This window comes from Fusarium subglutinans (assembly GCF_013396075.1).
Source record: "Fusarium subglutinans strain NRRL 66333 chromosome Unknown NRRL66333_c0000028, whole genome shotgun sequence".
Lineage (NCBI taxonomy): Eukaryota > Fungi > Ascomycota > Sordariomycetes > Hypocreales > Nectriaceae > Fusarium > Fusarium subglutinans.
The window spans coordinates 1-129,538 of NW_023502091.1; the positions used below are offsets into that span (position 1 = coordinate 1).

A 129,538-nucleotide genomic window follows, 5' to 3' on the forward strand; every position below is an offset into this window, starting at 1 on the left:
CTGCTAAAGTAATTTATATTAACTTTAATAATAATTAAGTTATAATTTTTATTATTATTTTTTAAAGGCTACTTTAAGTAAGCTACATTTTTAAGCTAAGTATTAATAAGTTAAAAAGGACTTTTATTAGGTTTAAATCCTTACTTAATTATATAAAAATATATTTTATTAATTATATATTTAGTATATATTTAGTAAGGCCTGTAATTAGCTAGATTTAAGTAGTAGTTTTTACTTTTTTATTAAGTACCTTTAGTATTATTACTAAAGCCTGGGTTATAATATCTATATATACTATTATTTTTATTAGTTAAAAAGGGAAAGAATAGTATAGAAATTGCTTATAGAAGATAACTAATAAATTTAGCAGGGATACCCTGTTAGCCTTTGTAGGGGTTATTGCTGATCCCTCTTGGCCGGCAAAGACTTTTGAGACGAACCTCCGTAGAACCCCTCATGATATGCTTGTCGTTAGGAACCTATCGATTGGCCAATTGTAGCAGAATTACCACATCAGCATCGATACAACAATTCCAAATGCTGATTTACATGAATCGTTCAAGTGGGCTGTGCTAAAATGATCGCCAGCGCCGTCTCTTGTGTGATCGAGTTCAAAACCCTGTCCGATTTGGTCGAGATCAATCTTGATCAGTCTTCCCTGAAACATTCGCTGCTTATGCAGTCAGGACAATCCTCATATAATTTTGAAGCCGGTTTGTGATCGACACTTCTTATCTGCCTATAAAAGGTATGCGCCGAATACACTGTGGGGGTCTCTTAATCTCCTTGATCGCGAAACTCCTTCGGGGATAGTAACGGAATGGCCGGCAATGCGAGGTTTAGGTGACGAGGTACCGGTATTATTCAGCTGTCCATGGATTTGTCATAATAGTGGTGAAGGGTTGAGCCCTCCTAGGTGCAGTGAATCTTCAACTCCGACTATGGCGGGGTTCGGGCATCTACGAATGAAATCTAGGAACGAATATCCCCTCACAAGCCGCTCATATTCATCGTACGATCCATCCTGGGGATAGATCTAAATCTTTGGAAACTTGCGTATACAGCCTACCCGAGTTGCTGTTATACTTCAGCACTCAAGGCCTTGGTCGTATAGTATTGCAGTCGCGTCACAAGGTGTGTAGTATAATTGTGGTTTTACGCGGATTAGAACCAAGCCACGGTCCAGGTCGCTGGCAGTTTAGGCCATCTTTCCTGCCATGAAGCCAGAATATCAGGCACTCGCTCATCAAAGGAGGCTCTGCTTGAAGCAGAACCACTGTCAAAGGACGAAGCACCAACAGCGTCACGCTCTTCACGAGCAGCCGCGTTGAGAGAGTTTGCAAGATCCAAGATACCCTGCCCACCAATGGCGGCCTCTTCGTGGTTATCCTTAATCTCAACGTTGATGACATGGACAGGTCGGTTCAGCGGTGAACCCCTATTAAGGAGATCATCGACAACAGCATCCCAGCATCGCTCTTCACAGGTGATGACAACATCGACTAGACCACCTTCAGTACCCTCGCTGCCACGGTCCTTAGCATGTTGCAGGCGAGGTACACCAACTTGCCAGTCTTGCCAGCGTTCTGGGCCCCATTTGACGCCACGGTTACGGTTTAACATGTTAAGGATGCCGTTGTTCGTATACAGCCGAGCATCCTTGGATTCAAGCTCCCTGAACATACTGTCATAAGAAGTTTTGTTAAAGTGGTACACGTTAGGCTGGGTGGCGGTAGGCCCGGGCAGGCGGACGAGAGAACCGGTGCCGAAGGAGATGACTGGATAGTCAGCCTGTGATAGCCGTAAATGAGCTTCCATGGAGCTTCAGGATGAACATTAGCACAAAGCTGTCAGAAATGAGATACGCATCTACGAACCGATTGTTGTTACTGGCACAGACAGTGCAAAACTTGAGTTTGTATCCGCCGTTGCTTTCAGATGAGCCATTCTGGCTCTGAGCCGAAGAGCCACCGTTGGCAACCTCCATAGTTTCGAGTTCCTAGCCGGGCGAGAAAACGAGGTTGTTGACGGGCGGCAAGGCGCGTGGCATGCTTTGGAGAGACAGGACGATAGACTGTGCGGCACTGCATTAGTGTATTGCATTCAAGAAGACGCAAGTTACAGGAGAAGTGCAGGTTCATCATCAGATAAAAAAGCGTATAAAGTGTCTTTTCAGCAAAGAAATTCAGACAGCTCCAATATGTTAAACTCATCATGAAAGAAAAGGAAATCACGCGTTTTCCTACTTACCCAACTAATTAAGTCTCAAGGTGGCACACCAATAACCCCTTCATGTCATCGTTGTCCCGTTCGTTAGGTACGCGATGCAGTCTGGTGGCGTTTATTGAAGGAAGAGGTTGAGTTTTGAATTGTTGTGAAGTTGGGAAAGTTAAGCTAGGGCGAGCTGACGCTAGCTTTCGGCTAAATCCCGGTACAGGCCAATGAGTCAGCAAACTATCTCCATTCGGCTTTCATTGAGCTCATGCCAACACGTGTAAATGAAGCAATGCTCTAAGTACGTAGTTGTAACGTTAGTTCTGATGTTTATATGTTAAGATCATGAGGCTGTCTGACCATCAAGTTCGTTGCAACATTATCACAGTTTGTGTTGAACAAAGGAGATCATATTAGCCGTCACTTATCAGCCAATAATAGAAGGTCACGTGTGGCTCTCAGTACCGTAGTACATACATACAAGAACAATTGCTTTGCTTTGCCATTGTTACGGCTGTTGACATTGAGGGGTGGAGGGCTTAAAGCTAGGTGTACTCCGTAATCAGACAGTTTGATATCGAATCCTTGTGATTCCTGAAGCGACCAACAGAGAGATCTCCACCAGCGAATTTGATCTGCAAAGGCTATTGGCTTCTAAACGCCCGCATAACCTGAAACAAACGACGCTTTGGTGTAGCCAATCAGCGAAGACACCAAATTTAGCCCAGAATAGAAACCTCACCGGTCACCCAAGGTACCGTCTGGGCTGTTCTGTTCACATTATACTCCGTATAAGAGAGCTAGGTCATAGAAGAAGAAAGAAGAAAACTGGGGTTTGTCTTGAGTTGTTTAATCTAACTCTTAATTTTGAAATTGGGCCAAATAGACTATGTTGACATTTTGAGCCTCATACCTGGTTAGTATGTAAAGACCAGGTGGCTGCTATACTGCCTAGGCAGACTGCATCTCTCTTTCACCTGTGTGATAACCCTGCAGACTCAATTGCACAACACCAACTTGGCACCAGATGCAGAATTGGTTCCGTTCTGAACGAGTTTGTGGGCGGGACTCAGAAGTCATCAAAACCTCGGCCGCTGGGAGGAGATCGCGGATCGTGACCCAAGTAAAGGATCTAGAGCGAGATCATCAAGGCACCGTAAACAGTTAAAAAAACTTTACATACGCGTGTATACCTAGCAAGAGGATCACTACATGACAGGACGACCCTGTTCGTTTTTGCCTTGCTGCCAGCTCGCTACGTAACCAACATCGATCTAGATGCCCCTGCCATACAACCTTCGGGGTCTGGTTTCATGATCCTGCACACCATGATGATAGTAATTTCCAGAAAGGCCTGAATAAACAGAGAGGATTATTTCATTGCGACAGCAACGATGCAAACACCGGAGATTACATCGTGGCAGCCCGGCCTGATCCATCTGCCAGCTGAGTTTACTTTCCTGTATCCAGCCATACCAAGAAGAGACGAACATGGTCACCTTTCCAGATTGAGGTTCCAACGGCCCGGGTGGGTATACAGGGAGACCCTCGCTCAGAGTTGTCGCGTCTTGTCTTGTTGGGTTTACCGTATTGTGTGTGCGTGTGCGTATGCGCATGCGCATGCGCATGCAAGACGATGACGGTCATCTTTCCGGGATGAACACGAGGGAGGGCGAGAAAGGATCATGGCTTCAGAGGGGTTGAAGCAGGGTAGAGGGTTTAAAGACAAGTGCGAATGATTGTGTGGCGCCTTTGGTTGTTACAACCCGAATTTAAATTAATCAGATGGGCCTGATGAGATGCGGCTCCTCCAGGGTTGGTTGGGATGGAGGCAAGCACATGCTTTGTCCAAGAGATATATGTGACGAAGTTATTAACCTGAGGTTGGCATAATAACTATAACCCCTCATAATTACCACTAAGCACGTAGAACAGGGTATCATTGTACTGCCATCATGGAAAGTTGTTAACGACTTTGATCTTTGATCTTTGATCCTAAATTTAGGTCTAATAAATGCTGGAAATTTAGTCAAGCATACCCCTCATTTGGGAACTACCCGACCGTTGGATGTCACATTGAGCCAACCTACAGGAGGTCTCTTCCATTACCCTGATATCTCTTCTCACTTGCATATCAACTCGTTACTAACATCATCCCACAACAGTCTCCTGCTTGCTAGCGCCCAGGAAGCAAGCGGCGACAAACTGACAGAAACATTTCATTCATATTCGAGTCTCATTGGGCTCCTTCTCTCCGACTTACAGGCGCTGACTCGCTTGATCTAAGACCCCTGACCAGTCGGATTGGTGCGTAGGGCGCTTGCTTCAGTGGTGTGGTGCACTATTGCGCCCAATTGCGCCCCACTAGCCACTACAGCCTCCAGCTCCCGGGCCCGGACGTGCCAACGGGCGACCTTACCGGGTACAGTACTGTCTCCCCCAGGTCACTTCTCGCGAGGATTGCTAAGGTGGGCAATCCATCGATTGCTTGATGGCCTTCCTCGCTCGCTTCTCTAACCCAACTTCACCTCACCCTCATCACAATCCGTCTTGGGATCACATCCTACCCCAGTCCAGTTCCGTTCAGCCCAGGCCAGGCCCTCTTTTGGTTTCTCGCCTCGCCTAGAGCGCAAGCGCAGGCATTTTTGACCAGACCCGACAGCTACTCTACAGCGTGGTGCCCTTGTTCCTGAGCACCGGCAGCAAGACCAGGGCATTGTTTTCTCTTCTGTTCTTGTTTCTGTTTCTGTTTCTGTCCAGTTGCTATTACTTCTACTTTTGCTTCTGCTTCTCTACGCTCCTTCGCACTCCCACTCCACACTTGTAACCGACTCATCTCGTGCTTTGTCGCCTGACGACTGGTCGTCTGGCATTATCTGCATTAGGGCTTGGCTCAGCGTTGACTATTATACTTGGAACTCGACTGGAGCCCTTGCTGGCTCACGCCTTAGCGCTACGGCTGACTTGACGTCCGTCGCCTCAACAGCTCGACTCGAACGAGACCAACTTGGAGCGTCGAGCATTACGAAACGCAAATCAAAATATCGCTTCGAGCTCTCCAGTGCAGAGATCGCTTTTGTTCACCATTTTTGCCGCTTCAATCTCGCTGTCGATACCTAGTTGTTCTAGCGCACCCGTCTAACTGCCAGTCTTACTGCAGCCCCGCGAGACCTTCTCTGCTGCACGCTCATCCTTCGGCGTTTGCGCGGCCGCGTGCGCCAGATCGCACGACTGTCGCTAGGTCTTTTCCTAAAAGGCATGTCGACAACGGCAGTTATGTCTACGACTTCTTCTCCAGTGACCTCTCCTTCAGCAGCCGCATCCTCTTCTCCGAACCCTAGTCACCCCGCGCTGCCACCTCTAATCACCTCTCCGCCTTCGCGCCGAAGCATGCAATCGCGACCAATGTCCCACGTTTCCAGAAGCCGACTCTCCCAATACTCGACGGGCTCTCTGCCTACGAGATCCCGTCCGACCTCACATATGTTTCCGATGTTCCCCTCGACTCTTTCATATACCCAAGTGCGGGACTTTGCGTACCCTGCTACTCATCCTCTGCACTATGGGCCGCCGCCAGAACCTTCGGGACCGCCTTCCGGTATGACAACTCCCGCAAGCGAGCATCGTAGGTTATCAGACCCCCCAGTGTCTTGGGAAACACGTATGCCCTGGGAGTCGTGGGGTACAGATGGATTCAACCGTGGCCATGATTTGGCCCCCATCCAATTCGACGGTGGGCCCCCATATAGCGAAGACGAGGATCTGCAAAGCCCTGTTGTAGCTACACGCCACCGCAAGCACAAGTCAACCTCGGCAGCGACAACGCTGAGGGGGAGGACAGGTCGCGATCTTGATATGCATTCTTCCAACTATGATCATGAGCGGGGTTACTATATGGGAACTAGCGGAGATGGTAGCGAAACATATTATGTCAATAACGGCAGCGAGGCCAACGGCCCTGGTGGAGATTTTGTTACATATCCTCCAGAGCAGGCAAGACACAGTCGGGCATATCACATTGCCCAGCAACCCCGGGCTGCCGAGGGCGGTGAGTACTATCAGCCCGAGTCTGACAGTTCCCCATCGTCTCCAGGCTACAATGACGAGGACCAGTCTCGCTATTCACGAGATTACCAGTTTACTATTACGTCGCCGGACGAGGAGTTCCACGGCAAAGCCGTCGCCCTGTTCGATTTCGAGCGGGAAAACGAGAACGAACTGCCTCTAGTTGAGGGCCAGATTATCTGGGTGTCGTACCGGCACGGGCAAGGCTGGCTGGTGGCTGAAGATCCGAAGACGCAGGAAAGCGGCCTGGTGCCCGAGGAGTATGTCCGACTACTTCGCGATATCGAGGGGGGAATCAACAGCTTGGCTGGTCACCTTGTGGAGGGAACTGGCTCCCCTGATGTGGGCACACCTACTCAAGCGGAGCATAGCGGTCAATATGGCCATACTCCATCTTCCAGCAATGCGACTAACGGGTACCATCAGCCAATCGTGTCGATGTTCTCGACCTCGAGCAAAGACCTTGACCCGTATCCCACTGAGCAGCTGGGCCTTCACTCCGGACAACCGCCTCCCCAAGTTATTCACTATCACGGGCAACGGGGAGGTAGTCAAGCAAACACACCGACGATTGCTCAACCTCATGATACTGGTATTTTGAGGAGGGAGAGCCACGACGGTGGAACAAAGAGGGACTCGAATGTTACGCCAGTACAGACGAAGCCATCAATGGAGTTGGTCGAGCCAGGGGGCAGTGAGGAAGCGAGGGGAGAGGAAAGGTGATACGGTGATTGATTAATAACGAATTGTATGCCATGCTTGAAGAGACGTTCACGATTCAATGTATTCTTCTAATGGAGCGGGCAAATATACCAATAATACCACAGCAAACTCCGACCGCCGTCAACAGGCGACTTGAGATTATGTACAAATATGCCATGTTGGCATGATGGGAGACGGCCATGTTCTCAGTCTTGTGAAAGGGCAAAAGTTATCTAGATTGGATGTATGGAGTTATGACGGAGGGCAGAGATCAATGAATACAGAGTTTTGTTGAGCTAGGTAATGAGAAAAGGAGTTCCAGGGGGGACTACCGAGAGATTCAGAGAAGATGGGGTGGTGTTGGACGGGGTTAGTGCTATATTGCCGTAGTGAAAGGCCGATGTTTCGGTAATCTATATATGAACTCATTAAGATGTCTTAGTATATCCTAATGCACCTATCATAAGATAACCGAGTTCCCCTTGTTAACCTAAATATTCTTTTTAATAACCTGAATCGTATTACCGAAGCTAAAAAGCTTGGAAGATGGAGAAAAGGACATGATGTAGGCTTATTGGAGATTGCTTATTGTCAAGCTACTTGTACTACATCCCCCGAGACAAGCCATCACGCCATCATTGTCAGAGCAAAACCTAGCGCTCGTCTATAGCCAAGCTCGCTATATCACATCATACCTACAACAAGCGAGCGAAGCTATCTACGGCCGGCTTCCCGTACCTAACTAGTTGACGTGCTTTGTCCGGGATATCACGTGACTCATAACGTCATCTCTCGTTCCGTCGCGATTTCGGAATACCTGGATATGCCCACTTCTGTCTACCTAGCTCTTCAGACGACACCAGCAACAACCTCTCATTCTCTACTTCTGGCCAATTGACCTTCAATTGACCTCATAATCAAGTCAAGATGTTCGCCCGATCTGCATTCCGCGCTGCTCAGCCTTTGAGGGTACGTTTTTCCTCGTCACGCGCATTTGCGCCCCCCATCATGGTTTCTGTCTTGGATTATCAATCAGAACTACATCGTTCTCAATTGCTTGTCGCGAAGCTTAACTAACTTACTTTCTAGTCTGTTCGTCGATATGCCACCGAGGCTGGAGGTGCTGGAGGATCCAATGCTCTCCTCTATGCCGCTGGAGCTGCTGCCTTCGGAGGTGCTGGTTACTGGTACTTCAGCAAGGGCGGAGCTCCCTCTGCTGCGGCTGCTGCTGCTGATGTGAAGCAGGCCGTTGGTGTTGAGCCCAAGAAGGCCTTTACTGGCGGTGACCAGGGTTTCGTTTCCCTCAAGCTTTCAGATGTCGAGCTTGTCAACCACAACACCAAGCGTCTACGCTTTGAGCTCCCCGAGCCCGATCAAGTCTCTGGTCTGCACGTTGCCAGCGCCATTCTTACAAAGTACAAGGGCCCCGAGGACGAGAAGGCTACTCTCCGCCCCTACACCCCTATCAGCGATGAAAGTATGTAGCCGAATTAGATCTCTTTGTCACAGCTGACTGACGATTGCAGGCGAGAAGGGTTTCATCGACCTGCTCGTTAAGAAGTACCCCAATGGTCCTATGAGCACACACCTCCACAACCTTGTCCCCGGCCAACGCCTCGACATCAAGGGTCCTCTGCCTAAGTACACCTGGGAGGAGAACAAGCACGACCACATTGCCCTCATTGCCGGCGGTACCGGCATCACCCCCATGTACCAGCTCGCTCGCGCTATTTTCAACAACCCCAACGATAAGACCAAGGTCACCCTTATCTTTGGCAACGTCTCCGAGCAGGACATTCTTCTGAAGAAGGAGTTTGCGCACCTCGAGAACACCTTTCCCCAGCGTTTCCGTGCTTTCTATGTCCTCGACAACCCCCCCAAGGAGTGGGCCGGCAACAGCGGCTACATCTCCAAGGAGCTCCTCAAGACTGTTCTCCCTGAGCCCAAGAACGAGAACATCAAGCTGTTTGTCTGCGGCCCTCCCGGCCTCATGAACGCCATCTCCGGAAACAAGGTCAGCCCCAAGAACCAGGGTGAGCTGACCGGTGCCCTTAAGGAGCTTGGCTACAAGGAAGACCAAGTGTACAAGTTCTAAGCGAATGATGCGCATGTAATGATAGAATTGAATGATGGCGACAAAGCATAAAGAGAACAGTGTAAGATCTGCTATAGAAGCGATATAGACGACGGGATGCCGTCTAGAATTGATAAATCTACCTTCATTTCGATTTGTGTATTGGCCAGTTAATGCCACGCAAACTCATGTATCTGTTATGACGGCTCTTAAAACTAGGGAAAAGGTCTTGGCATGCAAGCGTAAGGACAGTCTATGTTTATGCCTAAGTCTCATGATACCGACCCTAAGACTTATGATAAGATTAACGTTCTTGCCATAAGGCTTAGTAATCCTATGACAAGAGCTCCAAACTTATGATGCCATACTTCTTAGATATTCTAAAAATAAAGAAGAAGAAAAATAGATCAATGCCCGGTAGATAGATAGTTGACTGTATCCCGATAGAAACACTCATCACAATCTCTGGATGAAATGACATGAAAAACTTGCCTATCGGTTTTGCATTTGAGCATAAATAGCTGAATAGATCCTAGTATTAGAACGGAAGCAGCCTAATCCGACAGGCTATCAATAGCATTGCTGATGGAGCGTCCGATGATGGCGGACCACTTGAGACCGTTGATGTAGTCCTTGGCGTCGATGCTCTCAACCCAACCAGGGAAAACAGCTATATCATCGTCAGCATCTGAGTAATGTGTTCAATTGGGTTAAGACTTACCTCCAGAATAGCCCGTCCAAATACCGGGTGCAAACACAACATGCTTAAACCAGTCTCGACCATCCAAGCCCCCTTCGTAGAGGAAACTCCTTTCGAGCAACTTATACCTCCTGTTGACCCTGACGATGGTATAGCCAAGGCGAATCTTTTCAACAATGTTCCACCATGGAATACCTTGCTCGAGCTGATGTTTAGCGATCTCGGCTTCAGCGTCGAGCTCACTAGCCTTCAGGTGGAAGTGTTCAATGAGGCTACGAATATCCTTGAGGCTTGTCTTGAAATCGTCCTCGTTGCCGATCGGCTTGTTCGACGAGACGGCACCACGGATATTGAAGACCTCCACCTCAGTGAGAGTATCCTTAGTAGGCTCTAACTTAGCCTCAACCTGACCAAGATAGCCCTCCAAAGCATCAGCGTACTCGGTAGCACTGAAGGGAATAATCACGGCCCCAGCAAGTTTGGCAATGGTGAGACCCAGGATTTGAGCCATCGTTCGGTGGTACTTGAATCCAACATCACCGTACTCCTTCATCCAGTAAAAGCTGTCATAGTTACTGTGGTAGTGATATACAGCGCTGTTACCTCTCTCCTTGAAACCAAAGTCAACACAGGGAATACCTGCATGGTCCTGGAATGCGGTAAAATCACTGCCGCTGCCCATGGTAGCAATCCTGCCGGACCAGAGGTCCTTGACTGTCTGACCAGGGATAGTCTGATTAGGCGAGGGGACAGCGCTTGTAACGTCGCGGATGATCTGATTGAGAAGAGGAGCTGCAGAAACACTAAACTCGGGGCCCGAGACGCCTACGTCGACATTGACGTAGGCGACGTTTGCTTCTGAGAGCCAGGGGAGATATTCCTCAACCCATTCAGTGCTACCGATGAGTGAGTATTCCTCGCCATCCCAGCTTGCGAAAACTATAGTTCGAAGAGGCTTCCAACCAGCCTCGACAGCCTTTCCAACTCCTCGGATGACTTCGTTGATGACTGCAGAGCCACTGTTGGGATCACCAGCCCCGCCAGCAATCCAAGCGTCTCGGTGGTTTCCAATAACGATAACTTCATTGGGGATAGTACCATTGACGACACCGATAACGTCCCAGATGGGAGTAGTGACATATTTCTGTTCGTTATAAAGATTGATAACAACATCATCCGGAGTGGGGCCGATGTTGTATTTGATGCCCTTGTACTTCAAGCCGAGATTCCTGTTCCAGTACTTGTTAAAGTGGGTGGATTTTGGGCCGTGACCATTTAGAGCTTTGAGGATAGGAAGGGCATCACGGTATGATATAGGAATGGAGGGGATAGAAGGGGTTGCATCATCGACTGGTGCTCGGGGAACACCAGGCTTGGAAGGATATCCAGGGGTAGATCTAGAAGGTCAGCGAAGTCTTTTCTTTGCGGGTTTATAGGGACATACGGATCACCAGGTCGAATGCTCAGGAACTCTGCGCTTCCGCGTTGAACAGAACTGGGGTTACGTGCAGGTCCTTCAGGGTAAGCCTTGTATCCGTTCTCCTCGGTTCTTTCTCCATCGTCGCCAGGATCACTGTAGATCAGGATGCCAACGAAACCGAGTTCTTGTGCACGTTTGACCTTTAGGCCTCGGAAGATTCCTCCATATCGAGCAATAGCAATCTTGCCCTTGATATCAATTTTGGCATCAACAAGATCTTGATAGTCTTGATAAGTACCATAATTGACGTAGACGAAGGAAGCAGTGACATTTCCACTCGCCGAGTAGCCGTGAAAGATGGGCACCCGGTTTGGGAGGGACGTTGTGGGGTCTTCGTCGATAACATCTTCCTCGAGAGAAGCTTTAAAGGTGGTATCCCAGTCTTTTCCGTTCTTCGATTTCTTAAGAATGGAAACACTGGAATCGACGGGGTAGTTGAGGTAGGCGTCATAAGCCACGATCTCAGACTTGACACCAAATTCCTCCCATCGATCCCTGGTCCACTCGGCCTGGAGGAGATGAGCTTAATACTGAGAACGGGCTATCTATTATGAGTCCTTACCTGTGAGTAGTTGGCACCGGCCAGATGGGGGCCCGCTGTATAGTAACGGCTCCATTCCTCAGCCTTCTTGGGGTCCGGCGTATCAAAGAGGATGCGTTCAAGTTCCTCATAGCTTAGACGGCTCTTGCCGGGTAACCAAGAGCCAGGATGGCCGTGATGATGACGAGGTCCAATGAAGAAAGTTTGGAACACGAATAAGCCAAAACCGCCGAAAAGAATCACGGAGCAAATCAGAGTGAAGAATCGACGCCAGGTCTGGTGAGGATACCTCCTCCGGGGAGGGCCGACCCGAACGGTTTGGATGAGGGGCGTATTCTCGTCTGGCATTTTCTCCTGCTCCTGGTGGGAGGAGTTACTGAGTATTGTGGTTTAGTATAAGTCTCAAGCGTCGATGGTGGATTTGGTCCAGGTTGGATGACGATGCCCGGAAAGTGGAGGGAGATAATGGTCAAGGTCCTGTAGGTGTTGAACTCACATCCGACTCATGATGAAGGCGTCTTGGCAGCTCCAGGGGCTTTTTAGATTTATTTACTCATGTAATGGGAACCTGAATAATGATGTTGGTGAAGGTTGAAACGTGAAAGGAACCCAAGTTGTAACAGGAAGTTGTAATGTGATGTGATAGGCGATATTGATGACGAAACATATCCGCAGAAATGATTGGTCAATGCTGTCATGCAGTGGCGCCGCCACCCCCAGCCTCGGCTGAAGATGATGAAATCGGTATTTATCATCCATTCAGAGTTAAAGAAAGAGTGACTGAAGAGAAAATATTTACATTTCGGATAATAATATTAGAATATCTTAGGTACTAGAGGCCTAAACTTAGCATGACTTTGACCATGTTAGTCCTAAGATTTAGAGTAGTTTTATAAAATCTGGTCACAAAGTAAGTATCTTTCATCTCACAGCTGGAGCTGTCTCTTTTTCACCTCCGGGACTCCAAGCCACAGCTGCTTAAACAGGACTTGATAAAATACAATAGAAGGATATTGAACTGGCCTACCAGAAGAGTGAACCTCGTTTATGGGTCATGTTATAAATAAACAAGACTCACAGAGATCTTTAAAGATTGATCCGCCGCCAGCAGAGCCAAGTGCTCGGCACGGCAATAGGGCGGAGACAAAGCGGGGAACATCCGGAGGCTTGCAGGACGGGATGACTGAAGCGCTTTGTTAGGGCGCGCTCGGCGCCGCTTTCGGGGGGCGGCAGAGACAAGCGACAAGATAGATGATGGTTGACCCCGGACTAATCGAGATAATCAAGTAATAATGGTTGCAACCCAGACAAGCCGAGTTCGCCTTACCCAAGCTAGCCAATGTCAAATGATTCTCGCCCACGGAGTACAGAGTAAGACTTTCATTCACTATACTGACGTTACCTTGCCGTACTGTTCACCACTACCTACCGTACAAGTAAGTTATCCTGTGCGTCATGATATCTCACCGATGTCTCACGGAAAGAATCTTCCCGCGGAAAGCAAACGATGGCAGCAAACCCCCCCCCCCCGGGCGAACATGCACTACAAAGTGCTCCTGTGACCCCATCCTTCACCAGGCATTCACACCCACGGGCTTTAAATCTGCGGGCCATTTTGGAAAAGTTGGGGGCAGTTTCTTCCAATTATCAGGCTCCTGACCGCAAAATTGTCCAAAACACCCCTGCTCGGGTTCGTCCTTTGGAGGTTGGAGCAGTGGATCGGAACCCTTTTCTGCACTACACTACACTACCCTGCCTGTGCCGACCAAACCGTTTCTGGCCTCAATGATCCATAATTATCTTTTCTGGTGGCTTGCTTGGCTTGACTGACCTCTACTACTGCTCTGTAACTGTGACTGTGAACCAAAACTTCTTCTTGTTTTCCCTCCCTTATTGTTTGGTGCAAGAGTCGAGATATTGATGAGTTGATCGTGTGTATCATATATCCCAGATTAATCATCCTTCGTGTCACCGTCTCGTTGTACATGATACTCGTTGGTCTTTGTTAGAAATAAGAAAATTTATTACTTCGAACATCCCCTCCCCACTGTTACCTTACTCTTTGCGCAATCGTTCCTCGCGATGACGACCAAGGACGGTCCAAAGCTGCCCAAGCAGCAACTGGCGATTCTGGGTAAGTTTTTAGTATTTCATTATTTCATGGATACATACCTGTAAAGGACCTTAGAATACCCTTGTTGTGTTTTCAGTATCAAGATGTCAACCTACGAACATGGTTCACGGTCCAAACCATGAGCCTCAACCCAATACCGAGTCATGCTCGTTCCCCATTATTCCCGTGCGAAAGTGTGCTCCCATATAGATATCTTGATAGAGCGTTTCTCATCAACAACAGAGGCACTATAACATGACTACACACATAACCCATAGAGACATCATGGTCCAGTCCAGGTATCCCGCTCCATCCGATCTCCGCTGACCTATCAATAGCCATGGCCAGAATTGCCGAACCCATGGCCTACAGCTCAGTCTTCCCATATCTGCCCAGCATGGTTAGCAGTTTTGGTGTTCCTACCAACAAGGTTGGAAGCTGGGTAGGACTCACATCTGGTGTCTTCTCTATAGCACAAAGTACCACTGCAGTGGCTTGGGGAAAGGCTTCCGACATTTATGGCCGGAAACCGATAATCATCTTTGGCCTTATGAGTTCAATGATATGCTTCATAGTATGGGGGTTGTCTACGAATTTACCTATGGCTATCATTGTCCGGGCTATCATGGGAGGTGGAAACGGAAATGGTGTGTAAGACGAGAGCTAGACGGAACTCCTCACTAATATTCTCTAGTCGGCATCATCAGAACAGTGGTTGCTGAGCTGGTACCAGAAAGGGAACTTCAACCAAGAGCATTCTCCATTATGCCTATTGTTTGGAGTCTGGGTTCTATCATCGGACCTAGTTTCGGAGGTCTCTTCGCTGAACCTGCAGAACAATATCCCCAAATCTTTGGCCATATCGAGTTCTTTAAGCGCTTTCCCTTTGCGCTACCGAATCTGATCCTCATGGTTTTCTTTCTATTCTCAGCTACCATTGCAGCCCTGTTTCTCCATGTAAGTCTGTGTAATGGCTTGACTGCACATCATCACTAACAAACCTAGGAAACACTGCCTAGCAAGCGAGGACACCGGGATTGGGGTCTCCTGGTGGGCGAGCGTATCACACGCTCTTTCAAGACCACTCGCCCAGCACCCTCTACTCGCCGAGCTTCGTTTGTAGATGGCGAAGCTACTTCACCGCTTCTTCCTAACAAGATAGTACCAAAGAAGAGGACTCACGAAGCTTCAGAACATGTTAAGAAAGAACGCGTCCTTACCCGTGCGACAGCCATGAACCTCTTGATCTACACACTTCTTGCATTCCATTCTGTGGCTTACGATCAGATCCTCAGTGTCTTCCTCAGACACCCAGTTGAAAAGCACACTCCTGAGAATACTTCATTTCCATTCTACTTTTCAGGGGGATTTGGCATGAAGCACAGTGAGGTCGGTACCATATACACCATCTATGGCATCGTATGTTGCGCTGTCCAGTTCCTGGTCTACCCTTCAATTGTTGCTCGCTTCGGTGTTTTGCGTTGCTTTAGAGTCTGCTGTAAGTTGCAAGCCATCGTTATCGAACTGCTTAGCTCTAACAGCTTCTAGGTCTTCTCATGCCACTTGCTTATTTCCTCACCCCTTACTGTGTTCTCTTCCCGACACACAAGGGCCGCATGATCGCTCTGATGGGTGTTATGTTCATCAAAGCTGCTGGAATCATTGTCGCATTTCCATCTGTCACTATCCTTCTGACAAACTCCTGCACTTCTCTTCGTGTACTTGGCACGCTGAATGGTTATGCCACAACCTTCAGTGGTCTAGGTCGTGCACTTGGTCCAGCTTCGACAGGCGCTCTTTTCACCTGGGGTGCCGATCATGGCTACGTTGTAACTGCATGGTTCTTCCTCATGTTTATTGCTATCCTAGGTGCTATCCCGGCTTACCTCGTTGAAGAAGGAGAGGGCCCTTCCGCTTCCGCTTTGAGCTCAGCAGAGAATAGTGACACGGAAAACGACGAGGCTTCGTCTTCATCGAGTACGATATTGTTGCCTGAAGATTCCGCGATTGAGTTTGAAGAGGAAGAGGAAGAGGAAGAGGAGCTCCCTTTGACCAAGACTAAGTCAAGGTCTGTAGAGCAAAGCTACGGAACTATAACGGGACGGAAGTAAGGTATTGGGGGGTAATCACATATAGCACTTCGGTGACTTCCTTTCAAGGTTCCAAAGACTTCTCATACAATATAGCGTGTTCATGGCATGTTTTTAGGAAATATTATATCCCTTTTCTGATTAGAATTAGTATAGAAATCAGGCCCTCCTCCTGTCCTATCCTGTCCTATCGTATCTTATCCTGTCTTGTCCTATCTTATCCTATCTTGTCCTGTCTTGTCCTGTCTTATCCTGCCTTGTCCTGTCTTATCCTGTCTTATCCTGTCTTGTCCCATTATCCTCAAAATCCATTTAAAATTATTAGCTATAATTAATTATAGCTTATTTATTTAGAAGATATAGTAAAGAGGCATATAGTAAAAAGTATAGGGGCAAGCTGCATACTACCGGAAAATTACTATAAAACCCCAGAAATTTCAGATCGTGAGCCACTTTCCTTCCTCATCATTACCACCACCAGCATATAGTTACTTCACAGCACTTTACACCGCAGTCACACATCGTAAAGGCTATTAAATAGCTTCAGAACACTCTGGTAAGTATGAGCTATATAATGCTCCTTTTTTGGTTTCTTTTATCAAGGTTTGTAGTAATGCGACACATCTATAGATTCCTTACCTGGAGTCTCCTCAGAGATATTCCAACTCTCCTCTCTACTCCACATTAGCCCATTTACTTCTGACCCATTTCTACTGACTAACTTCATAATACCTTAGTTAACAGAAACCATGCCACCCAAAACCATCCTGTCTTCGGGGTGAAGGATTTCCAGGAAGAGATCAACAACACCGAAAGCAAGCGCAAGGCTAAGAACAACGTCAAACGTGTCCTTGAACATTACAACAAGATGAAAAACAGCATGCCCCAGCTTGCTCTGGACAAGCTTGCCGATTTTCTGTCAACAGAAAACTGGATAACATCTGTGACCAAGCCAAGCCAGTATCGACTATATAAAATCATGAAGGGCCATGGACGTAAACACCAGAAGCTTCATTTTGGTATGTGGATGGTTGTTTCGGCCATCTGGCCCAAGATCCCCGTTGTCATTGCGCTTGCGCGTGCTATGTCCAAGAACTGGGGGGTACAGTTCCCTGGAACGAGACCATGGTTCCCGCCTAGTCTGTCCGATGAGACTATTGAAGACAAATGGGACGGGAATGTTCTTGAGCCTGTTGTAAGAAAGAACGGCAAGAAAGAGGGAGACGACCAAGATTCTGAATATGAAGAGGGCGACGAGAGCGAAGCGTATGACAACGAAGACAACGAAGAGTCTGACGACGAAGACGACGAAGAATCTGACAACAGTGATACGGACGAGAATGAACAGAAGCGAAAAGCGAGCCTTCTTGAGGAAGCCGATGAGAATTCTATACCCAAAAAACAGAAAAATTGCAGCAAAGCTATCACCATCGTGTCCGACGACGAGAGTGAGCCCGACATCAAAACAATAGACCCCGAGGAAATGAAGACACAACTCTTGAAGGCACAGCGGAAAAAGCACAGTTGAGAGGCAGGTTGAGAGCGGAAACCAAAGACAAAAAGAGATTGGCCAAGGAGAACAACGAGTTGCAGGCCACTGTCCAAAAGGATATTGCTGCCATAAAGAGAGAAAACAAAGAGTTTGAAGCCGACAACTTGAAGAAGTCTGAAGTTATCAAACAGTTCAAAAGCGAGTTCCAGAAGCAGGAGGTTGCTGTATCCAAAAACAAGGCCAAGTATAGGGAGACGAAGGCCAAGCTTCAGGACATCAAGCTCAAATACGACAGCAATTTGATTGCTCTGGAGGACGCCACTTCTAAACAGGAGGACGCCATTTCCCAACTTAACAATGCCAAGTCTATGCAGAAGGCTACTGAGCTTGAACTCAAAAACACTGTTTCCCAACTCGAGAAGTCCCGCGGGAATGAACAGAATCTCCAGCAACAGATCATAAACTTACAAGACAGGGTCAGGAGCTGGGAAGTAGCAGCAGACCAGGCCAATCACACCAATCCAGCCACTATCAGCATGTCAGTCCATGGAATAGCCACACAAATGGAAGACAGATTCAACAAATTAGAGCAGGCCATCACACAGGGCATGGCAGAACTCGGAAAGAAAGGAAAGGACGGATTTGATGCTATAACAAAGGAGCTGTCCAAGAAAGACAACTAATTGACTGCAGTTTAGAGGGTATTACATGGGATTATAATCTTTCTGATTTTGTTTCCGGGGTTGCCAAGGGTATAAGGCAGAAAACAGACACAGCACACAATGACGGGTAAACAGGTACTCCGTATATGTATAAAGTTTGCTAGGTTCTCGTAAGGCAATGGTTATAAATAATGATTGATGAGAACACTAGAATGAAGAGGCTCATAACGTTCCACATATAATGTTAGAGGCAGTGGTTAATAAAAGCGTTGAATCTTTCTTCATATTGCTACCAAATTGTAGTTTATATAAGTCTTTCATCACGATGCCACCTTTTCAATCTTTGCCACCATGATGTAGTTATTGATGTCCCATCCTGCACAAAGAAAATCCCCCAGCCTTTGGTATAATGATGATAATTTGATGCTTTTCCCACACGTTCGAAAAAGAAGCCTCGCAGCGCCTATATCACTGCTCGACGTTATATGATGTTCCCTTGCCCTGCCCGTGATGATGCTTCCGTTATCAACGCCCATGTAATGCCCACTGCCGCGCTGTAAAAAAGGGGGAATCATATTGTAAAAGACCAAGCAAGCCCATGAGATAATCTTGAGATTAAAAAGAAATAAGCAGCCTCCCGCGGTTAGTTTTGATGTAAATGCTTGTAATGTGTGGTGAAGAATGGATAGTCATGATCGTCATGACATATAATATCAGCATTGCGGTCATTTGAGCCGCATACCTGATCAGCTAAACGAACAATACGTGGGCGACCTTCGAGGGTCACTTCCACGCTTAGTAAACGTATGGTGAGATTCCTCTCCGGACATCGGGGGCTCTGTACCCCTCTCGCCCATGTCGCTCCCAACCCTGAAGATTGGGATGCGGTTGTGGATGAAGCTCGGTTGGATAGTGAGCATCCCGCTCTCCATCCTCCCATCTCTCACTGCGCCATGGTACCCTGTGGTGCTCGTCTGCACTTCGACTGCGCACTTGGTGTTGATCATGTACACAGGAGGGATGCTCACGGAAATGTTCCAGATCAGCGTCCATCTCACTGAGTCGCAGGTAGCTGTGCCCAACCCAGCGGTCGATGGTATCTGCAATCTGGCGGAAACCCTCGGTATGACCACCCTCGTGGCGGGCTTTGAGACCACATACCACAAAGAGATAGCTGTGGATCATCTCGTGTAAGAATGTCGAGATGAGAAGCCGCCGGTTATACTTTGTGTCCTGGAGGATAGGCGATGAGAGTACAATGAGTGTCTCGTAACCTCCGTCACGGGAACGTCGTACCGCTGTGGTGCCAACAATATGCGCCTGATATTGCGCACTTGCAGGGTGACTCCAGTCCCATGCAACACGACCAGCAAGACGGTTACAGAAAAAGAGCTCGTTTGCGGCGGAGAAGATGCTGCGTAATGCGTCGTTGTCCAGGGGGAATTCTGCTGCGCGAGACTTTGGGTTGATGAGCGCTCTGAGAATACGGCCGTGGCGCGAGTCGGTGGTTCGATGCCTTCGACGACTGGAACCAAAGTTGGCAACGTGATCACGGACTAGTCGTGCGGCAGCGAGGTCACTCAACAATCCTGGGTCATTTTCGTCGGCGGCGGGTGATAGACTGGCGAGTGATGGTTGAGTAGTATCGGAGGAGATGGAGAGACCAGATGCTGTGCGTTCCATGGCGCATGCATCGGCGACGGGAGCGGGCCCCGGAGCGGGTGCCGGAGCAGGACCGGAAGGGCCGAATACAGATCCCGGCCGGGATTCGGGAGCAGGACCGAAGGCGGCATCGATAGAGGGGAATTCGGGTCCTTCTGGAGTTGGTGAACGTTCGCGAATGACGAGAAATGAGAGGTTTTTGACGGGAGCAGAGTCGGGACGGTGGATCAATGGGGGATAGTTTTCAATGGCTCCGTTGAAGAAGAATTCGTGCTCATTATCAGAGGCGTGATTGTGCGGATATGCCTTGTTGATGATGTGAACTCCAGAATGGAATGCCGGTTGTGGTTGTGGGTAATAAGGCGATACATGATCTGACAAAGCATAACCATTTGGTGCAGTTGCAGCTGCAGCTACGGCTACAGAGATAGGCGCATTGTCGTAGGGGTCGTAGGGAAGCTCATCGGCGAACCTGGTTCTTTTGGTATCAAAAGTGAAGCCATCGCCGCCTTCGGAGACGCTCACTCGCCTTTTACCACCCACATAGTAGGGACCCCGGCCAGTAGCGGTAGCGGTAGCGGCAACAGTAGCGGTAACACCAAGCGGACGACCCCCGTCAACCACCCAAAAGGCCATGGGACATGCTCATCGACCTGAGCCGGGGGGTGGGCGGTTTTTTGTTGGGAATTGATAAGCGTAGATAGAGAGGATCACATAGGGGGTTACAGTATGTGATTCTCGGAGAAGCTTGGACGATTTGGAGGTGATTTTTGCTGGTGAAAGAAGAGAGTTTGAGTTGAGGGATCGATGTCGGTGAGTCCGATGGAAGGTCTTGGGGTGGCGGATATGACGAGACGAGAAGGAGACGACGCGTGAGCAGTCAGTCCAGTTGCAGCGCTGTCACAGTCGTAGTAGCAGCCCGAGGAGCCCAGTTAATGAGGAGACGGACGGGGGGCGGTCGGGTAGGAATTGGATCCGAAGAATGGAGAGGAGAGAGAGAAAGATAAAAGATAAAACAAACTAGAAACAGAAGAGACGATAATAATAATAAGAAGTCTATGTTAAGAAATGCATTCAAGGATCGAGAAATTCGATGGTCTCAGACCCAAAGCTTGACCGTAAGTTCTCTCTAGTAACCTGACGTCTGATACAAGACAGTCAAGTTATAGTTACAGCAGAGCACAGCACAGCACAACCTCAGTTCAGCTGCTGCAATCGCACGGGACGAGCCAGGACCAAATATGATGATGGAATGGACCCTATCCACTAACTAACTTATCTCGTTTTCAGGGCGATCGATTAGTTGGTTTTAGTCCCGTCGCTGTTAAACGTCGGTCGCCAACTGACAGGGCCTAGCAGTCCAGGGGGGCCACGCACCCCTGTCGACCTCATCACAGCCCACAGCCAGTGTCTTTTGCGCTGGGGAATCCTTGTCTCTGGTGGTTTGTGAGGCGCTGTAGGACATTCAGATTGATTCGAGAATGGATGACAATGACATGACAACTGTGAAATGAGACCGTTCTGCGGTGGATTTTAGAGGCGCCTCACTTTAACTACTGGATGATTGCAGACAGAATACAACTTGAGTTGAGCGTTTATGAGGTCTATTGACATTATCAAGTTGACTACAGCCATCAATTACTTGCGGTTAGACTGAGGAACCCTGCCTTGTTGCTTGAGATTGCTTCCATCTTCCGTTCCGTCGCCAACCCTCAACTGGCATGGCGTCTTCTACACCTTGGCTGTCTGTGTCTGTGTCTGTGTTGTATTTCTATTTCTATATAGCGGTGTAATTGTATTCGCCGATATTTCTTGTTTTCTCTACACTACAGTCACTGTGTCACGATACTTACATCGGTAGTTTCTCACACCAAGTACCCATTGATTAAGCCCCTTTTTCTTCAGTCGGACGAAGTGCGCCCGTATTTTCTATAAAAAGGAAAACCCGGCCGAAACAGTCGGACTAACAGTCACTGACTCTGGTCTTCAGGGATTTCCCCATTGAATTTCCGAATCCAGGGCAGCAGCAGATCCGCCACTGTCAATTACTCGAGGCCTCTTCTCCAATAATCTCTGGCTCTTGGCATGATAGACAACGGCACATGAGCTTAAGAACCAAGACCTGGCTCCTCAGCAAGGCGAACTTGAACACCAGGCACTCACTCTCTCACAGTCTCACGGACTGTCAAGCTGACAACGCACCATGGTTATCTCCACTAACCAAGTCCACTTCCCGTCAAGGGTTGACAAGCACCGCAGTGTCCGAGGCCGGGATACCCTTTTGGATCTGGCTGCAATCATGCGTGTATGAGCAATTGGTTATTAGGTAGGTAACTATAGCAGAGATCCATCCGTCCTTCACAGGGCTTACTGCCTATCCCCATTGGCGATTCCCATTGAGGCTCATACGTGGTTTCTCTACTGTCGAGAGCCCAATACAGCATTGAGGCCTTCTAACTTATCCCGATAAGCAACAGAATCTGCCGTCTTGACCTGTCCGTAAGCGCTCACTCTGCCGAGACCCTCATTGGCCAGGGGGTGTAGATCCCTGTCTGCGATTGGTTGCCCTGGTTTTTTTGAACTTCACGTCAATTGATGCTTTTCCTTTTCCCTGGCATTTCTGGAAGTCTATTCGTTCCATGGTTTTTTTTTTTTTTTTTTTTTTTTTTTTAGAAGAACCGGTAATTAATGAGACGCCAGGGTTCTGTTCAAAGCACGGGCTCTGAAATCAAGCCGCTGGCGTCAACTTGAGATCTGTGAGTGCGAGTGACAGCTTGGAATATGACATGCCATGACACACCATGCAAAACTAGCTTGGCTCTTTGATATTGACTGCCAGGGATATCGTGGACCTCATCTATGTACTCTACACCGCAGAACTGCCGTGCTTCTGGTTTCGTCTCGTATGTCTAGTCTCTCAGCCTCAGCCTAACTCTTGAGACTTGGATCGTGCTCTACGCACGGTGGTTTACACTCCACTTCTTCTGGTGACACCGTATAAGGTCGATCTCGTAAATACAGATTCAAGGCTGCCTTCTCATAAAGGTCGATCAAGGCAATTACTGTCCTCCATCATCATCAGCTTCGCCTAATTCTGACCACAACTACAACACTAATGTCTTGCTTGCATAAATCAGCCCTCGTCATCTTGCACCCGGATGCAAGCATCCTTTTCCTATGTAGTATGCCGATGTTACTAGCTTTATGCTTGTTAGTTTTGCCCATCATTCATTCCTAGTGCCCGCTCAACCACTTACTAAGTTACTATATCCACCAATTCTTCGCCACGCGCCTCATTATTCGGTATTCACTAACGTTTCGACCCCAAAAGACCCTTTCTCCACCGACGATCACTATGTCTCGTGATGGTGATATCGTGCGACACCCAAGGCACTCCTGGCCAAAAGATTGAGTTATTTTTCTATGTACCGGGATTACTTATTTCTTTTGTTAGAGCCTCCTTTTCATCCTAAATTCGTAGCTTGACAGATCCTCGCCATATCTCGCAATGTCGCCGAAAGCCTCCCTATTATCGCACCCTCAGATCCAATCCAATCGCCCTCTTTTTTACATTATAACCCAAGTCCTTGAACAAACCTAGCATCATCGGCCTGCTTCTCAAGTGCTTCCCGCATCCTTTGAGAGTACTGCTGGCGCTGACGCTCATCTGCCGCGACCTCCTTGTTCTTATCCTGGAAATCATCGGGCGTGAACAAGGCATCTCCTGTGAAACTAACCATGCCGAGCTTATCTCCCGTCCAGAAGATGACATTGTCTTCGTTTGGTCGGTCACGATCTTGCCTTGTCTTGGTGGATAAGATCTTCCTTGCGAGATCGTCGGACCCTGGCATGGAAGCGAAGAGTGAAGCTTGAGTGGGCACGTCGCTGTGACCAACCTTGATTCGACGGCACTCCGTATATCCGTCCCTTTCAAACCACTTAATCTGTCCGGCCCCATCTGAGAATGCAACCTTTGTTCCGTGGTTGATCACCGACAGGATGATGGATGAAGCTGCAGTATACCGGTTCTTCATGGTTGAGTTCTGCTGCATTGGCCCGTCACTTGATAGGTCGACAGCGTCAAGGCCATATACCTCGAGCGAGCCTTTGGTCTTGTACTCTCCGCCTGCGATGAGAGTTCTCCCGCTACTGGCTGTCTTGCACTCATGGACTCTCTCAGCTGTGAGCTCACCACGACGTCGTACTTCATGGTCCAACGTGGAGAATGGATAAGGCAGCGCTGCTAAACTGGACAGCCTTGAGCCCGAGTAAATGGACCCCACGATCTTTGGGAAGTGGCGCCTATCGTAATGAAGAATATTGGAGAACCTCCCCGCCACGTAAATGTCGTCCGACACTGCACTGTCGCCGGCTGGTCTTGGTAGGTGTAGAATGCTCGTTGGCGTTGGCTGAGACAATGAGGCGTACGGCGGCAATGGGTTCGGGTCAAAGATTCCTTTGAAAGGATTGTCCTCCTGCCCCGGGATATCTAGCCTCTCCACGACATCTCCATGGAACTGTGATGGCGCCCTGAAGTCTTGAAGATGAATACCCAATGAGGTGCCAACAGTCATTGGGATACCATCCTGGATCTGTGATAGCGTTGTGATTGACCACTCAAATGAATGCCGGTTTACAACTTGAAGGCGGCTGAGATCGACTTCGATGAGATCTACAATTACAGTTATTAGTGAGGTGAGGGGCGGTAGATTATCGTTCCGGCACTTACGACTCTGCACAGCAAAGACAGCCCTGTTATTGCTGTTATTGACACTGACGCATTCAGTGACACCTGTGTCAATCTTTTTGGACCGCCTCGTGTTTTGATCTCCGCGGCCGTCGAAGAATAGGATGTCGGGTTTACTGCTCGCGATAATGCCTCCTCGCTTGCCCCTGGTGCCATTGACGTCCCAAAGACACACAGACCCGTCGTCGAGTGGTGAGACGGCCATCAAACTTCCGATGCCATCATCGCCATTGTTAGGGCTAAACAGGGCCATACCTCTGACCTCGATGAAATGCTCCATAGTGCCCTGTTTCAAGCGTGGCGTCTCAAGCCAGTTGATAGCCGGCGGTCCCTGACGCTGGATGTATTCGTTGTACCATGAGACATGCTCATCAGGAAAAGCCGGATCCCAGTTTGCCATATCTTGAAGGAATTGATAATGGCGTTTGTCAAATCGACATGAATCATCTTGGTCCAGTAGAGAACCCTTTTCGTCTTCAGCTTCTGTGGCATTACTTAAAGATGACTCGGGTAGAGATGCAAAGACCTTTCTGCGATTTCGAAGAAAGGCATACCATGATGAGCGCTCAAAGCAGTGATGTTTCCACAATTCATCATCAAGAACAACATCTCTAAAATTTCGTGAAACGAGTTGAAGTTTGGGTAATTGATGAGGTTCAAGGTCTGATAAAGTGAAAATACAAGTGGTCAGTAGGGTAATTGAGATTGATTAGGTATGGAGCGGTAATAGAGGCTCGTATGATCTATGCGATAGCGGGGTACTGAGGGATAAGAATTAAGGTAAGGCGTAAGGTAAGGCAAGGCAAGGTAAGCTGGGTACAACTCACAGCACAAGATCTGAAGGAGGATCTCATGGGGGAGCTCGTCCCAGTGACTCGAAGTTTGTGCGCACAATGTCATTGTCATTGTAATTGATTGATTGTCCTAGTATGACCCTCGAGAAACTCAATGAGCTAAACGTTAGAGTTGTTGATAAAGTAGAGTTGAACCGAGAGAGAGCTAGTAGTAGAGAGCTGCTTCGGTTGAGTTGGTCCGTTGGTTGGTAAAGTCAGTCGTGGATCGATTAGACTCGATCCCCACGCTGATTTGCGATTCCTAAACCAAAGTGTGGAGTGGCCAGACGGGAAGCGAGCTTGGCAAAGCTTGTACGGGACGGAGCTGTCTGTATTTCTCGAGATACCTAGATGGCTTCAGTGGGGGGAGTGCAGCAAGTCTTCTTGTTAGTGCTGCGATGCAAGCGTGACAGCGACATTAACAATAACAGGTACAGGAGGTTGTGTCAAGATCGGGGTTGAATCTGATGGGAAAGGCAGCGAGCGGGCGGGTCGAAGGGGTTGGAACCTAAGGATTGACAATGGATGGATGGACATTGTGACATTGGCTCGACATTGATTGACTGGGATTGTCGCGATAAGCGATCGGACGAACCGGCAGTTAAGAAAAAGGCGCCTTACGCCTATTCTGACCCCCAATGTCTTAACCAACAGCCCATGAAATGTGTCAACTGCACGGAAGAGCCTCCAATTGGAGGGTTTCAAGGAGTCAATCTCGATCAGTCCCAGCAGAAGAAGCTAAAAAATAAAAGGAGAATATCGGCCGATATATGGGCAACAACTATGCGCAAATCATTCAATGTTAGAAATACTATGTATGGTACCATAAGCTTAGGAGAGATTTTATATAGACCAAGGTAAGGTAGGCTAGCTTAATCTAGGTAAACTTTGTCATATAATATAAGAATAATCATATTCCTCATCGACCACCAATTCTAAAGGATGAAATGATTGGCTATTTGCTACAATTGACATGCAAGAGATTGGCATCTTGTGTAGCATCAGAATTTGAGCCGCCAACATCAACAAGGGGAATCCTTCATCTTGGCGTCAAGTGCCCACCAGCAATCCCAAACCACGCCTGTAATCACCCCAGCGCCATAGGGGATATTGGAGGTACCAGACTTCAAATAGCCCAGACTATATCATGTGTCAATCAGATATAGACTTGGAAACTGTAATAAAATAATAAGTTATGCTTAAGTGGTGATATCGCTTGTTGAGCTGTTGTTGGGGCTAAGAAGAACATCCTTCAACACCCAAGGCTACTTTATCCATCATTTTTAACTGAAAGATCTCTCTTCATATAAAGCAAGCCTGCGGAGCTCATAAAATACACTCGGTAGATCCTAAAATACCGTTGAGCGTACTCTGATCCCTGGCAGCTGTTGGCACTGCTCCCACCAAAATTTGCAGCTGCCAAACCTCATACTCCCAGCTTGAACCCTCCAACCTCCCAATTCATTCACTGCGGCGAACGTGACGAGTTTGGTGCCTCAGTCAACATCTTCAGCCCAGGCGGGGAAAATCCCCTCGCTAGAGTGAACGCAGTCGTCTCACTCACCTGTCGTGATAAACACCGTTTCCCTCACACGCCAAAAGACAACGCTGCTTGAAACAGACAGTCCGCTATAGTAGAACTGCGCGCTCTGAAGACATTGGTTGATCGGTTTAAGAATATATCAGCTAACTTTGAAATAACATCACGCACGTTGAACACCTTTCAGACTCCTCTCTTTTCAGCGTCTCGCTTCACTTCATTTTATCGCACCATCATTCATTCAAAGCTTTCTTACTTTCTAGGTGCTTGAAGCCACTTCAAGCTTCAACATGAAACCGCTATCCGAAAATGTAAGTAACACACTCGTTCACTTACAAACACTCGAATGCTAATGTCAACAGTCGCTTCCATACACTGAGAGCGACAATTCGGCCCGAGATACGCGCCACGGGCGTAACACCAGCTCCTCTTCCATCTCGTGTCATTCGGATCCCTTTGCGACTTCTGGAATTGAGGTTGGGGATGGTGTTCAGCTACGCGACTTCTCATCTCCCGGTCCTGTCATGTCTCGCTGCATGAGCCCAGACCCAACTGGATTCGTCGCTGAGCGTCCATCACGACTCAACAATGAGGACAATGGTCTCACTGTGCCAAAGATCAATGAGCCTTCAAGCGATGATCATGCCCCTTCCGAATGGGAGACGGTCGCTGGAGAGGACGCGTTTGAAAGTCATGCCGAATCTTCAACTCGGCCGCTGAAACGTCGAGGCAACTTCAATTTTGAGAACAAACAGCAAAGCCAATCTCGGCCGAATCAGAATCTCTGGGTACCGCAAACGCACAACTTTGAGCTCGTCTCACCTGATGACCCGTCCGTGCGAAATGTGCCGAGATCAGCTCCCCGTTTGCACTCGTTTCACTCCGCGTCCAGCTTCTACAGCGAATCACCTCGCAACAAAGACCCAGACACCTGCGTCCCTTGCGATCCCGAAAACTACACACCAAACAATCATGCACATAACGCACTCGGGAGGTACTCTCGTGCCTCATCCGACAGCGATGAAGACCCTTTCAAGTATGACACAGATGCATACTCGGGCTTTCTACGTTCGTCGGCCGAGCGAGAAGTCAGTAATGCGCTGCACCAAGCCGGCTTAGCCGTGTCCTCAAAGGAAACACTCCCGCGATCTGCTGATGGGAGCTTTCCCGTCGCTTCACAGAGAGTTGCTCCTGTCGCATCCTTTTACAATGCTGCGGCTATTCGTTCGGCTTAGAATGTCGATGAAGAGGTCAAAGTTCCTGTTCATCGGGAGGAAAAAGCGATCCGCCGTGTCCCAGTCCCCGATAGACGCCTACAAGGTGAAATTGCGTCTCTTGTCAAGAACCGACCTCTCACCGGTACGGAGGGTGATTGGCAGACTGTCACGACCGAACATGCCTTCGACTCGATGCAGCAAGACTATCACGACAGCATTGCAAAGGGAACTGGAAGCAGTGTCGCTGATGTATCCGACGTGACGGAGCGTGAACTTCATCCTCGCTCTTATGGCTCAAGAGACAGAATTATTCGACATCCTCCTGGTAACAACAAGTACGGCTCATACCGTGTTCGCACCGACAGAGGAACGAAACTCCCCGTATCTGTCCCGCAGTATGGTGAAGGTCCTGGAACTTATGCCTCAAATACGACTCGCAATTTTCCCCAGGCCAAGTCCCGATTACCCGAATCTGCCGCTCGTTTCTCCAATCTGTTTCGCAGGGAGCCATCTGAGCAGACGCCCAGCCATGAGAACATTCTCCTCTCAGACCTGCCTCCCAAGAGAGGCAGCTATCAGAGCCTCGACTCCGATGCAGCTCTCCATGGAAACGCCCAAACCGATGAGACGATCTCGCCGGATGGCGAAAGGTACTTTGGCTTCAGCTGGAATAGAATCCGAAAGAATCTTGGTCGTGATCCTCCCAAAACCCCCCTAACTATTTTTGACAAGCCACTGTACAAAAGACGGTTCCAGGAGTCCAGCTCGGACAAACCTGCCCACGTTCCTCATGATGATTTCCTGTCCAAGATTCCTCGTCTTCCGTTTCCTCTTGTCAGTCTTCCCGAGGCCGCGATGTTGCAGCAGTTCAAACGACAAAGAGGTGAAGAGGATCACAGTCAGAGTGCAGGCAACTTTGGGGTCAGGGGAAGGTCGAACACGATCAGCACTGAAAACTCTCCTACTCTCCCAAAAACTCCATCTCCTCCAAAGAGAAGCTTCTGGCCTTCGTCCACGAGTGACAATGTCACGCGACCTGCCCGTATTCTTCACCTTCATCGACTGCCTCAGGCGCATCGTCCCCGTGATTGTAAGTTACAACGCTTTCATGTGTTGATATAACTGACGAGGTTATAGCAAATGACAGAGTCACTGATATGCTGGTTTCATCCTCCGCTATTCTCGATACTCCTCCTCCTACCGACCCAAAGTCAAGCACTCACCGTGTGTGGTATCGAAACTTCCAGCCAAGCATTTCCACCTCTCGCACTGGAGCCCATACTCCTGCATTCTCCACCAGCATCAATAGTCGACGCGTCGGTCATTGCCAGTCTGAGTTTGATCCCCTCGCCGACAGCCCCTTCACTCAGAGGGAAGCTCGCCTTATTGAAGAGGCCCGCGAGGATATTCGTATCCATCGCCAACATGCTGACATGGTCGCCCAACGCGGAAAGCGAATGTTCATGTGGGTCATGATCCTCACTCTCTTCTTCCCTTTCATCGGTCCTATCGTGCTCTACGGGAAACTCAACTCGACTATATCATGGTATACCCACGGAGAAATGCAATGCCTTACCAAGGATCAACGCGGCACTCTCAAGCAGCAACTTCTCGTTGAGGCTGTTGTCTATCCCGCAATCATCATTGGCCTCTCAGTGCACTACTCGATTTGAAAGTCCGAATCGGAATCTCTCGTGGCAAGGTGGGTTTTGGGATCGATTTTAGATATATATTGGGAAAGCAACGTCAGCGAATCTGGCAAGGCAATGATGGACTTAGCGTGGTGGGATGAGAAGTGATTGGGACTCAGGCATGGGCCTTGATACATGACTGGTTTTGTGGTCTTTTGGCTTCTATACTGGATGGTTTACACCGTTTCACATCCACCAAACGTAACATGCGTGGGAAGACCAGTTGAATCGGAAAGAAGTGTAATTTATCTCACCAAATTTGGAATTGCTCAAAATATAGGCATACATTAAGTCGTCCTTGGTAATTAGTGAGTTACGTGCCATGGTGTTGAACTCGCACAGTAAAGCATTTATGGTCAGGAATCGCTGCCAATCATCCGCTGTTTTCATCAATATGAGTTTAGGCCTTTAGGGGTCACAATGAGGCCATGGAATCTTCACCTGATCTGTCACCTATACACTCAGATAGAAAGTAGTGCCTATGACATGTGCGGCAATATGACGGGTCTCTATTCTTGAATCACGGTCGTGACGTCTGGAATCTCAGATTGGCCATTCCTCCTCTCCCCTGGGAGAAGTGTACTTTGGCTGGTCGAGAGCCCATAGACTCATAGCACCAAGCCTCAGTACCATCTCACTCCATTACATTGATTCCACCATGCTACAGCCACTTTCCGTCTTCAGATTTATTTCTTGTCAGAGCCAGACGAGTGAGTGTAGCCACTGGGAGATGTGTAGGTTGAGCTACCTTGGCCATCGTTGTGGTAAGTGCTTCCATTGGGGTTGGAGTAATAGTAGGAGCCATCTCTGGATAGAATGTTAGCTTCCGATATGCATCTTTGCCAGTTCACGCCTACGTGTTGGAGTAATGATAAGAGTTCGAGTTGGAGGCACTAGACCCGTAGTCTCGAGCGCAATAATGGTTGCCCTGAGATATTAGCAGTGACACAAATACGTGTGTAGATGGTGACTCTAACCTGGCTGTTGGTGCCAGAGCTCTTGGTGGTGTAGTCCTTGGGCATGTTTACTCGTTTGATGAACAAGAAGATGAAATGGGTTTGTTACTCCGAAGTTCTTGTGAGAGTTGCTATCGAAAGTTCAAAGGAGCTTCAGTCCCGGGGAAGTGAGCATTTTATAGTGAGGGGGAATCGTCTCAAACCATGCCTTGCCGTATTCACATCCATGTTTACTAGTAGTTATCTCTTGTGATGATTTCATTGGTGGTTTGCCTATTGCAGCTACTAAAGAGAGACAAGCGAGGATATCTTGAACCCCGCTTGTAGTCCAAGTTGCTAGGGAAGCTCGGCTTAGGTTGGTTGATGTTAGCAATTGGGTTTCTCGTTAATTAGCGTCAATAGCTCAAAACAAGATAACAGAATGACAATGCTAGTGTGGGACAATGTGGGTTCTATATAGAGCATACAGAGTAAAGCACAAACAACACAGGGATCGAGTAAGCTGCAGGAATCTTGCTTCACTGCGGTTATGAAAACTCTGTGAAGAAGTTGCGTTTCTTGGTGAGATCATTGCTTCAATGCTTTCCTGGAAACTTGTGGTTTATGCGTGCTTACTGTTAAACCGGAAATTCCGGTCTGACCTGGGTCTGTAACATGCATAGGGTAAGTCAACATTTGTGAAGTCAAACTCGGCATCTGAGGGACAAACAAGATTGCCTCATTGACTATTTACTCGAACATCCGCAGGATTTTATGCAGTTAGGTCATTTCAGCAGTAATTTTAAGTTGTTGTATGTAATTTGCTCCGAATGCAGTTTGACGCCGCATGTTTGCTTTGTAAATGATGAGGATGTGTTGCGATCCGCTTCCTTAAAACCGCCGCAAGCTTCTGAATCACACATATGTAAAGGCAATAAACTTACTTCGTTTCCTGTAGAACTTTGAAATAACTATCAAAAGATAAGAAACTAAAAGAAACTCATTTGCTGAACCAAACACTTCGTCATACAACTTAGCAATAGTCAACACCGCAATGGCACCCAAAATTTTGCTGTAAGTGCCAATCATACATCACTTTGTATAGTATGTGGCCACTGAAAAAACTGACTTGTCGTTCTAGTACTGGGGTCACTGGTAAGAATGATCCTTCAAGCGGAACTTGTCCAAACTGACGCTTGACAACAGGCTTCGTTGGAGGTACTGCCTTTTCAAAGATACACGATGCCCATCCGGATTATGACTATACCCTGTATATACGTAGCGAAGATCGTGCAAAGATCATCTCGAAGGAGTACCCCCAGGTCAAATTCGTGTATGGGGACCTTGCGAGCACCGATGTGATCGAGAAGGCGGCATCTGAAGCTGACGTGGTTATTCGTAAGTTCAACATACCTCGAGAATGAGTGGAGAACCATGACTTACACTTGAGAATAGATACGGCAGAATCTGCAGACTCACTCCCAGCGGCAAAGGCAATCGCAAAAGGTCTTGCCTCTGGCCATACAAAGGAAAACCCGGGATACTACATCCGCCTTTCGGGAGCAGGCATCCTGACCTGGTATGATCTCAGGAACCAGCGCTATGGTGAACCACCTCTACCAGAGCAGAGTTACCACGATATCAACGACATTGATCGCATTCTAAACCTTCCTGTTGAAGCGATCCACAAGGATGTTGACAATGCTGTCCAGAGTATCGACTCAGATATCGTCAAGTTCCTCATTGTATCACCTGGTGTTATCCACGGAACTGGTCTCGGGTTGTTCAACAAGACTAGCATGACAGTTCCCGGTTTGGCTCGAGCAACATTTGAACTTGGCTACACCCCTTTCGTTGGAGCTGGAGAGGCAAAATGGGACTACGTTCATGTGGAGGATCTCGCAGACTTTTTTAACAAAGCTATCGAAGCGGCCCAGGATCCCTCCAAGAAAGAAGACACTGAGATATGGGGCAAGAAAGGTTACTACTTTGTCAGTGGTGGTGAACACCAATGGAAAGACCTCTCAACCTGGGTTGCCACTGAGGTTCACCGTCAAGGGTATATACCCGAGTCTAGGACTCAGTCTGTTACATTTGAAGATGCAATGAAAAATGGCTATAAGGCTGGAATTGCGTGGGCCATCAACTCTAGGGGAGAATCAGAGAGAGCGAGGAAGTTTCTGGGATGGGAGCCCAAGGCCCCGTCTCTCAAAGACACAGTTCCTGAGTCTGTGGCTTTGGAGGCTGAGATTCTCGATCTGAAGCCCAAGTACAAATGAGACACAGAACGGACAATTAATGATTGTAACGTGGCATCGAATTTCAGGGCAAGGGTTTCTTGGCGACTGTGGGCTGGATGGCGTCTGCGTAGATGTCATGACGTACCACTTTTATGCTGGGAAATATGAAGCTATTCGCAGACTTGATGCAGAAATATTTAGTACGATTAACAGAGTTGCCCTTGAGAATGAATTTCACCACACTTACAATGCCTTACTATACTAGTTCTCAAAAGATGCCAGGGCTTTGATCCTCCCTCATTGTATTGTGTCATATTGGACTTTATCACCACAGGTCTATCTGTTGGCCACTATTTTGAGCCGGCAAACATAATCTCATGTTTGCGAGTATGCATCATCACGTATTAACACAGCTTCATTGGCATCCTCGTTGTGACCTAGCACAGTCGACTGTGATGGCCTGAGAGGTATCTCCCGAAGCATCACGTGAGGTTTGTTCTGTGGCATGTTTCAACTCTTGACCTGTATCATCACAGCGACCACTGCTTCATTGTTTCATGTCTCGTTCAAGGTTTAACCAAATAATGCTTAAGTCTCAAAAGCCATTGTTATTACTAAGGTAGGGGAGGAAAGAAAACTCAGGACCTTGATCCTAAACGATAAAAATACTTAGGTAACTTAGCATAAGTTTAGGATACCTTTTACTTAATTTATTTTGACACCCTATATCGATATTCGATGTGTTCTTGCTCCCTGAGGCCAAGTTCCAGAGACAACAAGGTACCTAGCTAGAACAGCCTCGACGTTGATCCGACACTACAAGAACGGTTCAAGAGTTGTCTCAAGGTTACCAAGAGTCGCCATTCGTCAGATAGCGAGTCAGACGGATACTACGATAGCACTGGTGGTTGCAAACGAGTAAGTTAACAATTCGTAGACGCCGCGGCTCCGAAAGCGGCAAAAATAGTAGAGTCGGCATTGCCGTCAAGCTTTGGGTACACAAGCTTGAGGGATAGCTACTAGTTGGGCTGCAGTGGTAACTTAGTAGCTACCTGGTTCCCTCTCAGGCAACCGAGGATCAGGAACTCGGAGATGAAAATTTGATCTAGGTAGAGGCGGCTAAATCCTTGCCACTCACTGGCCATAAGCTGAGTGATGATTTGTTGAGGTAAAGGTAGATCTCTTTCGAGGTTCAAGGTTCACAGTACAGTGTTATGTTTCAAAAGATGGCTCTCGCACTTTATTTAGCCACACAAGTACAGCATGCATGCGGTCTGACAGGCTGCCAATATATGTATTAAAAAAATGGAACATGAGATAACGATGCCAAACTATTGGTGACTGGTAGTCTATACCAAAATTATCAATAACTATCCCCGGGCTTAGAATTACATACCTCGTTCCCGATTTCTCGCGCTCTCAAAAGTGCGTGCGTTTGGTTGCTCAGCAGAATCGAAGGAGAAAAAAAAAAGAATGGAGCCTTGAAAAAAACTCAGGCGAGGGACTTTACCGCGATAGGTTTAGTGGAGGGGATCCTACCCCGCCCCGCAGAAAAAGTTCACAGGTCCCTCCAAAATTTATTATTCTTTTAACGCAGCGCCGCTCACAAAATCAGAGTGGGAGAATTTCCTTTCCTTTCTTGAAACCCCACGTTCTTCTTCTTCTCCTCTTCATCCTTCTTCCCTTTCCACCACAAACCTTTCAGACAAGACAAAATGGCGGACGAAGTGTATGACGGTGCCATTGGCATTGATCTGGGTATGTCTATTGACTTCTCTTCCGATGCTGCTGGTGTTGTTGTCGACATGTTTTATTCTTGTGCGCCGCCATCGGGCGACTCGCTTCATGATGCCCTCACCAGAGGACTCTCAAAGACAACACACTCAATGCATCCAACATCTCACCAAAAGCAATCGCTAACACCGCTCTCCCACAGGTACTACCTACTCCTGTGTTGCTACCTACGAGGGTACCAATGTCGAGATCATCGCCAACGAGCAGGGTTCTTTCACCACCCCTTCTTTCGTTTCCTTCACTGATAAGGAGCGTCTGATCGGTGAGGCCGCCAAGAACAACGCTGCCATGAACCCCCGCAACACTGTCTTCGATGCCAAGTGAGTTTTGTCCTCACCTCCAACGCACAAAATCCCAGTTTCTGACTGATATTCTCAGGCGTCTGATTGGTCGTCGTTTCGATGACCCTACCGTCAAGAAGGACATCGAGTCTTGGCCCTTCAAGATTGTCGATGACAACGGCAGCCCCAAGATCGAGGTCGAGTACCTCGGCGAGAACAAGCAGTTCTCTGCCCAGGAGATCTCCTCCATGGTCCTCACCAAGGTACGCACAAACTTCCCCACCCCCGCACTAGTGCGATTTTTACTGACTCCTCCAAATAGATGAAGGAGATTGCCGAGACCAAGCTCGGCAAGAAGGTCGAGAAGGCCGTCATCACTGTCCCTGCCTACTTCAACGACAACCAGCGTCAGGCCACCAAGGACGCCGGTTCCATTGCCGGTCTCAACGTTCTCCGTATCATCAACGAGCCCACTGCCGCCGCCATTGCCTACGGTCTTGGTGCCGGTAAGTCCGAGAAGGAGCGCAACGTTCTCATCTACGATCTCGGTGGTGGTACTTTCGATGTCTCCCTCCTCAACATCCAGGGAGGTGTCTTTACCGTCAAGGCCACCGCTGGCGAGTAAGTAAACATGCGTCTGGAATCGTAATAAGAGATATTAACACACTTAAGTACCCATTTGGGCGGACAGGACTTCGATACTAACCTCCTCGACCACTGCAAGAAGGAGTTCGGCCGAAAGACCAAGAAGGACCTCTCTGGCGATGCCCGTGCCCTCCGACGTCTCCGAACTGCTTGTGAGCGTGCCAAGCGTACTCTTTCCAGCGGTGCCCAGGCCACCATTGAGATCGACTCTCTCTTCGACGGTGAGGACTTCACCATGTCCATCACCCGTGCCCGTTTCGAGGACCTCAACGCCAAGGCTTTCTCTGGCACCATTGAGCCCGTTGCTCAGGTTCTTAAGGACGCCCAGATCGAGAAGAAGGCCGTTGACGAGATCGTCCTCGTTGGTGGTTCCACCCGTATCCCCAAGATCCAGAAGCTTCTCTCCGAGTTCTTCGACGGCAAGAAGCTCGAGAAGAGCATCAACCCCGATGAGGCCGTAGCTTACGGCGCCGCCGTGCAAGCCGGAATTTTGTCTGGAAAGGCTACCTCTGCTGAGACCTCCGACCTTCTTCTCCTCGATGTCGTTCCCCTGTCCCTGGGTGTTGCCATGGAGGGTAACATCTTCGCCCCCGTTGTTCCCCGCGGTACTACTTGCCCAACCCTGAAGAAGCGGTATGTTTATTTCCTAGTTCTCAAGTTTTCTTCTTTTCTTCTTAATTCAATTCTGGTGATATCTTTCTGGTGGTTGTCATTTGGGCCAAAACCCAGCCTCGTGGGAAATGACCCACATTCCACATGCTCTCCATATGGAGCCCCACATTTCCCAGCCTTATCCTAACCTTAGCCCTAAAACTCTTCAGCATTACGATAACCTCATCCATCATTCATCGAATTTTATGAGCATTTATGAAACTTTAGATGACTTTTGAACATATGCTAACGATGAATTCATTAGAACATTCACCACAGTTGCCGATAACCAACAGGTAATTTTCTTACCCTTTCTAATCCCAAAAAACATTTCACTAACCTGTAACAGACTGTCCAGTTCCCCGTCTTTCAGGGTGAGAGAGTGAACTGCGAAGATAACACTTCTCTCGGAGAGTTCACTCTTGCCCCTATCCCTCCCATGCGTGCCGGTGAGGCCGTCCTCGAGTGTGTCTTCGAGGTCGACGTCAACGGTATCCTCAAGGTCACTGCTACCGAGAAGACCTCCGGCCGCAGCGCCAACATCACTATCTCCAACTCTGTCGGCAAGCTCACCACCGACGAGATCGAGAAGATGGTCAACGATGCTGAGCAGTTCAAGAGCAACGACGACGCTTTCCAGAAGAAGTTCGAGGCCAAGCAGCAACTCGAGTCCTACATCGGCCGTGTTGAGGAGATCGTCTCCGACCCCACTCTGTCCCTTAAGCTTAAGCGTGGCCAGAAGGAGAAGATCGAGAGCACTATCAGCGACGCCATGGCTGCTCTTGAGCTCAACGAGTCCTCTGCCGAGGACCTCAAGAAGCAGGAGCTTGCTCTCAAGCGCCTTGTCACCAAGGCTATGTCTTCCCGATAAATGCATAATGCTGTTAGGAATTGCAGCAGTGTAGATATTCTGGAGTACTGATGCTGGAGCAAAGAACCGAGCACCCTAGACGCCTCGCGAGGGGCGATTGGGTTTACGACTGGCCACGGTGGATTTTCCTTTGTCGTTTACGGTAATTGGACGAGGAGAAGCCAAGGCATATGAAAAGTTCTGCATGTTTCATGGGTATGCCGCGCTAGGACATGGGCGGCTATGACTACTAAAATGAGAGCTGATGGAAAAATGGTCCAAGGATGGTTGTGGGCTTGTTGGGCCAGAGCCTGCAAGAGCGGTTGATAGCCTGTGAATTTAAGCATAGACAGGGTAGAATGCAGATACGGAATGATGCCTTTTTACCTACCTAATTATTTGTCCTCAAGTTGCTTTGTGATGTTCTATGATGATTACTTGGCTGTTCATGGTGAGGTATGATAGTGTTTGGTACTGCCCCTGTGTTGTTCCACTATTACTCATGAGTATTATCAAGGATACACCATACCGGTATTGTATCTCAATGGGGGCAAAGGCTTGCCGAGGTTGCTCTCTGAGTTTTTGATACTAAAGTTATTGGCGTTTGAATAAAAGTATTATTGGAGTCTAGGGACAAGCAGTATGTAGCTGGGAGACTGATATTACAAAAGTAATAAGCTTAAAAATTAAGCAACGGTGAGTCAAGACTATTGAGGAGTAGGTATAATCTATCACTATAAGGAAGTGGTACTTGTTTGCCATTTGCTTACCTTATATAGCGATGTTCCATAATAATCGCAGTAAGATTTGATGAATTTGCATGCAACTTGCCCTTTTCTTTTTTCAATAATAATAATAATAATAATAGACGCAGTTAGGAATCGATTACGCTACTCTCAGACGTGGTTGATCTAAGTGATTTATCGGCTATCCCCTGATGAGTTTCCACCGAGTCTATTCAAGATATTGCAATGCTCTGAATACCATATTATAACATTTGACATAATCTACCTATTTTGCAATACCCAAGTAAAACCCTATGATGAGTTTATAATATCTTTATAATATCTTATGATGACTTTATGATATATTGTGATATAATTATCATTAAATTCACCTTTACTGTATTCATTATTTGCACCGGCAGATGCCTGGCTTATGCCAACTTATTACAGCTGCCAAAGATCCATCCTGATGATATTGAATACTCGGAGAGCGGTACGAATCCGGTAAGCCAGTCTATCTAATTTAACATTGTCTCATGCAAACATTCTTTAAATTTGTTTATTGCTCAATGAAGTGGAAACACAATGACGCGCTGTATTTGGGAATTAGATGAATTCTGCCTTCTTTCGATGCTTGACAACCTCCACATGACAATTGCCAGCCATTAGCCAGAACTTTCTCCGTATGCCACAACTTGATTTGACCATGGCATTAGATGGCAATGAAGTATGACCTGTTGATGCAAGCCTGTTGCCCCCTAGGCTGATATGTAATTACCCAAGATTCCCCAGCAGGTTCCAATCCTGAGCAGCCGGAGGTAGTACATAGTAGCGGTGCATTCAGACCACTGTCAGTATGTTTCACTATCGATTTGGGCTGAGTTACAGTCAAGCCCTGGTAGATTAGAGTAAACAGAAGAAATTTAGGGCCTATGGGACGCAGTAAATTCGCCAGTGTCGTCAACTGTTGAAAATAGGGGTCATAACATAAGAGTTCATACTTAGATAGCCAGGTAAGGTAGCCAGCTAGCGAGAAACTCTCTAATCTTAGGTAAAAAGTATACCAATCTGCGTTAAATCTATGATTATTTGACTTGAAATTTGAATTATTCAGAATTGATATCCCAGGTTCTCTTGCCTTTGCTGTGAATCAGTTGCTGAACGCGGTCTTCTCTTCGAACGTGCGTGTCAAAAGTACAGTCATGTCCAATCTCATAAGCACAGTGGCATCCATCTCAAGATTTTTTAACGGACTCTCTTATTCTATGAATCACTGTGGTTCCTGAAGGCTGTTACCTCAGGGTCTTAGGCAACAATCGAGGTGAGTGACCTGATTCACCGTGCTCCAGGGCAGCAGCGGCGGCCTTTGCTCTTTCCATGCTCCGGGTATAAAGCCTCTCCCCTTCTCCCTCCAACCTTCTTCTTCCTCCTGTATCTTCATACTCTCTCACTTCTAGTCGTTACCTAAGACAGGGCCAATATGGCCTACAACAATACATCACATGGCAGTTTAAATGCCCTATCTGAAGCCTCATTCCAGAAACTTAGCGATGCTGTGTGAAGTGATACTTCCACGGTATCGCACAAGGCCCACTGCGACCGTGTTGAGAAGCGCCTGTGCAGTGGATTGATTATCCATAATCAGCGCAAGAGACAAACCCGCTGACGCTGAATCCATACCACAAAACCTTCGTCATGTACAGGCACCCAGTGACGAATTGATCCAGCGTCATATCTTAGTCGGAGGCCGCCACGAAGCGCTGTACCGCTTCTTGTCTACTTCGGAGTACGGGAAACACTTGGTAAGCTTGTGGATGTATCTGCTTCTGGATATTAGCCGCGACTGACACTAGTTGTGATAGGAGTATCTCGGCAACACCGAACTTTACATACATCTCAGCATTTTCGATGAGCCCAAGACGGAGCTCAAGCATTGGCAGAGGGTGGGAGTTAGCAAAATGGTATGCCTCGTGAAGTCGCCTTTCAAGGGCGGTTTCCTTGCCGATTCGATGAGGTTAGGAAAAAGTCTCCAAGCATTGGTCGCCGCCCTTGAGGTGAAGTGGACCATGTCCAAAAGGTCTGGCTTTATTGCAATCGTCACGCGAGCTGGTTGCATCCTCCAATGGGTAGACGAAATAAAGCGACACTTCAAACCAGTGAGTAAACATATCGCTATCTTGGCCACCCAGTTACTTATCTTCTCAAAGGAACACTGCCCATCGTGATTCATCCCCGACGATGCCAAGATCAACACGACTCTCCTCTTGGACTACGACATCGTAATCTTCTCTCGCGACTTCCTCAAGTCCTGATACAAGGAAAGTGTCACATTCGAGAATATGTGCAATACCAGACCGGCATTGGGGCCCGTCGAGGCTCGGAAAATCCGCAGAGGAAACGTAGAGCGCCCAAATCTCGTTCTGCATTCCAACTACTACAGCTAAATCAATCGAAACATCGTCGTCCTCATCCTGGATGAGTCCCATGATTGCCGCAACGACGAGTCACTGTATTTCGATTCTGTCAAGTCGCTGAAGTACCAACATCTGTTTATGTTCACTGGTACACCAATGCTCAACCGTTCTCACGACATCGTGGGGTCAGTCGCGACTCTTGCCAGGTGGCGGCCTCTTCAGGACACCTTTTTACGAGGATGAAGAGCAGCAATTTCCTAGAGGGTCTAAATCCCTTATGTTCGATCGTCTATATCAGGGCTTGATGGTCTCTCTCCCCAAATCGGTGGTAAAGCTGAAAGCGACGAAAGCAGTCGAGGGAAGATTCGAGTTTGACGATCGGGTAACTATCCTGATCATAGGTCTGACGAATACGGGAGGCAAGAAAATTTATAACCTCAACCTCAATGATAGAAATATTTAGGGAACTCTAGCCTAAACTTAGGACCTGGATCCTAAATAATGTCATTATTTGGGCAACTCTACCCTAAGTTTAGGGGACTTTTTACTAAGTTTATTTCAATATCCTTCTCTCAAGTCCCAAGTTTTCTTGCTTGATGTCCCTCATGACCTTAGCACTTCTCTTTCTACAACACCCAAGCAATGAAAGTCACAGACCAAAGAAAGTGTGATGACTTTGGTCTGTATGTCTTTGATGTATCTCTCAGTCGATGTGGGATCATTTCTTTTTGACACAGATCTTGAGAAATATGAGCTGACCATCATTGATAGCCCTCCTTCGGCACATAAAAAAGGTGTTGGTGGTCTTAACAATGCCCTAGTAAGGGCGGGTTTCAGAAGAGAAAATGATCGAGCGGAATCAAATACCACGGGGTCTACCGAGAAAGGCGCCTTGACGATCATCTTCCATACTTCTGCCACTTTCTATCTCTTCTCATCATGTCCACTCCACCCCATACTACTAGTAGTGCACAGATAGCCAATAAATTAGACCCCATCTGCCCGGGACGGATAAATACGACCATTTAACGCAATCTATTGGACAGTTGGTTAGGTATGAGATGTTAAGAGACATGCCGAGCTTTATATCATGCCTGATTAGGTTTCGCCCACATCCCGCTTACAAGTCACTCGTTTAGGGAGCTACGATAAGAGGAGAAACCCTCAGCCAGACGGTTAATACCAATTTGTAAAAAGTCCGCTATCCAATTATTACGAAGTTTTCCCTTCCCTATGAAGAGACTTCCGGTCAAGGATGTGTTGGCTCTGTTCTTAGTTCTGTTTCTTGTTGATCGCTGCCTCATATGATGAGGCTCGAGAGAACCGCTTGTAAATGGAAAGCAGCGGAAGTCAGTGCCCGCTGTAGTCCCAAGTAAGAAGGTAATAATGAAATCAATATGATGTCGTGATAAAATGAGAATTTCTGCCTAATCTTTCAGCCTTTCGATGGCTAAGACTCATCACAAAGGCTGACTGCTCATGATAATGGCTACAGAATTGTCACTGACAAACCACATTCATACTCTGCAAGACCAATATCATACTCAGCTCTTGCTTTCCTCAAAAATATCAGCCCTCGAACTCTTTTTGTATCTCGACCTGCACAGAGCGTGAGGTCTTTGGGTTGTGACCAGGGTTGAGGCATAAGTGTTAGTTGACCAATAAGGACAACTCCTAAGCGCCGCCGTTGCAGCCTGTCGCTAAACCCTACCACCCCTGAAGAACCAGGAACTTGGTATGGATTTAAACTCGCTTTGTCATTGTCTAATCAACGTCATTTGCTAGGCGCAGACGCGCTCTTGCGCGCTCGACCATATCTCTTCGTGTGAACCGCAGTCAGCCCAGAGTCGATTAGCCGGTGTCACCACGACCACAACATGCAGGGAACTTATAATTACTCGGAAGCACTTCGCGTGACCCGAACTAGTTTTCGACGCAAGGCGAAGCTCTTGTTGGTGACTAGATTAGTTACGATGCAGCAACTCTGGCTCACTAACACCCACACCGTCACTTTCGGAAGACGGACAGCTTCTTGACGGCTTGGGTCATCCGTACTCACGGCACGGTCCACCAGAATATGCAACTCGTATTTAGTTACTTCGGAGTTCTCCTGACTTGATGTGGTGACCTACCTAGTGTCACTCTTGGGAAGGTGGGTGCTGCCCCTGCTAGGCAGTTATCTCAAGAAGTGATTATCAATACCTGCATGGCGATAATTTCTTTGTACCAAGAAGCGTGCGAAACCAACACTTCAAACAAGGGTAATATGTGATGAGTTTTTGTGAACGAAGACAACTCGAGCTAGTCTTATCCGTGCCGTCCCGTGCCCCATGTCCCATGCCTTGAAGTGAGTCGAGAAGTGAGAGAATTAGGGATGTTGGAGCTAGAGTACTTTCTTCTACATCGGCTACATCTCGATTGAGAGTGTTTTAGAGAACTGAACCAGTCACGGAGCCACTTTGCATGTAACTTGTTGGTTATGTATCGTGAGACGATGAGGTTTCTGTTGGACGATCTTAATCAAGGCTGCAGCTCGACTACACTCGTCTGAGAGACATCCAGCTTGGAAGGTGTAATGCAGGTATAATGCAGTATCAATCACTTGACTCATACGCCATGTGCCAGGGTACCTTTACGGGGTCTCAAAGGAGCAGACACAGATGCATGATAGTGGTTGCGTGTCGTCACCTCAAGTCGGACCGTGACCGACCGAAACTAAGCAAATAGTTTGTGCAAATATGCCTATCGAAGTTTCTCAAGCTCTACAAGCCTTGGGGGCCGTCGAAGGAATCAGGCCGCATCAAAGGCCGCCCACGGGAAGATCCTAGGGCCGCAGATGATACTAGACACACCAACACTCTCGGCTCTTCGGGGTTCAAGGGTCTGACGACACCAAGATGTAAGCGGTCAGAATGCGAAGAGCATTGCAATATTGCTCTAAGGAAAAGATCGGAGGAACTCGTGCCAAGGGCCGTAGAGAGTGTGACGATGAGACTCTGTTGCATGCTGATCTAGTGTGTTGCCTGTTGCCCACTTGCTTCTGAGCTCCGGGAGGTCATCCGGAATGAAAAGTACCAAGAAGAGACGCAAGGTTCGTGAAATATCATGCGCAAAACGGCCTGAACCAACACAACTTAGGCCTTTGAAGACTACATCGCCAAGGGGGTTGCAGGTGTAGACGCAGGCGCAGACGCAGACGCAGATGCAGACGCAAGAGGTAGTAGTAGGCGCAGCCGCAGCGGAGTTTGTCTCGTACAGAGTGGGCCGGCCGAGGGTGATGTTGCCGATTTACCAACAACCGCGCCAGAAAGGCGCCGCTGGAGTCAAATTATCGACTCATCGGCTCGACGTTTGCTGTGATGGGTTGAGGCGCTTTGAGTTGATGTGAAGACAAGGTAAGGTACAGCCGCGCGCCATCACACCCAACCTAAGCTGCAGGAAGGTGCAGGGGGTTATCGGCCCCCACCTGGAGAACAAACAGGGGGGGTGTGCGGCGGCCTACTGGCACTGTGCATATAGTGTAATTTTTGGCTACGAAGACAGTGTCAATTCTATCAAAGGTTTCTGTCGAAGCAACAACTGTAAGCGCCCCATGACAGGGGTAATAGCTTCCCTGATCAATCTCAGTCCAATCAGAATTCAGCAATACTTTGTAGTAGGAAAGAGTTCTTCTAGTTGAAGCCATCGGACCTGCTTTAGTATGTACAGAAGGATGCCAGACGTGGTAGGTCAGCACTGTAAGGAAGAAGTTCAGATACTGCAAGGTACACGAATTATACTTCAGATCATCATCCAGCCTACAACGGCAGTTGTATTTCCACTTTACCAACAGACAGCATCCAAATCAAAGAAAGTCTCCTTTGACTTCCATGTCGATATTGGCCCGCTTCGGCATCATCACTCGACGTATAGTTTCACACCCACACAACTTTTCTGATGAAGATCCCAAGACCGGAATGGACAAACCGGCATATATTAACTTGAATATGGCATGATATGGCACGGCACAACATGGGGCACTTTGGGATAGTGGAACGCACAAACTACTGCTTTGTCACACTTCTCATCATCGAGAAGGGAATGGTCAACCACAACCATGTGTGACAAACCTCTCCCTTCGTGCATCGAGTCATGCAGCAGCGCGGAATTGTGTGAAGCTATCCCAGACTCCATGTCGTTCGTTTTCGTATGCACGACCTGATAGTCAAGAACGAGGCGCAGATAATACCCTTTGTGGAGTATAGAACAAAGAGACATGACGCACAATCAGGAATCATCCCCGTCTTTACGAGATGTGGATACACGGTTGGCTACATTCTTCACGCTTTCCTTGGTGATCGCTGAAGAAACTTCCAGTATCAGGAACAGCCGACGTCTGCTCCCCTTGGCATCTACATGTGTTGTTGGCTCGTCGCGGATATTCTCATGGTGTGCCTTCGGCGGCCCGCGCGCATGATCTAGCCTGCCATATCCACCTAGACATCACCCCGGACAGGTCGCCTTGACGAAGTGAATTACTCAAAGCAACAGCGTTACTTTCATCCGCCGCGTCAAACTCGGCAACGAGAGTTTGACCCGTCGATACAAGCGCGATATGTATATTCCCACTCACACAGGCCGCTGTCATGTACTATATGCATCTCCATAACGGTGTTGATACGTACAAACCTTAGTGGCTGACAGGGCTCTGCAGTCTTTCTTTGTTCGCTCTCAAACACAGCTAGTACCTGACCATTTGGACCTTTGACAACCCCAGAACGACCCTACATCCCGTCGTCTACCTAATCTACATAGGGATTAATGGTCTCCTCGCGGATCATGTGCAACATCCGCTAGCTCCACAAGGCGTTTAACGCCTCTCGCGTCTTAGCTTAGCCAAGGGACAAGGAACAATAGCAGAACCCGGACCAACAGACACACGAAGGAAGAAATTTTCCTCAAGATGTGCCGAAGAACAAGTTGGTAGGTCACCAAGAAGATCGAAAGAACGTCCAAGGGCCCGCATTCATGAGAAATACCAATTTCTGTGGCGTCATGACACAAGCCGGTATCTGTTGGTCGCAATTGAAGTCGACAGCGGGAGAGGCATCAATAGGAGTGTAGCATGTACAGAGCTGTCACGTCCATGTGGCAGCTCCAAAAAACGGCGACTTCGGCAAAGCCGTCTTACTTGTTTGCTGAAACAGACCAATTGCCAGCGTCATACTCTCTGGCCAGGATCACCTTCAGTGTTCTGAAAGGTTTCGAGTAATGGATGGTAGCATGGGTACAGGCTGTCATCTGAACGTTAGGCCTGCAACTTTACTAGTGGGAACTCGGGGCGAGCTTTCCCGCTCATCGAGCAAGCCATCAGCTTGCAAGGGAGCTTAGATCTTTGACGCATGCCGTCGATTACGGATGCAGGAATCGTTCAGGATCAGTTTTTGCAGCATTTCAAGAAATTGGGCTACGAGACAGCAGCTCAACATGTTGTCCGACCTGCACTGCTCCTCGATAAAAGTTTGTACGATGCCATTACCAAACTAAACTAGTGAGTGTTCACAGGCTGCAACGTGTGGCAGCAGGCCACTGCTCACGGCAGGCAATCGAGCATCAAGCAAACTGTACCCAACTACATAAAGGAATCGCAATTGCTGGCCCCTCTACTGCGACCATGATGTTGACGACGGATTTGAGATGCATGATGGTGGTTCCCCTCAATGCAGAAGAGCATGTCCGCAGAGTGTGGATGCACGATGACCCATTCTACAAAGGGCCCCATTGAAGCCAACATGCTCGCACAATCTCCTTCACAGTCACACCGCGCGGAATTCTATGAGGGCTCTCAGACCTGTATCGGAGTCTAATGCTGTTGGTCTGCCCCAAACTCCCTTGTGGACTGATGTGCCTTGACGTAAGTCAACCCTTGGGCCAGCCTGCCAACAGAGCGTGGTGTTGCCGCACACAGGCGACCTGATTTGGAGCTCGGAGGTTATATCTCAGTTTACAAACTGATTGCCTCCTTTTCCAGAATTCCCCTCGCCTCTTTTCTGTGGTGTTTGCGGGGACAGACGGCCGAGAAGAAAGAGGAGTGCCTGGCAGTACATTTTGCGCACCAACACACACCCCTCCAAGCCTCACCCCCTGGCCGGCCCAGAGCCAACTGACTAGGTAGCTAACCAACCATCCTATCTAAGCAACCTAGCTCCTGGTCTTTCAACACCTGGGAAGTGCAAACAGGACCAACAATCCGTCTTCCTTGCTCTCGTTTTGAGGGTTATTTCGACTTTCACATTGTGGAATCTCCAAGACACCTGTACACATAGTGTCATGGACAGTAAACTGCCTCGCTCAGTCATAATCGTTTCCAAACCCTCGGGACCGTATCACCAGCTATATAAAGGCCAAGGACATCTGCCTCAATCCGATATTCACAGCTCAGACTCAACAGCACTTCAAGCCACTGTCCTACATTCAATATTACAAATCATCACTCTGAAGATTTCTTCCCTTGGAGGTCTCATTACCCTTCAGCTTAAACTCCAATCCTCAGCCATATTTTGGTACCAATCCTCCATAGTCTATCACAGCAGCAAGCCTCTTTCCGTCAGATACACAAAGCCACACCCGTCGGGACAAGTGTGACCAAATACTCACACAAACTTCTCGGATCACGGCTGTGAACTGCCAGTCATCTCTTGAGTCAACTAGTTCCGGCTGTCAAACAAACCAATCCTCGCACAACGCCAGTTTGTTGCTATATATTGAAGCACCAAGACAGAGTCTTTAGCTTCAACAACAGACAAAAACTCTCTTGCATTCTCTCCAAGGTTCCAACTTAAAAACCATCAGCAAACATGTGCTACTGGAGAACTACCCAGCACTGGACTCAGTGTGGCTGCACTGTTTCTAACCTTGATCCTCAGCCCGGCACCTCCTGCCGCTGCACGAGCAACGTCACCGATCAGGGCTCGACGACGTGGGAGGGCTACTGTGGACGTCCCCAGTGCCCTAACCCTCCTCGGGCGACCTAGTAGGTTGGTATCTGAGTTTCACTTTGAAAGCGAGCCTCTACGCTGCAGTGCAGCTAACGAGTGTCACGTATAGCGATCCTCGATACCCTCGAAGAAAGGGAGAAAAGTTATGAGCAGAGTACTAGATCTGCAAAAGCTTTGGCTGCCCCCGCGCAAGGTGGAAACGCATGGTGATCATGGAGGGGATTTGTTATACCTTTTTTTTTTGGATTTGTTTCTGAGTCCATAGATGGACCGTGGTATCCCTGGAGTTGTTTGGCAACAAACTCGGACTCCCAGAACAGCACAGATGAGAGGGTGATACAGTCATTTCCGGATTTCAGAAGGCCTCACTGTGGTTTATTTTCATCATGTTCTTGTTCTTATTTTTGTTACTCTTATTCTTCTTCTTCTACACTTACCTATCTACTTTCCTTGATAGTTTGAATTGCATCTTTACTTTATCTCACAAACCGTTTTGACATGCATGGGTTATGTGCCCCCTTGCTTAATGGAGTTGGAAAGGAGTGTGCTTGGGGGTGTGTGAATAAAGAAATATCCAGGATCCCATGTTTCCGCTGTCCTTAGGCGAGATTTCGAAGAACTGGGGTATCCTCGCTAATAGCCTTAACTTTTGCTTCTATTTGGTGGACAAATGGTGACCTGTCTTGCTCTCGATCTTATTTCTCGCATGATATTATACATTCAACTCCTATATGTTCCAGTGGAAGTCAGGTTGTAGTTGTCGGTTTAAGTTTGCCCCCACCAACAGTCACACTGATCCTAGGTCTGGCCCAATCTGCGACCCCCTACGCCACGCTACGCCACGGCCATAACAACGGCCCCAAAGAAAGCCACAGCCAACCCATCAATGATGCAACAAAGGAATATGTTTTGAATATATTTTGTTCTACAGCCTCAATGTGGGTTCTGGAGAGATGAAAACGCCTCGCAGGCGTCTATTAGGACTGTGCACGAGGATTGAAGTCACCGCCTCTCAAGGTCTAAGCTATGGGCCTATACAGAGAGGAATGTCCGTGTAAGTCAGCCTCTTGTATAGATGCTACCAACGGCATCGTGAGCCGTGCATCAGTGACCCTTTGACCTAGGTAGTCCAATTGGATATGATCCTTCTGTTCCTTCTAGTAGCAATTAAGGCAAGGCAGAGTTCTGAGAGATGTCTCACTGGGAGAATCTGCCACCACGTAGACATTTAAGCGCCCAATATCTATCTGCATGTACTAGACCAAGGTAGTCTCAGCTCTCTGGCCAAGTAGACTAGTGCAAGCTGAGTCCGATTCATGTCGATTTTAGTTGGTTCGATAGTTGGTGTAGGTATTCAGTCGGTGAGGAGTGAACTATTCCTTTCTGTGTCTTTCTTGGTTGGTTTATTAGTATAGAGATGGCGTCTTGTCTTTTTCTTCCACTTCTGGTCGACCAAGCTTTTAGTACCTGGGCAATTTGATCAGTTATGAAACACCCCTGGCCCTGCCCTGGCCTGTTGGCTTTGGATTGGGTGGAGTTGAGACGAGCAGCTGTGCGTGCAGACGTCACTGATCATGTGACTTGGTTTCATGGTATCTCATTGCTGGGGTGAGCGAGTCTTGAGTAAAATCAACCCATCAACACACAGCACTCAATTGAATTGAATCGTTACTGAGAGTAATTTCTTGATAATTGGAATTGCTTATGGGCCTGTCTGTCAATCTCTTTTCATCGACTTGATGGCACAAGGGCCAAATGCAGGTCGTGATACCTGCAGTGTTTTACCCTCCTAGCGAAGGAACTCATCCTTGTTCAATTGAAACAGGTCGTATTTACTAGGTGCCCTTCAAACTCAGGCAATCAGCAACCGAAACCTTTTTCTCTCATCTTTTCTTTCTATTGTTGGCAGTCGTACAGTATCAGTACAACTGCCAAAAACTCCGTGCACCCCGAAAACCGTCACACAGCAACACCCGCCTGACTCAAAAGAATAAAAAACTCTCCGGCCCGTATGGTACAAACAGTCAATATCTTCAGGAGATGTAACCTCCACATCTCGCTTGCAGTAAATGCCGTTGTCCTCCCGTTGCCCCCTTCGCGATCCGCATTATACGGGACGTGACGTGCCGGCCCACGACATGACCGCCTCCATCTGTAACTATCCCCGTTCTCATCACATTGGCTTATGCGGCCGACGGTGAGGACTCTGAAAGAGATTCTGCCCAAGTTGGAACTTTGCTGCTGTCTAACAAGGCTGGCGAACTTCTTTCGCACTGGGTCGATGAGTCTTGCTCTGCTTCAGCCGAAGACCAGGACTACTCTCTCTCTCTCTGTCTCGTCGGGCCACTGATTCACTGACCGCTGAACACTTGCGCTAAAGCTAGGTTAACATGTGTGCTTTCAAATCTGGCTTTAGCAACTCTGGTTGAAAATGAGAGATGTATGTGATTTGTCTATCAACTTGATAGGTTGATAGAGAATCGGTAGCAAGCACCACATAGGTAGGCAATCACAATGGCAAGGCTACCTTACCTACCTGAGATCTAAGTTCATACCAGAGAATGATTGCCTCTCTCCCATTCTTGTTACCATCAAAGGCTGTTCAAATCTGTTGATCACACCTCCTCTCATACCGCTAACGGCAGAGCCAGATTCTGGTAAGTGTTGTCTATCCAACAGTATCTTCCCTTTCTTGTCTGGCATTTTGGCAATTCTCTCAGACGATCCAAAATACACTGTCGCAATCCTCTTTCATACCTTATCACTTGCTCTTCCTTGCGCTCAGATGTCAATTGCCCTTTTCCTTCCATATTCTAACAATTGAAGAGCGTTCATCAAGATGGCCAACATCGAGAGAGGCCAATCTGATGTCGACCCCTACTCTCTGAGTATGGTAGAGTTTCGTGACAAGATCAGAAAATGCCCAGACGCATCAATGGCTCGATCTCGGGTCCAGAGTGTCTTGGACAACTACAACCGGATGCGTCTCGACATGCCCAAGGCGATTCAGCTAAAGGTCGCCACGTTTCTCAGGCACGAGAAATGGGTAGATAGCCCGCGCACCCTTAGCCAGTTCAGACTCTATCATATGTTGACAGGACGAAAACGCACAAAATTTCTAAACTTCTCAGCCTGGCTGATTGTGGCGGCTATTTGGCCATCCCACCCGCTTGTCCTTGGCATTGCAGACGATATGTCACGGTTTTGGGAGCACAAATTCCCTGATACGCGACCTTTCTTCCCCAAAAACGTCTCAGAGGAGAAGGCACTCCTCAAGTATGATGGAAATCCCGTGCAGGGGGATGAGGACCCTCTCTCGGATGCTGACGATGGAGATCCCACAGACAACAACAAGGGGGATAATAAGCGCGAGTCTAATTCGGGCGATATTCTCGACAGGGCCACGAAAAGGCACAAGGTTGACCGAACTACCACTTTTGCCAACAATAGCATCCCAAAGCTTTCCAATGTGCAAAAGACCCCCGTTGCTGAGGGCCCGGAACAAGGCAGAGTTTCTTATCTCAAAAGGAAAATCAAGGCACGGGACGAACTCATCAGCGAAAAGGACGAACTCATCAAACAACAGGACGCGCAAATCAAGAAGCTGGAGCGTCGGCGTGATCGAAGGTTCAAAGATGGGGACAAAGACTTCAGAAGGCTCTTCGATCGTGTCGAAGCGCTCAAGACAAACCTCAAACATGCGGCTGAAAGGGAGCATGGTCTGCAGTCGTATGTTCGACAACTGGAAGATCAGATCAAGCATCGAGATGAAGAAATCGAGAGGCTCTCTGATCGCAACAGAAAGCTCAAGGCAGAGAACAAGGATCTGAATCGCACTTCGCAGACGTATGCTGAGGGACTTGAAGGGGTGATCAACCTTCGAGGCAAAGAAACCGAGGAACTCTCTCATGTCAACAGAACAATCGAGGTGAAAGTCAAACGGATGTCCGACACGGAGAGAAGTAGCAGGCGTATATTCAGCAATTGATTATGAGGCTGAAGGGGCGGAAAAGGCGCCACAGGAACAACCATCAGACCTCGCCATGATACAGCTCCTTCGGGAACAATCATGACAACACAATGAACGAGATGAAGGCCGAGTTAAAGTTTAGACGGGATGCTATTGCTTGGTACTTTGACAGACAAAGTTTTGGGGTTTGGGGTTGTTTTAACAAAGAGATATTGACGTTGTTCTAGAACTCTTCTGGTTCTGCTCTGTATACGGAAGGAAGCTGCAAAGTTTCAAGGCGTTTTCATCATTCATCATAGGGAGGGATGCCATGCGAAAAGGAGTTTGGTAGTTACGTACCAATGTAATAGACATGTGCTAACCTTTCTCTTGTTCCTCTTCCTATCCTTCATCATCGTCGCTATCATGTGGCTCATCTCATCCACTAGTAAAGTTCTGGCGCTCCTATTTCCTTGTACAACACGCGCCTCTGCCTCTTCGGCCTCCCAACGCTCAAGGCGTTCTTTTCTGTCACGCTCAAGCTTCTTTTCAGTGAATAGCCGCACCTGTTCCATCGTTCGAAGGCCCATGTCGCGAAGCGCTTTGGGTACAGTCCGATGTGAAGGCATTGCGATTCTTCACAGTTGGAGAGATGAGATAGAGAACGTTGATGAGAGTGTTTGAAAGGATTGGAGGCTTGGATTGGGATCTACTGTAAATAGGAAAGCTTTAATCTCCCTGATTGACGGCTACTGACACTGCTGGCCCTTTGACAGTGAATTAATTACACTCACACCAGTCGCTCAAGTCACGTCACGTTACGTGTACTAACAGCGAGCATGAATCCTTAACATCGTTTTATTCTTCTCCCTCTCCCATCTTCAATCCATTTCTTCCTTTTTTCATACCTTGTTGAACTCTTCCGTGTATCGTTCCGATCGATAACTACCACAGTTGTGCTAATACTTATTGACAATTCGCCAAGGCTTGTGGGAACTCGATTCCAGACCGCAGGCTTTCATTGACATGTCAATGGCACTGGTTGGAGGCGCATTGGCCAACGAGACCGAGGACATCGATGAAGCACTCTACCGAGGAGTCATCGCAATCTTCTGTACGTTGTAGAACAAAGCAAACAAGAGCGATGACAACATTGGTGACGGGGAAGGGGAACGGGATGACGACAATGATACCACCACAGAGAGTCCTGGACGCCGATGAGATGCTCGAAACTTGCCTACGACGCTGCTACGAAGGCTATGGGTTCACTCCCTGCGCAAGAACTCCCGCACGTTAAATCGAATGCGCAGCTGGAGTTTGATATCCTCTGTGATTTGATCCCAATCAAGGGTCGTTTGATACGGGCGATTGATAAGAAACGCAACGCCGTTTTGGACGGGGGCCCTCACGAAGGATATTGAATCTATTCTTCAAGGTCTGTCTTCGGAGATGTCTCAGGACACTATGAAACGAAGTTTGAAGCAGATAAACCTCATCTCTGTACTGGAACTGGATGCCGTTTTGGAGGAGGTTTTGACAATGTTGGTCGCTGAGCATGAAGGATATCAGAATCTCAGGGACGCGTTGGTCGCTTCGTTTGAGGAAGAAGAGGAGACTGGTGACACAGTAAATGATGACCAGTGAAGCTCATGGACATGAGTATAAGAACAGTACTGGTTAAGGGAGGTACATGGATGATACATAGCATAGTCCTCGGGGCGCAAGAAGACTTCTGACATCAAACTGAGGTGCTGAAAATACTTAGTCTAAGATTCTCTAAATCTATACTAAATTACCTTATGCCGAGTTTACCTAAGTTTACCCAAGGCTTTTTGTCATTTAGGATCGAGGTCCTGAGTTTTCTTTTCCCCCCTATATATATGTATCAACACTGTTCATATCAACAACTCTATCCTTCCGATCTCGTGCCGAAATACCAGGTTCATATCCATCCATCTACATAAGGTACCTTACAGCTACGATGAGTCTCGAATTTTATCTTGTATTGGACCGGTTCTGGAAGCCCTTCAGATGCCCCACTTATCGGCCGCGGGGGATATTATGCTTAGCCGCCACTGGCTGCTCAACTTGAACCTCACAACATAATGCTAATCAGACGACATGTTTCGCAAGAAGGCTACAGCTTCACGGGAACCGGAAATATTGGGCTGTAGGCATCTAGGGTCTGGATAGTAGAATGCCGCCGTCACGGAACGAACCAGTGATATCTCGCTCAGATCAGTGTCCAGAGTCGTCATCATAGGTACCGCCGCCGTCATGACAACCCCGGAGGTCAACAGCCTCAACCTCCTCGACCTCCCCGTGGACATCCTCAGCATCATCCTAAAGCCACTTGTCACATCTTCAACGCCTATATGTCTCTGCCCGTGCGCCAGATCAACCGTCAACCCGCTGCCCATTCTCCTCTCCCACCCAGCGCTACACACCATCGCCACTCCGCTGCTGTACGCAGGAAACGAATTCTTACTGGATGCATCAGGGTCCCATGCGCAACACATCCGCAGGGAGTTACAGAGCGCTCCGCTCGGAGCCGACGACAGACTTGCCGGCCGAGCTACGCTGCTCACAACACGAGATGCTCTACGCAGAATAGCAAGACTGGAAGTACGAATTGATCGTTTGAGAGGATGGATAGGGACAGATATTATACCACTACTCACGGAGCTAGCAGTGCAAGGAAGAATGGACTACCTCACAGTCTGGGTTCGCACCCCCATCGAGCCGAGGACTCCGGTCCATTTCCGCCCTGCCAAGCCGGGAAAAGATCTGGACATGTTTGCACGACCACCTCTGGAGGGCTTGATGCGTGTCCTGGCAGATCCATACTTACTGTCAGCGCGGTTGTGGGTAGACGCGCGGCATGCAAAGACTTGGTGCCGGTTCCATTGTACCGGAGGATGCGGAGCGGAGAGTGGAGACCCGGGACGGGAGCGGGCGAGGGTGGAGATTGATTGGCGGGAGATAATCCGGGTGGTAGATCCGGATAGAAAGGAGATTACGGTCATAGGCACTGAGAAGAAGTGGTGAATCTCACAAGCAAGGCAACTGGATACCATGAGCATGATCTTTCAGCATTTGACGCTTGTGACAGCACATTGATGAAAGCTGAGGGTGTGTGCTGTGCTGTACGTGGCGGATTATGGACGGTCAGAGACGGCACAGAAGCCGAGATGTGCAGTGGATTTGTATGTGATGTGGAAGAGGGTGTACGATATGGTTAGTCCTAGCAATTGATCAACATGTGAAGGTTTCTCAGATAGATCAACATATTGAAGGGTGCATTGGAAGGGAGTTCACAATTATCAGTTATCGCCATGTTATCCTAAGTAAGTGTCAGGGATTCAGAGACTAAAGGTTAGGCTTAACTTGAGTAAACTTATAAACTCGTCACGAGGTCTATCATAGCGCAATATGCTTGGACCTCTGGACAGGTACAGTACGCACAGTAGAATAAAAGTGATCGGCATGAGCATCTATGTGTGCCGTCTTGGCGATGCTGTTCAACCTTTCTCCTGGTGTAGCTTCGCTATAAAGGCAATCTTATTCATACATACATACCTCATGTCTCAAATGCGCCTCCGTACACGAACGAGCACGGTCTCTGAAACAGTCCGTTCCTATAACCAACCATAGCAACTAGAATTGTTCTACACGCCTGGATATCCCCGTCGGAAGACCGAGGGATCACCGTCAGCTTCCGGTAGCAAAAGCAGGTCACACGCGCAACGAGCTTTGAAATGAGGAATGACGTATTTCCGTGTCTCATGATATCCTACCAATTGACTTTGTGACAGACAAGCCGCTTCCCCCGCAATTGGCCCAAGCGTTGATTGAGGTCGGGGATGAATGAAGCCTAGTTTGGGGGTCCTTTTTCTATCACCACCCACGCTTCGTGGTGTTTTATGGGATAATAAGCTGACACATTTATGGTTTTCAGGTCGGATGCCTACTTTTAGAAGAAACACCCATCTTCGTTTTGCCTATTCTTATCTCTGACGCAAATAATGCTTTGTACCTCGGCCACTTGAAAAGGCCGGTAATACTGTCCGCCCCCCCATGTTGTGCACATTCACAAAACAGTGGGATTTTGACAGGAAATGCCGACAAAATAAACAAACAAGACAAAAAGTGAAAAACTTCAGTGGACGTCATGCAGGTTTCTCGGTCACCTCCCGAAACTGCTACCCCAGGGGGCCCTGAGTCTACCGAGAGCCTGGACAAAAGACCATCAAGATCTGATTGGGTCGTGTATAAACAGATCATGGTTATTCAATAGCAGTCGGATATAGCAAGTCTGCGCGGGCGGCAGGCTCCGGCTATTCATGGCACGTTCTTTTCTTTCTTTTTTTCTCCCTTGATGCAATGCAATGCGAGACGCGGCGCGGTAATGCTACGCTATCTAGACTAATAAGGAGACTAATTAGGTAGACCATCTTTTCTGTGCATTTGCACATGATCGGTCTAGAATCAATGAATTGCCGGTATTTTATGGAAGGTCTGAGTTTATGGGTGTGCAGGCAGACATTTCCTGTGAGTGTGTGTGTATGAGCAATGGATGGATGGATCATGGATGAATGAATGGACAAAATGTGAAGAGACAACTCATTGAGTCACGTCAATTGCCCACACTTTGCTATCTATGCCAAATAATAAGACCGAAGATCAATGATTGATTGACTCACAAGAAAAGAAACCCGTGTTGCAACTAGGCCAACTGATAGGGCAGCCTTACAAATCTGTCTGCCTGTCAATCTCACCGCAAAAGGCACCGCATTTCTATCCATGGCACACGGTCTCAATGCCGAAATGCCCATGGGCCATGGGTAGGTATCTATCTATCTATGATCATCGTTACTCAGGGACTCGACCTTTCTGGCTGCAGATTCGACACTCTTTGCTTTATTCGGAAAGGACTGGAATCATGATTTGCCGCTATCAATAGGTAACTTAGGTAGTGCTAGGTACCTACTGTACAGCATCATCCCAGGGAATAGTGACAGTAAAGTCCTCCCCCCTTTCAATTCCAATTCCATTCTCTTCTGCCCTTTCTTTTCTCAGTGATGAATGAGAGAGAGATAGAGATAATAAGGAAATGCAAAACAGCAGTAAACCTCGCTTCAATTTTCCTTTTCCTTTTCTTTTTCAGCCGTTCAAGACTCTTGCTTTCACAGGATCCAGACCAAAGCCGCCCACCTCAATCCTAATCCCGCATGATATCGATTCTCTTTCTTGTTCTTGTTCCATTCAACCGAAGCTGAAGATGCCCACCCCCATTCTTTTTTCATAGTTAGGGGGGCCCTTTTTTCTTTTCTTTTTTTTTTTTTTTTTTTTTTAGTCTTGTTTTTTTTTTTTAATTTTTTTGATCAATTGTCGGATCAAAGTGGTATCCCGTAAGTTTTTGCTTGGTTGTGTTATATTCATAAAAATCGAAATGAATAAAATAAAATCATCGCTTGCGCTGTCATAATTTCACACCTTTCTCACAAAAGCACGCCATTCACACAAAGGTTATACCGTGACTTTCTTTTTTAGTGAAGGATAACATCGTGAAAGTCGGTCTTGTGCTCGTCAGCATGCTCGCCATAGTGAACAGGTCCAAGCTTGAGGATGCGATAGCTGTTGTTGGAGCTGGAGCTGGACGAGCTGGACGACTCAGTTGAGGCTCGTCGAGGAGCAGAGGGACGAGTGTGAGAACGGGCAGCGGGCTTCTGAGGGTATGAGGGAGAAGTGGCTGGGGCGAGAGAGAGGAAAGAAGACTTGGGAGCCGCGGTGAGAGGGAGGAACTTTTGAGGAGGAAGAGCAGACATTGTGAGTGAAGTTGATGTTGTTGATAGTGAGATATAGATATAGATGTAGATGTAGATGTAGATGTAGATGTAGATGTAGCTGAGGTGGGCGAGACAGCTGCTGGATCGAAAGGGAACAAGAAAGATAGAAGCGAGGCTTTGTTGTTTTGGTTAGAGAACAGAAAGGGAACTCATGCTCATTTCGAGCGAGAGATGCGTCCTCTTTATGCTTTCATGATCCCATGGAAACTCGCGGCCTTGATCTGCCGTCTCATCTCAAATGATGTGCTACTCCATAGTCTGTCTCTCTGTCTACTAGTGTTGATACCAACCGACACAGACTTATCATCCACCCCCCGGGGCGTATCCCCTGGCCTGGCCTGGCCTGCGTTTCCCTTCCGTATCGCCGACTGCACCCAAACTCCGCTCCCTGTCTGCCTGTCTGAACTAAAAACATGGAGGGACATGCTGTGCTATGTCCGTAGTCTGGTGCGAAACTAGGTCCCGCTATCCCGCTCCCACCCTCTTCTCCTTTCTCTTGTGTTCCTTTGTCACCGTCAAATGCTAACAAATTAGCACATCATCGTCATACGGTCGTCGCGTCGCGTTACAAATCTCAAGATATTGACGTGCTAAACTTTTGCCACTGTCACTGTCAATGTCACAGACTTTCATGTCACACCCACAGACAGACAGCCTCACACACATACTCACAGACTCACACCCCGGATCATACGGACCTGACCTGACCGCACCGGGTGCCCACCCGGTCCCCTTCACTCCATGATTGGTTCCCCCGGCCTCAGGGACTTACATACGTGACAAAAAAGTGTCGACCAACTTCTGTTCCACATAATCTTTTCCATTTTATCAACGATTGCCGCGTCTGAGTCCTCCAAGACCCTCTTCTATTCGCTCGCCAACCAGTTTCGCTTCCAGAAACCCCAAAGACTTGAGACGCGACTATGCGTTGCACGTGGGGGTATCTCTGATACGGACCGGTCTCTGATCTTCATCTTGCATCTGTTGCCTTGCCTTGCCTTGCTTCGAGTCAAGATTGCAGCTCGCAGCAATCAAATCAGTCCTGTTGGCAGTACATACATACACATCTCGGGATCATCCACATTTTCTCATCTTCAGGAATTCTATTTTAGGAAATCACTCGAGTTTAAGATGTGCTTAGGAGAAGTTTCCAAAAGTCATATATGTATTAATGATATCTTATATAGTCAAGCCAGGTACGTAACGTCTATACATGTAGCATACAAAAAGACCTGGCTTTTCCAAGTCTGGCCAGTCTCCTCGGGGCTCACCATGGTTTCATCATCTATTGGTCCATGCCCCCTTATACTCCTCGAGAAATGCAAACACATCCACCGTCTCATAGAGGTAATCATCAAGGTGATAATAAAGCATGTACTAGTGTATTCTACTAGTAAAATCTATCATTTACCACCATATGATTACCTAGATAACATAAAAGCAATGCAACGCCTGTGTTGCTAGCATCATTCTCGAAGCCACTAATTCCAAGTTGTTTTCTTTTTCGCTGTTACCAAGATAGGAATGCACCCACCCACCTCCATTTTTGCCTACACAATTTATCGCTCATTTGACGGCGAGTTGGGAGAGCTGGTCTTGGTTAGTGACTAGTCACGAAAGTATTACCAAGGAATCCAAACTCACTATTGATTGCCAGACGTTCCTGGACCCGGCGTGCGAGGAGAGAAAGCAGGCGACGTCGGGGAGTAGCTCGGGCTGGTCGGCGACTGCTGTGCACCAGGGCTCCTCTGGAAGCTTGGGCTTGTTGGGGAATAAGCCTCAGGAGACGTTGGAGACCATGAAGGTGACGCCGGAGAGTAAGAGGGTGAGGTTGGTCCAGCCCCATGAATGTTGGGAGATGTCGGGCTGTAGTTGGGGCTCGCCGGTGAGTAACTAGGAGACGTGGGAGAGTTGAATTGTGCTGGCGATGTAGGCGAGTAGTGTCTAGGAGACGAAGGTGACGTCGGCGAGTAGCTGGGCGACGTCGGGCTGTAGTTGGGGCTTGCGGGGCTTGTCGGACGCAACATCGGCGAGGTGGGAGAGAATGATGGTGATGATGGGCTGAAGGAAGGAGATGTTGGTCCGTAGCGACTCATGCCGCCACCATCGATGAGCGGTGATGTCGGAGAGTATCCCATATTAGGTGATGACGGCGAGTAACTGAATGGCGATGTTGGGGATGTACTGCTGAAGGGGCTGGCCGCTCCGCGGTTGTAGGGGCTAGCACCACCAAATCCATGATCACCGCCAACGACGGTGAAGCCACCAGGTGATTCCGATCCAGCACCCTGGATGGGGGAGAAGTTTCCTGCAGCAGGGGAGTTCATGCTGAGGTAACCCGAATCAGCCATGGGTGAGCCAGTGTCGTAAGGAGTAGCGGCTCCTTCAACATCTCCGCCCTTGGTGGGCATGCCTGCCATCAAGCCCATGCGAGAGTTGTCAGAAATAACAGTCTCAAGCATCTTGGGATCCAGCAGCACATCAAAGTTACCGGTACCCATGGGCGCCATCTGACCAAGCATGACGTTTTCCGAGATACCACGGCAATCATCCAATTCACCTGTCGCGGCAGCTTCGAGAAGAATCTCGACTGTCTCCTCGAAAGAACAACGCATCAGAGCACCGGTGTCGGCTCGGTTGATACCATGTCGAGTGACCGCTGAAATGGAGCCTCTGTATGTCATCACATCAACAAGGAGGGCAATGTGACGATGGTTGACATAAGAACCGTCAAAGGCCAACACGTTGGTCAACTCCTTCGCCAAAGCGGCACGAGCAGCTTCAATACCAAAGACCTCAACGATTTGATACAGATCGTTGGTATATGTTCGAGTCGCATCGACGCCGTCCACAGCCAAAACATCGCGCAGGGCAGTACCACTGGTATCCAGATACCACTGTGTGCAGCGAGGGTCATCCTTGATAGCAAGCAAAGCTCCGTCAGGTCCCTCGGTGAGTCGGGTGCCCTTGGTGAGGAAAGCACGTTCAATGCCAGGAACGCCACGAAGAGTGAGCGTATCCAAGAGATGGGCCTCCAGGCGCTTGAGCATGACATCCTCCTCCATGCCACCTTCACCCTCCTCATCCTTGTCACCGGTTTGGAGGGTTCGAATACGGATAACCTGCTCATCGGCGTTGTTGTCACTGAAAATGACTGCCAGATCAGTAGGGTACTCCTCCTTGATGCGCTGAGCAACATCATCGATCTTAATCTCCTTATCTAGAAGCTTCTGTCGGTCCAGAGTAATACGTAGAAGCCATCGCGATTGGTTGGCGGTGGGGTCCACGCTCTCATCCGGGATCATGTAATAAGACTCAACCATGTCCACATCTTCAGGGATGTTTGTTTCCGTGATGTTGGGATCATAGTAAATCTCAGTAACCGAGGTGACAGAGCGAAGGTTGGTGTATTCTACCATACTTCGTAGCTTCTTGGCTTGTTCTTGTCTTGCGAGCGGTGTGTTGAGGTACACTGCCATACTGGGAGTCTTGATGTTTTTGGCCAAGTTAAGAATTTCCTTGAGACGTGGCACACCGAGGGTAACGTTCTTGGACGACACACCGGCGAAATGGAAGGTGTTCAGTGTCATCTGGGTAGCAGGCTCACCAATAGACTGCGCAGCCAGAACACCAACCATTTCACCAGGGTTGACAAATGCGCGATCCCATCTATTCTGGAGTTCACCAAGAATATGATCGAAAGCCAATTTATTCAGCCGGTGCACCTTAACCACCTCCTTGAATGCCAGACGAGAGCGAAGCAAGGCCTTGAAGAGAATGGATGCATTTGCGTCAGCTTCAATCGAGATTTCATCAGTACCACGGACAATCTTCATGCTGTCCAACAAGTTTTGCACAGCTGGAATGACTTCCGACGGTCGCAAGTTACTTCGGTCATTGGCCTTAACATTGAAAACTCGCTTCGCGGACTCAATGATGCGGGTGATGTTAAGGGGCAGCTGCATCATCTCCTCATTGCCCTTAGACTTGTTGATCTGCCGGACTCGTCTACGATCGGCCAATAACCTTTCCCATTCTTGATCCAGATACTCCATAGATTCCTTGTCGCCAGTCAATTCGTTACCGAATTCGTAGTCGTGTTTGAACCAGTCCGGAGGGTTGGCAAGATCCAGACGATACTTCTTTTCAAATGCCGAGTTGGACATATTGAGGATACCCAATTTCTGCTTCTCAATAATCATGGCATCGAGGCCGTCCTCACCATAGAGGAACTGAACAATATCTCCCAGAGAGTTTCGCACAGTTCCATCATAGCGGGCAGAAAGATCTTCCAGAGCCTTGACCAATCGTCGCTGAATATAACCTGTTTCGGCAGTCTTGACTGCAGTATCAATGAGACCTTCTCGACCAGCCATGGCGTGGAAGAAGAATTCGCTGGGAGTGAGACCACGGAGGTAAGAGTTCTCGACGAAGCCACGGGCCTCAGGTGAGTAATCGTCCTTGGTGAAGTGAGGTAATGTGCGATACTTGAAACCAAAAGGAATACGCTTGCCTTCGACAATTTGCTGACCGACAAGCGCAGTCATTTGAGAAATATTGATAGATGAGCCCTTGGAACCCGAGGAAGCCATGGTGACAGCGTTGTTTGAGTCCTTCAAACTCTTCTGTGTTGTGGTACCAGCCTTATCACGGGCCTGGTTCAGAGCCATGGAGACCTTGTTTTCGAAGGTTGCACGAACGTTCATACCTGGTAGGGCCTCAAGCTCGTTCGCTGTGGCCATTGCTGTCAAGCGAGCGACTTCAGCCTTTTCCTCATCAATATGTACCTGGACCTTCGCAATGGTCGCCGCATCGGGAATTGTATCACCAATACCAATGCTATGACCATTGTTGAGAAGCCAGTAGGTGACAACCTGCTGGACACCGTTCAAGAAAGCCATCGCACCTTCGGGGCCAAGTTCGTTGTAGCTGATATGCACAATACCGCCAGCAGCAGCACCAACGCTCTTCTTAGTTAAAAGACCATACATCAGTTGGCCGGCTTGGATCAGAAGACCCTCGTCCTTAAGAGGGGCGTTTTCACCAGAATCCGTACCGTTGAACAGGCTAACTTCCTTAGGGATAACCATGCTGATAAGCTGCTTACCAGTCCACCGAGGACGAGGCTTATAGATAGCGGGCTGAGGAATGACACCGTCCCAGTTAGGCACCCAGAGCATACAGTTCATGATTTGCTCCTTTGTGAGGAAAACATCTCGACGGCAAAGCTTGTAGGCACCAGCCAGAGAGTCCTGGACGATACCCATCAAAGGACCGTTCTTCTGAGGAGAGACAATGTTCAAGGGAACTAAACAAAGCTCTTTGACCTCAGCGCGTGTTTCCTCGCTCTGGGGGACGTGAAGGTTCATCTCATCACCATCGAAATCGGCGTTGTAAGGAGAAGTAACAGAGAGGTTGAGACGGAAGGTTGAGTACGGCATGACGCGAACACGATGACCCATCATAGATTCTTTATGCAGAGAGGGCTGACGATTGAAGATGATGTAGTCACCAGTCATCAGATGACGCTCAACCTTCCATCCGTATTCAAGAGAGATCGCACCGGCACGACGGTGATGGCGTAAATCGATTCGCTGACCATCAGCTCGGATGACATACTTGGCACCGGGATGTTCGTTGGGTCCATTCTCAACAAGTTGATGCAGCTTGCCGATGTTGTAGGGTGTCACAGTTTCGGGGTAGGTGAGGGTCCTGGCAATACTGCGAGGAACACCAACCTCGTGTAGAGAAAGGTTGGCATCACCAGTAATGACAGTACGTGCCGAAAAGTCGACACGCTTACCCATCAAGTTACCTCGAAGACGACCCTCCTTACCCTTTAGACGAGCACGAATAGCCTTCACAGGTCGGCCACTCTTTTGAAGAGCACGAGGTTGACCAGCAATATCATTGTCCATGTAGGTCGCAACATGATATTGCAAGAGCTCCTCAAAGTCTCGAGCAATGTGTTGGGGGGATCCTTCACGAATGGCCTGCTTGACATTGCCGTTGGCACGAATGATATCACCCAGCTTGTATGTCAAATCATCTTCGTTGCGCATACCAGTTCCCGTGCCATCCATGGAAATACTGGGACGGACTGGGGGTGGTGGAACAGGAAGAACAGTAAGAACCATCCATTCGGGTCGAGCGTAGTCGGAGTTGAGGCCCATGTTGACAAGATCATCCTCCGTAATCCTTCTCAGAATGCTGTGGGCCATCTCGGGGGTGATAGGCGTTGTCTCCTTCTTCTTCGACTTCTGTCCATCTTCATCGACTGTAACTTCATCAAAGGCAGCTTTGAGTTGTAGGGCTGCTTGTCGAACGTTGGGCTGCATGTTACCGCAGCCACCGTGCCCTCTCGGAGGACCAGTCTTCGTGCCGAACTCATCGTCCTTTTGCTTCGCCTCGTCGTTCTCACATCTCCGCTTCTTCTTGCAAACTTCCCACACACGATTAAAACGGACTTTAGGATCTCGAGTGTTAATAGCGTTAACGAACTCAGGATCTCTCTGATTAGGCGGTTAGCATCAAGAATTAAATAGCGTCATACAGCGAGACCAACATCATCGGCTAGCACTTTGCTACAATTGTGGCAGACAATCTCCAAAATCTTTTTGACTTTCTTGATAAATCCTGGATGGTAGACAGGTTTGGCCAGTTCGATGTGACCGAAGTGGCCAGGGCACTCGCCCATTGCTTGTGTGCAGGTTTTGCAACGAAATTGTCGATCGATCGATCCGAGGAGCGGGTCGTTGAGGCCACCGTCACGAGGCTTTGTTTTGTTCTCCTCCATCGTTTCGGGATAAGTAATGTGGCAGACACTCATGTTCTTGATCTCCTCGGGAGACATCAGACCGAACTGAATCTCTTCCACCGTCTTGAGCGGGGCGCTCGAGTGGGTGAAGTAAAGGTTGGCCATGGTGGCGATATGTGGTTGTTCTGGCGTGGAGTGGAAAGGAGCGAGAAGCGAGAGTAGAGATCCAAACGCGCGCCGGAACGCAAAGAAACGCGAGAAGTAGAAGAAAAGTGCGAAAAGATGCTATTAAAAAGGTTTTTGGTCGCGCAAGGCTGTAAAGTCGATAATAAATTCTCTCAAATGCGATTGCTTGATGGGCGATGAACAGCAACGCCTGTCCTGGCCACTGGCTCAGGTGAACCTCAGGCTGGTCTCCCCCGTCGCCGCCACCTTGTAGGTTGCAGAAACTCGAAGAATCGCGGTCGGCGATATCGTCGATCGTTCGTAGTCGGTAGGTAAGCTGTTACGATGGGATGCGCGCGATGCCCGACGCGCGATGTGATGACTTTGTGTTGTAGGCAAAGTTTTGTCGTGGTTAAGGCGAGCAGGTCGGGGGAAGCCTGAAAGATTCTGGACTTGAGAACGGCTGGCAGCAGTTATGCGCTAAGCCTGTTTTGGCCTCCCTGAGCTCAGAGTGTTGCCTGAGGCTTGTTGCATGCACGAGTAGAGCTACTTTGCTGCACGTCCTCGAGGGCTGACTAAACACGAGTTTTTGGTGTAAAGTGGAAACCAGTCGCGGTTTTAGATGGGTGCTCAAAGTATAGATACTTGTACCCCTAAGAGATTGGATCCAATCACGCCCTCTGACGTTAGAGATCCGGGCAGTGACTCAGGCCTGGTCAATAGGTATGGTGAAACAGCTCACTGCTGTGGACTCTCAAGAGGCTACAAGAAAGAAGAAAGACACGCCCTGACTACATTAGTACTCAGAAGCTATAAGACATGCCTCAGAGAACAAAACATCAGACCTTAACTGAAAGAAGGTATCAAAATTAAACTCAGCAAAAGGTATCCTGAACTTATACCAAGTTACCAAAGTCTTTTCATCATGTAGGCTCGAGGTCCCGAGTTTTCTCTCCTCCCCTAGCCATGGTGTATCGAGACAGGTCTTGTGGGTCTTGAGAAGCAGATCTCATAATAGATTCTTTATGCTTTTCTTTCTGGGGCTAAAGTAATTCATTCATCCTATGATTGAGACGAAAATGGTATGTTTGCAACCAATCATCCCTACCTAGGTATTCCATGCAGCTTTAACTAGCCCCTCCGAATGCGACAAAGGCCCCCTTTGTTCTTTGCTGTCCATGTTCCACCCATCATCCCCTTTGTTATCTACTAACGCTTTCGGCCTCTTTTCCCGGCCGTGCTTTTCTGAACTGGTATCTTTTCCTCCAAATCGCTTTGACCCTCTCCAGGACTCCTACGTCTCATGGTACCGGTTGATACTGCGATGAATTCGTCCTCGCTGTCGCTCTCCCCGAGATTGAACAGGATTGGCATCCGGAAACTTTCTCCCTCGTCCAGGGTTTTTGATGGATCCAGGGTCAAGACATCAACCTCTTCATCTTCAGCATCTAGTCGTCGTCGGTGTATCTCCTCTTGCGCATAGATATCGAAGTCATCTTCCCGCTCGATGTACTCAACGTTCTCTTCCACTTCAGCAAAGTCAGGCGCCAGCGCCGACCATTTTTGCGGACTGACAACAGACCATATGTATATGCGACCAGTTTCCAGGCCGCAGGCAGCCAAGAGCGCGCGGGTGGGATGCCACTCTATCACGCCTTGTTCTTCTTTTGGATCCTTGAGCATGCAAACCAGACTGCCATGATTGCGCTCCCATACGTACAGCTCGTGGTTGTTATATGTCGAGGCAGCTACATATTCACCAGTCGCACTGAATGTGACATGATTCCATGATAGCCTGTTGACAACGTCCTGGAACTTGTGCTCCAGTGGTAATTGTAGTGTATCGAGGTCGAGGTTCTCGGCCAGTAAATTTGGCACTCGGAAAGTTCGAATAATTCGGTCTTGGCAATTAACTAATAACTCGCGTCCTGATACGGTCAGTCGCATGTTAGTAATGGCGCCCGAACATATCTTCTCCGACCAAATGATTTCGCATGTCGTCGCATCAATGATGTTGAGCTTTCCTTTGTTGGTTCCAGCGAGCACATGATCTCCAGTTGTACTCCAGATCGCAGAAGTTGTCATTTGTTTGGCATCTTCTTTGGCTTGCTTCTCGCGCAGTGCTGCATCGTCGGTACTCGGTCGCTTCGCGGCTGATGGGAGTATACGTTTCACGTCGACAGGATCGGTTATATCGACTAGGAGTGGCTGCTCTTCGTATAGCGCGGCGACAAATTTAAGGCTGACTCAAGTTAGTCAAGCTCAGGAGATGATCGCGCTTCCTTACTGGTTCCACGGGTGAGGCTCAGCCATATACGCAGGCGCGCGAAGACGAACCTCGCGTAGACGCTTTCCATCCTTAAGGTCCCAAAGGATAGCTTTCCATCCGTGGCAGGCCGTGAGAAGATACCGTCCACACCTTGACCAGCTCGTGACTGTGATGCTCTTATTGTGACCCCTCAATTTCCTCGCGACTCCCATCGTATCCATGTCCCAAATCACCACGGTTCCATCGACTCGGCCCGAAGCGAGGTAATCGCCCTGCCGATTAAAACGTAGAGTTGTCGCATGTCCTGAACGGATCGTATTTGTGATGTGCTCGGGGTAATCTTGGAGAAGATAGTCATCTGATAGTAGGAGATTCATTATAGCGGTATACTGAAAGTCGGCGTCATAGAATAGTAGTTAGAGTAAGGAGCTCGAGTTCCATCGACAAAAGAGTTTGTGCAAGCTCTAGAAACTGGCTTCAGCCGTGCTGTTGGAGGTGGGCTTGGTCTGCAAGGCTACAGGCGCAGGCCCACACGACCTAGGTAGGTGTGCAAATAGAAATGTGGCTGATGCTTTGTTCCTCAAGGTCACTTTTGACTTGGGTTAAGACGAGTGAAAGTCTTTTTATAGGGTTATTCTTTAAAAAATGGATCCGTATGAATTCAGTCCTCAGATGTAGGCGAGGGGAATGTGCTTTCTGCTCTTTGATGTAGGCAGTTGTCTGCTGCTCAAAGGCTTGAGAGAAGCTTTGGGCCCAGTAGTTGCTAAGTTACTGTGGGGCGTAAGAAACGGGTGAAGATAGATACAATGCCTCCAAGTTATCCATCGTCTCATAGCTACTTGCATAAATGAATCATGAAGATTTTTATACACCTAGTTAATAGTTCAGAATTTTGTCCCTATTGTTAAAACTCTTAGGCCTGAAATTGAGCGTAACTCTGTCTATTTGTTACCTATTGCTTTTCTCTCTAACATTTCTCTAGAGTAACCCCAAGAAGTACATAAAATATTCACTTCTCCACCATGTCATATTACACTCCCAAACAAATCAAACTGAGTCACAAACACCAGAGTCCAGAAACAGCCAGCGCATAATATTGCGGCCATCATTCTTTCTTCAACGGTCAAATTCTCATTGGACCTCGCAAAATGGCGAATTCCAAGTGAGTCGTCGCATTGCTTGTACCTATATCATCGCTAATCTAATGATCAAAGATTTGAGTATGTCCGTAACTTTGAGACGGCAGATCCGCTATTACCCAATACATGGATCGTGGTGCGAGTTGATGGAAGAGGCTTCACAAAGTACAGTTGAATTTTCTTCTTAATGGCTCTTCTGACAGTTGATAGAATGTGTGCTAAGTATGGCTTCGAGAAGCCAAATGATCGCCGTGCCCTTGATCTTATGAACACAGCCGCCAAGGCCGTCGTAACTGAGCTACCAGAAATCACCATTGCGTACGGCGTCAGTGATGAGTACAGGTTCGTAAGCCGAACCATGTCAAGGCTTTGTAGTACTGACACCCCCAACAGCTTCGTCTTTCACAAGGCATGCACTTTGTTTGATCGAAGAGCCAGGTTCGTTTACGCTCACTCTCCCATCCCCTGCTACGTCCAAAACTTACCATTTCCTAGTAAACTTGTTAGCACTGTCGTCTCGACATTCACTGCGAATTATGTATACTTCTGGTCGACTCACTTCCCAGACAGCCCGTTATCTCCTCCACTACCATCCTTCGATGGACGGGCAGTGTGCTACCCTAGTGTTCAAAATCTCCGGGATTACATGAGCTGGAGACAAGCAGATTGTAGGGTTCACAGCTATACAGATGACCCTGACTAACATAACTCAAGGTCACATAAATAACCTCTATAACACCTGTTTCTGGTCTTTGATTCAACTTGGAGGTCTTGACAATAAGGAAGCTGAGAGTACTCTGGCGGTAGGTGGCCATCTTGCGGAACTTGAACAAGCTGACTGTATCAGTGTACATTGGCAGCAGACAAAAACGAGATACTCTTCTCCCGCTTTTCCATCAACTACAACAACGAGCCCGAGATATACAGAAAGGGCAGTGTAATCTTCCGCGACGTACGTATGGTCTACACTTCCCCGCCAACCAGCACTGACACTAAACAGTACGAATTGGTTGACCCTGACTCTCATAATGCCATGCAAACTATCGACTCTCAAGCAGAGCCTGTTGAGCAATCCAAATCACAGAAGAAGAAGGATAAGAAGAGCCGAAACAAGGCTCGTGTAGTGGTGGAACACATGGACATCATCAAGGACGATTTCTGGAACCAAAGACCATGGCTCCTTTCCAACAAGCCTGGGAAGATTCCGAAACAGACGTAAATATACATCTATGGGGTATCATCCAAAATTTCCATTAACCTCAACTCCGTGAATATGCTTTCGCTTTGTATGCCTCCAAACTCCGATTTTCCATGTCCCTCTATCTTCTATTTCCCGGCCTCTTTAGCTCTTTGCCTCCTTTTCTCTTCTTTCTTTGCGCGCCGTCTTTTTTTCTCCTCGTCTGCGTCGCTTGATTCTGCTGAGGACTTGGAGGACTTGGAGGATTTGGAAGACTTTTTCGACTTGGACTTGAGCTCTCGGCGCGCTGCTTTCTCGGCCCTTCTCGCGGCCCGCGCTTCCTTTCGCTTCCTCTTTGCTTCCTTTTGGGCTTTCTTCTCCTCCTTGGTCTCTTTCCGAGGCTTGTCCTTATCAGACTTGTCGCCTTCTTGCTGATCACTGGATTCAGTTTCGGATGACTCCGTGCTCGAGTCGTTGATCGTGAGCTTGTCTATTGTTCCTTCGAGGAATCCGCCTCGTACGAAGGTCGTGTATACGGAGTATTTGCCGAGATTCTTCTCGAGGGCGTTCAGCTTGCCAGTCGTGACAGTCTGGACCACTTTCCCCTTCTTGGATGTATCAATACCCTTGAGTTGCTCATCAAATGCGTTCATCCACCACTGGTCGCTTGTGAAATGTTGCTTCTGGCCCAGTCCGCGAGTATTGTCTTTGCGATTCAGTAGCAGAGGTTTCGCAAGTCCAATTGAGTCGTCGGTTTTATGCAGGGAGTGTCCGGTGCCTCGCCATCCTTGGGAGGAAAGCAGCGCATGTGCATCCATCGTATGATTTTGCGTTGAGGTCCTCTTGCGGCCAACTATATGAGGGTTGATCTGGTGTCTGTCAAAGAGGGAACGGGATAAAGAATTGGAGGTTTCAATCAAAGTTGGACGGTTGAGGGACGCGATTGGGAAATTTTTTAGCGGGGCTGGCTTATCAGACCCCAGATTGGTGTTATCAATGCTTGCTCTTTAAAGTGAATTCGCTGCACTTTGATCCTGCGACAATAGAAACAAAGTAGTGAAAGTTTTACTATTCTTACACAGGGCTATGAAGCTTTGATAAAACAACTTATCGGAGAGTAAGCTTATTGATAACTCTTATTTATTTATTATTTATTTTGTGATATATATAGAGCGTGGCCGTTTCAGCCACCTCCACGATCTGGGTAAACTCCGGTACAGGAAATAGCCAGGGGCTCACGTGCCACCCACCAGGCATATGTTGGTTGAGGTATCCGTAAGTTTGCGACAGACCACGCCTCAATTTATCAACTCTTTCAAACCTTCGCCTCCAAACCCGCTAAAATGCCCATGGACGAACGCGAGCTTGGGCAGCGCATCAAGGCGCTGACAAAATGTGTTGCTGCGAATGAGCCCCCCGAGAACGCCATCAAGTTGCTCGAGACACTGAAGAAGGATGCTTCTCCCACTGAAGAGATGCTACGGGTACGTACGCGGTTCAGGAAGCGATAGAGAGAGCGCTTTTTGGCGCGCGTTTTGAATATATACACGTCTTGGTTGGTCTGCACAAATGCATAGTCGCATTTCTCGCATTTCTTTCTTTCTACAAATTTGCGACCTCAGCGGATCTATCGGATATTGCACTCTTGATTCCACATGGGCTTTGCTAATACTGAGATCTTCGTCATAGGCTACAAGAGCCGGTGTTTTTGTCGGTAAACTTAGGTCAAATTCTAATAAGGACATCGCCCGTGCCGCCGCCGAACTCGTCAACAAGTGGAAGAAGTTGGTCGAACAGGAAAAGCACTCGAAGCTACAACGAGCAAAGGTCGGCTCAGGATCTCCAGCCCCAGCTCCATCATCAGCGCCCGCGTCATCTCCTGCTCCTCCTCCTCCATCATCAGCCGGTGCCTCTGGGGCCAAATACAAGGGCGACATCGAGAAGCGAAAATACGAGACGGACAACGTGAACGTCAAGCGCACCGATTCTAGCGTTCGAAACTCATGCATTGGGCTCATCTACAATGGCCTCGCCTATCGATCAACGGCAACCGAGACCGACGTCATTACTAGAGCCGTCGCTGTTGAGCATGCCGCGTATACCAAATTCAAAGGGGAAACACCCGACTACAAGAAGAAGATCCGGTCACTTTTCACCAACCTCAAGAACAAGTCCAATCGGGAACTCGGGCGCAGCGTCTTGTCCGGTGAGATCACGGCCGAGAAATTTGTTGTCATGACCGACGACGAGCTCAAGAGCGAGGAGCAACGCAAGAAGGAGCTTGAACTAGAAAAGGAGAACATGAAGAAGGCCCAGGTCCCGATGGCTGAGAAGAGTATCAGCGAGAGTCTGGAGTGTGGTCGTTGTAAGAAGAAGCAGGTCAGCTACACGCAGGCGCAGACCCGAGCTGCTGATGAACCTATGACAACTTTCTGCGAATGTATGGCGTGCGGGCACCGATGGAAGGTAAGTCTTGTCACTCTCAACTGAAATTTGGCGACGTAACTAACGCGGGATACCTCAGTTTTCTTAATAATATCTTATGCAAGGAGTCTGGAGGATCAGGGATGGCACAATGCTAAACTAGACTAACACTTAGGTAATTTCTGCCTATCAGATTCATAAAGACCTTTCAAGCTCTTCAAGTTGCTGGCCTACCTAATCAACTTCACCTTTATATACCCCATTAATAGAATTAATTGTAAATGATCGTAATCTCATCACAAGGCCTATGTAAGTTACTAGCCCTTAGTTCTGGACAGGCGAGTTGCGTCCCAGTCGAGGAGGCGCTATTGGGATGTTTCATCATAGCATCATGGATCCATATCATGATAAGGAGAACTACATGCCCATTAGGTGACTCTTTTCTAGTTTATTTGTCCTCTTCAAAGCCTCTGGCTGATACTTACACTGCTCGTATTTCCATTTTGCCTACCCTATACGCTTTGAAAGACTTCAGGAATTCTTGTATGTATATGCGCATATACAGAGTAATATACCGAGCACAACGGTAAGGTTCAAAGTGTTGGATAATTGTTCACATCGTAATCACACCAATTTGTCGCTTCTTTTCAACCTTATTGTAGATCTAGTCCCAATTTCCAACCATCTTCGGAGTGAGTGGTTAGAAAGCTCAATACCTTTGGCCTTGGACGTCGAAAAGGGCAAAGATGTACTTGTTGACGCAAGTGGAATATTTGGCTTTTCACAATTATCATTTTAGCACTGCGGTCTAATAACACGTTCTGTCTGACCTGTAAGTTCTACCCCTGAGATATGCAACTGATCTCATAACCAAGATATGACCAAATAGTGCTATGTATGACGTTAGATCTACAAGTCCCATTACTAGTGCTAGGACTCCTAGACTCCCAAGACAATTAGTATTTACTACTCCGTAAAACGCATTCGTTTTCAGTCCACTGCGATATATCATCCGTCTCTTTCTTTTTGATAAGGACAGAACTTCTGTATCTTCTTGGCCGTACGCACGTGACGAAGGTCTAGGCATATTACGACTCCTTCAGTGATTACATCACACCAATGACAACCCGTCTGCACCTCACATCAGGCTTCGGTGGTACAGTTCTGAGCCTGGTTAGAGCCTACGACTGCATGTTTCAGTATTGCACAACCAACAACGCTGCCTGCCTAGCAAGTAGGACTTTCAGCCTGAAACTGAGCTTTTAATCCTTGATCCTGCATATACACGGGCCGTGCTCAGGCCATGACTTATTGACACCGTAGCCAACGCGTACTATATAACGAATTGCCCAGCTCATAACCAGCCTGTTTAGCAACAAGCCCGTCCAGAGTTCCGTTCGGGTCGATATCGTCAAAATGGCTCCAACATGCTCAGATCCTCGTCAGATCGTCATCACACTCAACCCCGCGCGTCGCCAAGCCCTCCTCAAGCTCGTTGATGAGATCACTACTTACATGAGTGATCAACTTCAAGCTTCCGACGATGAGCTTGGCCCTGTCCTATCAACCCCTCGAAATGAGAGTGGACCTTCTACACCAAGAGACGAAGACAGGTCGTCGACACCCAGGAATGACGATTCTGATCGAAATGCTCAGCAGCAGCAGCCTAACAAGCCATCGGCGCAGGCACTACGTATCCAGAAAGCTGCTATAAAGCATTTGAAGGAGTGGAAAAAAGAATTCATGCCCAAGCTGGAAGAGATTGTTCGTGTCAAGGATGATCACAAGATTCAGGAGGAAAGGCGCAAACATCAACAGGAGGCTGAAAAGAGGAAGCTCGATACACCCGAAGAAGGCGAGAATCTCATCAGCTTTGGGGAGAACAAGATATATAAGTCCGAGGATATTGCCTCTCTGCAGGCTCTATATCATCCTATCCCCACAAGACTGAAGACGATCCCTGCTGCTGACAGAAGAGAGGCCATATCATGTATCCTGCTCCTTCTGCTTTCCACGGGCAAGTATTCCGCCCACACTCGAGCACTTGCGCTCTATCTTGCTTCTTCTCTGGAGATTTCCCAGACTTTCCTTATCAAGGAAGAAATGGAAATTGCCAAAACTCTTCTCGAATCCTCCAAGGACCAAGATAAGCAGCAGGAGGTCATGTCTGCCGAGGCCGAAGCCTCCAAGCGCCGAGAAGACAACAAATTCAGTCGTTTTTGGAAAGTCGGGCTTGCTTCTGTTGCCGGTGCAGCTGTGATCGGCGTCACTGGTGGTCTGGCTGCACCTCTTGTCGCTGGAGCTGTTGGTGGTATCCTCGGTGGCGTGGGTTTGGGAGGTGTTGCTAGTTTTCTTGGTATCTTCTGGATGAATGGTGCTCTCGTAGGCGCTTTATTTGGTGCATATGGAGGAAAGATGACTGTAAGCCACTTTTCGAAATCCTGTCCATTCCCGACTAACATTGCAGGGTGAAATGATGGACAAGTACGCAAAGGAAGTTGAGGACTTCTGCTTTATTCCTCTCAGGGGCGAATGGGGAGAGGTCTTTAATGCAGAACAGGACCAAGCACAAGCACAGGAACGGCGACTGCGTGTTACAATTGGAATCAACGGCTGGCTTCGCGATGAGGATGACGTGACAAAGCCATGGCGTATTCTTGGTGACGACACTGAAGTCTTCGCTCTGCGCTATGAGATGAAGTCTCTCATTGCCTTGGGACATGCCCTACGAAGTATGGTCGAATCGTTTGCCTGGAAGAAGCTCAAGGTCGAGATCATCAAACGCACTGCCTTTGCAACCCTGCTTGCGGCGCTTTGGCCTATCCAGGTACTTGCTGCTGCATCCAACATCGATAATCCTTTTGGCCATGCACATAACCGATCTCGAAAAGCAGGCCAGCTACTTGCTGACGCTCTGATCAACAAAGTCCAAGGCGAGAGGCCTGTCACCCTAGTCGGATATTCCCTTGGCGCTACAGCAATCCATGCCTGCTTGCAGTCCCTTGCTGAGCGACACGCTTTTGGCCTCATTGATTCAGTTGTCATCATCGGCGCTCCGGCTCCCTCAGCCCCTCCTCACTGGCGTACTCTTCGTACTGTTGTCTCTGGAAAGATCTTCAATGTCTATTCAGAGAACGATATGATTCTCGGATTCGTCTACCGGGCCCATAGTCTCTCCATGGGAGTCTCAGGCTTACAGAATATCCAGGAGGTTGAGGGTATCCAGAACCTCGATCTGAGCGATTCCGTCAGTGGACACCTCCGGTATCCCGACCTCATCGGTGAAATTCTTAACAGATGTGGGTTTGTTGGAATCAAGACAACATCCGAGATCGAAAAGGATGATGTGATTTTGATGAAGGACCGTCATGCCGAGGGTGAGTTGATCGATTTCGAAGGCACTACAGTCGAGAGAAAGGAGAGTCCTCAGTCGCCGAGCCATGAGCAAATTGAAAAGGATCTTCATGGGCTAAACATCTCCCCTCCGGCTCTTGTTTCGCCATCACAGCCTCCAGGCCAGGGAAAGTCACCACAACAGTCCAGCAATGAGAACCCGCCGCTTCCTCAACAACCGACTCCCCAGGACGGCAAAGAAGAAGCACCAAAGCTGCCCCGACGGCCTGTAGCGAGCCAAGTACAGCCATCATCAGGACCGGATGATGAAACGGGACCGCCATTGCCCCGACGCCCTACTGAAACTCAACAGGAAGATAGGCCTGCTATTCCCCGCAAGCCAGTTGGAGCTGATAAGGAAGCCAACCCCCTTCTTCCTCGACGTTTTGAATCCTCGCACGATACTCATCAGCAACAACAACGACCCTGGACGCCCGAGTCCAATCTTACAGATGATGAGGAATATGGTCACATTGCCATGGTGAACTATGACAGCGACCACAGTACAAAATGAGGACAGAATCTATTTGATAGAAAGACTGGACGAAATGGAGTGATCATCAAACCTGGTCCAGTAGGAGACGCCGAGTTCACATTTGCCCTTTTAAATTTCAAGTAGTAACCATATCGATAAGCCCCTGGGCCATATATGTGGTAGAGATGCATAATCCTAGTATATGATCATAAGACTAAGCATCCGTGATTGATGAGACTGCACTATGATCTCAGGATACTGAAACTTAGAACTAGATCTCGAATAATAACCTCAAGCCTATACAAGCCATGACAATGGAAAGCACAGAACCATGCATCCCCGGGGAGCAAGAAAACCCAAGATTTAGAAAGAGGATATTGGAATAAACTTAGTCAAGAGTCCCCTAAACTTGGGCAAAATTACCTTGATATTTTTATTACTTAGGGTCAAGGTTCTAATATTAAGTTTTCTGCCTCCTAGTCTTCTGAATAGGAAACCCGAGAGACGATTGAAGATATTAATCTATTATATACCTATGCTTCGTTTCATGAAACCCACTCATCTTTCTCGGTTTGTTCGCATCTCATTCATCATGCCCGGGTATACCTAGATCGGTAAACAAATCCTTTGCCTCATCCTCGCTTTCGAGCCCCATCTCTTTGATGTGTTTCCAGAACTTGCTCAGATGTCTCGTTCCAGAGTCGCACAGGATAGTAACAACACGGCTCCCCTTTGGAAGTCTCATAGCTGCCTCAACCGCGGCGACACAGTTGACAGAGCTGCTGCTGCCGATGAATATACCGTCGTGCTCAACTAGCCAGCGCGCCATGCGACAGGCTTGCGCGTCTGTCACCCGCACAGCATCATCGATGAGTTCGCGGCCCGCTTCGAAGTTCTCAGTCAGACGCGTGATTCCGATGCCTTCGACCATAGTGTCAACCTGCTGCCTACGTCGTGTACCCTCACGTTCTGTTGAAGAGTACATAACGCCATGGCGGACTTTGTTGTAGAGACCACTGCCCTGGGGGTCGGCGAGAACGACTTTGACATCTGTTGCCTTCTGCTCCTCCTTCAGATACTTTGCCACGCCAGAGACTGTTCCTCCTGTACCAGCTCCTGCGACGAAAGCGTCCAGCTGGCCATTTGTCTGCCGCCAAATTTCGGGACCCGTTGCATTGAAATGTGCTTTCCAGTTGGCCTCGGACTCAAACTGGTTTGCGAAGAAACCCTTACTGCCATCCTTGGCCTTGCTGGCATGTTCTTTCGCACGCCTCCGAGCCAGGTTGACAAAGTGATCGGGGCTTGTGATAGGCGCGGGAGTGACTCGCTCAACGGTTGCGCCAAGATGGAGGAGTAGATCAGACTTTTCAAGAGCCATGTCGCTAGGCATACAAATATGAGCGCGATATCCCATTGCTCGGGCAAGAGTTGCGAGTGAGATACCCGTGCTCCCTACTGTGCCTTCGTATATGGTATCACCCTTATGTGGTGTTAGTAGACCCTTGGATTCTGCCTCCCGAATCATGTTAAGCGCAACACGATCCTTGGGTGAATTTCCAGCGCCATTGAGGAACTCTGCTTTGGCCATGATGATCCGGCCTGTGGCTTTTGATAAAGACTGAATCTTTATAAGAGGTGTGTTACCGATGGTAGCTTCTATGCCATCTACCAGGCTATTCCTCACCACATCGTAAGACGTTGATGTTGAGGGTTGAGACTCATGATCCTGAAGCTCAACAGGGTCTCCCCAGAAAAGACTCGATCTTCGGCCACCACCTGTATTTGCCCGCCTCTTACGCTGGAACCGACGTTCAAGATCTGGGTAAAAGTCCTTGAAACCTAAAGTGACGAGAATGCCAGTTGTGAAGGCGAAGACAACGGCAGCGGTACCGTAGGCTTTTGGGTGGTCGCTGAGCGCCATTTTTGGAAGTCTTTGGCTAGTGTACCCAATGAACTCATCAATTGGGCGTCCACTGGAGAACTAGAATGCCTGCATTATTAAGTACGCCCCTGGTAAGATGAGGTTGAGGTTGAAACTTGAATGATCTTGGTAAAAGCTCAGTAATAAGGTAAGAGTACATGCTGTGTAGAATTAATGAGCCTTGTTGTGTGGGTGATGTCATGTGGAGCTCTAGTGCCTTAGTATATCACCGCTATAAATTTGACCTCTAATAGTAGGATATCCATGATATGATTATGTTTTGATTTCTGAATTAAACACTGATCTCTAGGGCCGAATACTCAAAAGCTTTTGATTATTATTCTACCACTAATTCTACAAAAGAAGATATGCTGACTGACCCATCATTGTTATAACCGCACTTGAAGCCCCTCCATACCTTACTCACGAGAGCTCCAGAGAATAGACATTTCGTTCGATACCAAGGATAACAGTTGATTTCACACGACAATTGTATGAAGCTCAAATGATGAAGCTATTCATAATCTTAAAAAGGAAAACTCGCACATGATCACCCGGATATTATTAATTAATTGGCATATCTCTGCTCTCACTCCTAGCCCGAGGTACACCCGACCAGTTAAGACCCACACTCTCCAATGTAAACCATCTCAAACCTCAAAACACCAAATCCTCAAGAACCAACATGTTGACGATATAACAAGAGTTTCTCCAACATGGACTCTCCAATCGTGGCCCAAATCTTCCGCCAACTTTTCCACCACCGGCCTCCAGGCTGTAAAGGCGTCAGAAACCTCGCCAGTCTTCGCAATGGCCTTCGAACCACTATCGTCAGCCACCAGAGCCGCTTCTACGTTGCGGGACGACCCTCCAGTGATCGCGGAATGAAGAAAAACGAGAGTCGATGGCAGCAGCGCACGAATATTCTGCCCCAAGACCGATCTGCCGAGTTCGCAGAGTTCCCCTACATATCGATTGACGAGCTCAAGCAACGGACAGAACGACCACGAAAGGTCAAGATGCTGCTGAGAGACTTTATTGACGGCATGACACTCGAGTATCCCTCTCGGAATAGTAGAATAACCTGGCTTTAGACAGTCTTTACAATCCCTCGTATGGATACTTCTCCAAACAAGCCGTCATCTTCAGCCCTGGCGAGCCCTTCGACTTCAACTCAATGCGCGATGAGATTGAGTTCCAGGCCGAGCTAGGCCGTCGATACACCGAATTCGAGGATATCCTTGATGAGCGAGAAGGAGAGAACCCAACACGCCAGCTATGGCACACGCCTACCGAGCTCTTTCGCCCATACTACGGCGAGGCCATCGCCCGCTACCTTGTCACGAATTATCGCCTCACCACATATCCCTACCACGATCTTCTGATCTACGAAATGGGCGCTGGTCGTGGAACCCTCATGCTCAACATCCTGGACTACATCCGAGAAGTCGATCCTCAAGTGTACGCCCGCACAAAGTTCAACATCATAGAGATTTCCTCCACACTCGCCGCGCTGCAAAACAGACATCTTCTCTCCACGGCTGCGTCTCGAGGCCACGCGGATAAGGTCGAGATTATCAACCGCTCCATCTTCGACTGGGACCAGTACGTGCCGTCGCCTTGTTTCTTTCTTGCCATGGAGGTCTTTGATAACTTCTCCCACGATGGTATCCGCTACGACGTTGCTACGGAGCAGCCCCTGCAAGGCCACGTGCTGATCGATGGTGACGGCGACTTTTACGAATTCTACTCTCAAGAGTTGGACCCTCTTGCTGCGCGATACTTCCGTGTCAGACACGCTGCCACAGGGGGAAACTATCCTAAACCGTACCCCAGCAATGCCGTTCTACGATATCTATCCACCAAAATACCCTTTGCTGCCAACCTCTCGGATCCAGAATTTATCCCCACACGGCTGATGCAGTTCTTCGACGTTCTTGAGAAGTACTTTCCAGGCCATCGTCTTGTGACTTCTGACTTTGACTGGCTGCCTCAAGCCGTCAAGGGTATGAATGCACCTGTTGTTCAGACACGGTACCACAGAAAGATGGTGCCCGTCACAACCCCCTTGGTAAGCTACAAAGCCCACTGTTGTTGAATATTGGTAAACTAACATCACATAGGTCCATCAAGGATACTTTGATATTCTGTTTCCAACAGATTTCCGCGTCACAGAGGCCATCTACCGCGCCATCACGGGCAAGTTGACTCGTGTTATGTCGCATGGCGATTTCATGCGCAAGTGGGCATATGTCGAGGACACCGAAACTCGAAGCGGAGAGAACCCCTTGATATCAAACTATCGCAACGCCAGCGTTCTTGTAACCGTATAAAATTAACCATGTAACAAAAGCCAAAGCAAAAGGCCATGTAGATATACATCAGGGTTGGGAAAAGATACAGCGTATACCCTCTCATCAAACCAATATGTCATCAATGGTGTTCTTTATTCATCGTACTTCCTATGGCAATGGTAAACGGCCATGCCTATTTAAACGCTCTATGTCCTTTCTTTTATCTGACCAGGTCCCCGAAATTACTCCCATGTGAATGAACAATTATGAATTCCCATTGAGCAGAGTAGAAACACACTTCTTTGTTCTTCAAACTTTACAGCTTCAGCTTTTCGTTGAGCCACTTTGTCGCAGTCTCAACACCTTCATCAATGTTCTCAGGCTTAGTGCCCTGGCCTTGTCGTACAGGTTCCTTGCCGCCCGATCGGCCACCAATAATCTCCGACACGGAGGCAGCCCATTGCTCAGCAGTGACGCCTTGAGAAGCGAGGTGCTGAAATAGTCAGTTAGTGTATGCAGTACTAATTATACGGGTAGACTTACAGTTCCAACGTAGACACCATGTGCAACGGCACCCTCCTCCTTGCTACCAGCAAACAGGTAAACAGTCTTCTCCTTATCCTTACCCTGATAGTGCTTGACCACATCAGGCAGGGCCTTGCTACCGGTGGCACCAACGGGCAGGCGGCCAACGAACCACTTGGCATCCCTGTTAGCCTCGAAGTACTTCTGGACAATATCAAGCGCGGTCTTCGACTCGGCCTTCTGGCGCTTCTTCTGCTCAGCAATCACAGCAGCAGAAATCTTCTGGAAACGCTTGTTGAACTCGTTCTTTGTCAAAGTCGAGATTGTCAGCTGGCTGAGCTCCACAGATACGGCCTTGATTTGAGCCTCCTTCTCAGGACCGAACGGCAACTTGTCGAGAGCATCAATCTTCTTGGAGAATTCATCGGCCTCACGCTGAACCTGGTGAGCAGCTTCACCAGTGTAGGCAATGATGCGGCGAATACCCTTTGCGATACCACTCTCCTCAATGAGGATGAGGTCTTTGATCAAGCCAGTCTGCTCAACGTGGGTACCGCCACAGAACTCAACACTGTACTGACGCCATTCCTTCTTCTTGGGGTCGGCGAGCATCTCATCGATATCTCTGCCGATAGAGACAACACGTACAGGATCGGGATAGGTCTCGCCAAAGACAGCACGGCAGCCCTCAATCTGGCGAGCAAGCCCTAGATCAACCTCCTTGGAAAAGATCTTGTCCTTACGGCGAATGTACGAGTTCGACATGTCCTCAATCTTCTTCAGCTCCTCAATCTTGACGCCAGTCTTGTGGGAGAAATCGAAACGGAGCTTCTCGTTGTCCACCAAAGAACCCTTCTGGTTGACATCATCACCAAGAACCTCTCTTAGGGAGTGGTTCAGAATGTGAGTACCGCTGTGATTGTTGCGGATAGGAGATCGGCGCAATTCATCGTACTCGCAGATGACCTCGTCACCGGAGGAAAGTGTACCATACTCAATATATCCGTTGTGTAGGATATAGCCACCATAGTTCTGAACATCAAGAACCTTGAACTCGGCGACATCGTCAATAACGATGCGTCCAGTGTCAGCGACCTGACCACCTGATTCGGCGTAGAAGTTGGTCTTGTCGATCAAGAGACCCAGAGCAGTCTTCTCGGGGACGTCCTTGGTCGACTTAAGGAAGGATTGGCCGTCGTAAATGAGTTGGACCTTGCCCTTGGTGTCACCCTGAGCAAACTTGGCGTCATCGTTGGTTCGCTCAACCTTAAGATCCTTCTCGAGCTCAGAGATTTGGTGGACATTGAGCTTGGAGAAAGTCTGGACAGACTCCTTAACAGCTTTACTGGCCTCACGAGCCTTGATTCGAGCAGCCTCAACCTCAGCATCATCAATCTCGAGGCTTCGCTCTTCAGCCATCAATCGAGTAAGATCCACGGGGAAACCAAAAGTGTCATAAAGTCGCCAAACGACATCACCCTCGAGCTTCTTGGAGCCGCCCTTGGTGGCCTCGGCAGCATACTTCTCGAACTGAGCCTCACCACGATCCAGAGTGCGGGCAAAGGCGACCTCCTCCTCATCGAGAATCTCCTTAATGTCTTGCTGCTTCTTGACAAGCTCGGGGAATTGCTCGCCCATCTGGTCAACAAGCGCAGGCAGGATCTTGGAGAAGAAGGCGCCGATATCGGCGTTGAAATACTTTCGAGCATATCGCACACCTCGTCTTAGTACACGTCGGACAACATAACCTCGGCCGTCATTGTTGGGAACAGCGCCATCAGCGATGGAGAAAGAAAGGGTTCGGATGTGATCAGCAACTACACGGTAGGCGGTATCAATGCCATCGACATCATCCTTGCCATACTTGTCGGCGTAGGGTCGGGCGCCAGTGACCTCCTGGATCTTCTGGAAGAGAGGGGTGAAGCAATCGGTGGCATAGTTGGAAACAGTATCCTGGAGGGCAGAAACCAGTCGCTCGTAGCCCATGCCGGTGTCGATATGCTTGGCGGGGAGAGACTTGAGGCTGCCATCCTTTTGTCGATCATACTGCATGAAAACGTTGTTCCAAACCTCGACAACCATAGGATCATCCATGTTGACGAGGCTGGCAGCATTGCGGCCTCCACCGACCTTGTCGTAGTGGATCTCACTGCAAGGACCACAGGGACCTTGGTCACCCATCTCCCAGAAGTTATCCTTCATGTTCCCAGGAAGGATGTGATCCTCGGGAACACCAACCGAGAGCCAGAGCTCCTTGGCCTCCAAATCAGGCTCCAGCTTCAACTTCTCGTCACCCTCGAAGTATGTAACGTAAAGACGATCGGGATCCAGACCATAGACCTTTGTCAAAAGCTCCCAGGAATATGAGACAGCCTCCTTCTTGAAGTAATCGCCGAAAGACCAGTTACCCAACATCTCGAAGAATGTGTGGTGATAGCTATCCTTGCCGACATCGTCGAGATCGTTGTGCTTGCCACCAGCACGAATACACTTTTGACTGTCGACAGCGGCCTTGAGGCCGGCCATGGGATCGGTCTTGCCAATGGTGCCGAGGAAGATGGGCTTGAACTGGTTCATGCCGGCATTAGTGAAGAGTAGGGTGGGGTCATTGTGAGGGACGACAGATGAAGAGGGGACTGAAGCAGAAGAAGTCTTGTTAGCGATTTTTGAGTCAGAGGAGAGAAAAACCAAGTAGATAGTGGTGTTGAGGCGATTCTTCTCGAGAAATTGGATATAATTTCAATATCATTCAATGTAGTGAGACGAAGTGCCCGCGCTATCGCAATCGCATACCAATTGTGTGACCCCTCTGCTCGAAGTACTCAAGAAAGGTCTTGCGCACGCGCGCAGCGGGCCACTTGAGCTCCGACTCGGCCATGGTCGCGCTGGAATAAGACCGACGTAGAATAAATAAAGGCAATCTCTTGTTAGTCGCAGTCCTGAAGATATTCCGCGCAGGCGCTGCAGTGAGTATCGGCCGTGGAGGAATCGTCGTGGTGGTAGTGGTGGGGGGTTCTGATTGAAGATTGTGGAGGAGAAGTCGATGTTGCTGGGGTCTGAGTTGGAGATGCAGTTGCTGTGGCGGCGTAGGCGTAGGCGAAGGTGCAGGCGCAGGCGGAGGAGGGTAGAAAGTTCTACAAGAATGAGTCAAGACCGAGACGGATACATAAGGCCCACGCTCTCCCGCGCCGATAATCGTCCTCAAGCCCCGGGGCCTACAGCGCCGACTCCAACGCCCGCAACCGCTGAAGCTCACTGCAGTATTTCCGTTTCCGCCCCTAGTGACACTCGCCCGATTGATGCACGCCCACATCGAGCCTCGAGAGACAGAGGAGAGACAATCCAATCCAATCCAATCCAATCCAATCCCTACCTACCTTAGCCAAGAAAACACGCAAAAGACAACCAGTCAAGACTTCAAAATTTCATCCTCGCCGCGTGTGGTTGCCAGTGTTCTTCTTAGAGCCGCTGATTCGACGTTCAGCCGGATAGTCCAGGTGTTGAAGGGTTTAAAAGTTCGCCATTTTAGGCCTTGGTGGACTACGAATTGACCACTGCTCGAGTCCCGTCCCATTGCGATCATGTTACAATCCCCGTCATCTTCCGCCCCAGCTGCAGTAGCTGTAGCTGAGGGGGTCGATAAGACAAGAAGATTGCGCCGAAAGAGAAAGGCGGAGACACAGGATAATGAACGTCTTTCTAAACGCTTGAGTCTCCTTAATTTGGGTATGTTTTATTCTTGTTTCCTCAATGGTCACACCGTCCTTATCCTTGCAATCTCCATGAACTAACACCCATCGTGTCTACAGAACGGAGCGGGAACAAGTTATACGTCCCTGTCGAACAACCAACAACAACCTCGATTTCTTCTGCTGCTCCAGTTCCTATCCCTTCCAATGTTGCTCCGAATCCAGTTCCCGATGAGACCATGCAATTAGACGATTCCAAACATAAAGTATACATTTACAACATGGATGATGAGCTCTCCTCCGATAGCGAAAGCGATGACCCGGGCAAGCTTGTCTTCTTACCAGATATCGAGAAGCATCTGCGCGCGAATCGCATCCCCCCATCGGTATTAGCCAACAGCGAGGGAGAACTAGCCGGCATGCAGGTAGTGCTGTATAGTGATCCCAAGTCGTTGACGGTGCCAGAGGACAAAGATAGTGTGCGCAAGGCCATCATCGAGTCGAGGAATCGCACAAGAGAGCTACAGCGGCTAGAAAGGGAGGGTAAGACGGAGGCCCCAATGATACAAGACGCCACATTGAATACTGGTATTGCCACGAGTACAGACGACGACCCAGATGCGATGGACTTGGATTAGAGGCAGGGACCCGTATATGCCGCCCGATACAGACACTTATATATACCCAAGGCGACTGGAGTTTGTTGACTGTGGATTGGAAAAGATAACCTGGCGCTTGAACGCCGGCATTTGCTTGTATTCTCTATGCTAGCTACATTCATTGATTGACTTTCAATTTCATACTTTCCCACGTGGCCGCCCAGCGACTTCTGAGCCGTTACATGGCCCAAAAATCAACCATCCATGCATGTATGCCTCTCAACCGAACCTTTCCAGCGCCTTACATCGTTTATCGCGGAGGCGGAGGTCCTGTTGGAGGAGCATAATAGTCTGCCGGTCCATCGGCCTGTCTCTGCTGTCCTTGCGCCGGGTCGATCTTTGAAGCATTCGGGGGCTCTTCGTACATGGGAGGTCGTGATGGGTCGTAGACTGGTGGAGGAGGCATGTTATGCATGGGATATCCGCCAGGCTGGGCGTAGTTGCCAGGAGGAGCGTAGTAGTATCCGTTGGGCGGATATGCGTAACGGGGATCGACCTGGGCCATCATGCGCCTACTAACAAAACACTGCTGAGGGTTAGAATTGGTGGTCTGGATGTGCATCACAGGTGCGACTTACTCTATGATATGCTAGTGGTCGTAGACCCTTTTGGATTCTCTTCTTTGCATGCCAGTATCCTCCGACGATCCAGAGTGTAAAAAGAAGTACGATGACGGCGAGGATAGTCCACTTGACGATGTATCCCTCCTGTTGTGGAGTTAGCATGCGCAACGAACGTACAAAAGTTAATGATGGATGCTTACTCTGCTATACCACCAATAGACATCATCGTCATCGGTGAAGAACTCGGAAGTGTCATCGTCCCTGCGCTCAAGCGCATACCTCACGAAACTCGCCATATTGGCTATAAGAAATCGTTCTGTAGAATAGGTTGGCTGCTGCGTGTGTTTGATTGATTTCTGAGATGGATGGAATCAACCGAGTACGAGGTATGCTGAACGGTACTCCGAGGTCCGTACAGGTGATTGATTGATTGGAAGTGCTCTCCTCCACTAAAGTTCACAGTTGCCAAGGTGCCAGGTGCTAGGTGCCCGAAGGATGCGTAAACAACCCCCAATCGCAGGGATAAACGAATGAGTCAAAGTCAGCACTTGTGATGAAATAAGAAGAACGGCCCCCAGTGAGTAAGAAGATGAAAGGGTCGAGAAAAAGACTAGAAGGAGTTTATTAGGATGATATGCTGAGAATTCCAAAGGGAGAAGGTTGGGTTTCACATAAACCTAGGCCCCGTCGTACAAATACGACTCCCCCTCCCCCCTTCAGTTTCGTTTTAAGCGGGCGCTCCAGTGTACAAAGGCAAGACAAGAAAGGGGACAGGAGGGGGCGATTAGCCACTGCCAGTGCCTTTATCGTGCGTAGACGCGACGATCTCTGCGGCAGAGTTACGTTACGCTCGACTCCTCAAGTTTCACAGGCTGACAGTGGCAGGGTTGTTGTCACGTCCCAGCGGCTACGAGCCTAAGACAAGCCACAGAACCGAAGAAATGCACCACCCTCTCGCCTCTTTGTCTCCTACAAGTTTATCGATACTCTGTTAAGATGGTCGCCTTTGAATAAGGTCGCGACTAGGTAGCGAGTAGTCTAGTCAGCCCCTCAGCTTACTGAAGGTGAGAGTTGCTGTTGAGAATCCTTCACGAGGAGAATAAGACTCTGCCATGCTGAGAATCACAAGCCCTGCATATAAATGAGACTCAGCAGTAAGTATTACTGTACATATCGTGCTCAGTAAATTGTGAGACGGATCGATCGACATCCGTACTGTCTTTGGCGTATGACAAGCAGCCATCAGCTCAGCCTCGTAGCTAGTTGAAACATCTCGTCTTTTCTTGCATTGCCAGAAAGCCACTGCGGTAAACACGGACATTCTGGCCTCATTCTCTCTAACTACAGTATCATGCATGCTCAACTCCTCGAGTCGTGCAAAACTCAAAAAACTTCACTTTCATATCAGTAACCGTTAAGTTACACTGACGCATGCAAGGTTGCAACTATAAGTTTATCATATTCTGACAACCAATCCAAAGACGCCATCGCTCTAATGCTATTAACGACATAAACAACCACGCAGCTTCTGGGATTTTACAAAACTACGCCTCCAGCGGCTCCCCAGCCTGCAAAGTCGGGACCTGGACCATCAAGACGAGGGTTCGGGGGAAGGCCTTGCTCTCTTCTTCGAGCGTCTTCTGCTTGTTGATGCGCCTGTTGCAGCCGTTGTCTCCACCATAATAAGAAGACAAGTGAAAAGGTGACTCCAATGACCAGGATGCTTTCCAGTACACCGTCGTCGTCATCTGCTCCCTGTCCATCGCCGAGAGCGCCGTCGTATAAATCACCTCCGGTGTAATGCTCCTCCTCGTAGTATTGGTTATCTTCTCGCAGGAAGTTGGCGATCCACTCGGAGAATGAGCGATTCTTCTTAGGTTCTGGAGGCTTTGTAAGTATGTACCTAGGATTTGTATCTGACAAAGAGAAACTTACTGGGCTCATCCTGGATCGAGTGAATCGGTCCATGTGTCAGTGTGTTCCAAGCGCTTCGAAGACGAAGCTTTAGGAGACTCAAAGTGACCGGCAGATATGCCTCATCGTTTACCTCCAGGGCATGATCGTAGTATCTCTTTGCGAGATGGAAGTCTTGTACCAGACCAATGCCGTTCTCGTGCATCCAACCGAGGTTGAACAGTGCCTGTGCGCTCTGGGAGTAGTCAGAGGCTCCGGTGTAGCACTGGACAGCCTTTGTAATATCTTCTTCGGTACCAATACCATGGTAATAATAATCACCCATCTTGACCAGTGCGTCAACATTAGACTGTCTGGAAGATCGGGTCCAGTAGACAAGGGCAAGAGATGGGTTCTTGAGAAGACCACTCTTCTCTCGAGGCTGTCCAAGTAATGACGAGATGGAAACCCCATTTTGAGCCGAGTCTATCATGTAGGCAACATTGGTCTGGGCCTTCTCGTAGCCCTGCTCAGCGGCCAGAAGATATTCGAGGAATGCAAGTTCATAATCGCTAGCCTCGTAAGCGTCGTTGGCGTCGCCCCATGATGATACCAGGGGCTCGGCCTTCTCGGCAACGCTCTTGTAATACGTCAAGGATGCAGGACAATGCTTCTCGCGTCCGACACCATGATGGATCATCTCTGCAATGTAGTAGTGGGCTTCAATGTTTCCGTGCCTACCGGCTAGTTCAAAATAGTTGTTGGCAATCCTGACATCTTCCTGGCCACCCTGGTCCAGGTAAAGTTGACCCATCTGCACCAAGGCTGGGGCATAATCCTGATCGGCCGAGGACTTAAAGAGCTCCATAGCCCTCTTCACATTCTCTTTTTGACCGTAGCCGTGAAGCATCATTAGACCCAGGCCATGCTGTGACTGAGCATCGTGTTGTGTAATGCCACGCTCAAACCACACCTTGGCCCGCTCAAAGTTCTGAGGAACGCCGTCGCCTCTCAGATACATCCGGCCCAAATACCCAGCAGCCTTACTGGCAATCTTTTCGATTCCAGGCTTCGGGTTCTCGCTTAGGCGGCCGTCCTTCTTCCAGTAACGTAATGCGACCATAACAAAATACTTACGTGCCAGGTCAACATCTCGCTCCAGACCCCGTTGGCCGTCATAGTATATGCGACCGAGATTATAGGAAGCCTTCGAATCACCCTTTTGAGACATAAGATCCAAGTACTCGATCACATCGTCTATGGCGGCATTCGCATCAGAGCCAGGGCTAGCCTTGAAGGCATTCATGCCTGAGCTGGAAGCACTCGCTCCTTCTCCGTAGATGCCTCCGTCGTCATCAGAAATTCGCCATGACTGATGAATCCAAGATCGGCCACCAGGAGGGCCCGCTCGGTACCAAGCTATAGCTTTGTCTGCTACACGCTTGTAATATTTCACTGCCGCCTCGCAATTCTTCGTCGTGCCAATACCCGCATGGTGTCTAAATGCAGTTGCCATCTCCGCACGCGCATTTCCACGAATAGCAGCAAAGGTATAGTAGAGAAGCGCCTTGGCTTGGTCACGCTCTACAACATTTCCGATCCCGGTCGAATAGTAGACTCCCAGCATATATTGGGCTGTTGAATTTCCATAGGCAGTTGCAAGTTGATGGTAGTTGTTGAAAGCCACCCCCAAGTTCCTTGGGTAACTATAATTGCCGAAGAAGTTTATCTCGGCAAGTAGGTAGAGAGCATCGGAATTGTTTTGCTGTGCAGCCTGTTCGAGAAATTCAACCGCTTTTGCGACAGCGCCGTTGACAGTGGTCTCTTGGGATTGCGATGGGGCTGTTGCCGGACCAGATGGAATGGCTTTGAGTATGTAACGCAGAGCGGTTCCGACGAGTCCCGCAGGTCTTCGCTTTCGGCGATGTAAAGGCTGAGGGGCTTTGCTAAGTTCTATTCTTGCTGCATCGACCAGTTCGGCGCCTAGAAACTGTCAGTGTCTTTGCGCCTTGTTGGTGGTGGGAATAGTCGTACCAGGTTGCGGGCTGGCAGGCTGACTTTGATCGACAACGACGTCGGTCTTGGGAGAAGCGATATATTGATTCTGTCCGGCTCCTTCAATATTCTTATCCTTATATGTCTCGTCATAATGTTTGACGTTTGTGCCGAGTCCTGTGGTTGCCTGCCAAAGCACTAATAAAGAAGTCAGCAAGCCAAATTGACAGATGTCGCGTGTTACAACAAGGTATGAAATGGTTAACTAACGGAGGACCCAGACTATCGATTGACGCATCATGGGCAGCTGCTATGTGCCGGAAAGGTCAATTCTGCTATGGAGCATGGCTATAATGCAGAGCAATAAATTGGTGAGGCCAACGGGGTTAGAGTTACAAGCTGTCCAGATGAGGTCGGAGCTTGCATGAGGTAATGCGGCGGCCCAGAAGGGAAAAGCGCGGAAGTGTATGGCTGATGATTAAGCAACGTTAGGCCAGGAACCGACACACTCTACGGAGTACGGCCCTATTACATTGATTCGGCATCAGGTGACGGATGAACGACACGACTTTTTCTATGCATTGGGAGAACTGGAACCTAATTGGAACCTGATTTGATTCCAGTACACGTGATAATCAGTAAGCACTGTACGATGTCAGATTGGCTCTCTGCCTACCAAGGTAAGTATATAGGTTAGTAGGTATGGACAACCATTTGAGATTCCACAATCGCATTTAAAGATCATGTTCAATCAGCAGAAGTAGAGCAAACAGTTTGACTTAGGCAGGCTCATAGGCTCACGGAGGGATGGTTTCTAACGATGCCATTAAGTCTATTCGAAGCATAGTACGACAGGTAATAAATAGGTTTGCTTAATATTTATACTATCCGTATGTACGGAGTAGTCCCCTGGGGAATAAGAAAAGTCCTGACCTTTAGTCAAGGTGCCAAGACAACCAATCCAAGGTATAAGTCTTTCTGTCAATTGAGAATAGGGATCCTGAGTTTTATTCTAGCGTTGGAAGCATACAATGTTTCCATGACAAGGCTCAGAGCAAACCAAATTCAACGCATATCTTAGTAACTACTATGTACGCAAGGACTATCCAAACTTGAGCAACTATCCGTTGATTCAGTTCAAGGCGATGTAATCTGCCGAAACTCTATTTGATAACCACTTTCAACAAACAGAAGCAATTATACTCAAATATCGCTTCGGCGACTGCCCATTTTGGAGTTATTCGACCTGATGCCTGGTAGACTGACGGCGTGGCTTGCTAGTGCTGAAGCTATCCCAGGCCCCCAACCACTCAAAGTTTCAGGGCCCTGCAGTTAGTGTCTCTCCAAGCCTAGCCTCCGTGCCGTCCTCAACGCGAAAGTCACGGGGACCGCGTTAATGACTGGGAGCTAGCGCGTCTTACTTAACGCGCATGCATTTAACTAACTCCTGGGCCTTGCATCACCACTTTAGGCCGAATTCTCACAGCGATACTCTTCTTATTTCTATGCATTGCACTACCACGGATATCAACATATACTTGCAATACTCACGGTTTCCGTCTTTACTTTTATGAGTACTGTATTTGTGTAATTGGCTTGTTTTTTTGTATCAATTGCCCAGAATTCGTTTCGTTCGAGCTCTTGTCACAAGAGTCCCTCCCTCGTATCGAGGGCTCATCGTGCATCCACCTCCTCCCACAATCAGTCTCCACCTACAAGCTGTCGCCATGTCGACCCTCAAACGTAAAGCAGGCGCCTCTGCCGGGAACGATTCGAAGAAGCCCAAAGCCAATGGCAACATTGCCTCATTCTTCGGAGCAGCTCCTAAGCCTACTGGTACTGGTACTGGTGCCTCTGCTCCCGCGCCAGCCGTCAAGTTTGATAAGGCCAAGTGGGTGGCTTCCTTGAAGCCAGAGCAAAAAGAGCTCTTGCAGCTCGAAATCGATACTCTTGACGAAAGCTGGCTTGCGCACCTCAAGGATGATCTTGTTACAAAGGAGTTCTTGGACCTGAAGCGATTCTTGGATCGAGAAATCAGCTCTGGCCGCAAGGTGTTCCCACCCAGGAACGATATCTACTCATGGTAAGGACGAAATATCTTTCCACCAGCTGCTGTGGCAGTTCCTAACCTGTAGCTTATAGGTCTCGTCATACCCCTTTCAGCAATGTCAAGGTTGTCATTGTTGGCCAAGACCCCTATCATAACGATAACCAGGCTCACGGATTGGCATTCTCCGTTCGACCCCCAACTCCTGCACCCCCCTCGCTCAAGAACATGTATATTGCTCTGAAGAAAGACTATCCTACTTTCGAGCCACCGCCAAACCGAGGAGGTCTTCTCACTCCCTGGGCGGACCGTGGTGTTCTCATGTTGAACACCTGCCTTACAGTTCGAGCTCATGAAGCCAACTCGCACTCTAATCGAGGATGGGAGAAGCTCACACAGCGAGTTATTGATCTAGTGGCGCAAAAGAGAACAAGGGGTGTTGTTTTCATGGCCTGGGGAACACCAGCCGGCAAGCGAGTGCAGAAGATCGATCGCGTCAAGCATCTTGTACTACAGAGTGTCCACCCCAGCCCTCTCAGTGCTTCCAGGGGCTTCTTCGACTGCGGTCACTTCAGAAAAGCCAATGACTGGCTGGTCACGCGATATGGGCCTGAAGGAGAGATTGACTGGGCACTCGGACCTGGCACTTCCACGAAAGCGCCAGTGACAGAAGCCGATGCCAAAGAGGCTAAATCCGCCGAGAAAAAGGCTGAGGCTATTGAGAAGACCAAGCCTGAAGTGGTCAAGAAGGCTGAAGAGGACAAGGAGAACGATGCTTTCGACGAAGATGAGGAAGCTCTCGAAGAGGCCCTTAGGTTGGCTGAAGAAGAGGAGAAGGAGAAAGAAAAGTAGTGTTTGAAATTGTTCGAACTCGGAGTGTATGTGTTATGACGGCGTTCAACACGAAGGGAAAGGTACTTGGCATGCAAGCGTATGGACAGCTTTTCAACTATTAAGTTTTCGGTTCCGGGTCGGGGATCAATGTAGGATCAACCTCGGGAATCTATGTACATGGATATTGGAAAGGTTTATAGGATGGATGAATACGGAATATTATGACGCTCGATACGTGATCCTCACCTGGTGCAACTCCCCACAATCTGACGCATAAAGTGATAGATTGTTTCGGAAATCAGGGCGCGGCCGGAAGGGACAAAAAGTTCCGGTTTGAGGCAGATCCTTGATATCTGATGCTCAACACTTTTATCGTATCATGTTCACGGTCAAGAGAAAGATCCGTGTTTAAGCAACTGTTAATGCATCCCCACTGTTCAGCCCGCCGAACTGTTCTCCTCTGGGTATCCTTTCCGAGTGTGAGGACGAAGCGGATGGTACGTTTTCGTTTCGAGAAGAATGAGGCGATCTGGTGGTCTCTGTGTCTGGAAAAGGAATCCGAGGTGCATGAGATTGATTATGTTGGGTGAAATATTGTAGGTCACCCCAGGCTGCCATCTTGTATGAGGAGCCGAGTCAATCAACGCATATACCGATTCTTGTAAATATCGGTGGGCCTCTCAGCGTATTATTAAGGAAGAAAAGGCATGAGCTTTGGCGACCAGGGTTCCAGAGCTGTCATGAGGCAGATCATGGATCCATGATGGACAACGGGAACAGCCTCAGCACTGACTTATGCCATTAGGTCATTTAAACCAAGGGATTACTATCAGCGAGGGTTTCGATAAAGCTGAGACAGGTTACAAAATCTACATTCCAGTTTGGGGGGACATCAAACTGGCAGTAGAGCCTCACCTTAAAGCTACCTATACTGTGCATCACGATTCATCTGCAAATCATATCAAACATGCAAGTTATTTTTCGCCATAGTTATTGCGTAAGTTGATGCCAACTCATCACGTCGATCTCGGAAACTCTTGCCAGACAACCACTCAAAATTGCTTCCAAGGAGCGGCTTCGCCTGGGGAGGGTGGGATGAGGATGCGCTGGCGATGCCAACTCACACCCATGAGCCCCGCGGATGACCAAGCTATTGGTATAGGTACAGCCATTGGAGCACAGCTACAGAAGCTAGGAAAGAGGTCGGGATGGCGGCTATATTTGGACTCTTCAGAGCCAAGAAGCCTCCATGTTCGTGATCCAGAACCCGGTGTAAGCGAGAAGTTCCTGGCAAACATGGAATATCCCAGGTGAGAGATCAGCTCAACCATGAGCTAGAGCGCAAAGAAGCAATTCAATCGGCCGAGGGCGACTCAATTTAGAATATGTAATGGAAAGAGATAAATATTGCCTCCCATGACGTGGAGTTAGGCTGAAGACTGCTTGATAGCAGCGCTGTTATTGGCAGGGGAGCGAAGATAGGAAAAGGTTATGGTTGCGGCGCTTTAGTTCTGATGGAAATGGAGCTCTAAAAGAGGCACGGGAATTACGAAACGTCGGCGGCGAGCCACCCGCCATAGTGCTTGATGGCATTACAGCGCAATAAGAGAAAATGCGTATCGTTAGGCTGCTCATATCTTTAGGCCCAGGAAACATGATGAGCTAAAGGTTTTGGCGTCCAACCATAGCGCCAAGATGACACGCTTGTAGGGGCCACTGGCGGTAATTACCCCTGTCCATCATCCCAAGTTGGATCTCGTTTGATGAAGCTTAACTTGTACTGAATATGTATGCTGCCAGGAACTCAAGTCACCTACATATTTAGAGACTATTGACAATTATGAGATGCGTTGAAGGGTTCTGCAAGCCATTTATCGACCGGTGAAACTGTGACCGGAGCGAGCTGGTGCGATAAAAGGTCATGAGGCCATCCAATTAACTAATTACACGGGCAGCCCGCTTGTTCGATGTAATTAAAAGGCAGAACTTTAAGGAACATGGAGATCCACTCGTCTAGTAAAGCCTTGGCCTTGTCTACCTTAGCTTGTGCAACGGCTGGGTCCCGTCTTCTAGTGCTAGCTGATCCAATGGTTGTGTTTGGTGTGTACCTTTCTGTGACTCTCATAATTTCTGTTCGAGGGACGGGAGAGAAATCAAGGTTGCTGTTAGGAGATGAGAAGAAGATGGTTGAAGACTTTCTGGTTAGTCTATAGAGACATCGTCAGGCTAACTTTAGTAGGCAAAGTGATTTTCCTCAGAATAAGACACTTGTCGAATTCCTTTTCTTGCCCCAAGGATCCTTGAGATGGACTGGAATGGGCCAAGAAAGTCGAGGCTGAGGGCAATGAATTGCTTTGCAACTTGTGTGTCATGAACTATCAGCCTCATTGTTACAGCGTACAATTATGCGCTGTGTATTGTCTCTGAAGAATATCGTGTTGCACAGCATGACCGTTATTGCGATAAGAGGCTGTAGATTTGATTCAACTATCAACCAAGCAACTCATACCATTCAGCCACATTGTTAAATATTGTCGGATCTGTAAACTACCTAGATATTCATTTCATCTCCATGATAACTCACTCAATCTATGCACGCCCATCACATCACATCTATCCATCCATACTGCCCCCTCCCCCCAAACCCCTACCCGCCCCATGTCCTCTTGTTCATGCTCTCTATCCTCTCATCCCAGCGAGAAGCCCAATTCCCAATCTTAGTGCTCTTGTTCTTTTTTTCCATTGTACGTACCATCCAATCCAACACCATCCAAGTCCAGTCAAGTCCAGTCCAATCCATCATGAACCTGGTCGCGCATCCTAGTCGCCCCCTGAGCGCGTCCCCCCATCCCACTGTCACCCTCACAATTCCAATTTTGTCGTCTCATCTAGACTAGAGTCGCTTTTTTCTCCTCTTTACCTTCTCCTCTTGTATGATTCAACTTTTCTTTCTATTCTTTCCGTATTCATCTATTTTCTCTAAACCCTGGCTTCTTTGTGCCCCTCCTTTTCCTATTCTTTCTTCTCTCTGTTTCGTTTCGATACCCAGTAGCCAATCTGTGTTAAACCTCTGAATAACTGAGGTGCAGAGGGGAAAAAGGGTCCCCTACTAATTTTATCTGTACGCCCACCCAACTTGGCTCATCTGCCGCAGGTGCGCATCAAAACTGCCCGATGCCCACCTTCCCTGACTTACACGTCTCGCCTTGTCCTGTGTGCAGCAGCATTTTCAACAAGCGACAGCGTCATCATTTTTATTCCTGCTAATTCTTTCTCACCAAAAGGTTTCCAATCCTCGATCCGTTACTTTTCAATTCTCTTATCGGCAAAACACAAAAACCTTGCTTTTTGCAACTTCAGCTGGGGAGATTATCACGAATACCTCGCTGCTACCCTATTCAAGGCACCTCCTGAAAGATCACCGCCCCTTTATTTGAGATCTGCCTCGACTCGACTCGACCCGACGTCACTTTTCCTATATTCAGCGCATGGGACCCCGCTGCGCTTTCGTTTAATTCTCGATCTCGAATTATCATTCTATAGTCACAGACCAATAATGGCAGGCCTTTTTTCCCGCCTCAAGGGCAAGGATGGCAAGTCCAAAAAGAAAGGCGCAAATGATTCTACACAACAGCTACCACAAAAGCCACAATGGACGGACGCCTGGGCACGCACATATGTTGAGCCTGAAGAAGTTCACGAGCTGATCCGATGTTGCACAGAAGAGCTCAAAGCTCGAGGTAGGTCAACTATTACATGAAATACAAAAATATGTATCTCTGTGTGTACAGCATGCTGATCGCCATGTCATACCAGGTCTCGACCACCCTTTCCTCTTGCTGCCATACCGTCCCACCTCCGATCCCAGCGCCGTTCGTTCTTTTATTCGACATTTCTTCGAATCCCATGCCAACTTACGGGGAGAACAATTGACACAAGAACTTCGCATGACAGAACCCATGGTTAGTATATGCGGAAAGAGGGGCATGATCGCAACTAACGTCAATACAGGTGGTTTCCGGAGTTGCCAAGTGGTGCTGGAGTCGCATTCAGGGGGGCATCGTTGGTTGGGATGCATATGAACTGTTCAAAGTGGGAGAAATTGGTATGCGCTTCTCATTCTAGATTTCCCTGCTGTACTAACTTGCGCTGTAGACTCAAACATGGCCCGAGACTCTTTCAAAACATTCATTCCTATCAGTGTTGAGAATGGTGCCCGTCAGCGCATTATCTTCGACTTCTTCGACCTACTGGCCGCTGTTGCAGCGCACGGAAAGTCCAATGGCTTGGGTGGACGAAAGCTTTCACGAATGGCAGCATGGTGGGCATTCGAACATAAGGATACTAAGAAGGGGTTTGAAGGAGGTTATGATGCTTGGCTTCGGTAAGTACCCCCGAGACTTGTGATGCTCGCGATTGCTTATGCAGAAACTAGTGCCGCAGATGCCACAAGCCATATGTTCTTCGCTTTCCTCAGATCCCTCTCACCGGAGCAAAACGTCACTGGCATTACAATGCTTCCTAGATCCCTCCAGAAACTACTTCAGGAAACCGAGTATCCTCCTCAACGACCTTCTCTTATGATGTCAACCACAAACAAAGTTGTCATGATCGTGGATACTGTATCGCCAACTCCTTTTGCTCTCCTACGGAGAGCGAACCATTTCCAATATCGTGATTCGGACCGTGCATTACAAGAGTTTTCCGAGTACGACGACCCTGTGCAGGCTTTAACGGACGAATGCCGCCGAGTTCTCAAGGCTATTTCTGGTGCCAATCAGTCACAAGCTTCAAGCTCAAAGCACTCTACAAGCTTGCGCGACGCCTCCTGGTCACGATTCGAGGATATTGGCTTCTCTTCTACTCTGGATGAGGACGACGACGACGATGATAGTGCTTTGACCTACAAACGCCAGCCACCCGCTCTGCGAAGAACCCCTGCGTCCGGTAACGGACTTGGTAGACCGACAACCCCGTCTTGGGCCGACTTTCTTTCTTCGGGATTCGTGGATGAAAACCAGCCTGCACGGTCAAACCTGCTTCTACCCCCTGATAAGGTTCTGCCTCCCCTCGAAACCCAAAGACAACAAAGTTCTCAGTCGCATCGACCAAGGCTTGAACATGATCATTCACTTGAACCCGGAGAGCTCGCAAGTATTGCAACATTTCTACTGGACGATTCGTTCTGGTGGGTTTGGATGTCCAGTCTTGCCCCTGAGGAGACTGCAGAGCGCAAGTCGGCTTTTGGACGATGCGCCGTCATCGAAACCAAGATTACCACTGGCCGTTGGCTCGTGATGGAAGAAATGGTTGCCGGCGCAGCTCCTGAACCTCAGGAGGGTGCATATATTGCAGAGAAGAAGGGTCTTTTTAGCTGGACAAAGCGTGGGAAGGGCCTCGGCCGACGGAAGTCGACTGCCAATAAGTCAGTCGAGAACATTGGCCAGGGCATCAGCAAGGCTAGTATAGGTCCCGATACTCACGCCAGAATCCAAGCCAAGGCTGCGCAGCTTCGTGCGCAGGAACAGCAAGGAAAGAAGCTAGCCCAGCAGCCCCTGTACCAGCGACGTGGTCGAACTGATGCTGAGCTCATGGCCGAGAAGACTAATAGTGTTCTCACCCTTCAGCCTACAATCATTGGCGAGGCTTCATCAGCATTGAAGTGGGTTTCCAAGTATGATAAGGGAACGATCAAGGATTTGTACATGGCCAACAACAATGCGGGTCGTGGAACTATGGTATCACCCATTCCATCTGAGAGCATGAACGGTGACGCTGCTTCGAACAGTGGCACACAAGCCCCGGATCAACCTCCGCAGGTGCCCGTTAAGGACGTGGCATCCTCGATCACGTCGCCTACTTTCTCGCCCACTTCGAACGGGACAACGAGGAAACCCCTCCCACAGCCAGAACATCCCGTCGAGGTCCAGCCACAACCTGAGCCTATCCAGGCACCAACCCCAGAGCCCGTTCCAGAGCCCATCCAAGAGCCCACGCCTGAACCAGTGCTTCCAGTCAGCCCTCTTAGCCCTGTGCCACCTCCTAAGGACGAGGCGCCCCAGGACTTGGCTCGCGAGAATATGGTTTCTCCTACTCCATCGAGCCCTGAGAACAAGAAGAAGAAACTCCAGAAGGCAGAAAAGGAGAACCGCGGTTTCCGGAAGTTGTTCCGCAAGAACAGAAGCTCCAAACTGCCTGATAATGCTGCCGCCAATGTTCATGAGTTCCTCCGCCAGACTCAGGCAACACCAGAGCCCCAGGCGCAGAAGCCCCTTACTCCAGCTGACACACCTGAGCCTGCAGCCCCTATCCAGCGTGTTCCAGTGCCTCAACCCGCACAAGTAGATGAGGCTGACATGCCTACCCCCACACCTGCTGCTGAGTTTGTGACCCCAATGGAGGAACCATTGCAGCGAGTCGATACACCCCAAAAGAACCAGGACATCGCGGAGCCCACTATCGATCAGTCACAGATAGCCCTCAGTGCTAAGGACTCAGCTCCTACCCAGAAGGCTGTCCCTCAGTTCAGCCAAGGCCCTCTTGAAGACCAGCCAGCCTTTGCTCCTGATTCGGATGATGAAGACGACGCAACGCCTCCTCCTATTCCTCGATCACCCCGCCATTCCCCCCAGATTGGAGGCCCAGCGCAGCCCGAGGAAAAGCTGAGTCACAGTGCCGGTCCAGGAGTTCAAGACCGGTGGGCACAAATTCGAAAGAACGCTGCTGAAAGGGCCGCTACTCGCCCTGATGATCAGCTTCGGCCGTCTTACAGTAACAGCAACAGAACTGGAGATGGCGATGACGACACCAGTGGAGAAGAGAGTAAGTCTGCATGGGAATCGCAATACCGGATAGTAAACTAACGCGATGTTCCAGCTATTGAATCTCGTGTTGCCCGCATCAAGGCTCGTGTAGCCGAGTTGACGAACAACATGGAGGGTACAAATGGTCCTCAGGCTAATGCCACCCGCCATTAGGTAACTTCCATCGAGGCGGGCGATCTCAGCTCGAGGTGGAATTGTAATACGCCCTTCCTTCATTGCCGGCATGGACGAAGTCTGTCCTTTATACGAACAATCGCGACGACGTGACACATCTACGAGACACATTTCGCAATCCTTGCACACGTTTAATACCAGCCGACGCTGATTTGCTTTTCTTCATTTTTCTCTGGCCTCGTTTCTTATTTTTGAGTTTCTTCTTTCTCGTTTGACATATGATACCACTAGAAGATGTAAGAAGAGAAAAGCAGCGAATCTTGACAGTTACATGAGAAGAACGAGGGGGTCAAGAAACCATGGACTGGGCTTTTCCGAGTGCCATGAAATCCTGTACTTACTCATATGTTTTTTCAGCCCAAATTCTAGCAAATCCCCTTATCCAGCGTTTCTCATATATATCTTGCTTCGGGGATCATCCTTTGACTCGCCAATGTTGTCATAAGTCTGATGAACTGTCCGAAAGTGAGATTCCACGAAAGAGTTTAATAATCTAAAATGAAACCCCATATATATCGAGGTATTTGTGAGTAAACTCCTAGGTTTGATAGTTGTAGTATTCAATATTTGTGATCATATAAGATAAATGTCTTGGTATATATTCATCATGGTCTATGATGCCCTGGCTCTCTTACCTTTACTACGGCCTCTGCTTGTTGGCTCTTCATCTACTTCGTCGCCAACTTCTTCAGCATATTCCTCTTCATCGGCCGGAGCAGCTGCGTTCCTCCTTGATGCTCTTTTTCGCTTTCCTCCATTCTCAGCGGCCCTTGGCTCTTCGCCTGTAACATTTGCTCGCAGACGATCTACCGCTGCAGCCATACGTTTGCTCCCTTGGGCTTTCTGTCTTGGTGCAAATGCCTCCTTTGCTCCAACTCCAACACCGCCGCCAAAAAATCTGGTGATGTTGCTCTGTGTGCCTTCGCGGTCTCGCTTATTCATATCTTTGATGACAGGTACGAGGACCTCGTCCGTACGTTCTTTGCTCCAGCCAATGGTAGCCATCAAGAACTGCCGTAGTCCCTCCACATCTGGCACACCCCACTGGAAGTTCTCATTGCTGTCATCAACCTCTGGGTGTAGGTACGCATCATAAACCGCCGGGTTAGGAAAGCCTGGAGGTAAGAAGAGTTTGGTGCCTTGAGATTTGCGAAACTTCTTGCGGAAAGGTGTCGAGACATCAGCGTCCTTAGGGCGTGTCTGCGATTGCACCGATCTCCACCATTCGCGAAAGTTCTCCAGTCCAGACTTGCCAGGAAACTCGGAGAGAATCTCAACAGCTGTTACAGGACCGACACCTGGTAATCCTTCAGTGTAATCAGAGCCAAGCAGATGCGCAAGAGAGATAAGTTGCTCTCGAGACAGAGATAGCTCCTTTTCGATGTCGCCCACCAAGTAGCACTCAACAAATTTGTTGCTATTAAACATGTTCTTGTACACGCGTGTGCCACCGAACAAAAAGGTATCCGAGTCATCAGTCACAATGCCATCGACAAGTCCTAGACGGACGAGCTCAGCACATTGAGCTTCAGCTTCCATAGGGGCGGTGATGTAAGGAATACCAAATAGACGAAGGAGAGCTTGGCACTCGGTAATCATGACTTGAGTGACCTCATCTGCATCTCGACGGTCTTTCTTCTGTTGGTTTCGTAGGGCGCGCAGTTCTCTTTCGTAGTCTTCTTTGTTTTGCTCCGCCGTTTTGTTATTGAGCTCACTAGCGAAACGAGCATGCTCTTCGGCTTCCTCGGCCATTTGTGCCATGAGCTCTTCGTCACCAGGATCGCTGAATTCGTCGTACTCCACGTCGTCAAAGAGCCCATCGTCGTCGATGTCAAGTTCTTGGTTTCCTTCCACTACTGGCGCACTGATGGAAGGAAGTTCCTCGAAGATAGACGCAGGACTCTTTTCTGCCGTGGTCGCTGCATTGGTAGGTACCACATCTTCGAATTCTGGCTCAGGCGACTCTGATTCTCGAGGCTTGTCCTCAGCTTCTTGTGCTGGATGCGCAGTTGGCTCTTCCACTGTACGATCCGCAAGGCTTTGGGCTTCTGCTTCAGGTGATGACTCCTTGGCCTTCTCTACAGCTTGTTCGAGGGCATTCTCTTGCTCATATGCTAGAGTTGAAGCTTCCTCTGTCAATTCTGGCTTTTCAGTTTGAAGAAAAGCGTCCTTAATCTTCTCGATCTCATCTTCCGCGTCGATGGTAGTAGGCTCTTTCTGGGCAGGCTTCTTTGGTGATGGCGGTTTTTCCAAAACCTCAACATCACTATCATCATCTGAGGAAGAGTCGATGTGGATCAGCTGATCTTGCATCTTACGGCGATAAAGTCGTTCCTCTTCTTCAGCTGCCTGCCTGTCTGCATTATTGATTTCACGCTCTGTTTCTTGCTGCTTCTTAAGTGACTCTCGAATATCGGTGTCATCAGTTAACCACGGCGGCAAGGGTCTGGGCGCATTCTCATCCTGCAGTTCTCTCTCAAACCCACCAGCCATGTCGTCCTCTTCGTCATTGGGAACAGTTGGATTTTCATCCACAACTTCGGACTTCTTGTTTGGTCCAGCTTCCGGGGCTTTCTTCTTTCCAAATAGCGACGAGCCCCAGTCAAGTTTTGGGAACGGCAGTGGGCCATCGAATGGGTTTTTCTTGTTCTCAACGGCGGGTACAAATTTTGGCTTTGGCTGAGGCTTCTTTTTCATCCTGGCTTTTGCAAGCACTGTCTGCATATCTTCGTCACTGTCGCTATCGGCAGCGGTCTCACGCTCTTGGCGCCTGGGCACCGCAGCGCTTGCTCTATTATTAACAATATGAGCAATCATAGAGCCTCCTTTGGCTGTGATGGGCTTTTGTGCGTCAACCGACTTTTGTGTCCATTGAGGAGCTTCCATGGGAACGTCCTCAAACTCCTCCTCTTGATCTGACTCTTGTCCAACTCCATGTTGATTTTGTAGTGACATAGCTATTGCACGGTTGAGGTCATCCTCTTCGTCGTTGCGCAGCGCTTCTTCGGGGGGTTGTTCGAACAGCAGATCTGTATTCCCGATGTTTCCGCCTACAAAGAGTGACTCCTCGCCCTGTGGGGAGGACTCTTGACGATGGTTACCATATATTTGTCGCCGTCGTGCCGCGATATCCTGGGCTGCTTGGTAGCTAGCAACTTGTGCTGCAGAAGGTTTCGGGAGTCGATTAAGTCCCTCTATGGGAACGTCTTCAAAATCTTCCTCCTCTTCCTCCTCATCTTCCTTGGATTGATATTGAACTTGAATGGCATCCACGTCGATAGGTTTATGTGCCTCTCCAACGTCTTTGTCTCTGCTGACCACACCCAAAGCCCATCCTCCCTCAGCACCCTCATTCTTTACAAGGATGTACTCTCTGTTCTTTTCGCCAGCAACTCGTGCATTTACCCCAAGTGTCAGGTCAGTGCCGGTCATGCCGACTTCATACATGAGACGTTGGGTGAGGTGATTACGTTCCTTGACCCTTTCGATCTGGAACTTGGAGAAGGCCATGCGATCTGGAAACATTTCTTCCAGCTGCTCCTTACTGAGACCCATTCTCAGTCGGCTCCTGAGTCTTGCTGCGTTCAGGATATTGTATCGATCAGCAGCTGGAAGACTCTTGAAGAATTCGCCATCAAAATCGATCTTGCTGAAGTCGTAAAGGTTGATGTCTTCACCGTCCTGGAACTGGCGCGCATATTCTTCCAGCTCTTCTACACTCATGATTCGTGGATCATCTGGCTTTCCCATTGCCGCGATACCGCCACCATCTAGATCGGGGAGATGGTAGGCGTCCTGCTTTCGAAATGTTCTTCCCTTCTGCCTCTCATTTTGAGATAGGAGAGCCTCGTCGTCGTAAACGAGTTGACTGGCATCAGGAATCACTTCTTGTTGCTGCTCTTCCCGGGCAGATATATCACGTTCTCGATCTCTCCGCCTGCGATCATGGTCTTCTTCCGCAATGCGCTGCATTTGCACCGCTAGCAATTTACCAGCCGTTCGAACGGCATCTTCACGACGGCCTTCGCGTCTTCTCTTTCGATGCTGAATCGTCTGCCTCTTGAGAATTGGTGCGCCGCCGTCGAAAACGAAGACTGGTTGAATACCAAACCACAGAAGCTTGCATATGCGACGGAAGAAACCGACGACGTGCGAGTTGCGCAGCGCATTGCCTTCCTTGTCGCGCACAGCTTTGAGAAACTGATATATCCAAATTGAGGCATCGACTGCGAGTCGCTTGCGATTTAGAGTCGCGAGGTTTGTCGGTCGGGCGCATGGCTGAACAACTGTCCATAGACCGGTCACACCCATGATGGGCTATGACCGTGAATTCAATACAAGTCCGTATAATAGGGAGAGGCACAAGGCCTTATGTTTAAGGGATACGCCCTCGTCTGATGAGAGGAATAATCATTGTCTGGCGATGCGCAGAAGAGGGAGGGTCAACTTTTCTACAATTGGACTGGTATGAAAACGATGCGAATGGGAAGTCCAAGACCTGAGAAAACAATCAGAAGTTCACGGTTGCCTTCAGCATCGAGCTTCTATAACGTCAGCGTGGGGCCGATATATCGCCGCTAATCCCTTGCCGCTAACCTTTCTGTTAGGTCGTAAAATCAATGAACATCACATTCCCCACGCCCTCACCAATACCACAATTACAGCCCTCAAACCTCTGGCTACCAAGCCTTCTTGAGTGGATATGGACGCTGAAAAGGCTCGGCAATACCTCAGCAGTATTCTGAACAAGAACCTCCGCGTGTACACCTCCGATGGTCGCTTGTTCTGGGGCGCTCTAAAATGCACCGACCCTGTATGTTTCAATACCCTACAGTTGCTGAGCCGCGGTTGTAAGCGACTGACCTGACCTTAAAAGGACAAGAATATTGTGCTGGCTCACACTTATGAATATCGGCAACCGTCATCAAGGGAGCGCGAAAAGGCAGCAGAGAAAGCTGATGGGGAAACTGTCAAGGTTGACATGACATCTCGCTACTTGGGTCTGGTTGTTATTCCTGGGGAGCACATTGTCAAGATGGAAGTCGAAGAGTTTGCGAGTCAAATAAGGAATCAGAATATCATATAGCGGCTACATAGTGGGAGGAAAGAAAATCAGGACCTCGATCTTAAATAATAAAAGGATTTAGGTAACTTATTGTACGTTTAGTCCAGGTTTAAGGTACCTTTTCTAAGCTTCGGGCATCTTTACTAGTTGATCTTGACACGTTATATCAAGGTCTGATGTTTCCCTGAGGAGCGGATATAGAGATAATAAAATTAATGAATTAAAAGTACAACAAGGCTACTGCAAAAGAAAGTTATCGTATCCATCCGGCCTTTTGCTACCCGCCCAGCCTAAAGCTACCAACAACGCCTTGTACAACCAAGATTGCGTTCCCATCATTACTACCGAACGCGAGGAAAGCAAGACACACACTCATCCTCCCTCCCGTAGCCTGAATCCATATATTACTTTGCCACATTAATAACGAGCACGTTCTACGCGGCAACAGCTTCCTGTGGTCGCCCACGGGACTCGCCGTTCAGACCGCCATCGCTGTCCAGGATGGAGCCTCGGGCATCCTCCTCTTCCTCTTCCTCGTCACTATCGAGATCACGGTCCCGAGCAGTCCAAGAGCTGCCATCGTTCAAGGGCACGTCTTGACCGGAGAGATCGTGGCCCTCACCTCGGTTGCGGATGTTGTTACGACGTCGCTGAGACAGAGTGCGGGCGCGGGTAGAGAGTTTGGAAGAAACGACAGCGTTGGAGGTAACCCAGTTCGTCAGGGCGTCTTCGCAGTCTTGAATAATGGCCTTGCTAGCTTCATATCCGTCGTAGGCCTGACGAGTCTCGCCGGGAGTGACCGGGGTGTCATCGATAAGCTCGAGGAGGTGCTTTCCATAGCCTGCAATAATGGCAACCTTCTCACAATGCTCGCGGAGAGCATCGAATTGGTAGGTATAGGCTGCCTTCACCTTCTCTCGAGTAATGTTGGAAAGCTGAGCCTCAGCAACAAGAGACTCGGCCTCAGCTCGAACAAGCTCCTGTTCGAGGACGACAATCTTGGGAGAGTTGGGCTCCTTGTACTTGAGTTGGGCGATCTGATCAGTGATCTTTTGCTTGCCTGAGTCGGAGTTAGTAAATAATATGCTGTCTAGGTGGTGAATGGTACATACGGTCACGGCTTGGCTGAACTGAGGCTTCAATGTTGCGAATACTCTTCATAGTAACCCTGTACTGGTCGTAACGGTCGACATACTGGTCCTCGAGCTCGCCAATCTCGTATAGAAGGACACCGAGCTTGTCGGTAACGTCGGAAACATCTTCGTCACCACCCTCGCCCCAAATGGATAGTTGTTGCTGTCAAGTCAGTTTCGATGGTACGTAAGATTGGGGTATTAGGAACATACAGCAACTTCCATGCGCTCACGGGCAACGGTCTCTAAGCTTCGCATCACGTTTTTCTCCATCTTCACCAGTTGAGAGAGCTTCTTGGCCAAGTCTGGGCCAAAGGCACCGCCAGCATTGCGGCGAAGGGCATGTCCTGCACGGAAAGTCTTGTTAGTTCTGCTGGAGTTGACAGTCGAAGTGGTGTGATGCTAGCTTACCGAAGCTGCTCTTGAACAGTCGGCCGGATTTTGTGGACGACGGAGGTGGCGGGGGGTTCTGCTCAAGATTAGTTTTGCTGTCGCATTGAGTTGTGTCGTCATAAGCTTGAATTACACGCACCTGGAGTTGAGAGGCAGTAGGTGCCCGGGTCTGGCGCATGGAATAGGTGCGATGCATGATGAATGCTGTTGTTTATGAATGCGACGAGCGGTGGAGTTGAGTATGGATGACAAGAAAAGGGTCCAGCCAAGGAAAGGCAGGGAATAAATAATATCAGGTGGGGATTAGAGGGACGGAGACGGAGATCACAGCTGCAGAGCTGAGAATCAAGCAAGGATAAGATGTCGGAGAAAACACGAAGAAGAAGATCGTGGCCGGGCTACTGGGAACGTTATATGATGGAGGCCAGAAACAGGGCAAGGCTTGGGCTTGGGCTCTGGTGGTGTTTGTTGCTGCGGAGAACCAAGATCGTCACCTTTTTTGATGCGGGAGCTGAGAGCGACGTCATCAAGACTCCACTTGGACAAGAACGAGTGAGTGAGGTCTTCGATACAGACGGGCGCTAACATTTAGTGTATGTCTACATTGCAGCCCCTGGTGATGGCAGCATTACTCGAGGTACTGCTACTTACGTCAAGCGTGTCTCAGGTCTACGTCTTGCATTCTACGGGCCTCCGCCAAGGATCCTCACCTGTGCATCCGGAGAGACCCCCCCAGGCCCCCCAAGAGCTGGACTGCTAGACTGCCCATCCCGGATGCGGTTCACGACCACCAAGCTTCGGTCGAATCCAGCGCAACGCTAGTGAGTGTCTAAGATGAAATATGACGATATCGAGGCACAAGTTTGGGGTCCTTTGGAGGTCAGTGGGTGGGCGAACGGGCTCTAAAACTGAGCGATCCTCCGGCAGTCTCCAGCCCGAAAGATAAAGGAGACAAGGGGCAATTGAGGCAGCCCAGAAATCGAATTACCGCAAGTGCCCTTTTCACATGTTGTGGTTGGGTTAGTTCCGATCTTGATGTCAGTCGTTTCGTGAAACAGGGTCTTTTCCGAAGTTGAGAGCGCTTTCTCGAAGCAGTATGGACTGATCCGACGAGGCTGCGCAGTGTGAATGATATCAAGCCTGGCATTTGTATTGGATTGAATAGGATACAGAAAGATTGGATGTAATTGGCTATTAAAAGTTTCAATAAAGTGCCAAGCATATGTTGTTAAACTACCTATACCTTAATTACGTCGACTTTTGCTCGGTTCTTGGTGACCAGTTCGATCGCAGTTTAGCATCCGGCCATTCCGATGATCACAAACCTGACTGACTACCTGTTACTCAGGGAGCAAGAAAATACAAGACTTAAGAAGAGGATATTAAAATAAATTTGACAAAGACTTCCCTAAGTTTAGAAAATCATTTGAATCTTTATTACTTAGGATAAGGGTCTTAAGTTTTCTTGCCTCTCCGCTATTATAGGGATCCTTATGTGAGGTGGCCTATATACTTTAATATATATCAAAACTCTGGAAAAGAGATAAGTAAAGGAATTAGCCCGTAAAATTAAATTATTCATCTCTACAGACAATTTGATTTTGTATGATGTTATCCATGAGCTTTCTCAGTTTGGATGCTCCATGATTGCTCTGTTTAGGTAGGGCACAGCATATCCGGCTTCTATGATAGACTATGCTTGAAGAGCCTTGATACATTATCCAGGACTATGATAGAATGTGATACTATCAAACTAATATGTGAAAAGGATGGAATCTGCAATTATAACAAAACAGTGCCATGACAGACGGTTCGCTTTCATGGAGGGAACAAGCATATTAAATCGCCCTCCACCTTACCTTAAGCCTCAAGGTAATGTCCAATCCAGCCACACTAAGCCGGATTAATGAACGCGACCCCCTGTCAATGCCCCCTGTAGACTCCTCAACGCGTGCAATTGACACTCATTCACCCATTCAACTAATTATTCATCTCTCTGGGTTTGGGTTTCGAGAGACAACAACCCGACAATCGAGGGCACTCGTATCTGTTGTACAAACCCGTCGTATATAATACCTTTATCTTGCTGTCTGGTATTTCAGTTTGTTTGGTTTCCTCGACCTCTTCGGCGCATTTCGCTCCTATTTTCTGCCGATTTTTCACCTTTATTAATCTGTCCACACGCGTCTCTGGCTGGGTCGACAACCCCGTGTTTCCCTCTCCCGTCTCATTTATTACCTACAAAGGTGCTCTCCACAGCAACATCAGCACGAATTGCAGTCCTCACCTACTACCTTATCTTCCTTTCTCTTCCCCCTTTTTTTGGTGTCCATCAGCGACTCCTCTTGTGCAGGATGGTAGCAGTTGCTGGCTACTTATAGAGAGGGGCAATTCTGGTAAAAACCTTTGGCAGTTCGCCTTCCTTAACAGTACGGGCAGTTGTACCTTGCCTTAGAGTTTGAGGCAAAGTCATCAGCCGCAACCATGGCCTCTCATCATCTCGTCGCCATCGTCGCAGGAAAACCTGACACCATCGACTTGACAGGAGACAGTGATTCAGACTACGAACCACATCCTCTGGGGCCTCTGAACCGCAACAACACTACTACAGCGCGCTTCACCCCCAATTTTTCTATTGCAACTGAGCGCCCATCATCAACTAACGCGCCCGTCAGCCCGCCCAGGTTGAATAGATCTACAAGCTCTATCGCTGCCACCCAGGACAAACAACCCTCCGCCTCTGCTGAGCCGCCACGCCCAGCATCTTCAGTACTCAAACTGAGCCAGAAGGTGACCACGATAACGGCTAATTCTGATGACGTCCAAAGTATGGCAAAGCTGTCTAGTGTTACAGCCTCCAACTTGGCATCTCGTCAGGTGACGCCCACGCCTGAAAAAGACGATTCAAACTCAACGCAACAGAGTAAACCAGCATCTCCTAAATATCAAACGCCTAAAAAGCAGGAATGGGATGTCGCTGCTGTGGTCGAGAAGCTGACACAGTTTCGCCAAGATATCAAGGATGGACATAGTCGCATGACCTCTTATATCATCGAGTCCACCAAGCCTAATGAACGTCGTGTTATGACAGGCAAAAGCCTCTTCGCCGGACTTATCAACAAACCTGTCCCGTCCAAGAAGGGAGAAACGATGAGAATCAAATCCAAAGTACCTTGGGTCCCAAATGAGTCCAAGAGAATTTTGCTAATATTCTCAACAGGAACACACGAAGCTTAAGAACAACAAACGTGAGGATCACTACAGCATCGTACGCATCCAGACAGATGAAGAGCGTGTTCCCAGATACCGCTTTCATCACGTGGAAATCAAAAAGAATATTCTTACTCCCAACACAATGCTAACCTTTGTACCCCACTTGAGGGATCTTGAGACCTCGGAGGAGTACAAATATAATGTTTGGTTGCAAGAATTGGAGGATATTGACCGTAAATCTGGTTTCAAGCCCATGAGTCGCGAGGAGAAAGTGCGCATAGCAGTGCGCTCCGAATTTGCATCGACTGTCTTGTTATATCTCGGCACCTGGCTCGACAAGCTCTCAATACCTGGCTGTAACAGGTCAGCTCTTATTCGCTTCATGGCAAGTCAAGAACCGGACGACGCGATCACGCCCCGACAAAAATCAGACATTCTCAACTCACATCGCCCTGCCGAGTCCACCACACCACCCGAGGCAAACAAAGCCGCCTACCTGTTCACGGAGGCATTCCGCCTTGTCTTTCACCAGGACCAACCCCCAACCAAGCAGATTGAGCTCCGCGATGTCTTGCTTTTGGATGAGTCAGTCGACAGCATCATGGAAACCAAGCCCACAGCCAAGGATGGCTCCAGTACACAGCACGAAAACGAGCATGATGCTGTCGAGTATTGGCTGGGAACTTATTCAATTCTTGGTTGCCTTATCTGCTTCAGTCATTCCTGTGAGCACGGCGAGTACGATGCCCAGAATTGCAAGCGCACCCTTTCGATTCTTCCTCGTCTTTCGGATACTCTGAAGCGGCGACGTCGCCTCCCCTACAGTGCAGCTGATAAGGTTAATGGCAACGGCCCCTTATCCCCACTCTGCAAACGTAACTGCTATCGAAGCTCGCCCCGGCCTGTTGCGGCCTCAATCCAGAGGCTCTGGGATGAAGAGGATCATTTTATCCTACGATCTACGGTTGCGACCGCCGACCGCAGCAAGGTCACGAAAGATCCCTTCTGCTTGGTTGCCCAGCTCCTTGACCGGGATTGCAGCGACGTATTTAATGAATATCAAAAGCTGAATGTGTCCATGCCTCCAGTAGAGCCAGCTAACAAATTTCAAATTCGGACGGTCAACTGGTATGATCGTTTCAAAAAGACTCTCATCGGCGACTGGGAATCCCATACCAAAACCCACGAACATCAAAAACGCGAACTCTCCGAACCTTGTAATCATGAAGGGCCTTGTACCTCGGAAAGTTGTATTTGCGTTCAGCATGGTGTACTCTGCGAGAAGTTCTGCGGCTGTACGGTGGAAAACTGCGCATACAAATTCACAGGCTGTGCCTGCCACTCGCAAGGCAAAACTTGCCTCTCAAAAGGAAAGGAAAGGCCATGTATCTGTGTGCAGCTGAACCGCGAATGCGATCCAGATGTTTGTGGTCGATGTGGGGTGGTTGAGAGAGCCGATCCTGAAAATGCTGATGATGAAGTTCTTCATTCTACCGGCTGTCAAAACTGCTCGCTGCAGCGGGGCCAGGCGAAGAGCCTCGCTCTGGGGGAGAGTCAACTTGAGGGAGTCGGGTATGGGTTATTCACTATCGAGGATATTTCACAGGACGATTTCATCATCGAATATGTAGGTGAACTGATCACCCACGACGAAGGAGTGCGACGAGAAGCCAGACGTGGCGACGTGTTCGACGAAGAATCAAACATTTCGTACGTCTTTACTCTGCTAGACAACGAAGGTATTTGGGTGGACGCTGCGACATATGGTAATTTGAGTCGCTACATCAACCACGCATCAGAAAGCGACAAGCGCGGATGCAACATTACACCACGAATCCTTTACGTCAATGGCGAATACCGCATCAAGTTTACAGCCATGCGTGACATCAAAGCTGGAGAGGAATTGTTCTTCAATTATGGTGAAAACTTCCCCAACCTGACAAAGAAGCTGCTCGACCATAAGGTGGGAGGGAAGTCTGACCAGGGTAAAAAACGATCGCGACGGCCCAACGGAGAAGGGGTCGCAAGGAAGAATCCAAAAACGGATAAGAAGAAGCCCGGAAAGGGAAAGAAGCGTACTCAAGCAGCTCTCGATGAAGACGATATGATGGCGGATACGCTTGGTTTCGCTCCAAAGCCTCTCCGTAAGCGTAAGAAGGGCCCATTTGAGGAGGACTCAGAAGAAGAAGAGTATCACCCGACTGGAACCGATGCCTCTATCATGGAAACACCTTCAGATGGAGATTCGGATTTTGGAAATTCAGCAGCAAGACTGCGAAAACGAGCGCGACAAGATGGCAAGGGAGCAGCGTCGAGTCATAATGGCAAACCGCGAGGAGATCTAAAGACACGCGGCAAAAGAGGAGGTGCCAGACCAGGGAGTGGTCGTCCGAGAAAGTATCCACGAAAGCTGACTTCGGCTCCGATGTTGGAGCATCCTTCAGCTTCAGAATCGCAAGATCGAGAGGATCCAGAAGAACGCCAGATTGTGGCTGCAGACACCATCGTGCCGGCTGCACTACAACGGCCACAGCCAGTGGAAATCAACGACAGCATGGAATATATCACTTTTTCAGAAGAACGCACTGAAGAATCCAGGCTGCTCCAGAGCCAACTAGAGGAGGACAACGATGACGACGACGATGAAGACCAAGACGTGATTGTGCGGTCGCGCGTGGATCGAGGTGTCAGAAACCGGCGCCCGACAGCCAAGTTGAGAGATGACGGAGACTGGTTAGGCGGGAGTCAATAATATAGAGGGCTTCCAAGGTAGTTTGGCTTCATTGTAAGATAATGGGGACATCACACACATGCAGTCTTGCACAAACTAGGATGGAAATTTCTGGGTTTGGGTGAAAGGCTTGGTATTAGTTGGGAGACAGTTGTTGTAGTATTACAGAATATATGAGTCTTTAGAGACGCAACTGGCTTTGGTGTTTCTTGTTCCTAAATTTACCTAAGGCTCTATGATAGAGAGAGGTCCTAAGTTTTGTTGCATCCCCTTGCGAATCAAGCCGCCGGGGCTGACGCATAAGCCTGCTTTCCACCGACCGGTAAACAATTCTTCATTCACAATGTTTTGGCTTTTTAAGACAGCTTTATGAAAGAATATCCACCTCTCAATAGGTAAGGTAGTTATGTCTTCATAATTCAGTAAATACATCTCCACAGGGGAGGGAAGAAAGCTCAGGACCTTGACACTGAGCGATGAAAATATTTAGGTAAACCTAGCCTAAACTTGTTAGACTCTTTGCTCAGTTTATTTTGACATCCTATATCGGAGTACTATGTTTTCTTGCTCCCTGCGGTGCCACTTAGGCCACTAAATCCTGCAGCTTCAGTGATGATGCCCCACATCCCACCATTAGCGTCCAGTAGGCTCCAGCCACAAGCGATGACGTTGTCGATTCGAAAGTGGGAATGGAAGGAACAAGCCAGGTAGGTGCACGACAGCTTTCCCAGCTCTGCCAGGTTCAGGTCCAAACTGACCACCTTTGTCATTCTTCCTCTTTTCACTTTACATACAAATACGAAGACCATCGCAACCGGAAGCTTTCCCCCCTTTTTCATAACACACCAGCACTCTACGACTAGACCTCTCTCTCACTCTCTCTTTTGAGCTTCTCAATCTTCCTCTATTTCACTTTTTGTCTACCCCTCGTCACCGCCGTCACAATGACGCTCTACTATACTCTCGTGCGTTGCTTGTGCCTTTATTGGAGCTTCAATCACCTAGCCAATGGAGTTTCTAACTGTTTCAATTAGGTCTTTATGCTTCTCGTCTTCGAGATGGCGCTTTTCATGCTCCTGATCGTCCCCATGCCCTTCAACGTTAAGCGCAAGATCTTCACGTGCGTCAAACATGAAGTTGAGGCGTCTTTACCGTGTGGCTAACGAAACACACAGCTTCATCTCCGAGAACCCCGTTGTCGCGAAGATTCAATACTGGATGAAGATCACCTTTGTCTTTATCCTAATTCTCTTTATCGACAGTGTCAACCGTGTCTACCGCGTTCAGCTCGAGCTCGCCGCTGCCTCCGAACAGTCCAAGCAGGGAGGAGGGTATGTTACCCCAAGCAACCACGGTATAGCACGTGGGCACATCACTAACTTAATTACAGTGCTGCCGTTATGGGTCACGAGCGCCTCGAAGTCCAAGCCCGCAAGTTCTACTCCCAACGCAATATGTACCTTTGCGGCTTCACCCTCTTCCTTTCACTCATCCTTAACCGCACCTACGTTATGATCCTCGAGGTGATGCGAATGGAGGACAAGGTCCGCGCTTACGAGGGTACTAAGAGCGATACCAAGGAGGCCGAGAAGCTTGCTGTTGCCGGTAAGCCCGGTGAGCTTGCCCGTCTCCGAAAGGAGCTTGAGCAGAAGGATCAGGACCTCAAGACCCTGAAGAAGCAGAGCGAGCAGCTCCACAAGAGCTACGATGAGCTTAGCGACAAGTACGCTGCTACGCAAAAAACTGGCGAGTCCAGAAAGGGCATCTAAGGCGTTCGTGTTCTATATCGCTCCAAAGGAAAACGGTGTCCGCCTACCCAAGGACATCGGCACGTGATCTATTGTCGACATGTCTGGGCGGAAGGAAAGAGACTGGGTCTGAGCCTGTTAGGGCACATACAAACAGCAACAGACCTGGAGCTAGATGAAGTGCAAGATGTAAAATAGCGTTATAACGGTTACTGGGTTAAGCACCGGCGCAAAGTTGGCGATCGGACGTGGACAGGACGATCGACCATTTGAGATTGTATTAGGAATTTCTTTACGTATAGAATCGTGATGTTGGATGATGGGTGCCTTGGTGTACGTCCAGACAATCGCCATGGTGTCGCATGCAAATTGCTATATCACTATTCAAATACCATGCCGTTCTCGATTCCATGTGATATGTCCGACCAAATAACTTAGAAATTCGCATTGCATTCTGCCTTGTTCGAAAAACGAGTGTATCAGTAGGTCCCATCATACTTTTCTGGAAACAATACACCATTGGCCATTTCCAATACTGCATACTCAAGGTCATCTTGAGCTTCATCCTCATCCCAGGGCAATAGCCCCATTGCACGCATGCCGTCTAAACCGCCTGCCTCACCAACCTCTCGAACAGCCTGCTCTCCTCCTACATTGACATCGCCCGTAGGGGCTCCGGTAAAGTCAGGGCCGGCTTCCCCATGCAGAAAACCTTTGCGCTGATGAGCAAGATATAGGGCATTTGTCTGAGTTAATGGACAGGCTGGAAGATACATGATCGTTGTAGGGGGGATGTCTGGGCGGCGGAGACGGTCAAGGGCGTAGACGGTATCGCAATGCCAGACAAGGTAATCACCAGGGTCAAGTTTTGGTATGGGAATCATGCTCCGATGAAGCTGTAGATGTGGATGTAATGCATCATTGAGCTCCTGTGGGTAAGACGGCAATGCACCTTGAATCACAGACGAAGGTGGCTCTTCAAGGATCCAGTTCCCTGGTGTAAGAAAGTCTGGGCTTGCCGGTGAGGATTCTTTAGGCACGAAAAAGGGGCGCAGAAGAAGATATGCAGTTGTGAGTCGAATCATGGGACACAAGAGAAGGGTGCCATGGCCAAAAGGAACTTCACTTAAAGCGACCCAGCCCTGAAACATGCGGAAGACGCTGCATGAGCCGTCCCCATTGTATAAATCGCTTGTCACTTTTAGTCGAGTGCTGCTTTCCCATGGATCCCAGTCCTCCCAACGACCATCCCAAATGCGTTGATAAGTCGCTGCTGAACCATAGCCATCCGGCTCCCAACGCTCCACGCTTCCTCCATCAACATATACACTGAGGGAGCATGTCTCATCCTCAGGTCTCCTGACCCTCATGCGGTCGGCATAGCTGATAGGGAAATTGGGGCTCACAAGCGCTTCCGGGTCAGACGAGTGCCATAGGTTCATTAGGAAACGTTGAGTATAGAGAATGTTCGGATGGGCTCGAGACTTGATCTGCCCAGGAGACCAGTAAATCCCGTAAAGATGCGGATCATGGGTGGGCAATCGTTGCGCCTGAAGGTCCCCTAAGTGAGCGTCGGTATCTGCCTTCCATTTCGTAGCCAGATCATGAGGAACTACATTCCGAACGACAGCGATACCTCGTTCCTTTAGTCTTGAAGAAAAGTCGTCTGCGACTGAAGAGTTTTTGAGATCGTTAAAATCGATAGATGGGTAGATACTCGAACCGGCTTTGGCGATGATATCAATTTCAGTGTTTAACTTGACAAGCAGTCTTATCCAGGAACTTTTGATCTGAGACTCTTTACCCTCGACCAAATCTCTTTTGATTCGGGCAAATCGAGTAGGGAGAGGTATGGGCTCGGTAATCTGAGCAAACATACTACTTGATGGGCCATGCCGGTGGCCTTTTGGAGCCATGGTGGGAACTTTTGAGAAGTTGATTGTGGGTATTGGAAATGATAGATAAAATTGAGCTATCCTAGACCGCCCGCACCAGTTGTATCAGATATATATACTGGAGTAAATGTGGCAATCGACGGACACTACTGGAACAGCAAAGGTAATAGCTCAAGCATCTTCTCCGAGGAAGGGGAACCTGACATTCTGGGTGCCAGTGCGGCGTATGGTCGTTTTATAACCACGTTTACATGGTCCGTAAACGTGTCTGAACGCTGCGCGTGACTGTCCACGGCCTCTTTGAGCGTTAAGTCATTGATTTCATCGTGAGGAATTGTCGTCATGCGGAATTTCTTCGGATGGGAGCTTGGTATTCTTCGGATACACACGCTATACGGGCCGGATACCCGGTCCTCTGAGGCTGTCGTTTTGATGGCCTATGGTGAGTTGCGGTGTGTTATCAAAGCGATTAGCTGTAATGTATAACCGTTTGGTCTTACAGCTTGGAACCATGGACCTAGTGTGCATACGATTTGAAGGGCGGCATTGAATTGTGAGCATCATTCTTTGCACTTTTGCAAAATCCGTGCAGAGTAGTTTTGTGGTTTTGTGGCCGTGAGTCGGGTCGTTTTGTTTTCCCCTGCGACTGAAGCACTAGATCTTGACCCGTTTGGATCGACGAAGTGGCGGCTGTTCATGGTTTGCATCCTGTTCTACTTCGGCATTTGAATTAACCTTCCTCTTCTTCTCCTTCTTCGCTGCCTTGGGCGCTGTAATCTGCCTGGCCTCCTTCGGTGGTGCCACATCATGGGATTGATCCGGTTGAGCCGGTTGCTTCATCAAGACATAGGCCACTTTCTCCACGTCACTTGCTTGCACGTCGAGTCTGTTCCGCAGATCGTCGACTTTGGAGCATAGCATACGGTACTCTTTGGCGTTATACTTGATAGGGCCCTGCTTCCCATTGCAACATAGCCACCAGAAAGCCTCATCGGCAAAGAAGATGACCCGTGTCGGATCATGAACAGCCAAAAGCAAGGATGCAGTTGCAGGACCAATACCTCGAAGCTTTGTCAATACACCCAAGGCGGCTTCTATGTCGGCATCCTTTTTGTAAGCGTCAAGAGCTTGCTTTACAGTTTCCTGAGCATCGTTTGCATCATTGGATGATACCAGATTCATAAGAGTTGGTCTGAATTTCCCATGGCGTCTGATCTTCATTAGTAAATGGCTCCAGCTTTGACCTCATGCAGCTGTACGATTCTGGCACATGTGGGTGAACTTGGACTCACAACTTCCACTCCACGAGGTTCTTGATGTCGTCTAGCTTCATTGGGCGACTTTTCGCGCTAGAATTGAAGGCATCCAATGCATCGTTGTATCGATAATTGTCCAGTTCTTGCAGCGTTCTCTGGCCACCCTTGGCTATTGGTTGATATTGGTTAGCCGCTATTCGTATGAAGTGGCATCCTTTGGTGTCTTTTTTATTCACTTACCACCTTTTCCATCTGATACGTTTCTAATAAGAGCCGGGTATTGCTCGAGAACTCGCATGAACTCTTCAAGGTTGATTTTGTTGGCAGAGGTAATGCTTGAAGCGGATGCCATAGTGCTGATATAATTTGACACAGTGATAAGATCTCCTTTTATAAGAAAGAACGGAACGAGAGACTTGAAAACGCCTTGTCTCCAGCTTGCGATTTTCAATGATAGGCTGAGGCAGAAGAGTCAAGTGTTACGAAAGACGAGCATAGAAATTGAGGAGAAGATGCGAAGTTGAAGTGTCTTGGAGAGACGCGACGCGATGGAAGGAGACTGTTCAATTCGCACGGTGCATGATCGTGGCTGCTAATATCCGTGCAAGAGAACTTAGGTAAGGTAGGTAGGTAGGCACTTGTCCGTTTGCTTCACCTCCTTATTAATTCTACAAAACCATTTTATTTTCAAAGACAACGTTGAATTCATTCCCCAGATATAAGACTATACCTGTGGTGAGAAGCCTTGATTGGTTTATTCAATGATAGAAAATACACCTTTAGCCCCTCAGGCAATCCAGTTGTTATCCTCAACCTCACCAACCAGTTTCCACAGCTTATCAAAGACATTGTTTGGATCATACTGCTTCTTCAACCCCCTCAAGCGCTTCGAGTTTGAACCAAACGCTTCTTCAGCCGAGATGGCGTCAGTGCTCACATAGTTCAGATAGTGACCAATGCCATCTGACAAGGCCTTGTCGTCATATCCAAGCTCGCGGATCGACTTCTGGAATCCACGGTTGAACTGTCGAATTTTGGTATCAAGACTCTCATCCATCCACTTGTAGTTGATACCAACATTGTAGTAGTTACCTCGTGAGTTGAAGGATGTTGACTCGACAGGGATCGTCTTAATAGTTTTCTGAGGAATGCACTCTATCATGACAACAGAGCCCTCGGTACCCGGGGTGTCCTCTACAAATTCCGTGAATTTATCACGGATTGATTCAGCGGTGGAGAGCTCCATGGGAAGAGTGAAGTTGGCGCCGCCAAACAGGTATCTGCTGCCCTTTGCAAAGACCTCATCTGCGCCCTGGTTGATCATAGGATATGGCATAGGCCCAACTTGCTTCATCAATGCCTCGAGCTCTAATATAGGAGCGAAATATTTTTGGCCTTCTTCCTCTGGATTAGGCCCAACCTGGGCCATTTGAACCAGGACAACGAGGGGTCTGGGTGCATTGGGATCTGGGCCAGGAGGAGCATAAGTGTAGCCTGTCAGGAAGATTTGCGTGCCGTCGTTTGTCTCTCCCCAGTGGTTCAGAAACTTGATCACTGCAGGCAGAGCCGTGGGAGGGAGGAAAGCCATACCGCCCCAGATGTCGCCTTGTGGGAATACCTTGCTGGTGAATTGGGTAACCACGCCAAAGCTGCTTCCGGCGCCTCGGAGAGCCCAAAAGAGATCTGCGTTCTCGGCGGAGGATGCGGTCACGATGCTTCCATCGGCTAGAACGACTTGGCATGAAAGCAAGACGTCGATGGCCAGACCGTGAATACCAGACAAGATGCCATAGCCGCCATGCAGGATTAGGCCTCCGACACCAGTATGGCTGACAGTTCCGCCAACGGTAGCTAGGCCTTTAGGCCATAGTGCCTCGTCGATGTCTTTCCATAAGCAACCACCTCCGAAAGAGACTGTGTTTGCCTCGGTGTCCACCGAGACATCACGCATAAGAGAGAGGTCCAGGACCATGCCCTCAGGTGACGGAGCGCAAGAAGTTTGCGAGGTACTATGGCCACCTCCTTTGACATTGAATTTAATGCCATTGGATGTTGCAAACTTGACGACCTCACTAACTTCTTCAGCAGTTCTGGGTTGGGCTACTGCGGCCTATGAATTGATTAGCTGGTAGCTGGGGAGCCATGACGGTTTGACATACAGCAGGCTTGACACAGGTAAGACTCCATCGTTTGAGGCTCTCCTCGAATCCCTCGTCTCCAGGAAGTAGAAGACGTCCCTGAACCAGCTTGTTGCGCAAAGACGAGAACTTGGTTTGGGTCATATTTGGTTACTGGAAGAGCGATTGTTCTCAATAATGATGTTTGTGCATATTCTATCGTGCTTTGTAGCAGCCTTATATACTATTGTACAGGGTCGGTTGGCCGACATCAAGAGTCGCCGTCTCACCTCAGCACCAACTACGCGTATAGCGTTGCATACCAATATGGATTCTATACCTTACTCTGTTTGGATGGGCAGACGAGCTATCAAATTGGATGCGGAGTTGTTGGTGTGAAGCTGAAAGAACGGGCGTTTAGGCTGTGCTGTATAGCGCCATTGGCTGTACGTGGCGTCGTACATGGCGGACAATGGATATGTAGGTGAGAGCCTGTAGCCTCAAGCTTCTTGATTTGATAAACCTGATTTGAAACATTGTACATAATATAATGTGTTGTTGGCGATCCTTCTGATCCTCGTTGCCATGAATGTCAGCAGCAAAGCAGAAGTTCCCTGCTTAGCTGCACTAGCTAGGTAGGCAATACTCTCGAACTGAAGCAAGTAGTCTAAAGCATGACATTGATTTCTATCTAAGCGGCATTCTCGCAATTGATAGGGCTTAGGCCAGCCAGAGGTCAGCTCAATACGATCGACGAGAACCTACACTAGCTCAAGGCACAGCACAGTAGCTCTCCTTAGGATTCCCCACTACTCAGCAAGATTCGGGGAAGTGAATAAGCTAGCTTACCGAGAGTTGAGGCTCGTATGGGTCATTTCGAAGCTTTTGCCAGTTAGTTATGGTTTGGTAGGGGGCGCTGACAGTGATGTTGAGGGTGAGTGGTGCAAGGTGTTCAGAGCTACCAAAAGTGGTTATGCACTTGGAGGCTATGTAGTATTCAGCTGTAACTTAGTAAAAGTGTATTTTATGACATTTGACCATATTGGATGACTCTGAGACGGCGGTGACACCAACTCTGTAACATAAATAGATACAGTTTCTGCCTCGGCTCTGTAGAGTGAAGGGGATGCAATGAAACTTAGGATCTCTATACCAAGTGACAAAAAGCCTTGGGTAAATTTAGGTAAACTTGATATAATTTAGTATAGATTTGGAGGATCTTAGATTAAGTATTTTTAGCACCCTGATCCAACATCAGAAGCCTTGTTATACCTAGGGAGAGTGTAGACTCTGTCAATCACCGTTGATGCCAATCCCTGGATGGAACGGTCGAGACCTTGAGAGCGGGTAGATAACGGCCTGTCCGAAAAGGGCGATAGCTAAGAAAAAAAGAGAGAAAAAAGTGACCCCTCCGTTTTCCGTTTTCACGGGTTTTCTTCTGCATAATCGCATCCAATCCAATCCATCCTCTTAATTCTTACTCACTCACTTACACCTTTTTGCACTTTCACCACCGCCAAGTCTATACCGAATTCTCCTAGTCTACGTAACGCAACACACCCTCTCATCTTCCTAACAACCAGTCCAAATCGCAAATATGGGTAACGTAAGCTTAAGAGGATTCAGATGCCATCATTAACGACACCTTGTGCTGACATGAAGGTTTCCCAGGGTGCCAAGGCTCAACAGAAGCGCGAGCGCAATGCTAAGGACAAGAACACCGCCAAGTCGCAACTCAAGGTGGTGAGTTTACAGACTATACTCTAGAATTTCTGGTATCTTTTGCTAACATGACCAAATAGAACGAGAAGGCTTGTGATATTCAGTGCCAGATCTGCAAATCTACGTTCCTCAAGACCACAAAGGCCCCTGCGTATGTCCACCAAAATACCCACCGATCTCCTCTGTTTCTTCTCCATATCATCCTAACTAATATTTCCTCTCCAGTCTGAAAGAGCATGCCGAGAACAAGCACAGCAAGACCATTGCCGACTGCTTCCCCAACGTCCAAGTCGCATAGGCCGTAACACACGAGGTGTTGACGTGATGGTATCGTACGAGAAGAGAAAAGTCAAGAAGAAAACTACTGGAAAAATGTGAAATGTTTAGCGAAGCGAGGCGTACTGTGGCGTGATGGCCTAGACGAGAATGGGGAGACGAGACAAGACGAGACGAGACGAGACGAGACGAGACGAGATCAAGGGACTCATGATGGATATAAATTTTACACGGCTCTTTTTTGCACATTCTTGCCATTCCTCTGTGTTTGTCATCCACTACCGGTACCTAATGAGCCTCTACAGCCTTTGGGGGCGCTTCTACGACTGGTGCCGCAGCCCCCTTCTGCTGCTTCGCCTTTGCCTGTTCCTCACGGATGCTAGCCAGAATATCAGGATACCAGCGCTCTCCAACATCAGGGTGACTCTTGACCCGATTTCGCAATGTTGCCTCACCGAGCGTCTTTGAAGCACCGCCAGCTCGGAAAGTAAACTCGACATCATCAACACGTCCGCCATTGCGCTCCACGATCTTGCGACGCTGCTCCCTTACTTCCTCTGGCACAAGACCAACGCCAACTTTCTCCAGGTCTTCGAACTCAGCGCTCATGCGCACGCCTTGGAAGAAGGGAATGGAGAAGCGTGCACCTGAGCCGGCGGCGGGGGAGAGAACACGATGTGTGGTAGAGACGCAGACGCCTTGTGTGAGTGCCTCCAACCCTTGGCCGATAGCAACGACAAGGGTTCCAGCAATTGGCTGACAATCGATCCAATCTCCTCGAATGTTCTGTACTTGAAGACCCTTGTGCGATGTCGCCTGGAGGAGATAGCTTGTAAGCATGCTGTCTTTGTGAGGACCTACACCCTGGCCCTGCACGTTTCCTTCGATGCCGAGTTCCTTTGCATCAGGATACTTGACAATCTTGAGCTTGTGTTGCTGATCTTGATCAAAGTACTTGTTAAAGGCGTCGCTGGGAAGTTCAATGGCTTCGGCGATGAGAGACGTAAACTGAATTGAGATCTTGCCCATGCGTTCCATGTAGTCGGTATACACTTTGCGGAACTCGGGCAACGAGTCCTCGGATGGCCATTGATTGGGTGCCAACAGGTTACGATATAGAGGAGCATCGGGCCCAGGGATAGGATGCTCTGTTGAGAGATCAATTTGTTCACGATGATCAATCTCGCCAGCTGTGATCTCCGCTGAAAGACGAGAGTAGCCTAGGAAAGAGGGCGCATTCTTCATCTCAATCTTGAGTCTGATTGAGTTAGCGAACCATCAGATCATGGTAATGTCACTCATCGCCACTCACTTCTCTTCCTCGGGAATGTCAAAGAAACCCTTTCCAAGTTCAATGATCTTTTGAAACAACTCATCTGAGATGCCAACATTCTTGAGATACAAGAAGCCAACCTCCATCAATGCATGGCGAAGTTCCTTTAGGAACTGAGGCTTAGTAGCAGGATCCTGAGCCGCAGCTAGGTCCAGAATTGGAATAGATGTGAACGACATTTCTATATGCCAAGTTGGACAAGCAAAGGAGGTAGTAAAAAGACTTAATGCTGTAACTTGTTGATAAATAACTTGGTATCTTTCACTCCCAAGGTTGTTATAGGTAGCCAAGTCAATAGATCAACTGACTGATTACCCATCACCGTCTTGTGCCATGGCGCGATTGGTCCACCCGAATACACCTTTTTCTCCTCTTCTCCTTCGTCTCCAAGTCAAGCCCCGTCCCCGCATCTGCAACCGATTCCCGAGAGATGCCGGGCTATTTTGGCGATTGCCTCTCCTTTCAATCACGCCGATGTCGGCCATACTCCAGATGCATATACAAACTGAGTGAATACCTAGTTAGTATTCTAGACTTGCTCAACGCCGGGCGCTGCGATCATCTAACTGCCCAAGACCCCATGCGACTAGACCATGACTGCCTAGTTTGATTTATACATGCTCCTTTGTAACAAAAAAACATTCTAGCTTTTTTAACACGCCTTATTATATACCAATTTCTTCCTCTCATGATGCTGAAAGAGGCTTTGTCGCGAGGAGGCCCGTAACCTTATAAAACAAATCCTCGATCGGAGGTGCAGCAAATGCTGGTGCAGCGTCAAAGATGTCTGCCAGATGTTGTTGTTGAATCACGCTTGGGTGAGAGTCATCATCTTCCATCTCCACATCTTCGGGCTCAGTCACAGGCTCGGCCTCGGCATCGTCAATATCGCTTGCCATATCCTCATCCTCATCGATGAGGCCAGCCTCGCTGCCATTAACATCAATGCCCTCGAGGCGGAGGTCTTCAAGCGGCTGGACGGTTGCAAGAGATGAAGGGTCTGATCCCTCAGCAACCACCCACACTTGAGCAGCATCATCCAGGGCGATGAAACCACTTGTCTCAGGAGCAGAAACCAAGCTGACGATCCTTTGAGGCGTGCTACGCACCAACAGGGGCTCGATATCCTCTGGCTGGAAAACTGCAATAAGAGAACCCTCATTAGCTGGCAGAGCTAGGGCAAAGTGACCGGAAGTGTGATCAACAGCCAGCTGAAGAAGAGTATTGGCCTTGGACTGTGGTATCACAACACCATATCGTAGCTCATCACTGACAACATCATAAACGCGCAATTCATCTGACAGGATGATGACGAAAGGCGAAAGGGCACGGATAGATCGCAATTGACCTTTCCATTGGCCTTCGAGGGTCTTAACCACATCGCCTGACGCAGCATCAATCAAGTAGATTACGCCAGAGCCAGCTGTTCCGAAAGCAACGAAGAGAGTTGAGCCATCTTCCGAGAAGGCGATGCTTCCTTGGGGCTCTTGAGCAACACCAGACTCGAGGAGGTCGATCACGCTGTCTTGAGAAATACCATCGCCCACAGCAATAATCTGAGAGCAGCTCCAAGTGAAGACCTCGCGACCGTTAGGCCCCTTCACTACAACACCATTCTGAGATCTTGTCTTGGGCCGCCACAATCGGACATTGCCGTCGGTACCAATGGTTGCGAAGCATGTCGAGACAGGGTTCGAGGCTAGGTCGAGAACTGCCTCGTTACGATTTGTAGCATGAGGAGCATTAATCCTGGAGACAAGTGCAATCTGCTCCTCACCTTCTTGTGCTTCCCAGAACTTGAGATACACCTCTCGTCGCTCCTGAATGAACTGGTCCTTGGCATCGCTGATAACGTTGTCTACATCTCGTTGTGATGGCTCCCAGGTGTCAACACTAGCAAGCCACGCTCCGTCAGCTGAGAAAGCTAGGTGAGTAATGACGGGTTCTTCGATAGGGTGGCCCTTGTTCGTAATGTTGACATCTGTTGGCTGTGTGCGAGCCAAAGCCTGCTTGGAGACGCTTCGGAAAGTCTCGAGATCGAAGGTCTGAAGCAAAGGTGCAGAGAACCCTCCTGACATAGTAGCCTGCCGGCCATTGCCCACACAGACATGTAATCTCGGCTGATCAGTAGGGCTAATGGCAGCTGGGATCGGTCGCTGGACGCTCGCAGGTGTTGTCCATGTTCGCTGAACGAGAAGATCCTTGGGTGTAGTGACGTTGATGGCGGCCGACTGGATGCCAGCGACGTATGCTGTAGGCTTCATCTCAGCGGTCGAAATGACCATGACTGAGTTATCGTCGAGGTGAACAACATATGAGGAGCCATTGGCAGAAATTACGATGTTCTCCACGCTGCCAGAAAGATGGGGAAGAAAATCCTTCTTTCCTGTGTCCATTTGCCATAGAACGAGAGAATTCTCAGAACCTCCTGAAATTACATAATTACCTGCGATATGTCAGTATAATCCTCGAAATTCTATGTGCAGTGTAGAGCTTCTTACCATCGCGCGACCACTTCAGGGCGTGCACCGCTCTACGGTGCCAATGAAAGTTTTGCGCTTGAATAGGCTCTTTATCAGATCCTGACTTTGCAAGCGCCTGGCTTCGAGCAAGCGCGTCATGGTAGAGGTAGATTGAACCACGGGCACCACCAACAATGATATCCAGAACAGGAGCAGCAGCTTCCTGTCGCGATTTCTTTCCACTCGTCACTGGTCTTGGATACACTCTCAGATCAAGGGCGCTGGCCAAATCGGGAATATCGAAGGTATAAATCTCGTAATCCAAAGAAGCCAAATTATCGAATTGTCGCTGTGATGGAACGCCAAAGAAAAGACGGTCGTTGACGGCGCCAACCACATGGCCATCTTCACTTGTCTCGAGCAACTGCAGGCCATTGCCGGGCTTCTTCATAACGAAGAGAACCTTGTGCTCAGACTCCGTTGTTGAGGCTGGATATGCGACAACCTCAATTCGGCCCGGTTTATCTGATTCTGCTACAAAGATGATCTCCTGGACTCTGCCAGCCACCTTTTTCGTAACGAGGGCCATGGCAGTTGCAGTCTTGGATTGGGTCTGGAAGAATTCGGGGGTCTTGGAGGTTGTCCAATCGACTTCACAGACGCGGCCATCAGAGGTGGCCACCCAGACGATATTGGAGTTTTGCTTTGCTTGTCTCATAGCGACGATATGCGCGGCTGCTGCAGTCTTGTCGTCGGAGGGTTCGGCCGTAGTGATAGGGATTCGTCGGACAAGGAGTGAGTCGACCGCCGAGTACACCTGGATAGATGTGTTGTATGCAATAATGAGGAATCTATGAAGGTTAGCTAGGCCAGTGCTAGCATGGATTGAGACTTACTGCTCATTTTCTGTCAATACGGGATCGATATCAAGCATCCTGCCACCCATGGGCTTCGAAACACGCCATCCTGCCTCTGTATCGTCGAACTGGCGAGTAATCTCAATCTCCCGAGTTCCAGCCTCTGCCAAAGCTCCAGAGATACCGTTCACCTCAGCAACTACGCCATTGCCGCTTTCGTTCTCGAGCTTAATTCCATTGATTTTGTTCGCCTTTCGCTCAGCTCTTAGCCTCTTGGTTCTCGAATCGTTTTCCGTCACATCGCGTTTGCGCTTCTTGGTCGGGTCGTTTTTTGTTCGGGGGCTCTTGTGGCCGGCCATTTTCGCCACCTTCTTCTCTCTGCACGAGATCAATTTCTTGTGCTTGCGACGGTTTTTTAACAACTGGTCGACGGAGAGAGAAGTAACGAAGTTGTCCTGCTGGATACGCTTCTACTGGGTAAAGGTTCGCAGAAATTTTGGTCCCGCTTGCGAAAAAAGTTGCTGATAAGATAAGCGCTCCGTCGGAAAAATAACGGAGCTAGAATTTATTTTCATAGTCCTACTACAACGCCAAACTATCGCAAGCTTTCTTTGTAACGTGCCTCCTGCTCTTGTCGCAATTCTTTTGGACGCATCCGACGAACCCGCGCGCTCACAATATTACATCAAAATGATTATTCCCATCCGCTGCTTTTCCTGTGGAAAGGTAGGATCTTCAGCCGCGATATGCGCCTGACACTAATCACTAACTTGGAACGCAGGTCACTGGTGACCTCTGGGAGCGCTACCTTCAACTGATCGCAGATCCCCGCAAGACCGATGGGTAAGCTGGCTCCTGTTTCTCTATACGTTTGGAAATCTAATGAGTGTAGCGATGCTATGGACGAGCTCGGTCTGAAGCGATACTGCTGCCGCCGCATGATCATGACCCACGTTGACCTTATCGAGAAGCTTCTCAAGTACGACACGACCATCCAGATATCATTGCATACGCGATTTCTAACTCTCTTTAGGTACACTCCTGATGGACGAAGCGAGAAGAAGCAGAACCTCGGCGTTCAGTACTCATAGAAAGCGTCGTGGCAAAGAAGGAGCGAAAGAATGGTTGTGCATGGTTTGGCGTTAAGGGAATCTTGCCGAAATATGTCACTTTGACGGCGCAAGGAAGGCAATGAATTGATCAGTTTCAAACACGAGAGCACGGGTCCTCATAATCTACCGTGTCCTATACAGACACTTTCGAGACTGTCAAGATATTGATCCGTGTTTTCACTTGAACCTTCCCCACTAACCTTACTCATGCTTCCCTCCAAAAGAAACGGTTAGTTCTTGGTAGGCCCTTTGTCCTGTATGTATTTCCTTCTGGGAGGAGGCCCTTGTACACTCGTTAGAGAGCATGAAAACTTCTGACATGAGCAGGGTGCTAAAATAACCCGGCCTAACAATGGCTTGCTAAGATAAGGTATACTAAACTAACCTATTTCTTTTCGCTACTCAAGATAGAGGTCTTAGGCTTCTCTTGCCTCTTCAGGAAATTATGCCATTAAGTGCTGGGATTTAATCCTCAGACTACAACTGCAACACTCCCATCCTTGTTGCTTGGGCCTGTGCGCAAAAGGCGGTGGATGTCAAGTTGCGGCGAGGAACAACGAGCAGGAATCAGGAGATGGCCCATGTTGTTGGACAGCATGCCAACATCTATAGGAAGCCAGAAGAGGCTAGTTAAACTGGCACGCATATTCTCGGTCTCACCTGATTAGCAAGGTGCTGGAATTGAGTTTTTTTTGTTTGCCTCTACGGTCTGGCCTCACTTGAAGATCTCGAAAATTCACTCAAATGTGTTGGTTGTCCTCGAATTCTTGTGCTTGCAGAAGGAAGTGGGCGATTGCATCGAGCCAACAGTCTCTTGCAAGGCCAACGAGTATGACAACACATCCGGATGTTGGTTGAAGCTCTCATATCTCTGGGGTCTATACCTGTTCTATTATAGCAGGGTTACCCTCATGCTGTCGATCCTGTAACTTATTGCCCTAGTGCTTGACAACGGTATAAGGGGATGCGACGCTTCCGCTTTACATCGTGATACCTTTCTACCAGGGCTAAAGTGAGTCCGGTTTCCCTTCTGAAGCGACAATAAGGCTATCTTAATATATGGGTGCGAAGCAAAGAAAAGCTTGTCACAAAGAAACTCAAGAATTTGGCTAGCCTTTTACTACGTATCTGAATGACAAGGGTGGGAATAACTCTCTAGTATATTAGCATGAGAGTTACCTCTATTCAAGTCGATTATTCGAGTTCCGACTCTTCCACCACCTTAACGGTAGTAACAATTATATGCAAGCCAGTCACCATGCTTGAGTCTCACAACGTGTGGCTTGGACCTGGCTTCCAAAAGATCGGGATTTTCTGAAGGCCAATGCACTAGCGGGTGATCTCTCTTTGAGGCCCGTCATAAATTTCCAATCTTGGCTGTCGTTAAGTCGCTCGACCTATTCAGTACCTCGAGCCGCCCTGCTATCAGCGGCGTGGATATCCCATAGTCATGGAGCAGACAATGAAAATAGGACAAAGAGGCGTTGGTTCGGAAGAGCCCGTCTAGTGGGTGGCTGTTCGGGCCGCAAGTTCATGGGTAACGATGTATTCATGGATAGATGTGCTGTGGTGTATTAAAGACAATTAAGGATACTTCAAGCAGTAGGAAACTCCTATGCACCACACCCAATTGACTTGGTTGTGTAGTAACAAGCTTGGCCAATAACCGCGCTTTTCTTTTTCTTATGTTGATCGACCAACATGATCTTGATCCTCGACAGGCAGCATAGACGGACTGGTTACCGCAAGTGGAAAGATTGAGTCATCGAGTTGTACAACACGATAAACAAACAACCTCGAGCCAAAGAGAAGAGTGTCAAAGTGTCAAAGGTCTAGTCAGGCTGGCGCTTATGCACTGCATTCTGTGCTTCCCTCGGTGGCTTTTTCGTGCATACTCGGAAGTCCACTTCGGGCTCAAAGCTCTTGTCATGTTGTTTAGTAAATCTATTCCATAGATTAAAAGCACATCTTCATATGTTGTGTATTGGGGATGTACGTAGCCCTCCTTGTTGGGTCGCATCTGCACATTCTGACCTCTGCAGTGGTGGACCGCCGGATATGTTCCGGAAGGGGTAAATCCACACCGCAACCCTGCTCTTGGGTTCGAAAAAAGAATCGAGAAAGATCCCCGGCTCAGTAGGAGCACAAAGCTTGTACATACCATTCAGAATCTTGAGGTGAACTCGTGGAGCTGTCAAGGGTACATCAGCATCTAAGGTATTCAACAAGGGCTGGGAGTCCCCGCACCGGCTGGATGGATTGGCGATCGTTAATAGAATTCCGAGAATCTGTCTAGCGCTGTGATAACTAAACAACGCAACAGGCGTTGGGTTGTCACCACGCTAAATTGGCTACTAGGATTCAGACCCCAGACGATGCCGTCTGTTATGCCATGGGTTGTAGCAAACAATACAGTCTCTGGTCTCGTAGTCATTCTTCTTCCTGTAAACCTAGCTGAGGGTTCAGTCCGGAAAGAGTGTTGGAAACTTCCTCTTAGTTTGTATGAGCTCGCGGGCTAACTGTGTTGGTCTGATTATAAGCGAATGGATTTGTAATGTTCTCTGAATGAGAACAGAATCCATCTATGGTGTTAGTTCTCTGACAGTCGTAAACAAGAAAGACCTGAAGATGATTGTTTGTTATGTGTCCTTGTCCGTTCTCCATACCTTGAAGTTACCAGACAGTGAGTGAGTGATAGGCTCTAGAGGCCATGGCGATTAGAGTTGAAAATCCAGGGGGGGTAGAGATTGACTAGAGGGCCCAGCTCAAGCATACTCTAGTATTTGTTCGAATCTTATGTTGTTACTTCGCCAAACTGTTGGCATCTGGACATTCCTGAACTGCCTGCTACAAGAGTCATGTTCCAGAGCAAGCGAACTGTGCGTCACAAAGGACATACGTACTGCAAACTCGGGTGGTGGGGCCACCGGCTCGTTTTAGCGTTGCCAAAGCCGCCGTGACCAGACTGCTGGGTTCGCCGGGTTCTGAGGTTTGGGATGTTGATTGGCTTGTTCTACATCCTGATCGTACCCCTGCGAGCCCAGGGCGTTTAGAAGCACCGTCGTGAAGGCCTGGCATTATGGTCATTGACTTTTGGGGTGATGAGGAGAGAGGGCCACTCCTCAAGCTAACTGTGGAAGTGGACAAAGAATTCTGCCTCATTGACCGCAGTTGTTTGAATCAATCCTCAGGGTAATTCGGATGGATTATTATCTAAAAAGCAACGGAGACTGTATCGAACCAACAGGCCTTTTGAGGGCCACTGAGAAAGCATTAAGCCGGAAGGCTGTCAGCCGGCTGAATCGTCAGTCGCAGCACACTTTCAAGCAAAGTAACCCAAGATCATGTTGGGCGTTGTTCGCAAAGCTGAAGAGTCTATGTCCTTTCTAAACATGAAGCTGGTTGGGATTCCGATTTTAGGTTGCCGATCATCCTAAATACGTAGACAGCAGTGGGTGTCACATTCCGTACCGTTGATGCCGTGCAGCGGGCCATGGCACATGGCATCGACTCAGTACCCATATTGTTGTACGGCTGAACTGGGGAGGAAAGCTCGGAAGTGTATTGTAGCGTAGCTTGTTGAACACATAGCACCATGAAGGATAGCATTGGACAGTTCCAGGTCGTTGGTGGAAGCAATGCAAGTGGGGGACTTCCGAGGATTGGCCAGTCCCACCATGAGTTAAGCGCCGACGCCTGTCCTTTTTTTAATGTGCCCCACGAGTTTTGGAGCCACGATCCATCTACCCTGGCCAACTGTCCGGGATTTGACTGGCTCCTTGTCATGGACGGGCGGCTGGAAGTTGTCTTGTAGCGGTGCAGAGCTCTTAAGTTGAGCGCAAAGTGACGGGCAAATATACTTGCAGAAGTAGTTG

General features: G+C 48.6%; 40 protein-coding genes across 40 annotated transcripts; 19 read left to right on the forward strand and 21 right to left on the reverse strand.

Annotated features, from left to right (window-relative positions):
* Window positions 1-1,164: 1,164 nt before the first annotated feature.
* Window positions 1,165-1,987, reverse strand: FSUBG_3188 (RNA polymerase II subunit A domain protein; the record flags this gene model as incomplete). Its single annotated transcript, XM_036681042.1, has 2 exons — window positions 1,165-1,822; window positions 1,878-1,987. The coding sequence occupies 2 exons, from the start codon at window positions 1,985-1,987 to the stop codon at window positions 1,165-1,167; spliced, it is 768 nt and encodes a 255-aa protein (XP_036541150.1).
* Window positions 1,988-5,490: 3,503 nt separating this feature from the next.
* FSUBG_3189 (NAP1-binding 2) lies at window positions 5,491-7,002 on the forward strand (the record flags this gene model as incomplete). The annotated part of the gene is made up of 1 exon (XM_036681043.1): window positions 5,491-7,002. The coding sequence occupies one exon, from the start codon at window positions 5,491-5,493 to the stop codon at window positions 7,000-7,002; it is 1,512 nt and encodes a 503-aa protein (XP_036541151.1).
* A 906-nt stretch (window positions 7,003-7,908) lies between these two features.
* On the forward strand, window positions 7,909-9,076 carry FSUBG_3190 (NADH-cytochrome b5 reductase 2; the record flags this gene model as incomplete). The annotated part of the gene is made up of 3 exons (XM_036681045.1): window positions 7,909-7,950; window positions 8,071-8,458; window positions 8,508-9,076. 3 exons carry the CDS (start codon window positions 7,909-7,911, stop codon window positions 9,074-9,076), a joined length of 999 nt encoding a protein of 332 aa, XP_036541152.1.
* Window positions 9,077-9,609: 533 nt separating this feature from the next.
* On the reverse strand, window positions 9,610-12,283 carry FSUBG_3191 (glutamate carboxypeptidase II; the record flags this gene model as incomplete). Its single annotated transcript, XM_036681046.1, has 5 exons — window positions 9,610-9,725; window positions 9,777-11,152; window positions 11,200-11,744; window positions 11,798-12,152; window positions 12,273-12,283. 5 exons carry the CDS (start codon window positions 12,281-12,283, stop codon window positions 9,610-9,612), a joined length of 2,403 nt encoding a protein of 800 aa, XP_036541153.1.
* A 6,645-nt stretch (window positions 12,284-18,928) lies between these two features.
* Window positions 18,929-20,431, reverse strand: FSUBG_3193 (uncharacterized protein; the record flags this gene model as incomplete). Its single annotated transcript, XM_036681047.1, has 1 exon — window positions 18,929-20,431. The coding sequence occupies one exon, from the start codon at window positions 20,429-20,431 to the stop codon at window positions 18,929-18,931; it is 1,503 nt and encodes a 500-aa protein (XP_036541154.1).
* A 2,814-nt stretch (window positions 20,432-23,245) lies between these two features.
* On the reverse strand, window positions 23,246-25,448 carry FSUBG_3194 (uncharacterized protein; the record flags this gene model as incomplete). Its single annotated transcript, XM_036681048.1, has 5 exons — window positions 23,246-23,321; window positions 23,393-24,381; window positions 24,433-24,467; window positions 24,525-25,205; window positions 25,370-25,448. The coding sequence occupies 5 exons, from the start codon at window positions 25,446-25,448 to the stop codon at window positions 23,246-23,248; spliced, it is 1,860 nt and encodes a 619-aa protein (XP_036541155.1).
* A 1,757-nt stretch (window positions 25,449-27,205) lies between these two features.
* Window positions 27,206-29,805, forward strand: FSUBG_3195 (uncharacterized protein; the record flags this gene model as incomplete). Its single annotated transcript, XM_036681049.1, has 4 exons — window positions 27,206-27,226; window positions 27,278-28,003; window positions 28,151-29,222; window positions 29,270-29,805. The coding sequence occupies 4 exons, from the start codon at window positions 27,206-27,208 to the stop codon at window positions 29,803-29,805; spliced, it is 2,355 nt and encodes a 784-aa protein (XP_036541156.1).
* Window positions 29,806-30,509: 704 nt separating this feature from the next.
* On the reverse strand, window positions 30,510-30,845 carry FSUBG_3196 (uncharacterized protein; the record flags this gene model as incomplete). The annotated part of the gene is made up of 3 exons (XM_036681050.1): window positions 30,510-30,630; window positions 30,681-30,751; window positions 30,801-30,845. The coding sequence occupies 3 exons, from the start codon at window positions 30,843-30,845 to the stop codon at window positions 30,510-30,512; spliced, it is 237 nt and encodes a 78-aa protein (XP_036541157.1).
* Window positions 30,846-31,812: 967 nt separating this feature from the next.
* FSUBG_3197 (nucleoside-diphosphate-sugar epimerase) lies at window positions 31,813-33,037 on the forward strand (the record flags this gene model as incomplete). Its single annotated transcript, XM_036681051.1, has 4 exons — window positions 31,813-31,832; window positions 31,900-31,913; window positions 31,965-32,156; window positions 32,214-33,037. The coding sequence occupies 4 exons, from the start codon at window positions 31,813-31,815 to the stop codon at window positions 33,035-33,037; spliced, it is 1,050 nt and encodes a 349-aa protein (XP_036541158.1).
* A 1,676-nt stretch (window positions 33,038-34,713) lies between these two features.
* Window positions 34,714-37,240, forward strand: FSUBG_3198 (heat shock SSB1; the record flags this gene model as incomplete). Its single annotated transcript, XM_036681052.1, has 7 exons — window positions 34,714-34,816; window positions 34,935-35,112; window positions 35,171-35,336; window positions 35,396-35,694; window positions 35,746-36,351; window positions 36,635-36,665; window positions 36,719-37,240. The coding sequence occupies 7 exons, from the start codon at window positions 34,714-34,716 to the stop codon at window positions 37,238-37,240; spliced, it is 1,905 nt and encodes a 634-aa protein (XP_036541159.1).
* A 2,905-nt stretch (window positions 37,241-40,145) lies between these two features.
* FSUBG_3199 (uncharacterized protein) lies at window positions 40,146-40,430 on the reverse strand (the record flags this gene model as incomplete). Its single annotated transcript, XM_036681053.1, has 1 exon — window positions 40,146-40,430. One exon carries the CDS (start codon window positions 40,428-40,430, stop codon window positions 40,146-40,148), a length of 285 nt encoding a protein of 94 aa, XP_036541160.1.
* Window positions 40,431-50,174: 9,744 nt separating this feature from the next.
* On the forward strand, window positions 50,175-52,928 carry FSUBG_3200 (uncharacterized protein; the record flags this gene model as incomplete). The annotated part of the gene is made up of 3 exons (XM_036681056.1): window positions 50,175-51,306; window positions 52,270-52,398; window positions 52,720-52,928. 3 exons carry the CDS (start codon window positions 50,175-50,177, stop codon window positions 52,926-52,928), a joined length of 1,470 nt encoding a protein of 489 aa, XP_036541161.1.
* A 633-nt stretch (window positions 52,929-53,561) lies between these two features.
* FSUBG_3201 (uncharacterized protein) lies at window positions 53,562-54,332 on the forward strand (the record flags this gene model as incomplete). The annotated part of the gene is made up of 1 exon (XM_036681057.1): window positions 53,562-54,332. One exon carries the CDS (start codon window positions 53,562-53,564, stop codon window positions 54,330-54,332), a length of 771 nt encoding a protein of 256 aa, XP_036541162.1.
* Window positions 54,333-56,833: 2,501 nt separating this feature from the next.
* FSUBG_3202 (uncharacterized protein) lies at window positions 56,834-57,112 on the reverse strand (the record flags this gene model as incomplete). Its single annotated transcript, XM_036681058.1, has 1 exon — window positions 56,834-57,112. One exon carries the CDS (start codon window positions 57,110-57,112, stop codon window positions 56,834-56,836), a length of 279 nt encoding a protein of 92 aa, XP_036541163.1.
* A 1,580-nt stretch (window positions 57,113-58,692) lies between these two features.
* Window positions 58,693-64,055, reverse strand: FSUBG_3203 (DNA-directed RNA polymerase II subunit RPB1; the record flags this gene model as incomplete). Its single annotated transcript, XM_036681059.1, has 3 exons — window positions 58,693-58,723; window positions 58,778-63,645; window positions 63,687-64,055. The coding sequence occupies 3 exons, from the start codon at window positions 64,053-64,055 to the stop codon at window positions 58,693-58,695; spliced, it is 5,268 nt and encodes a 1,755-aa protein (XP_036541164.1).
* A 1,209-nt stretch (window positions 64,056-65,264) lies between these two features.
* On the reverse strand, window positions 65,265-66,701 carry FSUBG_3204 (COMPASS component SWD1; the record flags this gene model as incomplete). Its single annotated transcript, XM_036681060.1, has 2 exons — window positions 65,265-66,297; window positions 66,343-66,701. The coding sequence occupies 2 exons, from the start codon at window positions 66,699-66,701 to the stop codon at window positions 65,265-65,267; spliced, it is 1,392 nt and encodes a 463-aa protein (XP_036541165.1).
* Window positions 66,702-67,472: 771 nt separating this feature from the next.
* FSUBG_3205 (tRNA(His) guanylyltransferase) lies at window positions 67,473-68,682 on the forward strand (the record flags this gene model as incomplete). Its single annotated transcript, XM_036681061.1, has 8 exons — window positions 67,473-67,486; window positions 67,539-67,628; window positions 67,674-67,805; window positions 67,857-67,901; window positions 67,959-68,131; window positions 68,178-68,266; window positions 68,311-68,415; window positions 68,464-68,682. The coding sequence occupies 8 exons, from the start codon at window positions 67,473-67,475 to the stop codon at window positions 68,680-68,682; spliced, it is 867 nt and encodes a 288-aa protein (XP_036541166.1).
* Window positions 68,683-68,789: 107 nt separating this feature from the next.
* FSUBG_3206 (DNA-directed rna polymerase ii subunit rpb1) lies at window positions 68,790-69,458 on the reverse strand (the record flags this gene model as incomplete). Its single annotated transcript, XM_036681062.1, has 1 exon — window positions 68,790-69,458. The coding sequence occupies one exon, from the start codon at window positions 69,456-69,458 to the stop codon at window positions 68,790-68,792; it is 669 nt and encodes a 222-aa protein (XP_036541167.1).
* A 525-nt stretch (window positions 69,459-69,983) lies between these two features.
* Window positions 69,984-71,130, forward strand: FSUBG_3207 (transcription elongation factor S-II; the record flags this gene model as incomplete). The annotated part of the gene is made up of 2 exons (XM_036681063.1): window positions 69,984-70,124; window positions 70,330-71,130. 2 exons carry the CDS (start codon window positions 69,984-69,986, stop codon window positions 71,128-71,130), a joined length of 942 nt encoding a protein of 313 aa, XP_036541168.1.
* A 1,350-nt stretch (window positions 71,131-72,480) lies between these two features.
* Window positions 72,481-74,971, forward strand: FSUBG_3208 (uncharacterized protein; the record flags this gene model as incomplete). Its single annotated transcript, XM_036681064.1, has 2 exons — window positions 72,481-73,485; window positions 73,532-74,971. The coding sequence occupies 2 exons, from the start codon at window positions 72,481-72,483 to the stop codon at window positions 74,969-74,971; spliced, it is 2,445 nt and encodes an 814-aa protein (XP_036541169.1).
* A 544-nt stretch (window positions 74,972-75,515) lies between these two features.
* On the reverse strand, window positions 75,516-76,853 carry FSUBG_3209 (cysteine synthase A; the record flags this gene model as incomplete). The annotated part of the gene is made up of 1 exon (XM_036681065.1): window positions 75,516-76,853. The coding sequence occupies one exon, from the start codon at window positions 76,851-76,853 to the stop codon at window positions 75,516-75,518; it is 1,338 nt and encodes a 445-aa protein (XP_036541170.1).
* Window positions 76,854-77,569: 716 nt separating this feature from the next.
* On the forward strand, window positions 77,570-79,186 carry FSUBG_3210 (uncharacterized protein; the record flags this gene model as incomplete). The annotated part of the gene is made up of 3 exons (XM_036681067.1): window positions 77,570-77,910; window positions 77,952-78,924; window positions 78,977-79,186. The coding sequence occupies 3 exons, from the start codon at window positions 77,570-77,572 to the stop codon at window positions 79,184-79,186; spliced, it is 1,524 nt and encodes a 507-aa protein (XP_036541171.1).
* Window positions 79,187-79,463: 277 nt separating this feature from the next.
* FSUBG_3211 (Alanyl-tRNA synthetase) lies at window positions 79,464-82,550 on the reverse strand (the record flags this gene model as incomplete). Its single annotated transcript, XM_036681068.1, has 3 exons — window positions 79,464-79,640; window positions 79,691-82,308; window positions 82,466-82,550. 3 exons carry the CDS (start codon window positions 82,548-82,550, stop codon window positions 79,464-79,466), a joined length of 2,880 nt encoding a protein of 959 aa, XP_036541172.1.
* Window positions 82,551-83,253: 703 nt separating this feature from the next.
* FSUBG_3212 (uncharacterized protein) lies at window positions 83,254-83,999 on the forward strand (the record flags this gene model as incomplete). Its single annotated transcript, XM_036681069.1, has 2 exons — window positions 83,254-83,398; window positions 83,482-83,999. 2 exons carry the CDS (start codon window positions 83,254-83,256, stop codon window positions 83,997-83,999), a joined length of 663 nt encoding a protein of 220 aa, XP_036541173.1.
* A 271-nt stretch (window positions 84,000-84,270) lies between these two features.
* FSUBG_3213 (ubiquitin ligase sel1) lies at window positions 84,271-84,879 on the reverse strand (the record flags this gene model as incomplete). The annotated part of the gene is made up of 3 exons (XM_036681070.1): window positions 84,271-84,546; window positions 84,599-84,727; window positions 84,784-84,879. 3 exons carry the CDS (start codon window positions 84,877-84,879, stop codon window positions 84,271-84,273), a joined length of 501 nt encoding a protein of 166 aa, XP_036541174.1.
* A 1,240-nt stretch (window positions 84,880-86,119) lies between these two features.
* FSUBG_3214 (HRD3-like protein) lies at window positions 86,120-88,769 on the reverse strand (the record flags this gene model as incomplete). Its single annotated transcript, XM_036681071.1, has 4 exons — window positions 86,120-86,463; window positions 86,519-88,459; window positions 88,511-88,669; window positions 88,742-88,769. The coding sequence occupies 4 exons, from the start codon at window positions 88,767-88,769 to the stop codon at window positions 86,120-86,122; spliced, it is 2,472 nt and encodes an 823-aa protein (XP_036541175.1).
* A 1,429-nt stretch (window positions 88,770-90,198) lies between these two features.
* On the forward strand, window positions 90,199-91,370 carry FSUBG_3215 (uracil-DNA glycosylase; the record flags this gene model as incomplete). The annotated part of the gene is made up of 2 exons (XM_036681072.1): window positions 90,199-90,554; window positions 90,614-91,370. The coding sequence occupies 2 exons, from the start codon at window positions 90,199-90,201 to the stop codon at window positions 91,368-91,370; spliced, it is 1,113 nt and encodes a 370-aa protein (XP_036541176.1).
* A 3,538-nt stretch (window positions 91,371-94,908) lies between these two features.
* On the forward strand, window positions 94,909-98,329 carry FSUBG_3216 (morphogenesis-related MSB1; the record flags this gene model as incomplete). Its single annotated transcript, XM_036681073.1, has 6 exons — window positions 94,909-95,092; window positions 95,169-95,314; window positions 95,364-95,457; window positions 95,508-95,736; window positions 95,788-98,174; window positions 98,229-98,329. The coding sequence occupies 6 exons, from the start codon at window positions 94,909-94,911 to the stop codon at window positions 98,327-98,329; spliced, it is 3,141 nt and encodes a 1,046-aa protein (XP_036541177.1).
* A 633-nt stretch (window positions 98,330-98,962) lies between these two features.
* Window positions 98,963-102,661, reverse strand: FSUBG_3217 (DNA excision repair protein ERCC-5; the record flags this gene model as incomplete). Its single annotated transcript, XM_036681074.1, has 1 exon — window positions 98,963-102,661. One exon carries the CDS (start codon window positions 102,659-102,661, stop codon window positions 98,963-98,965), a length of 3,699 nt encoding a protein of 1,232 aa, XP_036541178.1.
* A 391-nt stretch (window positions 102,662-103,052) lies between these two features.
* Window positions 103,053-103,436, forward strand: FSUBG_3218 (LSM domain protein; the record flags this gene model as incomplete). Its single annotated transcript, XM_036681075.1, has 2 exons — window positions 103,053-103,163; window positions 103,227-103,436. 2 exons carry the CDS (start codon window positions 103,053-103,055, stop codon window positions 103,434-103,436), a joined length of 321 nt encoding a protein of 106 aa, XP_036541179.1.
* Window positions 103,437-103,849: 413 nt separating this feature from the next.
* FSUBG_3219 (sphingolipid long chain base-responsive PIL1) lies at window positions 103,850-105,137 on the reverse strand (the record flags this gene model as incomplete). The annotated part of the gene is made up of 4 exons (XM_036681076.1): window positions 103,850-104,475; window positions 104,528-104,711; window positions 104,762-104,895; window positions 104,960-105,137. 4 exons carry the CDS (start codon window positions 105,135-105,137, stop codon window positions 103,850-103,852), a joined length of 1,122 nt encoding a protein of 373 aa, XP_036541180.1.
* Window positions 105,138-107,425: 2,288 nt separating this feature from the next.
* FSUBG_3220 (polycomb group MEDEA) lies at window positions 107,426-110,906 on the forward strand (the record flags this gene model as incomplete). The annotated part of the gene is made up of 2 exons (XM_036681078.1): window positions 107,426-108,109; window positions 108,162-110,906. 2 exons carry the CDS (start codon window positions 107,426-107,428, stop codon window positions 110,904-110,906), a joined length of 3,429 nt encoding a protein of 1,142 aa, XP_036541181.1.
* Window positions 110,907-111,829: 923 nt separating this feature from the next.
* FSUBG_3221 (endoplasmic reticulum transmembrane) lies at window positions 111,830-112,654 on the forward strand (the record flags this gene model as incomplete). The annotated part of the gene is made up of 4 exons (XM_036681079.1): window positions 111,830-111,850; window positions 111,920-112,005; window positions 112,061-112,216; window positions 112,276-112,654. The coding sequence occupies 4 exons, from the start codon at window positions 111,830-111,832 to the stop codon at window positions 112,652-112,654; spliced, it is 642 nt and encodes a 213-aa protein (XP_036541182.1).
* A 458-nt stretch (window positions 112,655-113,112) lies between these two features.
* On the reverse strand, window positions 113,113-114,549 carry FSUBG_3222 (DUF1479 domain protein; the record flags this gene model as incomplete). Its single annotated transcript, XM_036681080.1, has 1 exon — window positions 113,113-114,549. One exon carries the CDS (start codon window positions 114,547-114,549, stop codon window positions 113,113-113,115), a length of 1,437 nt encoding a protein of 478 aa, XP_036541183.1.
* Window positions 114,550-115,182: 633 nt separating this feature from the next.
* Window positions 115,183-116,136, reverse strand: FSUBG_3223 (uncharacterized protein; the record flags this gene model as incomplete). Its single annotated transcript, XM_036681081.1, has 3 exons — window positions 115,183-115,738; window positions 115,821-115,977; window positions 116,025-116,136. 3 exons carry the CDS (start codon window positions 116,134-116,136, stop codon window positions 115,183-115,185), a joined length of 825 nt encoding a protein of 274 aa, XP_036541184.1.
* A 435-nt stretch (window positions 116,137-116,571) lies between these two features.
* Window positions 116,572-118,066, reverse strand: FSUBG_3224 (6-hydroxy-D-nicotine oxidase; the record flags this gene model as incomplete). Its single annotated transcript, XM_036681082.1, has 2 exons — window positions 116,572-117,894; window positions 117,944-118,066. The coding sequence occupies 2 exons, from the start codon at window positions 118,064-118,066 to the stop codon at window positions 116,572-116,574; spliced, it is 1,446 nt and encodes a 481-aa protein (XP_036541185.1).
* Window positions 118,067-119,498: 1,432 nt separating this feature from the next.
* Window positions 119,499-119,921, forward strand: FSUBG_3225 (zinc-binding domain protein; the record flags this gene model as incomplete). Its single annotated transcript, XM_036681083.1, has 4 exons — window positions 119,499-119,507; window positions 119,564-119,644; window positions 119,704-119,774; window positions 119,849-119,921. The coding sequence occupies 4 exons, from the start codon at window positions 119,499-119,501 to the stop codon at window positions 119,919-119,921; spliced, it is 234 nt and encodes a 77-aa protein (XP_036541186.1).
* A 266-nt stretch (window positions 119,922-120,187) lies between these two features.
* Window positions 120,188-121,411, reverse strand: FSUBG_3226 (flavonol synthase; the record flags this gene model as incomplete). Its single annotated transcript, XM_036681084.1, has 2 exons — window positions 120,188-121,157; window positions 121,212-121,411. 2 exons carry the CDS (start codon window positions 121,409-121,411, stop codon window positions 120,188-120,190), a joined length of 1,170 nt encoding a protein of 389 aa, XP_036541187.1.
* A 507-nt stretch (window positions 121,412-121,918) lies between these two features.
* On the reverse strand, window positions 121,919-124,910 carry FSUBG_3227 (small nucleolar ribonucleoprotein; the record flags this gene model as incomplete). The annotated part of the gene is made up of 3 exons (XM_036681085.1): window positions 121,919-123,678; window positions 123,734-124,545; window positions 124,591-124,910. The coding sequence occupies 3 exons, from the start codon at window positions 124,908-124,910 to the stop codon at window positions 121,919-121,921; spliced, it is 2,892 nt and encodes a 963-aa protein (XP_036541188.1).
* A 331-nt stretch (window positions 124,911-125,241) lies between these two features.
* Window positions 125,242-125,642, forward strand: FSUBG_3228 (DNA-directed RNA polymerase I II and III subunit RPABC5; the record flags this gene model as incomplete). Its single annotated transcript, XM_036681086.1, has 4 exons — window positions 125,242-125,277; window positions 125,333-125,394; window positions 125,444-125,530; window positions 125,585-125,642. The coding sequence occupies 4 exons, from the start codon at window positions 125,242-125,244 to the stop codon at window positions 125,640-125,642; spliced, it is 243 nt and encodes an 80-aa protein (XP_036541189.1).
* Window positions 125,643-129,538: the final 3,896 nt, after the last annotated feature.